Raw genomic sequence first — 143,535 nt, 5'->3', positions numbered from 1 at the left:
TTAAGGGCTGCGGAGTATTCTATGGAATACTGTGGTTTTTGTCCGTCCTTGATGGACTTTCAGCTTTTATTCCATTTGTTCTAATGACAGATATCAATGCAAATAAACATTTTTGTGCATGCCTCTGAAGGGACATGTATGAATATCTCTAGTGTAAATACTTAGTAGTGGAATTGTTGGATCATAAAATATGTGCCTTCTTATTTTAATATATATTATTAATTGCTCCCCAAAGTGGTTTTAGAAATTGACTCTCCAATCTGCACAGCATTAAATCATTTCTGTCCTCTTTAAACGTTCGAAAATGTTTATTTCTTCATTCTTTTCAAGTGGAAGTGAACATTTTATTACTGAGAGAGTGGATATTAGAGCATAGTAATATGCCAGTTCAAAGTTTGAGGGATCTATTTTATAGTGTTATTCTTTACAGGGTATTATCACTTAGCCGGTGTTGTACATTTCAGCTAGCATACACATTTCCTTCTGTACATATGTAAACCAGTATCTAATGCATACTTGGTTGATACAGGAGTGATTAACAAATTCTCAGTTAATGCTTCTCACACATGAAGTTTTTTTTTTTTTTTCTCCAGTAACGTGCCCAGTTTGAGTTAGCATCAAACCAAGACAAAAATCTAAGACTTCCAATACTTAGAGCAATATTGTTTCTAGCCATATAAAATGACCTAAGTAATCTACACAGAACTAAAAATTACACTGCTCTTTGTGATGTGATAGCAATCTATTCCTTTTTTAATGCTAGTAATTCTCAAAAGCCAGAAATGGGTAAGCTTATGCATACTAAACAAGTTTATTTGTATTTATCCTATACACATGAGGCCTAAAGAATGTGTTCCTGCTTAATTATTTAAACAACAGTTGTTAAGATTTTAATTGTTAATTAAATTGTTAAGCTTAATTGAATGTTTAATGATTTTTTTATATTTAGTGATCTTTTTATTTTATAAGTAATGCAAATTCATTGTTGGTAAAATAGGAAATAGTCAAAACCGCATTTTTTATGTTGTCCTAATATAACCATTTGGTGAACATCACTAACATTTTTATTCATTATTTTTGTGTATGATTGTGTGTAAACATATCCATACATGTTTACATATTCTTCATAATTAGTGTGGTTTTTTTCATTCTTGTCCATACACACTCATGTGGGAACAAATGTATACATATATACATATATATGCATATAGATTTATGTACCTGTGCAAAGCATACAGACTTTAATATGTACGTATTTACCTCTAAACATATACATACATATTACTTTTATATACATACATACCTTTCCACGGATATGTAGAGCTATTTTCCTGCATCATTATAAATAGTCTTAAATGGAGGATGTGAGGTAGAGTTGACAAGAGTAAAGCATATAAAAGCTTCAGTTTAACATTTGGCTTAGTTACTTACTGGTTACTCTTCACCTTTATGACCCTACATGTCCTGCAGTCTTGTTAGCATTACAGAATACTAGGAAGTGTTACTTAATTGGGTGCTTGTCATTGCTGAATGGGTTAGGAATAATGTTTTTCCATTTTCTTCTTGATTCAGTATGTGCCTAAGAAGCATTGGCAGGGTGTGTTTAAAAAGAAAGTTGCCTTTTTTTTCCGAACTACAGTTTGGATTGATGAATGGAGAATTTTCCTTCACCTTTATTTTTAGATATTTAACTGGTCGTCTGTGATTACATCTATTTTTCATAGAGTTAGACTTGATATAGAACATTCTATTAGCTATGGCTATACAGTATAATGATTCAATATGTGTATATATTGTGAATGATCACCTTAAGTCTCATTAACATCCATCACCATGTATTACATACACATTTTTTTTTCTTATGAGAACTTTTAAGATGAGGCAATTTTCAGATATACCGTATAGTTTCATTAATTATAATCACCTTGGGGCACCTGAGTAGCTCAGCTTTGTGAGTTTGTGACTCTTGGTTTCAGCTCACATCATGATCTCAGGGTTGTGATATAGAGCCCTGTATAGGGCTCTGTGTTTAGGGCAGAGTCTGCTTGAGATTCTGTCTCTTCCTCTCTGGTTGGCCCCTTCCCCCTTCTTGCATGCTAGCGCTCTCTCTCTCTTTCAAATAAATAAATAAATAAATCTTTAAAAAATGATACTCACTTCAATGTACATTAAATCCCAATGACTTACTTATTTTATAACTCAAATTTCATATGTTTTGACCATCTTTACCCATTTCTCCCACCCTTCCCCCTCCCACCTCTGGCAACCACTAGTCTGTTCTCTATAAGTTTAGGTTTTAATTTTGTTTTTGTTTTTTTATAAATTTTCAGATTCCCCCTATAAGTTGTAACATCCAGTATTTGTCTTTCTCCATCTGATTTATTTTACTTAACATAATGCCCTCAGGTTCCATCCACGTTGTCAGAAACAGCAAGATTTCCTTCTTTACTATGTGTGTATAATATTCCATTATATATATATATATATATATATATATATATACACACACACACACATATATATCATATATAGCATATATAACAATATATATTTATATTTATCTATATATTATATATAATATATTATATATTTACTTATATATACATAAATCATATATAACCAATAACATTTACTAATATATAACAAATAATATTTACCAATACTTAAATGATAAATAGTATATAATAAATATTACTTATATATTTGCTTTATCCATTCATCCATTGATAGATACCAAGGTTGCTTCCATATCTTGGCTATTATAAGTACTGCTATAATGAACATGGGGGTGCACCAATCTTTTAAAGCTAGTGTTTCAATTTCCATTCAGTAAATACCCAGAAGTGGAATTGTTGGACCTTCTGGTAGTTCTATTTTAATTTTTTGTGGAAACTCCATACTGTTTTCCATAGTGTCTGCACCAGTTTACATTCCCACCAGCATTGCATGAGGGTTCCATTTTCTCCACAGCCTTGTCAACACTTACTACTTCATTTTGATAATAGCTATTCTAAGAAGAGTGTGGTGATATTGCAGTTTTGATTTACATTTCCGTGATGATTACTGACACTGAGCACCTTTTCATGTACCTGTTGGCTTACTGTAACTTCTGATTGTGTCTCTTTAATGAAATTTTCCTTAACTGTTTGATCTGAAAGTTGGAGTTCTCTATCTACTCAGGAAGATTTTTTTCTCATATATATATATTCACCTCTGCTCCAGTTCTTCTGGTATTTATTTTTCTCTCCAAAGACATTGTGAATTTGTAGAGTGATTATTCACTCTCTTTTGTCCAAAACTACCTGTTTCAATTCATCCCTTCTTGTTTTCAATTTTGTACTTTTCTTCTGTCTTATATGCTAATGGATTTATGCCCTGATAGGTAGTGCTGGTCTACATTTCTTCTTCTAGTGGGTTTTGTTTTTCCTTTTGTGGTGGTTTACTCTGGATTATTTTATCTCACCGTTCCTTTTTCAACTCTATGTTTAATTCTGTTAAATTTTATCTACCAATTAATAATGAAATAGTTTTAATTTAAAGGTACCATAACTATATGTGCATTTGCAAATTACAATACAGAAGAAAAAAATAGAGTAATTTTTTAAAAAAGATTTTATTTATTTATTTGACAGAGATCACAAGTAGGCAGAGAGGCAGGCAGAGAGAGAGGAAGGGAAGCACGCTCCCTGCAGAGCAGAGAGCCCGATGTGGGGCTCGATCCCAGGACCCTGAGATCATGACCCGAGCCAAAGGCCGAGGCTTAACCCACTGAGCCACCCTGGTGCCCCAAAATAGGGTAATTTTTAAAGCAATGAAAATGTCCAACTAGAGTCAAATATAATATCAAAAATGCAAGTTATCAGCTGTGCACAATGGTGAAATTAAGAAGTTATTATAATATTTGATTTATGAGAATTGGGCTTTTCTCTGATTAGTAAATATGATCTAACTTAATTGGTCATATGAAAAACACTAAGAATATTAAAATTATTATCAACTTAATTCTGAAATTTTTTTTAACACTTTCTTTTTAAAATATATATAATGTGCCTCTTTTCATTTGGAAGCTTACATGATTGGGATTCCTGTGGAACACAAAGCAGGTGCTGATTATGAAATCAGAGTCTTCTGAGAATCTAATATGCATAGATCAGTGCTGATGAGGGTAGGCCATCCCTAATATTTTCATGACAGGAGATATAATTGATGTTTATGCTTTTAAATATAAGTCATCAAATTGAGTGGACTGAAGATGCTGATAAAGCCATCTGGCAACTTCATGGATTTATTGGTAAAAAACAGATTTTGTTCTTTTATTTGAAACATAATAATTTTAACATTTATAGGAGGGAGGATGTAAAAGAACAGAAGGTACCATTCACACTTCAGAATTAGAATGTAACCTAAACTAAAAGTGGAACTATGTCAAACAAAACCTGATCTACAGAGACTACAACTGGCTGACAGTGACAAGCAAGCAGACACTTTGATGGGAAGAAGTTTATTGGAATGAAGCCAAAATACATTGTGCATATTGTAAGCAAATATATTTGATGAATTGGCTTCAGGTTGCAAAATTTAAAAAATATGCAGGATGAAAATATAAACACTAATCATAATTTGTGATTGGTCCCTGGTATATGAAGATTTATGAAATCATATATAAATCAGAACTAAGGAATCAATGAAAAATGTTTTGAAAAATGTTTAAGGGAACAGATCTAGATTATTCTTACTGAATATTTGTAAGTGTTTGACATGAAAAATAAATTTTATATCATCCTTGAATATGATCATTTGGGCTAGTAGTTATATTTTTGGATACAGGCTTTGGTGGTATACACCAAAAACATCAAACATTAAAATTAAGCTTATTTGACTTTTAACAATAGTGTTAAAAGAAAAGTAATAATAAAATATATTTATTAATTATATAAAAAGAAATGAAATATAAGGGCAAGCAAGAATAGTAACAATTTATACTGATATTTGACTTTAATAGTTAAGTGAGACAAAGACATCTTCTTGGCTTTCAAGATAATAGTATTTCAGATTAATTGACATTATCTTTGAAGATGTTAAAGGAAATAGCAGAAAGAGAGACAGATAAACATTTTTCTTGATATGAACAGTCAATTTCCCTATCTGGGGGTGAGAAGAATTTGATCATTTCCTTCCAGATTTCTTTTTAAGATTTATTTGTTTATTTTTGAAAGAGATAGTATGTGTCTGGGGGGAGAAGCAGAGGGAGAGAGTCCTCAAGCCGACTCCCCACTGATCTTGGAGCATGGTGTGGTGGTCCAGCTCACCACCCATGAGATCATGACCTGAACCAACACCAAGAGTTGGACAAGTAACAAACTGAGCCATCCACATGCCCCTCTTTCAAGATTTATAATTGTGGAATTTATATAGCTAAATCTATATTTATATAGAAATCATACAGAAGTTCAAATAGTTTGTCTACAAGCTTAATATAACCAAAGAAATTTAAAAATATATTGGTCTTTTCTGAAGGCTTAGGCAAAGGAAAAAGAAAAGGTGAAAAAAAGGTGGAATCAAATTTTATTTGATCTTTGATGACATTGTTATTGAGTTAGAAATCTATTCCAAAGAAGAAAGTTTCCTGGTGAAGTATTTACTGGTGTCATCCTGATTTCTATTGTACCAGAGATAAGGGTATAAAAGACACTAAAGAAATATCCAATCATCAGATTCGAGGCTCTAGCATTCCCACTGGAGATGTGGAAAATCCATTGTACATTCCCTGACATAAGGGACTAAAAAGAAAATGACAGCATGTAATAACAATGCTTTGTAGCAAATAAATACCTATCACTCCCAATCATTCCACATAATCAGGAGAGAAATGGAATACTGTCCCTAGGAATTTTTTTTCTATATTGTTTTTTATCTTATAACAATTCTCTCAAAGATACATGGTCAGTGATCTCCTAAAAGTCTGTGAAATGTTTGTATCTTATACAGTACATAATATCTGGCCTCATAGAGTTGGTATGATGAGTAAATTAGCAGAATGCCTAGAACAGTGACTAGCAAAGACTAAGTGTAACCGAACTCAAGAGGTTCGCTGCTTGGGATGCATCAAATTGAATACTTCCCAAGGAAGTGTTGAAAGCAAAGAATTGTTGATTACTTACTCTAATAAGGAGACAGGGAGATGGCACTAAAAGCATTTTCTCCACATGGAGTTTGGGCAGGAAGTATTGATTCAGTGTATTACAGGGTAGGGGCAGGGAGCATACAAAGGCACTTTTTTGGTTCAGTTGCACATGCCTAGCATGTCAACACCTTAGTGCATATAACCTCTGTTCCAAAGACGGCAGAAATCCCCACCCCTGAGAGGAAATTTTAGGATTAGAATGAGTTAAAAGTAACTTCTGTCCACCTCAGGTGCCTTCTGCACCTGTCCTCAGCTCAGAACCAGCCCAGACTGGTTCATGTAAGAAGCTGTCAGGCCAGACACACCTAGCAAGGGGTTATCAGGTGAAACACCTTATTGGGTGTCTCCTTGGGTGGAATTGTTGGTTCTATAAAACAAAACACATGCCTTCCATGCTTTTCTTCCTTCTCCTTTTTCCTGAGAGCTATCATCCTCTTATTTGAGTAATTTCCCTTTGCATCCTAGTTGACATACTATTGCATATGTTTGCTTATTGACTATATATTTTGAAAAGTCATTCAACAGTAGATTAATTGGTAATAAAATCTGCCTGTTACTGCTTTATTAAGTCAAATCAACTTTCTGGATTCATATAGACTGGTATATTCAAAACTACACCAATGGGAGAAGCTATAATTTTAAGAGGAAAACAGCTGGGTTTTCTGCTCTGCCCCCTCACCCAGTAAATTTATTAATTAATTTATTTATTCATTCGTCTATTCATTCATTCATTCATTTATGTGGATTTAGCACACATTGAACATGACTTTTTTTTTTTTAAGATTTTGTTTATTCATTTTAGAGAGAGGGAGGGAGGCAGAGGGAAAGGGAGAAGCAGACTCCCCGCTGAGCTGGGGCTAGACCTCAGGACCTGGAGATCATGACCTGAGACAAAAGCAGATGCTAACCTCTGAGCCACCCAGGTGCCCCTTAACATAACTATTTTAATTGATAGCAATGATACAACTTTTCTTTTAGAATACTTATAAAAATACACAAGGGAATTTAAAAAATCAACAAAATATTGGACAGATGGTATATAAAATGACAAATGTAAAAGTGTTACATGCAATCCAGTAGAAAAAAATAGTTCACAGAATTGCAAATCCAAAGAGACAATAGACATATGTAAAGAGGCTCAAATTCACCAGCAATGAGGGAAATGCCAATCAGAGTAACAATGCAATACCATTCTATCTCTTAAAATGGTTAAAACTAAAAAGAGCTACAACCTTTGTTGTTGATGGTAAATGAGGAAACAGTTACTGTCATAACTGCTAGTGAAATTCTGATGCACTGAAAGCTTTCTAAAAGTAACTTGGCAACATACATTAAAATTAAAAATACATATAGCCATTCGTGGGATCCCCGTAGAAATAAAAGTGCATGAGGTCACATGCATGTGAAAGTTGCTGCAGTATTCATTAAAAACAAATAAAAAACAACTTGAAAACAATGTGCATCTCCATCATGAAATGTCAGGCTCTATTGCAGCATATCCATATTCTCGGTTACTATATTGCTATTTGAAATACTGAATTAAAACTTTGCGAACCGAGTTGGATGTTTTTCATGAGGTATTGAGATATCACGATGCAGACATATGTGTACAGTTTAATGAGATGGTTATAAAATCAGTAGTAATAAAAATAAACATTATCCTTATATACATAGATATGTACTCCTATTTATACTGCATATGTAAGGATGCAGATTATGTTTTATTGGTCATCTTGAAGACAGAAAATGTGGCATTTATGGGTTTGAGGGGAGGGAGAAGAGGCAGGCCAAACAAAAACTAAATGTTAAAAGAAAAAAAAGGCTATACCAGAAATAAGATATCTATATCCATTTTAATCATATATTTAAAAATCACTCTTTTCCATATATTTAATAAAATTAAAAATACAAAAGTACAAAGATAATTGAATATCAAAACCACAAGTAAGTCAATTCTTTTTTTTGTTCTCCTAACCAATTCTTATAAGCTCATTCTGCTTGGTTCTTAGGTGTATATATATAATAACCTTCAAAAACACCAGTTTTCATATTTCAATACTGTATTGCACCTATGAGGCAACCAGATCTGGTAGAGGCTGGTGGCACACGCAGTGAAAACATTGACCCAAGGCAAAACAGAAGAGATAGAAGTTTACTGAACATACTACAAGGAAGCAGTGGGCAGGATAGCAAAGGAGAGACTTTACCAGGAGGCAGCGGTGTTGGGGGACTCTAGTTAAGAGTGAGGAGATATGGGAACATATGGAATTTTCCTTTTTTGGTACCTGTGCCAGGTTGTTAGTAGCCAATTGGTCAGCGAGGACCTATGGATATTTTGAGGTGAGTCACCTATTGAGCCTGTTTTCTTGCATCTTGGTGGTGGCTCTGGGCCCTTTCATCTTTCTCAGTTCTCCATTGTTCAAACCTGCTGCCTAAAAGTGGCCTCTACAGGGGCGCCTAGATGGCTCTGTGGGTTAAGCTTCTGTCTTCGGCTCAGGTCATGATCTCAGGGTCCTGGGATGGAGCCCTGCATTGGGCTCTCTGCTCAGCAGGGAGCCTGCTTCCCTCTCCCCTCCTCCTCTGCCTGCCTCTCTGCCTACTTGTGACCTCTTAAAAATAATAATAATAAAAGTGGTCTCTACAGCATCATTGGTTATTTGAAACCACTCACTGCCAGAATTGGACTTGTCACTGTCCCTTTTGGACATGGTTTAAGTTAACATACGCTTCAGTTTTATAATGTTCTCCTTTATCATTAATAACCTCAATATTCCTTATTGTTCTTCCTAAACTATCTATTGGGTTTGTTGGGAAGGAAAAAAAAAATTATTCTATCCTTCTAGGTTCTTTGGCTGGTCTAATAATCAAATAACATGAGACAGGTTAACAGTAGAAAAGCGATTATAATTCCATACCCATGGGGGCCACATAAATATATGGTAAGGACTAGTCAGGCAATTGAGGTCTGGGGCTTTAAGGGGTAGTAAGATCATTCATAAGATGATTACTGAAAGAAAAAGGAAAAAAAGAGTTTGGTAATTAGAAGGTTGTTCTGCCCTCTAGATAGGTCATTCAGATAATCTCTTGGTAATATCTGCTTTCTGGGCCAGAATTGCTATCTGAATTCTTTTAGGTTTGGGGCATCTGGCTGGTTCAGTCAGTAGAGCATGTAACTCTTTAATTTCAGGGCCATGAGTTCAAGCCACTGGGCATGGAGCTTACTTGAGAAAAAATATTAAACAAAAAATAAATTCTTTTAGGTAGCTTAAGGGAGAGGTAGAAGTTTTTCTTGAGTCAGCTGGGTCTTGATTGCCTTCAGCTTAAAATGGTCCATGTGCCAAAGTGGCACATTTTGGGGATACTTGTTCTGCACCCCTTGGGTCCATTCTAAAGTACATCTTCCTTTCTATGATGGTTTGTTTCATACTAATGATGTTCCTCAGCTTTGCCATCTTAATTTTCATCTTAATCCTTTTCTTGTCTCTTCTTCCCTACTTTATTGTATTTCTGTCCTGGGCCATCAGTCAGACATTTGAATGTTTGTTTATATTTTCTTAAACATGAATTACAAAGTATTTGGTCACTCTTTGTGTCAGCTCTGTGGGAGTATGTTTGTAATGGGTCTTCTTCATATGCTGATTAATGGTGATTCTCTTGATTTCACATTTCAATTGTGTCTTTATATAGCTGCTGCTGTTAGTTCCCTTTTTAAATAATCTATTAGCATGGTTATCTTGGAAATAAGCAAAAGATGAGGATTCATACTTTCCTCTTGTTCTCTTCATTTTGGTGGTTTAAAAAAAGTATCTTCGAATTTTGATAGCATTCATCCACTTACAGTCTTTCAATTGCCAGATTGGACAAAGCAGTTTGTATGCCTGTTTTTTGCACTTTTTTTTTGGATTTTAATGTATTTAGTGACACAGGAAAGACTTTAGGGTTCAAAGCCAGTGGCCAAGGAAGAATTCTTGAGACATCTTTGGGGCTAAAAGGTGATTTTTATTAAAGCTCGGGGACAGGACCTGTGGACAGGAAGAGCTGCAGTGCGGTCGTGAGGGGTAGTGGTTATATACTTATGAGTTGGGAGGGGGTTTAAGGATAGCATAAGTGTCTGAGGAATTTTGGAAAACAAGGTCTTCAGGACCTCAAGGGGACGTAGCTATTGTTGGGAAAAGGTCATTTATTACCGTCCAATAAAACCTTAGTCATGAGATACTTCAGATGTATATCAGTGGGCCGTATGCTTGGGTGATGATTGCCAAAATGAATCTTGCGGGGGTTGGAGATAAAGGAAATTTCTAAAGGAAATTTTTTTTCCATTTTATTTTATTTTATTTTATTTTATTTTATTTTATTTCTTTTCAGTGTTCCAGCATTCATTGTTTATGCACCACACCCAGTGTTCCATGCAATACATGCCCTGCTTAATACCCACCACCAGGCTCACCCATACCCTCGCCCCCTCCCCTCCAAAACCCTCAGTTTATTTCTCAGAGTCCACAGTCTCTCATGGTTTGTCTCCCCCTCCAATTTCCCCCAACTCCCTTCTCCTCTCCATCTCCCAATGTCCTCTTGTGTTATTCCTTATGCTCCACAAGAAAGTGAAACCATATAATACTTGACTTTCTCTGCTTGACTTATTTCACGCAGCATAATCTTTTCCAGTCCCACCCATTTATACACTAAAGTAGACTTAGAGGATCCTGGGGTAAGCAGAAGCTCAGGCTAGGATTGCCTTTTGCCCTTAGCAAAGTATTAATGATGAAGTTCTTGAATCTAGGTGAGGTTCGGTGGGGTGAGGTTCAGAGCCGACGGCTAAGAAAGAATTCTTAAGACGTCTTTGGTGCAAAAAGGTGGTTTATTAGAGCACGGGGACAGGACCCGTGAGCAGACGGAGATGCTGCTGTACCGTTATCCTGAGGAGTGGCTAATTATATACACAGGAGTTGGGTAGGTGAGGACAAAGAGGGTGATGTTAGTCTCTAAGGAATTTTGGAAGCAAGGTCTCCAGGACCTTCAGGGGCTAGCCATTGTTGGGAGAAAGGTTATTCATTACTAGTAGTAAAAATCTTGTGAGAACCTTAAGATGTCTATCAGTGGGCCATATGCTTGGGAATGATTCTCGACACTATCTTGGAGATCTAGAGATAAAGTTTCACATTTCTCCTATCAAGTGTCCTTGTTAGTGAGAGTTGGGCTTAGAAGAAATTTAACTTTATTTAGGGCTTGAGGAACTGAGTTATTTGCCTCTGGAAATTGTGCTATTATTAGATAGCTTCTTTGTTGTAAATCTCTAGAACATTGGTAAACCAAGGGAGACTCCTGTCTTGCAGGACTGTGATCTCTGCAAGTTAACTATATGTTTTTCTTTTAGGGCAGCCAGAGGTGCCTGAGGAATGTCACACACATTAGCAAGGGGAGTGGGTGGAGAGGGGGTGCAAGGTGCCAGCTTTTGCTTTGTCTTCAGCCAGCCTCCTGCTCCCTCATCATTAACATCAAGACAATTGAGTCCCTGAAGAATTGTCACTCTGCGTGTTTCAAGGAGTTGTCAGTGGGCTCTAGGTTGTAAGGAAATTTAACAATTTTTTTCTTCTGCCTTTGTTTCCCACATGATTTATTATTTTAGATTTCACGGATGTCTATTGAGCTGCTTAGCAATTTATAGAATAATTAAAAATTAAATAGTATTTCCAAAACAGTAATAATGCTTGCAAAACAGTAAAACAAAATGAGCAAAATGAGGTATGTGATGAAATCTGTGTTTTAATAAATCTACTTTTTCAGGAGAGGAAAAGTGACTTTCCCTCTGTCTTTCTATGTTCTTAGCTGAGAAACCAAGTAAAATATTAGCAGAAGAAAAAATAGATTAGCAAGAGAAAATTAATTTTAATAATTTAATACTTTAATAAGTTTAATAACATGTTTACTTCGTGTATACATAGGAGATACCCATGAAAACTGAGTTGACTCTTCAAAATGGCTCTCAGATCACCACCTTAAATAACATCTCCTGCTAAAAACAAAAGAACGTGTTGTGAAGAATGGAGGAGGGGAAGCCTCTAATGGGAGGTTACAAAGAAAAGAACAGTAATAAAGGTTATTGATTTTAGGCCAATTTACATCCTCACTTTCTCCAGTTGATAAAGAGTTTCTAGAGATTTTGACTCATCTGTCATCTGTCTCTTCCAGGTACAGAAAGGGAGACATCCTTACAAATTGAGATTTCCTTTGTAAATATCTATTACAGAAAGGGTGACCTTAGATTGGTTCTCAGAGCTTCTTCTTTCTCTGTATTTCATAAAGAGTAATCTGCTAAAAATAATCTTCTTGACAAAGAGACAAGTTTTGTTATGGCAAATTCAACTCCCCTTCACTTTAAAAGAGGGTAGGAAAGTAATGTCCATCAGCAGAAACTTCTCTGGCATTTTAGAACTAGATACTCAAAAGCATTAAGTGGACTTGATATAAATAGTCATTACTTTTGTCTTTCTTTGAAAGCTTTTTTAACATCAATTTTGTTTCCTGAACACTGACTTCACAGTCCAGAGCTGTAATTTCTAAACGATTTGTTTCTTTAGTCTGTTGAATGGGTTTTTGTCATTACCCATATAGCTTTATTTTACAGAATACATCAAGTCAAAGAGGCGATTTTAAATGTAAACACTTTCTAGTACCTTTATGGTCCCTTTAACTTCTCACATTCTATGGGTATCTATTGTGAAAGTTCAAAGGTATTTTAGTCATTTGCTCTGGGTAGTATTTTTCCTATTACCTGTCTTGGAAGGATAATGGGATGTGATGGTTAAGTTGATATTCTGGTTAAAAGAATTAACACAAATCCCACTTATTTCCAATAGAATGTGATTCAGTATAGTAATACCAACTATAATTGAATGTGTCATCCAATTTATCAATTGATGTGCCTATTTTCAAACATTTAATATTGATAGTATGCTTGATACTGTACTGAATACCCAGAGGTATCCTTCCAAGGGGAATTTATATCATTTAATATCCTTTGGTTGGTCACATTAAGCATCAACACTTTGAAGTCTATTAGGACCACTGTTAATGAGAATTTCATTAAATTATTTTAAATAATTTGTGGTATTTCTATTGTTTTCAAAATATCACAGCAAAGTCAATACAAAATAAAAGATCATAAGGCATCCTTTCCTTCATTATTTTAGCCATTTAATGCTTTTTTAAATTTTTAGGCTGAAAAATCAGATAGGTTTTAGCTGAATTACAATTAAATATAATCGTAATCTACATAAATAATATTTGTACTCTATGTTTGGTATGGTCTGATAAAAATATCTTGTGTAATGCACGGCCTATGTAATACAGTACTTATACTTTGTAAGGAATAATGTGGCATATTATTTTAAAGATTTTATTGAATTAAGGAATTTACTTATTCTTAGTTTGCTACAATTATTTAAAGAATTCCCACTCACGACATATAAGAATTTATGCTAGACAAACTACAAATCAAAAAGTGATTAAGTCTTATTTACCAAATATATAATACCCCATTTGCAAAAGCTAAAAAAAGTATTTTGAGGGCCTGAAAGCCTACTTAATAAGTATGATCACATGAATGACAGGCAAAGGAGGACATTTTAGTTTCAGTATCATGCATTTGTCCAAAAACACTTTTTCTCTTGGAGAAATTTTATACTTCACTGGACCATATCATGAACTAGTCACATTCAATTTAAAATAATGACCTTATTATAATGTGAACTATTCCAATAATACTTATATGACAAACTTTAAAAATTCTAAATACTGTTTTAAGAGCAGTATTGTCTTCATAGAGAGCAGGTGGCTAGGACCCATGCAGTATTTTAGCAGTGTGCTTTAAATTTCAGTTTTCACAAACTGCTTTTCATGAAGTGAAAGCAATTATACATATTAATTCTCAAGGGATTCCTATCATCATTCATTATATGAATTCTTTGTAAGAATGGGCATTGCTCTTATATTATCTGGTATGCATGCATAAACTTTAACGTACCAAAGTAGTTTTTTGGAAATCAGTATTTTAAAGTGTTGTATTTTCTAATAATTATATATAAGTTACATTGTGCAGAGGTTTCTTTTGTTGCATAGCCTATCTGTGGTCACACTATAGCTCTATCTATAGATTTTTGAGGAAAATGAGTGAGATCATGATTTTTTAGGCCATGTAATTATGAATAAAATTTATAATATTAATGTCATTACTACTTCTGTGTGACATTTTGCAAACCACTTAGCTGTGCATTTATTGTGTCTTTATTGGAAAAAATTTGCCTCACTAACTCAGCAATGTTAAAAAAATGATGACAAAAATAAGTCACAGTAAAGAATTTATGATCTTATAAAAAATACTTAGAAATGCTATGTGTTATAAACATTATTCTTGAAAAAAATGTTTGTAAACAATTTTTCCCTTTTGAAGGGTTAATTCAGTGAGACTAGAAAGAATATTGGAAAACCAAAAATCCATCATAAAAGCCTTTACTTTTAAGTTGTTTAAAATCTCATTATATACCTAATGATATTTAGCCATTTTTTTTCCCCTTTGGCCAGCAATATATAATAAGCTTTTAACCATTCCTATTTCAAGTATGTGGAGGAAAGTCACAAACATATTATCAAACAATTCACAACCGTAGAAGTTAAGGCTGTTTCTTCTAGAAAAAGCGGGGGTGGGTGGGGGGGGGTGGAGTTAAATCCATGAGTGGTGGAGTAGAGAACTCCAAAAGTCTATTCTGCAACAAAAAAATCTAATAAACTGGTAGAAACTGTCAGAATCAACTTTATTAGAACTCTGGAAATTAATCACAGATCTCCAGCAACCATGTGGACCATTTAAGAAAAGGTAGCTGAATCTTGTTCAGAGATCTTTGTGAAAATTTTACTTACCACATACCTGGATCCCCCAATCAGTGATAGCCTTGAGGATGGGAGCTTGCTTTCCAGAGATATGGGTCCCTCATGCCAGAGAGGGCAGAAAGGACTTTTTCTTGAGGATTATGGTTGTTTTGGCCTGATTTGTGTCTCTCTGAAGGATGAGTTCAAAGGACTCCTTTTATTTCTCCTAACTCAGAACTCTCCCAGGGTGGAATTATTTTCTAGGGGATGTCTGTCAAAAACTTTTAAAGACCAATGTATTAGCTGCTGATACTTATGGCAATGGGTAACAGTTGGGGCAAATAATAGACAAATAAAAAACCATGGAAAGAAAATTTGAGGAATGAGATACTTTGGGGAAAAGAGGTTTTGAAAAGCTATCACATGTTCATAGGACTATAGATGACTTTCTGAATTCCTAGAATAAGGTTCTGTTGAAAAATGAAACTGAAGGCCCTAAATCTCTTCCTTCAGGCTCACATTTAGGCTCTGTGCAAGCAGAAGTATAGGCAAAATTGTAAGCTGCCCAGTTGACTGCAGAAGGCATACTCCCATACAAACACAGAGCCCATTTGCAGAGAATAGAAGTGATTTATATTTTGGTTTCAGGCATTAAGGAAATTTTTGCCGAATTACCAGATGGCATAGAAATGAATTGAACAGAGATATCGTTGGCCACACATGGCAAAAGCCACAGATCTTAAAAAGTTAGTTTATAAAATTCATGAAGCAAAGAAACAGAATCTACAATAAGAAGAAAAAAAAAAAATAAACCAGGAATGGGGAAGAATCTCATTCCAAAGCTGACACATTATAATATTCAAAATGTCTAAACTTCAAAAAAAAAATCATGAAGCGTGCAATAAAATAATAAAGTAAGGGGGAAAATGACATCAATTGAATCATTATAAGAGGAAACCCAAAGGCTGGACTTACTAGACAAAGACCTTAATTCAGCTATTTTACATATTATCAAAGAAATAAAGGAAACCATCTACAATGAACTAAAGGAATCTATGAAAATGAAGTATCACCAAGTAAGGGATATCGATCAAGATATAGAAATTATTTAAAAGAACCATATAAAAATTCTTGAGTTTCAAAGAATAACAAAAATGAAAAATACATCGTAGGGATTCAACAGGAGATCTGAGAAGACAAAGGTATGACTTAATAAACTTGAAGATAGGTCATTTGAGATTATCTGCTCTGAGAAACTAAAAGAAAAAATAATTAAGAAAAATGAACAGTACCTAAGAGACTTGTGGTACACCATTAATTATAAAAGCATACATATAATGGGAGTCTCAAAGACATTGGAGAGAAGGGGACAGAAAGAATAATTGAAGAAATAAAGGAGTTCCAGTTTCTTGTCTATCGCATAAGGAGCTTGGAAGTCATCATTCCATGCTAACATCAGGTAAAAAGGTGAGGGAACTGAAAAATCAACAAATCTTATATCTACCAGAGAAGTGAGATCACATGGCAAACTACTGTCCCTCCAATTAAAGGGAGTACAGGGAACCAGAACTTAGCAGAGGAGAAACCTCCAAGGAAACTAGTACCAGTGTAGGAAAATATGAAATGTAATTGATAAATAGCTAGAGGCTCTTCATAGAAAAGACTGAGAGTTTAAAACTCTGCACATTTGTGAGTAGTACCTTCAGGAGCTCTACAGATTTTCACAATGAATATGGAAAGTCTTCTTTGGCTTCTAGAAGGGGAGAGAAAAATAATCATTTGAGATATGCCAGAGCATTCCATTCTCAAAAAGGCCTGTCCTCAGGAAAAACTCTTATTGTCAGAGTTGAAACTATTGGAGTTGTATCAGAGCTCAGCTGACTTGGGAGAAAGGAAATATTCAACTGGAGACTTCTAGCCTTCCATATGGGAGGATGAAAATAAATGACTTCAATCTCATATAGCCATCCTGTCCTGTTTAATGGATGTAGGGACTGAGAGTCACCTTTGAACTTTGTAACCTGTAGGTCACAAGTAAAACTAGCATCCTGGGACTGATGATGGGTATCTGATGTGGGGGCAGTCTTGTGTGGCCTGAAATCTGATGCATTCTCTAGGTAGATAGGGTCATTATTGAGTTAAATTGGGGAATTTCTTGATTGTAGAAACCCACACATTGTAGCATATTATATTTGAAATGCAGAAAAGAAAAAATAAAAATTTTCAAAGAAACCAGAGGAAAAGCAACATACCTCAAAGATGAGAATTATATCTGACTGCTTCTCAGAAATCATACAAACAGGTAAAGAATGTAGTGAGATATTTCAAGTATCAAGAGAAGAAATCCACCAATTTATAAGTTTGTATCCTGAAGGAGAAATGCTGCCTCAGACAGTCAAGCATTGAGGGAATTTGTTGCCACTAGCACTGTGTGGAAAAAAATGATAAAAGAAGTTTGTTAAAGGAAAGAAAAGAAAGAAGATATAGAATCTATATTAAAAGAGGAAGAGCCTTGGAGAAGAAATGAGTGGAGGTAAAATGAGACTTATTTTTCTACTTCAAAAATAATAACAGTAGTATATTTGATTATTATAATTTAATGCACAAGTGAAATGAATGACAGAAATAAAGGATAGCAGGAAGGAATTAGGAATACTTTGTGATTACATAAGTTACTTGAACTATCTGCAAAGTCATACAGTACATCAAAAACTAATGTACTATATGTTGGCTAACTGAACATAATAATAAAAGTTATACAGTGTTCTTTCTTTTTTTTTTTAAGATCTTATTTATTTATTTGACAGAAAGATAGAGTAAGTAGGGGAGCAGCAGGCTGAGGGAAAGGGAGAAGCAGGCAGAGGAAGAGGGAGAAGCAGGCTCTCCACCGAACAGGGAGCCTGATGTGGGGCTCGAGGCCTGGACCCTGAGGTCATGACCTGAGCCAAAAGTAGCCACTTAACTGACTAAGCCCCTCAGGCACCCCATATACAGTTTTATTTCAACGTGAGCTTGGATTCCTTATAAATATATATTGTCAACACTAGGGTGACCCCTGAAAAGATGTTTTAAAATTGAGAATTAATATGTTAAGAAAGGAGAGAAATGGCATCATAAAAAATGTCTGATTTTTTCCAGTTTTACTGAGATATGATTGACAAATGCACATTGTGTTTATTTAATGTGTGCAATGTGATGTCTTGGTATACATTTATCCTGTGTAAGGATTCCCCCAATCAAGTTTATTAACCTTAAAAATTGCAAAAGACAGAAAAAGAGCATAAGTCAAAAATAGGAAAATAGAAAAGGGTCAATAAATAGAAAAGAATAACAAATATGGTAGATATTAATAATAATTTTGAACTGAATATCAACAATTTGAAAACACCAGTTAAAAGATTGAATATCTGTATGATCAAGAAACAAATCTCAATTGCATGTTGTTTACAACAAACCCACCTTAAATATAAAGACACATGGATTAAAAGTTAAGGAATGAAGAAAGATATACCTTGGTATTATTAACCAAAGGAAAATGGTAGTAGGTGTATTAATTTCACACAGAGCAAAGCTCAGATCAAGGAAAGTTATCAGGGCTAGAGAAGGGCATTACATAATAAAGTGTCAGTTCTCCAAGATTACGTAACAGTATCTTAATGGCTATGTGCCTAAGAATAGAATATCAAAATGTATGAGGCAAAAATTGTAAGAAAAAGTAGATGAATCTGTGAGAATAGTTGAAGACTTCTGCAACTTTATGTATCAGAAATGAAAAGATCCAGCAGGCAGAAGATCAATAGGGACATAGTTGAACTCATTAACATCATAAGTCAATTGGATATGATTAACATCTATAGACTACTTCATCCGACTGCAGAATACACATTCTTGTCAAGCTTGCATGGGACACTCACCAAGATAAACCACATTCTGGGCCATAAAGCGCATCTAACAAATAGTAGTTTCTATTTCAGATAATAATGGAATTAAGCTTGAAATCACTAACAAAATGATGACTGGAAAATCTCCAAAGCATGAAGGTTAAATAAAACACTAATAAATTACACGAGTGTAAAAAGAAAATGCAAGAGAAATTTTTAAAATGTATCTTGTATCAAGTAAAATGATAAGATAACTTACCAAAAATTGTGCAGGTTTTGCTGTGCGCATAAGATATAGGACTTTACACAATGTATTACAATGCAGTGAAAAGGAGTCAAGAACACTTACCTTACCTCAGCTAATGGAAAGTTTCTTCATAGTTTATCCAGGATTCAAAAGCCATTTTCACTCCAAGTTTGTCTCTCAGTCTTTCAACACTTCATGTGGCCCACTCCCACAGTCCTAGCTCACATTGCTAAACCTGAACTTCAGTCTCACTGAAAAAGTGCAGTTTTCCAAACATAACATCTCCTCCTACCTGCCACCTCACTGTGCTCATCTGGACTCCAACACCCCCCCCCCTTAATTTAAGTATTTATTTATTTGAGAGAGAGAGAGAGAGAGAAATGCGTTAAGTATGGGGAAGAGCACAGGAAAAGGGAGAGGGAGAGAAGGGGACTCCGTGCTGAGCGAGGAGACTAATTCAGGGCTTAATCCCACAGCACCGAGAGAGATCACAACCCCAGCTGAAATCAAAAATCAGAGGATTAACCAACTGAGCCATCCAGGTGCCCCTTTTCACTCTCTTTTTAATTGTCCTTCTAGTTTACTATAATACCTTACTATCATCCTTATAAGATTATTGCTCCTAGACATCCTCCCCACCCTACTCCCAAAATCCTAGCATCTCCAGCAATGGCAGAGTGTATTTCTGAGAGAAGATGCCTGATTAATATTAAGAGAATAGTTGAGCATATTTTCCAATTTATTTTAGATTTAATTTCTTATAAATTCTTAAGTAAGCAAATTTAGGTATGTGTCATTAAGTTTTACTGAACAACAGGCTAGACAAGATAAGGAAGATAGGAATTGATAATCTTTTACTTTATTTTGCTCTTTTTATTGATCCAGATAATTTTCCTATGAAGTTATTTTATATTCCCAAAGTAGCACCTATTCTGATACCCTGTTGTCCTGTTCTGAATTCAGAATAATTGGGAAGGTCTTCCAATTTGATTTACAAAATACAAAAACTTACTTGTAAACTTGATACACGTTAATAAATGTGTGAAGAAAATGATTCATAAATTTATTTGCAGAAGCTATTTAAACCATCTATTAAAAGGTTTACCATTTGGAGAAGGCAATTTCAGGTGTGTTGAGAGAGAGAAAGAAATGAAGATCTCTGTATTACCACATAAACACCATATAAAGATGATATGGTGAAGCAAGTGACCGCCAGGGAGTTGGAATGCTCTAAGTTAGGGCATGAGCAGTTAATACAGGTGTTCTGCTCCATTAAGAACAGCGAGCAGCCATCAGAGGAGGCCACAGTGAAGAACTGGTCAGAAGGTCAGGTTCCAGAGTTGGAAGGAGGGCACACTGGGAAGTCCCAGGTGAAGGGTGCTGTAATGACTGAAGTTGCTGGAACTGGACAAAATACCAGGTTTGGGGCAGAGTTAGCTTTCAGTAGGATCCTAGAAAAAGGAAATGAAGGATAATCTCCAAATTATGATTTGTTTTTATGTTTACTTTCCCTTCAGTAGGCCTGCTTTCAGTACTTTGATTTCAAATGCCTTTGTAGTACCTGAGAAAAATTTTGGTTTAGTGAGTATATAAGGTCTGCCTTGCATTGGGAGAAGTAGAACCATGTGGCCTTTAGACAAATTTAAGCCAGGTGTCTAGTCCCAGCTCTGGTACGGTCCATTCTTGTAAACTTGAGAAAATTGCAAGTTCTGCATCACCCAAGTGAGTTTGGTAAACTCTTTCATTTGGAATATATACACATAACCACATGACAAGATGACTAGCAAATATTTTTTTTTAAATATTTTATTTATTTATTTGACAGAGAGAAAGATCACAAATAGGCAGAGAGACAGACAGAGAGAGAGATGAGGAGAAGCAGGCTCCCTGCTGAGCAGAGAGCCCGATGCGGGACTCGATCCCAGGCCCCTGGGATCATGACCTGAGCCGAAGGCAGAGGCTTAACCCACTGAGCCACCCAGGCGCCCCATGACTAGCAAATATTACCCAGTACTTTAAAAATGGAAATTAATATTATTTTGATCCCAATTATACCACCCACCCCTCTTGTTATTTTTTTTATGAGACTGACGCGCTGCCCACTGTGCTAAGAAGGCACTGTTATTTTCTTTTTTAATCCAGAAAGTATCAGAGTATATGCAGTATTCTCAAAGAACACAGGCAATCAAAAATTTGCCCTAGCTAGTAAAAGTAACTACATTTTCCCCATTAGATCATCTGTCATTTAATTTAGGCATGGAGTTGTCTTTCTCAGTTGGATGCAACTCAGGTTCCTACAGTTGGTCTTAAGGTACAGGCCCTCCCATCCCTTCTAAGTGTCCTCCCAAATGACCTCTGTTAACATTCATTACACCCTTAACAAGAGCTAGCCCTTGCTCAGAGTTTGCCAAATTATATTCAAGATAATCTAATTAAAATGCCCTTTTAAGGGAGCAGGCTCTGGCTCTCCCAACACAGGGCAAGCAGTGCCAGCACAGTGGTATCCCACCTGAAGGGGCTCTTACCCTTCTTTCTTTTTCTTTTTTTTTTTTTTTTAATTTATTTATTTGACAGACAGAGATCACAAGTAGGCAGAGAGGCAGGCAGAGGCGGGGGGGGGGGGAGCAGCCTCCCTGCTGAGCAGAGATCCCAATGCAGGGCTCGATCCCAGGACCCTGGGATCATGACCTGAGCCGAAGGCAGAGGCCTTAACCCACTGAGCCACCCAGGCACCACTCTCACCCTTATTTCTGAGAAACTTCATGAGGATGTTGTGCATAGATTACCTACTTTGCCTGCTGTATTCATCTGCACTGAAATAAGAACAAATGACACCTTCCTTTCCTGTCCCAAATGGCGACTTCTCTTAGGTTTACCCATAATCCCAAAGTAAACTGGTAGCACCAGTTTTCTGTTATAGCCTGAATGTTTGTGCCCCGTCCCACACCCCCCCCCCCGCCACATCAAAATTCATATATTGAAGCCCTAACACCTAATTTGAAGATAATTGAAGGTGGACACTTTGGGAGATAATTTGGTTTAGATGAGTTCATGAGGATAGCACACCCATGATGTAATTAGTGTTCTCATAAGAATGAGAAACCAGAACTTTCTCTCTCTGCCATGTGAAGACACATGGAGAAGTTAGCAATTTGTAATGTAGGAAGAGGGCTCTCACCAGAAATTGAATCTGCTGGCACCTGGATTGTGAACTTCCCAGCCTCCATCACGGTCAAAATGTCTGTTGTTTAAGTCACCCAGTCCTTGGTATGTTGTTATAGCAGCCAGAGCAGACTAACACAGGGTTAGTGTCCCGCAATTCTCAAGTGTAGCACTGAGGAGTCTGGCCTCTACCCACCAATTCCACAACCTCAGCTAGTCCACCACACACCAGAAATGAAAATTAGATCCCACCGAGGGCTGGCAAGTTCCTAAAGTTCCAAACCGCATTGCTCAGGAAATTTCCACTTAATTATTCTCACAATGATTACCCTCCTCCTCACCCATTCCTTTGACAGATAAGTCTGTGGGCCACAGAGGATATTTCATCAGCTTACTTGTATGAATGAAGCGCAAAGTCTTTAAAATTCTGTGAGTAGAGGCTGGGTTTCCTTTATACTCGCGTCCGCACTCCTAACACTAAGCTTTCCCGTGAGCAGATACCCACTGTGTGACGAACAGAAGAGCCAATAAACAGAAAGTATAATTTCATAAGATTTAATTTCTTTCTTGAAAAAACTAACAAAACTGAAGGGTAAATCCTTTAATTTTGTAACACTAAAGACTAAAGGGAACAAGTAAAAACTCGAATAACCATGTTTAATTTTTTTTTCTATTCCATTATGCTTACTACTATACTATGGGATTCTTTCACATTGCTAATAATATAATCCCTATTGTGAATTTATGTTTTCTTATCTTGAGGATAACAGACCTCAGATTTCACTAGGGGTGGGAAGATATTCTGGGGCATGGGCCTGGAAGGTACAAGGACTTTGGCAATAGTGCCAGCCGTGACCATGGCTCTGGTTTGGACTTTCTTTTCCTCATCTTTCAGAGCTTCTTCATAATAGGATGGGAAAGCGCTGGGGATGGTATCATTAACTTTTGCCAGAAATTCCAGGACTTTCATCTTGCTGGTTTCAGCTTGGGCTTTCGGACCCCACAGGAACTCGTAGCGTGGAGGATCACTGTTGGCCACCTGGCGGTATTCTAGATACTCCAGCCGCACCAGATCTTTGGTGATGAGCTTTCTGGGCTCTCCATAGATGAAGTGCTTCCTCCCAGCATATACTCGCATCATACCCAGGAATTTCCAGATGTCTTCCTCAGCAGCGCAGTTGCCCTTCATGAAGATCATTCCCAGGATATTCATCAGGAGACCGGTCTTGGGTAGCCCCCTGCCAGCTCGCACCCTCCCATTGTTGGGGAGCTTGAGCTTGCTGATGAGGTCGTAGGATTGTTTGGTTGAGTCGATTTCCTTCAGATCAACTGCAAAGACAATCTCAATGCGCTCAGAGGCTTTCTTGAGGATCTCAGGGAATTGGTCTTCGTAATTTTGGCCAATAATCTTCAGCATGTCTTCCTTCAAAATGGGTTGTTTCATTTTATACTTGTACAGAAGGAACTGCTCCAGCAAGCCAGGCTTCCTGATTAAAGAATCTTCACCTGCACTCTCAGTGTAGTATGGGACCTCAAAGGGGCTTGCTCTATCCTCATCTTGGCTGTTGGAATCTTCATCAGATCTAGTGCACATATTGGCTGTAGAAGTAATGGTGATGGCTTGTGCTCTTCGACGCCCCTGAAAAGTGCTACTTGACACAGCAGGAGGCAGACTCTGGGTAATATCTTCACTCTGAGGAGGAGAGGAGGAAGTGGACTCCTCTTCCACGGCTACTGTGGCCTGAGCACCCTCACCCTGAGCCTCAGCTCGAGCCCGGCCTCGTTTCTCAGAAGCCCGGAGCTTACTCTTCTGTCTCCGAGGCATGATGACACTAGAGTCACAGACAGCAGGCAAGAGATCAGGGGACGTAGACCCCTGAAGGAGAGAGAATGAGATGATGTGAGCACCTTCAGTAGAAGATTCCACCTTGGCTTTAACCAAGGCTGCCTCTGCAGGTTTACTTGAGGGTACTACTCTAGGAACCCACAAGGTTCCTGTTCTAGTCAGCCTGTCCCTTAAGAACCCTACAGAGGAAATTAAAGGGAACCTTAGACTGCTATCTGCCAGCCCTGCCTGGGGTGTACTGGAGTGACATCAGAGGCTGCCAGTGGGGAACCTCTATTCTGGGCTGCCAGGGTTTCTCAGTCCAATTTCAAGATCATCTTGTCAACTCTCCACAGGTCCTTGGCCTCCTCTATTGTACTGCTGTGAAGTCGATATCTCAAACAAAAGCCAGAGACCCCAGAGGAAGAAGTAAACTAGCAGCTTCTTATTCCCAATCCCTATCGGGGGTCCCCAACTGAGAGCTGTCTGGAGCCCTCTCCTTCCTGGGCTGTTTTGGTACTTATTTCTCATTCAGGGTACTCATGGCCTCCAGGTAGTGCCTGACACACCTCCCTTCTGCCCACTTGTGGTTGTACCCTCACATTAAAGATCTCTTCTCTCTCAGATTTGATAATAAATAAGTGAGGGTGAGTCTCAGAACTCGAGTTCTGGGTACCTGGGTGGCTCAGTGGGTTAAGCCTCTGCCTTTGCCTTAGGTAATGATCTCAGCATCCTGGGATCGAGCCTGGCATCGGGCTCTCAGCTCGGTAGGGAGCCTGCTTTCCCCTCTCTCTCTGCCTACTTGTGATCTCTTTCAAATAAATAAAACCTTTAAAAAAAAAAAAAAAAGAACTCAAGTTCTGAATGCAAAGTTAGGGATCTGATTTTTTATCATTTTTTTAATCTTTCCAAATGACCAGTGGTCATTTCCAGCTTTTCTTTGGCTCCTAGCATAGTCTGGAAATCTTCTCTCCCTGCCAATATCTCCTTACACCACCTGTAAGAATATGGGAATTGTCGTCCCTGCCCATTGTTTTCCAAGGCTAAGAACTGGGGATGGTTTCTCTTGTACTCTCACTGTGGTTGTTCTATTCAGACGTCTTGGTCCTCACATTAACTCTTAGAAAGATCTAGAAATCCTCCTACTGCAGAGGGCAAACAATCCCTTTTATTTATTTATTTTTTAAAAGATTTTATTTATTTATTTGACAGAGAGAGATCACAAGTAGACAGAGAGGCAGGCAGAGAGAGAGAGAGGGAAGCAGGCTCACTGCTGAGCAGAGAGCCTGGTGCGGGGCTCGATCCCAGGACCCTGAGATCATGACCTGAGCCAAAGGCAGAGGCTTTAACCCACTGAGCCACCCAGGTGCCCCAAACAATCCCTTTTAAACCAAATCTCTCACCTGCCCCCCCCCCCAGCACACACTCTCCTCCCCCACAACTCTCACGTGACACCATAGGAAAAAAATGAATGTCAGTCAATATGTCATCAGGACAGATTCCTTTAGTTCTCACAGAGTCCTTGCCCTGATTCCCAGCTGAATACTTTCATTTGCTAACTTAGGGCCCTGGCCCTCAGACCAAGGCTCTTTCATCCCCAAGAAGCCCGACAGCCCTGCCCCGGAGCTCCCCAGGATTGATGGCCGCAGTGAGTTCTATGCCACCTTATTGTTCTAGAATTATTAGTCCCTGCAGTCCTAACTCAGATTTCCACATCCTTGATTTCCTTCAGGGCATGGTACACTTCCCCTGAGATCAATACCTTCAGCGTTCTGGTCTTCAAATATGGAGGGAAAACTCAGGCCCACCTGACCGACCGCCATGCTTATTTTCCCCGGGAGCCGCTAGCATGGCTCTGGTCAGAATTTCTACCTAAGTTTCCTAACCTTGATTCTTGTTAGGGTCTTCTCCTCCCTCTACTGAACTAGTGCCTCCCACCAAAGCCCTCACCTTGCAACCTTTGAAAAATCAACCTCAGCCTGACTTGACCGCTCTGCCACGTGTGCGCACTCGTGCCGGTGGGGGGGGGGGGATAAGGAGGCGCAGGCGTGACGGGTAGGCGGGGGGGGGGGGGGGCTAGGACCAAAAGTGGCGGTGGCGGCGGGGCCTCGGAAGGAGGCCCATTGAGGGGTGAGGGGGTTCTCTTATTCCTTAATCAGGCTCCTCACCTTGTGCTTGGTTCGGGAGGATTCCTCCCTTGTCTGCCCTAAGGCGGCCGCCGACTGCAAAGTCTCGTACCTTCCTTAGACGCCCCAAGAGGAAGTGGAGGCTGTTCTTCCTGTCACCAACGACATGGTCTTTCAAGGCTGGCAGCAGGGGGCGGGATCTCTGGTGCCCCCTCTGTTCTGGGGTGGAGAACACCCTTAGTGTCATACAGGATTGTCAGTTACACTCATCTAGGACCCTGGCCCTTCTCTCCAACACCACCCTTACATGGCCCTCACATCCTTGATACCTTACTTACAGAGACATCAGTCTGACAGCGTAGATGTAAGTAAGAGCAGGGGAGGGGAGGTCACTGTATGACTGCCTACCTGACTGCATGTTGCTTTCGTCCGCCTTTGTTCATACAGTCCTCATGTTGGCTCCGGTCTCTTTAATGAAAGGCTTTCAGAGCAATGCCACATCCCTGCAAACTTTTAAGTGATCACCTTCTTGCAAATCTTAAAGAGGATGAGTCTGTGTCCCAGGACTGATAGGAGATGGGGAAGGTGAAAAACAATTAAGAGACTTAGCTTGGGCAGCAAAATATCAGAGTGAAAAACTACACTGATCCATTCCTTCTCTCTACTACCCAAACTTGTATTCTTAGGTAGCTTCTGTTCTAAAATGCTTGCCATAGGAACCAGGCTAAGCCAGACAGTTTCATGAGACTGCCATTTTTTGAAGTTAAGCAACACTATGCATTGTTTGGAGATATTATATCCTTCCTTTCATTATTTGTACTTCTCATTTATTTTGGTATTCTTACTGCTCTGGCCATATATTCCTTTTTTTCCCCCTGAGGTATATTTCGAAGTAGTGACAAGAAAAGTGAATAAAGTTTCATAAGGTCTGCTTCAGGATGGGAGTGGTAACCCACTGTATGCCCTGGATGAATTCACACTAGTGGTATAATCTAGTTCTGACACTTAACACCTTGTGGATATGAGAATATTTGCAGTTCTTCATGTGCCAGCTGAGTTTGGTAAACTATATTGAAAGACTGTAGGAATGTAGGTACTGTTTATAAAGCATCTTTCAAGATGACTGGCAAAAGACAAAAGAACATCAAATCATCCAAAAATTCACTTTTAGCAAGTAAAATTAAGTATCTCTTCCCTATTAGAGTGTTTATTATTGAATTTTGGTGTGTGGCTTTTCTTTCCCCACCTGGATACAACTTAAAACTCCTTGCATTTTGTCAGGGGCCTACTCTTTACATTCTTCCCAATTGTCCTTCCATTCAAATCACCTCTATTTTTCATTTGTTTCCTCCCCACCAAATCTAACCTTCTCTTAGAATTTGCAAAAATATAACCAAGATAATCTAATTAAAATGCTCTTTTAATACAATGGACTCTGACTTCACCAGTTCAAAGCAAATAAATGTCAATACAGTGCCTTCTGGGGGTGTCACCTCAAGGGAGTTCATCCTTTTCTCTTGAAACACCCTGGAGTCATTGTATTTAGAACACCTATTTGTGCAGTATATTCTTCTTTATTGAGATAGTAACAAAGATACCTTTGATTCTTGTTTTTCTTTTGGAGCTGAATTGTGTCTCCAAAAAGTGTATGTTGATGCCATGACACCCCCCCCCCACACTGGCCGCATACCTCAGAATGTGACTATAGTTGGAAATGAAGTCATAAAAGAGATGGTTAAATTAAAATTAGGCCACTAGGTTGGGCCATAACCCACTCTGATTAGTGTCCTTATTTAAAAAAAGACTAGGGCCCAAAAGAGACATCAGAGATTCTTACACACAAAAGGACAACCAAATAAAGTGGGTGGCCATATGGGAACCAAGGAGAGGAGCCTTAGAGGAAACCAATCTTGCCAGCTCCTTGACATTGGACTTCAGCCTTCAGAACTATGAGAAAATAAATTTGATTTTAAACCACCCAGCGTGTGTTATTGTCTTAGGGCTTTCCTAACAGGTTAATACACTGCCCCAGGTAGACATTTCTTTTTGGATTATCTACAATGCCAAAGTAATTTATCAGAGTTTGTTTTAATGGCCTCCTTTTTACCCCATGAGGTGAGGAAGGAACTTCCACTTTATGGTTATGTGGACTTCAAACATGCACCACCCGACACTGCAGAGATGAGACAGACAACTGGTTATTAATCATGTGTACTCACTTGGCTAGGGGAGAAGGGCACAATGTGCTACATAGTAAAATGTGAGGGTCACTGAAGTATACAATGAATGAGTACATCTGTGGGAGGCAATGTTTGGTGTCAAGAGGTTGAGGTGACCTTATTTCCCATGGTACCATGTAATCAGCTTCTTTGAATAATTCTGCAAGCTGGAAGGGAACAGAGATCTGCTACTTAGGAATAAGCAAGGTATGCCCCTTGTCCCCTTGATGAAGATGGTTGTTTGATAGTGGACCTTATCTTCAAGTGTACAGTCTGGAGGGGAGCTTTCATTTAGGCAATTTGAGGCCCTGTTGGTTTCACTAAATGTCAAGAAACCCATAATATTGAACCTTAATTTCAGACCTTACAGCACAGTGTAGTTTTCCATTTAGAGATTTTTTTTTTCCTCTCATCTCTGAGATGCATCATCTTACGGTATAGCCTCTGATCACCATTCCCATACCCTCAGTCTAGTCCATCATGTAGATTAATTTTAAATTATATCACATAGATTGACCTGCAAGATCCCCAAACTTAAACTGCCTTGTTTCAGGGAATATACACACTCATCTGCCCTAGGACACCTCCCTTCTCATCCTGTTTTTCTTTTTTTTAACTTCATAAGACACAGAGGGTATCTCAGTATCTTCCTTACCATCATAGCTACTAGTTTCTAAAGTTCTGTGGGAAAGGCTAGGTCTTTATGTTCGCATTCCCATTCCTAGCATTGCACCTTCCAGAAAGCAGGTCACTAGTAGACATTTGGGGAATAAGAGAATATGAGGTCTGACTTGTTGTGAAGTAATGTCCCCTAAATTCTTTATGAAACTAAGGATATTGAAGTGTAGATCCTTTAATTTTATGAAACAAAAGACTGAAGGCATAAAGAGCACCAAAGTTGATGTTTTATCATTTTTTATATTCCTTTATCACAGTAAATTTACTGTGGGATTCTTCCACATTTCCCTGAAAACCCCTACGATGATGTCATATTTTCTTATTTAGATGATTTTTTTTGAAACCTCAGATTTTAATAGGAGTGGGAGAAACTGCTGGATGTGCCCCTGTAATGCACACTGGCTGTTGTGGTAGGTCTGGCTCGGGCTCTTGCTTCCTCATCTCTCAAAGCTTCTTCATATCTTGATGAGAAGACATTGGGAACTGTATCATTGACCTTGGCCAAATATTCCAGGACTTTCATCTTGCTGGTTTCAGCTTGAGCTTTTGGACCCCACAGGAACTCGTAGCGTGGAGGTTCACTGTTCAGTACTTGGCGGTACTCCAGGTACTGTAGTCTCACCAAGTCTTTGGTGATGAGCTTTCTGGGCTCACCATAGATGAAATGCTTCCTCCCAGCAAATACTCGCATCATACCCAGGAATTTCCAGATGTCTTCCTCAGCAGCACAGTTGCCCTTCATGAAGATCACACCCAGGACTGTCATCAGGAGACCGGTCTTGGGTAACCCCCTGCCAGCACGCACCCTCCCATTGTTAGGGAGTTTCACTTTGCTGACCAGGTCATAGGAGTGTCTGGTTGAATCAACTTCTTTCAATTCAACTGCAAAGACAACCTCAATGCGTTCAGAGGCTCTCTTAAGTATCTCAGGATATTGGTTTTTGTAATTTTGGCCAATAACATTCATCATGTCTTCCTTCACAATGGGCTGTTTCATTTTATATTTGTACAGAAGAAACTGTTCCAGCAAACCCACCTTCATAGTTAGAATATCAATGCATGAGCTCTTAGTAGAAAATGAGACCTTAGGGAAACATAGGTGCTCCTTATCTTGTCTGTCCTCAAGCTCATCAGATCTTGTACCAGAAATATCTGAAGAGGTAATGGTGGTAGATGGGCCACCCCAAGACTCCTGGGAAGTGCTAGTTGACTCTGTAGCTGATAGATTTTGGGCATTACCCTCCAAAACAGGAGAAGAGGAGGTGGGGGCCTCTTCCATTGCTACAGGGGCCTGAGCTCCCTTGTGAATCTGGGAGTTACTGTGAGACTGGTGGCGTTTCTCACGAGTGCGGTGCTTACTCTTCTGACTCCGAGGCATAATGAGTATGATCACAGACAGTGGTCAGGAGTGTGAGTGGGAGAGCAGGCAATGAGGGCCCACTGAAGGAAGACAGTTTAACGGGATGTGCCCACCTTCAGCATGAATACACCACCTTGGCTGGTGGTTACATTTGTGGTTTTCCTCGAGGGCACTTCTCTAAAAACCCACAGGGCTCCCGTTCCCAAATCAGCCAGTCCGTTGGGAAACCTGTGAAGGAAAGTAGAGTGAGGTTTATGCTGCTTCCTGTCAGACCTGCCTCAGGCATGCTGGGGTGACAGGAGGGGCTGCCGGTCTTGTAGTTTAGGAGTCTCTTACGGAAGACACGCATCCAACTAGTGGCAGGTCATGGGGTTTTTTCCTCTTTTCTCCTGAGGCTGACATCACAAGCATCCCTGGCACCCACAATAAGGAAGTAAAAGTGGTCTCCAGCTTATAATTCCTGTCTAGGTGGGAATGTTCAGTGGGGAATTTTCTATCCTGGCCTCTTTGTGGTCCTCAATCCTCATTAAGGGTCCTTACTTTGGATCTGTGTAGGGCCTGGCAACTCCACCCCTTTCATTGAATGGTAACTGTACCTTCAAACTAAGGATTTCAGTCCTTGTAAATCTGATAGAAATAAGTGTTGGGGGATTTTTGACTTGATAACCTGGCACTAGTTCTTAGGGCTGAAGACAGGCGTGCAGCCAGATTCTTGGTCACTCTCTCTGTTCAGTGGTGGGTACTCCCTTGGTCCTTGCATTGATCCCTGACCCTTTTCATGTCCTGGAGTTCCTCCCTCCCTTACTCTTAGACCTGCCCCTCATATCAAGGTCTTTACCACCCTATGACCCCTAGAAGAAAGTGAGGATCTCTTTATCTGGTCATACCTGTCTTTGGTGTCCTGAAGCTGGACACTTGTAAGAAACTAATGCTTTCAAGTTCTCCTACTGTTAGGGGCGTGTGACTCCTTGAGTCCTCAGGGTATTCACTTTGGCCTGTGAAATCTTTCCACTGTTGCTGCTTAAGCCACACCCCCTTAGACTAAGTCTCCCATCCCCTTATGACACCATAGGAGGAAGTGAATATGTCACATTATGTCAACAATGCTCAGGTATTCAAGGGCTTCTAGCAAAGGCAGGGTTCTATGTGATTCTCTCAGGTCTCAGGGAAAAGGGTTCCCTAAGTTCTCACTCAGAATCCTCCTTTTCATTACTGGTAGGACCTGAGACTCCTTCCTTTGCTTGCCTGAGGTCTCTTACCTTAAACCATGGGAGCCCCATAGTAACTAGCATCATAGGTAGACAGGCCAGAGACCCCTCTCAGACCCAGGAGGCCAAGGCAGAGCTGCCAAGATAAGCATGCCCTCACTTGTTTAGGGTTTCTCAGGGCCACAAGAGCTTTGGTTTACATGGGTGATCTTAGGCTGAAAGAAAGTGGAAACACAGGGCCTGCACAAGTTACTCCTGCCTGTTCCTTTCCAGGTGTGATATCAGGATTCAGGCTTCATGGGGTCCCTCTCTGACCCAGGTGGGGGTTTGCCGCTAGTCTTCTCTTAGGATCCTTACCTTGACTCCTAGCAGGCCCTGGGTTTCCACTTTCTTTCAGCCTAAGATCACCCATGTGGACCAAAGCTCTCTTGGCCCTGAGGACTCCAAAATGAGTGAGGGAATGCTTATCTTGGCGGTTCTGCCAAGGGGGTCACCCGCCAGTCTTCCCGTGATTCTAGTTATTGTGGGGTGTTTGCCTCCTTAGTCCTCGTTCTTCAGAATTTTCGTATTGACCTCTGTCTCTTCTTTGAAAGGCTTCCTGGGAAATACCTCATCCTTCCAAACACTTGCTTAGTCTCCCTACTGCAAAGCTAGCAGTGAATGGGTTGATTCCCAGGGTGATGTGAGATGAAGAAGCTGGGAGAGGTAGGGGCCCACGGTTGGTGGTGTGCTCTCACAGAAAGCAAGCTGCTCTCTTCTTCGCATCACAGTCTCAGCCCCTTCCATAATTTCACTTCTAAGACATTTACTTTCCACACTGAAGGGGCTCAGCCACATGATACTGTGAGTCCCTGATCTTTTGAGGTTTACTGACATTTCCTTTGTTGATAATGTAATTGTCACTGAATACTGTCTCTTTCTTTATTCATACTGCACCCTGATTTTGCTATTTTTATTGCTTGTTCCTTTTATTGCTGTGTATTCCAGAACTGTATTTTGGGTATGAAGTTGTGCTTTTTAACACCTAAAATACATTTTGAATACTGAGCTAAAAAAATGAAATAAGCGACACAGGTGTGCCTCACCCTGGGAGGAGTGGCAATGTGGACTCTAGAGGAATCCAGAGCCAGGGTCTAGGCCAGCAGAGTTACTTTCCCGCCTTAAATTTGAGAATATTCTAAGTTCTTCAGCTGAAAAGTGAGTCCAATGTTTATCAGGTAGGACAACAGACCTACATTGGATGTGTTTAACCCACCTCAGTGTTGCCCATCTGGCACAGTGTTGGGCAAAGTTCAGTATTTTTATTTATTTATTTTTAGGATTTTATTTATTTGAAAGAGAGATTATGAGCAGGGGGAAGGTCAGAGGGAGAAGGAGAGGGAAAAGCAGACTCCCCACTGAGTGTGAAGCCGGACTTAGGGCTTCATTCCAAGGCCCTGAGATCATAACCTGAGCTGAAGTCAGCCGCTTAGCCAACAGTCAGTCACCTAGGCGCCCCTAAGTTTGGTACTTTTAATGAATGGCAGTTATTACTAAGATGATTTTGACCCCAGATGGTGACATTGTTTCCTCACAGAATTTTATTTCCAGCTTGAATTAGAGAATATGCAACTCTAAACAATATAGAAATCTAAATCCACAAAATGCTCCTGGACAAATAAAACTCAATAGTATTTGCCCATCAAAGCATCTATTCTTTAATATGGGTTTGGGGTGGTCTTCTCCAGGTGGATGCAACTATAAGTTGCTATTTGTGCCGAGGATCAACAACTTCCCTCCTGGGTCCATTTCCATCCAAACCACCCCCTATTTTCATTCATTTTATCGCCACTAAAATTTGGCCCCTCCCTTAAGGGTTTGACAAATTATACTAAAAAAAACTTAGTTAAAATGCCCTTTTAATGGAGTAAGAGCTTTTACTTACCCCGTGATAAGTGGTAAAGTCCAGGGGCTTCTGGAATCTCACTTCAATGGAGTATTACTCTGATTACTTAGAAACCCTCTGGACACTCTATGCCTAGAACACATTTGTGCACTGGCTTACCTGCACTGGAGCAAGCATACAGGACCCCTTCCATTCAGGCCCCAGCCAGGGACTGTCAGTGGTTTTGTCACAATCCCAAAGTAACTGTGAAAATCTTTTCCATTCTAGGCCTAGTCACTGACTGAGGACCTGGTCCCGTCCTGCCAGGTGTTCCCACAGCCACATCCAGCCCACTGCACACCTTGGCTTAGACAGACCTTCCTCTCAAGGGACTGGCACTTTACCCAGGCCAGCACAGCCTTGATCAGGTAATTTACACCATACTGTTCTCATCTAGGACCCCCCCCCCCTTGTGCACCTCTTTTTTTACTTGTCATTTATTTATTTCTTAGAATGTATCCTACCTTCCTCATTATATGCTGACTACTGCTAAAGTCTACAATTCTTTTTTTTTCTTTTTTAAATTTATTTGAGAGAGAGAGAGAGAGATCACAGGTAGGCAGAGAGGCAGGCACAGAGAGAATGGGAAGCAGGCTCCCCGCCTAGCAGAGAGCCCGACCCTGGGCTCGATTCCAGGACCCTGAGATCATGACCTAAGCCGAAGGCAGAGGCTTAACCCACTGAGCCACCCAGGTGCCCCTAAAGTCTACAATTCTATGTGCCATGGGCCAGTCTTATTTTTCTTAACCATCCCGGTGCTTTTAGGGAGTTTTCCAAAGAGCAAGTAATCAATTAATGCTAGAGGAAAAAAGGGAATGAGCCAGAAGTTTAATTTATTTGATTTAATTTCTCACACTTTTTGAATTAGCTATGCATATCCAGGTATATATTATTTAACTTTAAAAGTAAAGACAAAGAGAATGGTTACTTATGTGTCACCAATTTTTGATCCCAAGTATTTTCTTATGATGTTCTTTCACATTCCCATGAAAAACCCAATTCCAGTAACATGTTACCTTGCTCTGTAGCAGAAAGAAAATACTATAGGTTTTTCAGCTTGTTTACAAAAACAAAAATCTTACTTTTAAACCTGAATAGTAATAAATGTGTTATCCATGGCATTAATACACTTAGATTCAGATGCAAAATATTCAATTAAAATGAACAACATTTGAACACTTAAAGAAAAAATAGACCTACAGATTACTTATGTGCAACAGGAAAAAAAAAAAAAGCAATGCCCTTGTTATATGCTTTTGGATCATACATATAGTATAGATGGTTTGTGACTTTCTTTTTCATATACCAAACCTATAACTCTCCCTTGTGAGACAGCAATAAATGAGATCCATGCCATTCTTAAGTTTATATTCTAGAGCAAAATGAACTATTACAAGAAAAAAAAAATTTGAGAACACCTAAATAAGTATAACTATATATGCTTATAGAAGCTAACAGTTTAGAACAAACAGGAGGAACATCTATGCTTTTTTCCCCTCCGATCCCTAGGGCTCTGCACTACTGGAAAGGTGCCCTCTTCCACCCCAGGGAAAAGCAGCCGCCCCGACTGCCTGACTAGACGCGGCGCCTGCTACGGGCCCCCTTCGTGGCAGCCCCCCTGGCCTGGGGTCTGGCCCCCACGCGCTCCTCCTCGTCTAGCAGAGCCTCCTCGTACAGCTGGGGGTAAGAGCTGGGCACCGTGTCGTTGATCTTGGCCAGGACCTGCAGCACCTGCATCTTGCTGGTCTCCGCGCGGGCCTTGGGGCCCCACAGGAACTCGTGGCGCAGAGGGTCGCTGGAGGGCACGGGGCGGTACTCCAGGTAGCCCTGGCGCACCAGGTCTCGGGTGATGAGCTTGCGCGGCTCACCGAAGACCAGGTGCCTCTTGCCCTCCTGCACGCCCAGCACGTTGAGGAACTCCCAGACCTCCTCCTCGCTGGCGCGGTTGCCCTTCATGAAGATCACGCCCAGGAGCGCCATCAGGAGGCCGGACTTGGGCAGCCCCTTGCTGCCGCCGCCCAGGGTGCCCTCGCCCGGTTGGGCCAGCTTGCTGACCAGCGTGTAGGACTGGCCGCGGTCGTCGGCCTCCCGGACCTCCAGGCCGAAGACCAGCTCCATGCGCTGGGAGGTGAGCCTGAAGATCTCGGGGAAGTGCTCGCGGTATTTCCTGCCGATGATCTTCAGCAGCGCCGCGCGCATCAGGGGCTCCCCGGAGCTGTGCTTCTCCAGCAGGAACTGCACCAGCATGCTAGCCTTGCGGATCAGGGGCGTTTTGCGAATGGCCAGAGGGGCGGCCGGGACCGCGGCCGCGGCCGCGGCCGCGGCCGGGTTCTCGGCGCCCTGGCTGCCTGGCAGGCCTGGGGACCCTGCGCCAGGAGACCCAGGGGCGGGTCCACCTTCGGATGGTGAAGATGGACCCGCCTCCTCTGGGGAGCCCGGGGGAGCGCGGGGGGGCTCCTCCTCTGCTGCTGCCACTACAGCAGCAGGAGCACCCCCGACACCCTGAGCCTCACCGCGGCCCTGGTGGCGTTTCTCCCGGACACGGGCCTTGTTTTTCTGGCGCCGAGGCATGGCGACACTGGTCAGGGTTGGCAGGCAGCGAGGGCACCTGGAGAGGAGGGATGGGGGGGCCCCTTCAGCGGAGAGATCCCACCCTGGCTTTGCCCATGGCCGCCCCTGCAGGGTCCCTCAGGGCACTGCTCTAGGACCCCACAGGGCTCCCGTTACCCTGGTCAGCCTGGGCCCTGAGGAGGAAGGTGGTGTGAGCCTTGGGCCCCAGCCAGCCAGCCCTGCCTGGGCGTTACCAGGGTGACCGCAGTGTTCCTGACCAGCCCGGACCCTCTTAGGCCAAGGCCAGGACTGGGGACTCCGCGTGGCCTCTGTTCTGGGGTATGGATTCCCCTCAGTCGTCTCAAAGGCCGTCTCTTTCTCGCCAGTAGGCCTTAGGGTCTGTGCCTGTGCTGAGCTGAGCCAGAGTCTGGCAGTCCCGGGACAAGGCCTGCAATCCCCCAGACACCGCGAGATAAGCGAAGGGACCTGGGGCTTAACCGCCATGTTGGGGCCTCCGAGCCCCGAGAGCAGGGGCGGAGCGGGACAGGGCCTATTGGGCCTCTCTTTCCGGGGGATTTGGGGCTGGGGGGTTGTCGAAGGTGTATCCCCAAAGTTGTAACCCAGGACTCCTCGCACCTCGATCCCTAACAGTGTACAGGTCCCCAGTTCGGGCTCACCCTAGGCAGGAGCTTTCCGACAAGGCCTCACTACCCACGGCGTCGTCCGGAGGAAGTTCTCGAGGGCCAGGAGGTCCACTTCCGGTCATGTGGGTCTGGGTCCCGGAGGAGGACCCTGGGAGGTGGGGGTGGGGCTCTGTGGGCGGGGCTCTATGGGCGGGGCTCTGTGGGCGGGGCTCTGTGGGCGGGGCTCTGTGGGCGGAGTAAGAAGTGATGGAGGTAGTGTGTGGTGTGCTGCATTGTAGGGGGAGGAGTCTTACAGTGCTCGCACAGGGGCTTTCACTGACTCTTCTCAGCCTGTTGTTCTCAGACCAAGGAAGGGTCTCATTCTGTTCCCTACCTCCATTAGGAAGTATTTGGGTGCCTAAGCTTAGCTGCGTTGTTGGAGCCCTCCACATGTGGGACTCTTGGGCCCCACTTACGTGGGGGGTGCATACCTCATTACTCGCTCAGTGTCTCACTACATTCCTAAAAGGTCCTTGGCTCCTCCAATCAGCTGACCTAAGGCCAACTCTTCACACTGAAGACTTCAAATCTGTGAGCCTTCTGATAGGAATTCAAGGTACACCTCATCACACAGCTCCTGCCTGAGGCTTCCCAGACGTGGCTGTCATAGGGTAAGAATCCCGTGGGATCCCTTTTCTGGGTGGATGAGCCCTTCAGGTTTCATTCAGGGAACTTGCAGATAGTTAGCAGGTCTGGAGTTCCTTCCTTTTCTCACTTCATACCTCCCCATACCCCCATCAAGGCCCTTAGAAATCCCATGGGAAAGTGGGGTGCTCCTTAACCTGACCACCTTCCTGGGGCTTCTTTTAGTTGACATCATTCTCATTGCTCCAAGGTTCTGGAATGAATTTCCATCCTTGTGTATAATTATTGTGATACTTGCTTGTCTCTTTTAGTTTGTACCTTGTACCTTTTGTTCTATTGAGATGTTAACAAAGCCCAGTCCACTTTCAATGGCAAATTTTCAATTGGTTATTAGCACAGCTTGCGGAGTCACACTGCTACAAACAACCCATACTTTTTTTTAAGATTTTATTTATTTATTTGACAGAGACACAGCAAGAGAAGGAACACAAGCAGGGTGAGTGGGAGAGGGAGAAGCAGTCTTCTCTCTGAGCAGGGAGCCTGATGAAGGCCTCGATCCCAAGATCCTGGGATCCTGACCTGAGCCGAAGACAGATGCTTAACCGACTGTAGCACCCAGGTGTCCCTTTCAGTGAGTTTTTAAATTTTTTTTTCATTTAAATTCAGTTTAACGTACAATATATTATTAGTGTCAGAGGTAGAGTTTAGTGATTCATCAGTTGCATATAACACCCAGTGCTCATTCCATCATGTGACTTTTTTTTTTTTTAAAGATTTTATTTATTTATTCGGCAGAGAGAGATCACAAGCAGGCATAGAGGCAGGCTCCCCGCTGAGCAGAGTGCCCGATGCGGGACTCGATCCCAGGACCCTGAGATCATGACCTGAGCCGAAGGCAGCGGCTTAACCCACTGAGCCACCCAGGTGCCCCGTGTCATGTGACCTTCTTAATGCCCATTCCCCTACCCACCTTCCTCCCCTCCAGCAACCATCAGTTTGCGTCCTGTATTAAGATCCTCTTGTGGTTTGTCTCGCTCTCTATTTTCATCTTCTTTTATTTTTTCTTCCCTTCCCCTATGTTCATCTGTTTTGTTTCTTGAATTCCACATATGAGTGAAATCATATGGTATTTGTGTTTCTCTAACATATTTCACTTAGCATAATGCACTCTAGTTCCAGTCACGTCATTGCAAGTGGCAAGATTTCATTCTGATGCCTAAATAATATTCCACTGTGTGTATATATGTATACATATATATATATATATATATATATATATGTATACATATATATATATATCACCACTTCTTTACCCATTTGTCTGTTGGTGGACATCTGGGCTCTTTCCATATTTTGGCTATTGTGGATGTTGCTGGCCCTTCAAATCAATATTCTTGTATCCTTTGGATAAGGGTTAGGTTATAGGGTAGTTCTATTTTTAACTCTTTGAGGAACTGCCATACTATTTTCCAGTGTGTTTGCATCTGTTTGCATTCCCACCAACAGTGTAAGAGGGTTCTCCTTTCTCTGCATCCTCGCCACTACCTGTTGTTTCCTGTGTTGTTAATTTTATCCATTCTGACTGATGTAAGGTGGTATCTTATTGTGGTTTTGATTTGTGTTAGCCTATCAGTATGTTTTTGTAGTTATCTCCTAAAGAAACTGTAGATGTCTTTTTGGTTTTGTATTAAGTATATATTGGATATTATTGTTTTCAGTAATATATTTTCCATTACATGTTGTAATTTGTTAGTGATTTTGTTTTATCAGATTCCTTAATTTGCTGTGTTGGTTTTTTTATACAACATCTTTCTGAAGTTTTTATGTGTCTTAATAATTTCTGTACCAATTACTTGGAACTTTTTAATTAAGATATCATGTTGCCACCATTTTTACCTCTTTCTTTTCATTATTCCTTCCTTTTATTTACTTTGGTATTCATAGTTTTGCCTAATAGCTGTGTACTGTGTATGTATTTTCATCCAGTTGTAGACAGTGGATTTGATATCATATGTCTTTGTTTTCTTGTCAAACCTATTAGATGTATTTGCAGTAGTTCCTGTTTAGTATATTCATTATAGATTTTAGAAAATGGAAATCAATCTTTCTTTCTTTCTCTCTTTTTATTTTTTTTTCCAATATGGAATGCTTAACAAATTTGCATGTCATCCTTGCACAGGGGACCATGCTAGTCTTCTCTGTATTGTTCCAATGTTACTGTATTTGGTGCCAAAGCAAGCATGGAAATTCTTTTGTAATGCAAGCTTGCCAAAACTTATTATCATCAGCAAGTGTTATTTATTTATTTTGTCAAAAGCTTTTTCTTTACCCTTGCACACAGTCCCATCCTTTTTCCCTCTTTTTTTTTTTTTTTTTTTTGCTATGATAGTGATTTCCATTTGGAATGCATTTTCTAATGTTAATTCACTGCTATATTGGAAATATTATGAATTTATTTAGGATATTTTTCTCTATGAAGTGAGCTTGGCTTTAGTGTTATTTTATTGAGGAATTCTCACCTGGTCTTTGTATCAAAAAGAGGTAGCCTATTTTTTAATGGTTGAATACTCCTGAGTTTTTGTATAATTTAAAAAAGTTTACATGAGGTGGTGATTACTTTTTCCTTTATCATTTTGTGTAAGAAGCCCAAAGGCCTGGATGGCCCTGGAGTCTTTTGATGTTGCCTGGGTTAAACTGCTGTTTCAATTTCTAATTTTGTTGATTGAAGATTTCTGTCTCTCTGTGGGCTTAGTTCCTTATTTATATTACTTTAACCTTAAAACTAAGCATCCAGTTATTTTACCAGTAAGATGGGTTTATCTGGAAATAGCAGAGAATTTCAGTTTGGGACTTGGAGACTAGGCACAATCGTAGTGAAGTCCAAGAACAATGGAGAGGAATAGTCTTTTATAGCTGGAAGGAAGAGTTGGGGGAGCTCTTTTAAAGTCCACTGGAGTAAACTTGGAGTTTGAACTGGCTTTTCATTGGCTAAGTTGTGAGAGTCTCTCACTGGTTGGGCTGTTCCTGGGCAAGGAAAAAAATCTTTTTTTCCTCCTGCTCTTGTAGTGAAGTATTATGAGCTTCGTCCTATTGGGAATACTTTTCTACTTGTCTACAGTTGAAGACAAGTGGTAAATTATGAGAGCTCCTTTTTCTGGCCTTCTGCCTCCATTGTAGGTGAGTTTTCCTTTATTTAATTTCACAGTATTTTGAAAAAATGTGCCATTTTGCAGGCATATCTCAAAGATATTGCAGGTTCAGTTCCATACTACCATAATAAAGCTAGTACATATTGCATTAAAGCACGTCACATGAATTTTTTGGTTCCCAATGCATCTAAAAGTTATATTCGCACTGTATTATAGTCTATTACTTGTACAAAAGCATTATGTGTAAAAAAAAAATACACTGTGCATACCTTAATTTAAAAATAGCTTAGTGAAAACCCCATGCTCATACAGTTCTGTTTATGTGGGATATATTAACTAAGTGAAATTTCTAAATGCTTTTCAGCTATAAATGCATTAAACTCATTTTTATTTGTGATGTATGAGTATAAAATATGTGTCACTTTTATGTAATTTGAATGAAGGATACTACAAGTACATTTAAAAATAAAGTGAGAAGATGGCAATTTCCATATTGAAATTATAACTTCTAGGACTTAAGAAGTTATAGTAAATACTCAAAGGTGAGTGAGTTTTAAATAGTCATCAAAGATAGTGACATAAACACAAAAAAACCTTTCAAAGAATACGAGTTATACTAGAAGTGAGGAAAATGGGGAAATTGGTTTTTAATAATTTCTGGAGAAAACCTGAGTTTGATCGGCGCTCAGTGAATACCTATTAGATAAATTAATTGACTGGCTGCTTTATATGGTGAGACATTGAGCTGAGAGATACATGATGAGCTGTGGTATAGAGGCATACCTTGGAGATAGTGTGGTTTTGGTTCCAGATTGCTAGAATAAAGCAAATATTGTGGCAAGGAGAGTCCATTGAATTTCTTGTTTTCCCAGTTCATCCCTGGGTGGCTCAGTTGGTTGGATGACTGACTTCGGCTCAGGTCATGATCCCGGAGTCTCGGGATCGAGTCCCGCATCGGGCTCCCAGCTCCACGGGGATTCTGCTTCTCCCTCTGACTTTCTCCTTGCTCATGCTCTCTCTCACTGTCTCTCTCTCAAATAAATAAATAAAAATCTTAAAAAAAAAAGTTATGTTTACACTGTATTGTCATTTTTTCACTGTGCAATACACCTGGGTGGCTCAGAGGGTTAAGCCTCTGCCTTTGGCTCAGGTCATGATCTCAGGGTCCCAGGATCAAGCCCTGCATCAGGCTCTCTGCTCAGCAGGGATCCTGCTTCCCTCTCCCCCTCTGCCTGCCGCTCTGCCTGCCTTTCTGCCTACTTGTGATTTCTCTCTCTGTCATATAAGTAACTGAAATGGGAAAAAAAAAAGAGTGCATATAGTAATACGGGGCACCAGGGTGACTCAGTTTGTTGGGCACCAGACTCTTGGTTTCTGCTCAGGTTGCAATCTCAGAGGTTTGATTTTGAGCCCCACATCAGGCTTTGTGCTGGGCATGGAGCCTACTTAAGACTTTCTGCCCCCTTCCCTGTATGCACGCACTTTCTCTCTCAAATAAATCTTTAAAAAATATTAAAAAGTACATACTGTAATAATAAAGTACCTTATTACTAACAATTGCTACCCATGATCTGGGCTTTCAGCAAGTCATAATCTTTTTGTTGATGGAAGGTCTTGCCTCTATGTTGAAGACTGCTGACTGATCAGGCTTGTGGCTTCTAAAGTTTGTGGTGGCTATGGCAATATCTTAAAATAAGACAACAACGAAGTTTGCCACATCAGTTGACTCTCTCACACAGTTTCTTTGTAGCATTGACACTGATAATATCTTCACCAGCAGTAGATTTCATCTCATGAATCCACTTTATTTGCTCAGCTTTAGGAAGCAAAGCCTCATCCATTCAATCTTTATCATGAGATCACAGCAATTCAGTCGTATCTTTAGGCTCCACTTAATTCTAGTCCTCTTCTGTTTTTACCACATCTGCAATTGCTTCCTCTACCTGAAATCTTGAAACCCTCAAAGTCATCCATGAAGATTGGAATAACTTTTTCCAGACCCCCATTATTATTGATATTTTTATTTTTCATGAATCTTAAATGTCCCTAATTGCATCTAGAATGGCAAATTCCTTCCAGAAGGTTTTCAGTTGGCATTGCCTAGATCCATCAGAGGATCCATTAGCTATGATAGTTATAGCCTTATGACATGTATTTCTTAAATCCGAGACTTAAAATTTGAAATTAACTCCTTTATCCACAGAATGCAGAATGGATGTTAGCAGGCATGAAAACAATGTTTATCTCATTGTCCATCTCCATCAAAGCTCTCAGGGGTCCAGGTGCACTGTCACTGAGCAATAATATTTGGAAAGGAACCTTTTTTCTGAGCAGTAGGTCTCAACAGTGGGCTTAAAATGTTTAGTAAATTATGTTATAAACAGGTGTCCTCTCACCCGGGCTTTGTTTTTCCATTTACAGAGCACAGGCAGAAAACATTCAGCATAATTCTTGAGGGTCCTAGGATTTTTGGAATGGGAAATGGGCTTTGGTTTCAACCAGCTGCATTAGTCCCTAAGAAGAGAGTTAAGCTTTGAAACCACGCTTTGAGTTCTCCTCTCTAGCGACAAAAGCGTAGATGGCATCTTCTTCCAATAGAAGGATGTTTCATCTACGCTGAAAATCTATGTGTAGTATAGCCACCTTCACGAACTATCTTAGCTAGATCTATGGAATAACTTACTGTAGCTTCTACATTAGCATTAGCACTTGGTGCATTTCGTTTTACTGTTACGTTGTGGGGATGGCTTCTTTCCTTAAACTTCATGAGGCAAGTTCTGATAGGTTCAGATTTTCTCTTGTGGACCTCCTCACCTCTCTCAGACTTCACAGAATTTAAGAGATTTAGCGCCTTGCTCTGGATTAGGTTTTGGCTTAGGGATGTATATTCTGACAGGTTTGATCTTCTACCCAGACCACTGAAACTTTATCCATGTCTCACATTTGTGTGCTGATTGTAGTAGTACTTTTAATTTTCTTCAAGGTCTTTTCCTTTGCATTTACTATTTGACTGTTTGGTGCAAGAACCTCAGCTGTCAGCCTGTCTTGGCTTTTGACGTGTTTTTCTCACTATGCTTAATAATTGCGAGCTTTCAATTTAAAGGGAAGGACATGGAAATCTTCCCTTCACTTAAACACGAAGAAGCCAGTGTGAGATTACTAATTGGCCTAATTTCAATATTGTTGTGTTTCAGAATAGGCGAGCTAGAGGAAAGGGAGACATGGTGGGAACGACTGGTCAGTGGGAGAGTCAGAGCACACCTAAGCATTGATTAAGTTTGCCATCTTCTGTGTGTGATTCTTGGCACTTCAAAACAATTGCAGTAGTTATAGCAGAGATCATTGATCATATATAACCATAACACATAAAATAATAATGAAAAATTTGAAATATTGGGAGAATTATCAAAATATAACAGAAATACAAAGTGAGGGGGCACCTGGGTGGCTCAGTGGGTTAAGCCTCTGCCTTCCGCTCAGGTCATGATCTCAGGGTCCTGGGATTGAGTCCTGCATCGGGCTCTCTGCTCAGCAGGGAGCCTGCTTCCCCCTCTCTCTCTGCCTGCCTCTCTGCCTTCTTGTGCTCTCGCTCTTTCTCTGTGTCAAATAAATAAAATCTTAAAAAAAAAAAAAAAGAAATACTGAGTGAGGAAATTGCATTAAAAAAATGTCACTGATAGTCTTGCTTTACACAAAAAATGTCACTGATAGTCTTGCTTTACACAGAGTTGCCACAAACCTTCATTTAGTAGAAAATATAATGATCTGAGAATTCCCATAAAATGAGATCTGCCTATACATAACTTTTTTTTTTCAAGATTTATTTGTATATTTTGAGAGAGAGAGAGAGAGAGAACATAAGAAAGAGGGGCAAGAGGGAGAGGGAAAGAGAATCTCTCTTTTTTTTTTAAGTTTTTATTTATTTATTTGACAGAGAGAGATCACAAGTAGGCAGAGAGGCAGGCAGAGAGAGAGGAGGAAGCAGGCTCCCTGCCTAGCAGAGAGCCCGATGTGGGTCTCCATGCCAGGACCCTGGGATCATGACCTGAGCCGAAGGCAGAGGCTTTAACCCGCTGAGCCACCCAGGTGCCCCGGAAAGAGAATTTCAAGCAGACTCCGCACTGAGTGGGGAGCCCAATGCGGGGCTCAGTCTCATGAGAGACTGACCTGAGATAATGAGATAATGACCTGAGCCGAAACCGAGAGTCAGACACTTAACTGACCATGCCACCCAGGCTCCCCACATCACATTTCATATTAAAGGCAGGATATTTAAATAGAGCCCTTGTATTATAAAAATTCTCAAATGTATACAAGAGTATGGAGACTAGAATGATGAATCCAGTTACGTGATTTTAGTCAATAGCAATCCTCAATTTTCATGGGTAGAATCCTGTTCCTATTAAGGTTTAGGTGTTTGCAAATGCACAACAGGGGTAAAAATGTGCTCTTCTATTAGGATGTTCATGATGTCTGTTGTCTCCTTTGTGGTAATTTTTTTTTTAAGATTTTTTATTTGTTTATTTGACAGAGAGAGATCACAAGTAGGCAGAGAGGCAGGTAGAGAGAGAGAGAGAGGAGGAAGCAGGCTCCCTGCTGAGCAGAGAACCTGATGCGGGACTCGATCCCAGGACCCTGAGATCATGACCTGAGCTGAAGGCAGCGGCTTAACCCACTGAGCCACCCAGGCGCCCTCCTTTGTGGTAATGTTGGCAGTCATCTTTATCCATTGAGTCCATTAGAGGCAGCAGGATGGTCATTTTCTAATTCCAAAATTCCTGAGTTTTTTGTTTTTTTTTTTTTAAAGATTTTATTTCTTTATTTGACAGAGAGAGATCACAAGTAGGCAGAGAGGCAGGCAGAGAGAGAGAGGAGGAAGCAGGCTCCCTGCCGAGCAGAGAGCCCGATGCTGGACTTGATCCCAGGACCCCGAGATCACGACCTGAGCCAAAGGCAGCGGCCCAACCCACTGAGCCACCCAGGCGCCCAATTCCTGAGTTTTGTATCTGAAATTCTTTGTTAGGTAAAACTTCATTGCCCATCACTCATCTTGAGATATTGGTAATACCTACAGTGTTATTTTATCATTGTCGTGTCTCTACTCCACCTAAATTTTGTCCAGTTTTATTTACCTATTATCATGTATAAGTGCTTCTTTCATTTGTGCTTATAATACTTATAAAAATTGTGATATAAATCCTTTTAAAGAACGGGCTTTTTTTAGCTGGCTCTACTGTCTTTTAATTGACCACTTTTGCATTCATCTGTATTGTTTCCTTCCTTTGCTTCTTTGTCTTTAATACGCTGTTCTTTCTCTAGCTTCTTGAATTGTTTGGATGTTTTAAACATGTTTGTAATAAATCTGATTAATGTAGTAAATATCCCTGTACGTACCCCCTTGGGCTGTTTGAGCAATAGAATGTGTGGTGCTCAGTTTTTACAAGTTGAGTATATCTCTCAATGCTTTTATGATTTTTTGAACATCTGTGTGTGTGTTTATGCATAGAAGTACTAGACCGAAATAGAGTTGTTTAGAGGAGGTTTCAAGTTCCAGAGTTCATGGGGGTATTTTGCTTTGTTTTCATTTTACTTATTAATGATAGAAGAAATTTGAGCAAACTTAACCACTAGTAAGAGAGTTGCCTTTTTTTTTTTTCTCCCAGAAGAGAAAGTGAGGTTTCACCTGAGAAAGTCAATAAAAATAATTGGCCAACTGCAACATTCAGATAATTCAGGAAAACAAAAACTACTCTAAATATATAGCTCTAAGGGGTTATTTATTTATTCAGAAACTTTATTTTTTTATGCTCTTTCAGATCTATAGAAAAATTGGGCAGAAAGTACAGTGAGTTCCCATACACCCTTTCATCCCCTTACACACAGTTTCTGCTATTATTTACATCTTATCTTGCATTCATTTATTGTGTTCGTTACAACTAATAAGCCAATATTGGCTTATTAGTATATTATTAGTAACTAAAGTAGATAGCATACATTAGGGTTCATTCTTTGCATTGTACATTCAATGGGTTTCGACTAATGTATAATGACATGTATCTATCATTATAGTATTACAGAAAGTGGTTCTGCTGCATGAAAAATCCCCTGTGCTCCACGGAGGCACCCTCCCTCCATCCCCCTGAATTCCTAATCTTTTCTCCTGTCTCTGGAGTTTTACATTTTTCCAGAATGGCACATATCTAAAATAAGAGCAAATGTAATGCAAGTTGGTGCAGCCACTTTGGAGAACAGTGTGGAGATTCCTTAAGAAATTACAAATAGAGCTACCCTATGACCCTGCAATTGCCCTACTGAGTATTTACCCCAAAGATACAGATGTAGTGAAAAGAAGGGCCATCTGTACCCCAATGTTCAGAGCAGTAATGTCCACAATTGCCAAACTGTGGAAAGAACCAAGATGCCCTTCAGTGGATGAATGGATAAGGAAGATGTGGTCCATATACACTATGGAGTATTATGCCTCCATCAGAAAGTGAATTGGGGGAAATCGGGAGGGGGAGAGGAACCTTGAGAGACTGTGGACTTTGAGAAACAAACTGAGAGTTTCGGAGGGGAAGGGAGTAGGGGGTTGGGTGAGCCTGGTGGTGGGTATTATGGAGGGCATGGATTGCATGGAGCACTGGGTGTGAGGCATAAACAGTGAATCTTGGAACACTGAAAAAATAAAATTAAATTTAAAAAGAAAATGAGGAACAGTTAAAAAAAAAGAGAGGGTATATAATCTTTTCATATATGCTGCTTTAAATTAGCAGTACGCATTTAGTGTTCTTCCAGGTCTTTTCATAGCTTGAAACTTCATTTTTTATATAATTGAATTATGTTCCATTGTCTGGATGTACCACAGTTTCTCTACTCAGCTGTTGAAGGAGATCTTGGTTGCATTCATTCTTTGGCATTTATAAATAATGCTGCTGTAAACTTCTGTGTACAGGTTTTTGTCTGAACATAATGTTTCAGCTCATGTGAGTACACACTAAAGAGTACATTTTCTGGGTTGTAGGAGTAGGTTTACTTCTGTAAGGTTCTGTTAAAATGGTTTTCCACGTGGCTATATATTTTGCCTTCCCACCAGCACTGAGAGGTCCCATTGCTCTGCATCCTTTCCAGTGTTCGGGTTTGTCGGAGTTTTAGATTTGAGCCATCCCAACAGGGGTGTAGTGGTATATCTTTCTTTTAATTTATAATTTCCAAATGCAATGTAGTAATAAACGTCTTCTTATGTAGAAGTATGTTGTTTAATCTCCACGTATTTGAAATCTTTATGCTATTTTTTCTGTTGTTTATTTCTAGTTGAATTCCACTGTGGCCCTAGAGTATGCGTGTATGTTTTCTGTTCTTTAAATCAGACGGTGTTTTATGGCACAGAATGTGGTTCTTCTTGATGTATGTTCTATGTGAACTTGGAAAAAAAATGTGTTTTCTCCTGTCATTATGTTTTCTAAAAATGTCATGTTGACCTTCTTCACTGATGGTGCTATCCAGTTTAATTATACCATTAATAATTTTCTGGCTAATTTGTCAATAATTTAGAGAGGTGTGCTGAAGTCTTTTTCATTATAATTGTGTATTTGTCTCATCCGTGTTTCCCTCATGTGTGTCGACACTGTGTTTTTTGGTGCATACCCATTAAAAACAGTAATCTATCTTGGAGAATTGACCCCTTTGTGATTATGTAATACCTCACGTTCTCTCTGATAACTTTCTTTGATCTGAATTCTGCTTTGTCTGAAAGAAAACCGGCTAGTCCAGCTTTCCTTTCATTTGTATTAGAGCGGTATGTCTTTTTCCATCTCTTTGGGTTCTTTAATCTATCGGTGTCTTTACATTTAAGGTGGATTTCTTGTAGACAGTGTATTATATGGTCTTGTTTTTTTATCCCCTCTGAGATTTTGTATTCTTTCAAGTAGTGTATTCAAACCACTGACTTTTAAAGTAATTCTTGCTATAGTTGGATTTATACTTACCATTACATTTTGTCCCTGTTATTTGCCGCTCTTGTTCTTTGATTCTTTTTTATCTTTCACCCTTTTGCTCCCTTCTCTGGCTATAATTGAGCACTTTATGATTCCTTTCTCTCTCCTCTTTGGCATAGCAATTATTTTTACTTGTTTTTAGTGGATGCTCTCACTTCGGGAATACGCGTTTAGAACTCACCCAAGTCCACTTTCTAATGATGGGCCGCAGATTCGCAGGTAGTGCCAGCCCCTCCCTCCTGTTTCTCATACACTTGCTGTCATTCATCGCACTTCCTTGTAAGGTATAATTACGGAATTGATTGTCTCTTCTTTTTTGGACTAGTATCTGTTAGAGCAAATAAAGGAAAAAAAATTTTTACCTTCATTTATTCCTTCTCTGGCATTCCCTTTGTCTTTATATAGATGGGAGTTTCCAACCTATATTATTTTTCTTCTCCTTGAAAAACTTCTCTTAACACTTCTTGCAAGGGAGGTCTCCTGGTACCAGATTTCCTCGGTCTGTGTTTGTCTGTGAGCATCTTTTATTCTCCTTCACTTGAGAGGAGAATTGTACTCAATATAGAATTCTAGGTTGGTAGGGTTCTGTTTTTCAAATCTTTCAAACTTTAACTCTCTTCTTGCCTGCCTGTTTGTGAGGAGAAGGCCGATGTGATTCTTACCCTTGTGTCTCTCTTTTTCTCAAGAATTTCTGCTTTGGGCTGGTTTTCCACAATTTGCATATGCCAAGCCTGGGTGTAGTTTCTGTTGCTCATACTGCTTGGCATTCTTACAGCTCCTTGGACTGTTGATTTAGGATCTGTTGTTAATTTTGGAAAATTCTCAGTTGTCTTTATTTCATATGTTTGTTCTCTTTCTTGTTCTCCTTCTCCTTCTTCTAGTATTCCCATTACACAAATGTAACATATATTTTTTTAAGATTTTATTTATTTATTTGACAGATAGAGATCACAAGTAGGCAGAGAAGCAGCCAAAGAGCAGAGAGCCCGATGCGGTGCTCGATCCCAGGACCCTGGGATTATGACCTGAGCCGAAGGCAGAGGCTTCAACCCACTGAGCCACCCAGGCACCCCCACAAATGTTACATCTTATGTCGTCCCACATTTTTGGCTCTTTTCTTCCATCTTTCTCATTCTTTTTTCTCTCTATGCTTCATCTGGATATTTCTGTGGACATGTTTTCAAATTTATTGATTTCATTCCTCAGCCATGTCCAGCCTATTGATGAACCCGTCAGAGGCTTTCTTCATTTCTTTTGCAATGTTTTTGATTTCTAGCATTGTTTTATGATTCTTTCTTAGATCTTACATCTCTCTGCCCGTATTACCCCTTACTTATCCTTGCCTGGTTTTCCTTTTTCCACTATAGCCCACAGCACATTACTCATAGTTATTTTAAATTCCTGCTATGACAATGCCATAATGTCTGCCATATCTGATTCTAGATCTCATACTTGCCCTCTCCCTCCTCAAACTATGTTTTTTTGTCTCTTAGTATGCTTTATAATGTTTGTTGTTGCCGTTGAAATGTAATGTACTGGGTGAAAGATTTTATGATTCTCTGGCCTGGAGTCAGGCAGTGCTTATTGTTCACTATAGCTGCAATTGTCGGAGACTAAATTTTCTCTGGTGTCCTTTTCATGTTCTCTGTTTTTCTTAAATAAGGCCCAAGATGTACAGCTTCTTCAGTTGTAATCCTTTGTTATTAGACAGGAGCCCTGTTGATGTGGTAGTGATGGATGGGACATGAGGTGGGGGGGGAGTGTTCTGTAATCTGATTAGGTCTTGGTTTTATAGTGAGCCTGTGCCCCTCGGTTCTGACTTCACAAGTACTTCTCAGTTTTTTCACGCCTTAGTTAAAGCAGTAAGTAAAGAGGGCCTATTTTGTGGCATTTCCTTTTCTCCTCTTAGAAGGCTAGAGGATCTAGAATTGGCATTTTCCCCTCCTCCACATGGCTTAGGCTCTAATAAAACCCTACTCAGTTTGGCTCTGGTAAATAGTTTCTCTGTAGGAAAGTCTTCTGATGAAAAACAGATCAGTTTGGGCATTTTTCAAACTGGCTGCTTTGTCCTTTCTCCTTCTAGAAATACAATGGCATATCTGACCTTTATTATTGCTGTAAGAACCTGGTTGGGCTCCTGGAAGTAAAACTTAGAAAAGTGCTGGGGTCCCTATTAGACTAGACCTGCCTAGAGTTTTTAACTTGAAGCTACTCTGCAGTGAGTCTCCAGAAATTTGTGAAATACACTTTAAGTTTTCCAATCCTGGTGCCAGCTCCAGCCCTGGTTTCTGCTCTTGGACTTATGATCCAGTGAGCTGTGATTTTTTTTTTTTTTAAGATTTTATTTATTTGACAGACAGAAACCACAAGTAGGCAGAGAGGCAGGCAGAGAGAGAGGAGGAAGCTGACTCCCTGCGGAGCAGAGAGCCCGATGCAGGGCTCAATCCCAGGACCCTGAGATCATGACCTGAGCCAAAGGCAGAGGCTTTAACGCACTGAGCCACCCAGGCGCCCTGAGCTGTGATTTTCTATTCATCCAGTTCCTCTCTTCATTTTGGGGGGCAGCAGTTAGCGTTGTGACCTCAGTTCTCTGATGGATAGAAGAATCGCCAGTTCGCAGTTGGTTCAAATGTTTTCTTGTTGGGAGAATGGGAGTGACAAGGTACGTTCCTTACTTGTTAGACTGGAAACTGGAAGTGACCAAGGAAAATCCACTCTCAAACTCATTTTGTTTGCCAGAGTTAATTTCCTTTTGTCTCTAGGACTTAGAAGGTATTTTCCTTGCTGACTGTTGTTTAGGGACTAACCTCAGTACCTAAACCTAGCCTGCAATTTCACTTTGCCGGCTCCATAGGCCATTTAAAATACAGCAGATTTCCTCTTCAAAAATAAGCAAGATAGTAAGATCAAATCTGACAGCAATATGGTGTCTTACATAGTGTCTGTTATCAGAGGAGTGTTGTCTTACCTTTAACATGTCATGTCATGTCATGTAATTATTGGAGTGACATCCCAACACTTTTGTCAGTCCAACCATAAGCGCTACACTTGAAGGTACAAGTATGCAAAGGTATGGCCATTGGGAGGTGGGGAATCATGGGCCCCAGTACAGTTCTTTATGCCACACTCTATCCTCTAGGCCCCATTGTCTCATGTCCCTACCTGATACAAAATATATCTCTCCCATCTAATATCCTTAAAAGCCTGATCCAAGTACAACAACACCTCAAAATTCAAATATTATCATTTAAATGAGGTCCACCCACCAATGATTAGATTTCTAGGTGTACTTGTTAATTAAGGATACCCCCTGGCCACATTACATCTTTATGTGTGGATCTATGAAACATGTTATCCTTCCTTTTTAAATTTAAGGCAGACTGTGTTTGCAGTGGAGACTATAGAGAAATACTTTGCAAATGGTTATCACATGTAGTGGGTCAGGTACCCATAACACATACCTTGCCTACTCCAATAGAAACATTCTCCCGAGCTTATTCAGGATCCATGTATAACTGTGAGAGCTACTTTGCATTGCGGGCTTTAGCCTCTCAACTCTGAGACACATCATGTGAGGTTTTGGCACCAGTTCACCACTCCCACAGCCTTACCTCTCAGACCACAGGGCAGAACTTGAAGTCCAGAACCTCAGAAGAATTGCAGTTATCGAAACCCTGAACAGACTTGTCTCAGGATGTTTAAAGTAAATTGCTCTTGCTTAGATTCCCACCTCCTGTTTTCTTCTTTTATATTATCCCTCTGAACTACCATAATACCCCACCAACATCCACCTGCTCCGATAATAGAAATCCAAACATCCCCAGAAATAGAGTGGTGTTTTCCCAAAAGCAGATCTTCAGTTAATGCTTAGGGAATGAATGAGCCAATGAACACAGTATCTAATTTATTAAAATTGAATTTCTCCTGCATTCTTGAGTAAGCTAAGTAGATCTGTGGGTGTTCAAATTTTTCAGAGCAACAAACTGAACGTTTAGGGAATTCAAGAGTTGAGCCTTTGTTTTTCACTTCCTCGCTATTTCTTAAGCACAACAATTTTACTGTTGAATCCATTCATATTTCCAAAGAAGCAATTACTCAATTGCCACATTATTCTGTTTTAGATCACAAAATAAGATGGAAATTTTCCCAGTTGGTTTTACGAAACCACATAGCTTCTACTCCTAAACTTGATGCAAAACAATAACGTATAATCAAAGTGGTGATTCATAAGCTTACGTTCCGAAGCTGTTTAAATTTTCTATTTAAAGGAACAACATTTAGAAACTAAGTGGAAAGAATGAAATGAAGGAAGGAAGGGTGGAAAGTAGGAAGAAAAATCTCCCAAGTTACCTGGTAAAGCAAATATGATGATGGTGTGTAATGTGTTCCCACCCGCCCAGCAGCAGCCCCTCACTACTTATATGGTTGATGGACCTATTCAACCAGAAAGTGAAGAACTGGCCTAAGACCTTACTAGGGCTAATGAAGCTGCTGGATGTGACCCCAGACTGTATCTGAGCCATAGCCGTAACATCAGCAGCTCTGGCTCAGGCTCTCCCTTGCTTATCTCACCAAGGTTTCATACTGGCATAGGCAGAAATGGGGCCATATCATTGACCTTGGTCAGAAATTTCAGGACTTTCATCCTGTTGGTTCCTTTGAGCTCTTGGACCCCACAGGAGTTTATAGCATGTAGGATCACTATCAAGAGCTCACTTGATACTCTAAGTACCCTTCCTTTACCAAATCTCTGGTAATGAGTTTCTGGCCTCTCCATGGATGAAGGGCTTTCTCCCAGCATATATCTACGTCATATTCAGGAATTCGCAGATTCTCTCTTCAGTGGTACAACTGCCCTTCACAAAGGTCATGCTCAGGAAGGTCATCAGGAGACCAGTCTTTTGCAACCACTGGCAGCACTCTAGTTTCCATGGTAGGTGAATCCGTTTTGCTAACGAGGACAATGTTTAGTTGTGTCAGAATCCTTCAAGTCAAGGGCAAAGACCAGCTCCACATGTTAGAGGCTTTCCACGGGATCATAAGAAAATGGTCCTTACACATTTTGTTGACCTTTTTTCGTACGTGTGCTTTTGTAATGGGCTGCTTTATCATCTATATGAGCAAAAGAAACTGCATCAACTAAGCTGCCTTCTTGGTTAAAGGGTCTCTGCATGAGTTCTCTGTGCCAGGTGGGGCTTGTGAAGTGCTTGGATTTTCATCCTCTTGGCTTTTGGCATCTTCCTCATTTCTGCTGCATGACGAATCTGCAGTGCCCTGGGTGGTGGATGGGGGAATCTGAGAGGCCTGGAGAATGCTTTGTGTCCTAGTGGCAGGCAGCGTCTGGGGAACACCAGAAAAGAGGAGAGGAGGAAATGAAGGATGCTTCTGCTGTTGCTGCAGTGACCTGACATCCTTCTAAATCCTGGCTACCACTCATCCAAGGCTGAGTACAGCTGCTTGGCTCCTCTCAGATCTGAAAGCAGAGGCAAGGATGTGGGTATGCTTCTGTTCTGCAGTTTGTGGTCACTTCAGTCCTCCCCCAGGCAGGTCCTCCTATGTGACCGTTGCCCCTTGGTAAGACTCTCTAGCAATGTCACCTCCCTCCAAGCTCTGAGATTTTGCTCAGGCCAGATGTGAGAAGAAGAACCTGCAGCAAGGGGTGCCTGGGCGGCTCAGTGGGTTAAAGCCTCTGCCTTCAGCTCAGGTCATGATCTCAGGGTCCTGGGATCGAGCCCCACATGGGGCTCTCTGCTCAGCGGGGAGCCTGCTTCCCCCCACCCCCCACCTGCCTTTCTGCCTGCTTGTGATCTCTGTCAAATAAAATCTTAAAAAAAAAAAAAAAAGAAAGAAAGAAAAAAAAAAAAGAAAAAGAATCTGCAGCAAAAGGCATAGTGCACAAGACAGGTGAAGTGTCGTGTCTTGGTCCATTTGGGCTGGTAACAACATACTAGACTAGGCAGTTGTAAACAACAGAAATTTCTCTTGTTCTAGAGGCTGGAAGTCTCAGATCAGGATGCCAGTGTGGTAGCTTTGGTGAAGGCTCTCTTCTAGGCGGCAGACTGCTGACTTCCCACTGTGTCCTCACATGGTAGAAGGGGTGAGGGATCCCTCAGGTGACTTTTCACTAGAGCTCCTCCCTCAAGGCCTAATGACGCTAGGTTTCAATGTATAAATTTTGGAGGGGACACAAACATTCACGCCCTAGCTGGCTGTCAGATAATAAACAGACTTATCCGTTCTTTCTCTTCACCAGCCAGACTTTATGTATCCTCTTCAAAAAAAATACTTATTTTCTAAAGATAAGGTGCTGAACCGGATGTTTTGTGAGCTCCCAGTCTTTTGATATTACATAACATCACAATGTCCGCCACAGTGCCTTTGGCCCTCAATTATAGTAAGATATATATGGAATAGTAAGAACATCTACCAACTGTGTGTGTTAGTGACTTCATGTTCATATATATGTAGGCATCATCTCAAAAATTCCATGAATTACTTTGTCTTACCATGTGATTTGCTATGATAATAACTATTCTATTTTTCATCCATTCTTCATAGTTTATTAAAATGATAATTAAAAATTCTAGTACTTACCTATAGTTTTTAGGTGTTTTTATATTCTCTGGAGTCACCATGCCACAACTTCCTTCTGTGTAGGCTGAAGTGCTTCTTCTGATTCCTACAGTGTAGCAGTAGAAAGTCAGTCTTCCAAGGCTCCCTGGGAAGAAAAAAGAGCAGAACTTTAAGACCTTTTCCTTCTGGGATCTCACCATCTACCTTTCACAGCAGGCTCCAGAGCCAGTACAGCTGTGTATGGCTTCCGCCTTCCCTCCACTGTGAAGCATTTTTGGACCTAACTTTTGATCCATAACGAAAGCACTGATCAGTTGTACTTCCTCAAAACTAAAACCTTTTGCTTTACAAGACACACTGTGAAAGACAGAGAATAAAGACCATAGACGGGAAGATTTGCATATGTTTGCAACTCACATGTGTGACAAAACACTTGGATCCAAACGAAATAAGAAAAAATATGCTGAACAACAATAAGGAAAAAAGAGTACAGTTAGAAAAGATGCATAGAACTTGAACACATCTCACAGAAGAGGATCTATGAATGGAAAAGAGGCAGATGCAATTATGTTCTGCATGAAGGTCCATTAAGGAACTGTGAATTCATGCAGTGATGACATGCAACTGTCCACCTGCTGTACTAGCTGACATAGAAATTACTCAAAATACCGAGTATTAGTGAGGATTTCAAGCAGTTGGATTGCTCATACACGGATGGTGAGAAAGGAAAATGGTCCAGGATCTCTTAAAATCAATTTGCCAGGTTTGTGTAGTTAAACACGCACCTACCATATGATCAAGCAGCAGCTAAAACGTCACGAACAAATGCATATAGCAGCTTTTTTTGTAGCAGTCTGGAATTTAAGAGAACTTAAGTACCCAACTGTCCTTCAACTGGAGAATGTATAAAAGGCTCAGGTACATCAATACAATGGACTACTCCTCAGCATTAAAAAGAGAAGGAGAGGGGCACCTGGGTGGCTCAGTGGGTTAAAGCCTCTGCCTTTGGCTCAGGTCATGATCCCAGGGTCTTGGGATCGAGCCCCTCATCGGGCTCTCTGCTAAGCGGGGAGCCTGCTGCTTCCTCTTCTCTCTGACTGCCTCTCTGCCTACCTATGATCTCTCTCTCTGTCAAAAAAAAAAAAAAAACAGAGAGAGATGGGGAAATTTTAGTATATGTGCTGCCGAAGCGAGCCCAAGAGAAGGGGAAATTGATGATAGAAACATTCTGGGTGGATCTTGAGATTATTTGCTGAGCAGAAAAGCTGGCCTGAGTGTAAAATTTACATACCATAAAATCCCACTTCTATAACATTTTCAAAATGACCAAATTATAGGAAATGGAAACAGATCCATGGTTGTCAAGGTTTAAGATTTGGGGGAAAGGTGAGACTTCAGGTAGGGAGTGCTGGAGACATTTTATATGGTGAGAAAACAGTTCTGTATCCTGATTATGGTTATTGTTACATGAATCAATACATGTGGGGTTAAAAAAAATAAAACCAAGATGGGATTGGGAGGGAGACAAACCATAAGTGACTCTTAATCTCACAAAACAAACTGAGGGTTGCTGGGGGGAGGGGGTTGGGAGAAGGGGGTGGGATTATGGACATTGGGGAGGATATGTGCTTTGGTGAGTGCTGAGAAGTGTGTAAACCTGGTGATTCAAAGACCTGTATCCCTGGGGATAAAAATATATGTTTATAAAAAATAAAAAATTAAATAAATAAATAAACAGGAATTCTACCCCCTGTCAGATCAGTGCGTGTTCAAACTTTACCATCTGAATTAGATTGCATTTACTTAATAATCCTGTGCGACAATGTTATTGCTGTGACAGATGCCACATTCGCGGGAAGGAGGAGGTAAGAGCAGGGTGAGCCACCTACGCTCTTTCCTCCTCAGACATTGAAGGACAGAAGGCAAGTGGATCTCTCTCTTTTTCTCTTTCTCTGTCCTTCACTTTTGGTAGTGTGAAAAAGAGCTATGTCAGATAAAGGCTTTTGTTTTTGTTTTATGGGCCTTATCAATTACTTACTGTATTTTGATCTCCTTTTCACGTTGGATGTTAGAAAGGACAGGACCAAACTTTGTTCCCAAACAGGGATCTACATCAGATATTTTGTGTATTAGGTCTTCATTGAATTCAACATAGCATTTCTACTCTAATTTTTTTAAAAAGCTATCTTTAATCATTCAAATTTTAAATTATTATATTATTTTATTGTAAAGTCTTTTTACTGTAAATATCCTTAAATTGTTTCTGAGACTCAAGGGACTGAATTATATTGATGAGTAAATCAAGCCATGTTATGAAGGAAAGTGAAAGTGTGTAAGAAAATGACACAGAAACATTTTTCAAAGACTATAGATATAAAAGATGCGATGCAGTGTTAGATGGTAAGAGGATTGTCCTACCTTGATGTTCAAATCTGAGTAAAATACAGAGGTGTTAAGAAACTTGCTCATTGAGAGTTGGGTGTTCAGAGACATGGAATCTGAATATCTAATGCCAGTTTGACAAAACAGAATATTGAGCAAAGTGGGTTTTCAATACAGCAGACATATATATGCCCATGTTCAGAAAGGAATATGGAACACACAAGTCGCAGAGAGGGCAAAAATGATAGCATATGTTATAATCATGTAAAATAATAACAGCTGCTAGGACTCTGGAAGGCACAGTCAGTTAAGCGCCCGACTCTTGGTTTTGACTTGGGTTGTGATCTCAGGGTCATGATCTCAGGATCGTGAAATGTACCCCCATGTTTGGCTCCACACTCAGCCCGGCCCCCTCTGTCTCCCCCCCCAAATAGTAAATCTTTTTTAAAAAATAACAGCAACTGCTTTATGATCTGGTAGGAATGTATAACTACTTAAAAGCAAGAATGCAGCAGCAGATCATTTAGCTCTGCAGCAAAGGCATGCTAAAGAAGCAAGGTGATAAATTGGAAAAAGAAGGGCGAGTTTCCATTTGCGATATTCAGGTGCTGCTCTAACTATAAAATGGTATCAGGGAAAATACTGATGTCTATTCATTCTTTTTCACCTTTTTTAGAGAATACGGGCAAACTTTTAAAGAGAAAAAGTAAAGTAGTTTAAGAATTGTACTGCCAACTAATATGTATATGCCCTGTGTGATGGCGAATCTGCGGAATCACCTTCAGATCAAAAGCATGTGGTAAAACTTGAGAATTGATGAGTTCTGAAAAGAAGGCCATGGTTCAAACACAAAGAAATAAAACATGCTCACTGGAGAAGAGAAAATAGAATTCTTTAATAAAGGAAAATAAACTAACGGAGCAGGTGATACCACAGGGAGAAAATTACTTGGGCATGAAATAATAGAAATTTATATCAATGTGAACAAAATCATTAGTGCCTTTGTTATCAGGACAATTTATAAATGCAAACTTTGTAATAGAAGAATTTCGACACCAGAAAATAAGTATGTGATGTGTAACTAACAATGGAGAGGTTAGCAGCATTGACAGTAGGAGAGGAGAATTAAGTAAATCATGGATCCCAGTTCTGTTTCCATGGTTTTTACTTTGTGAGAGATACTCACATGTTAACTTAGGAGATGTGTTAAATAATAGTTTGTGAGGGAAAATCTGCTTTATCTGACATCATCCTCATGAAAATAAGTAAAAAAAGAAATACGTTTTCAGTTACTACTTGAAATTAATGGCAGCAGTGAAAATATTACATATTTTAAATTGCACAGTTTTGCATTTGTTTCCTTTGCCTTTGGAGACATGTCTTGAAAGAAGTTGCTGTGGCCGTTTTCGAAGAGGTCTATGTTCTCCTCTAGGATTTTGATAGATTCCTGCCTCACGTTGAGGTCTTTTATCCATTTCGAGTTTATCTTTGTGTATGGTGTAAGAGAATGGTCGAGTTTCATTCTTCTGTATATAGCTGTCTAGTTTTCCCAGCACCATTTATTAAAGAGACAAAAGTGAAAATGAACTTTTGGGACTTTATCAAGGTCAAAAGCTTCTGCACAGCAAAGGAAACAGTCAAAAAAAAAAAAAAAAAAAAAAAAAAAAAAAACAAAGAGGCAACCCATGGAATGGGAGAAGATATTGGCAAGTGACATTACAGACAAAGGGCTGATATCCAAGATCTATAAAGAACTCCTCAGACTCAACACACACAAAACAGATAATCACATCAAAAAATGGCAGAAGACATGAACAGACACTTCTCCAAAGAAGACATACAAATGGCCAACAGATACATGAAAAAATGTTCAGCATCATTAGCCGTCAGGGAGATTCAAATCAAAACCACATTGAGATACCACCTTACACCAGTTAGAATGGCCAAAATCAACAAGACGGTAAACAACGTGTGTTGGAGAGGATGCGGAGAAAAGGGAACCCTCTTACAGTCTTGGTGGGAATGCAAGTTGGTGCAGCCAATTTGGAAAACAGCATGGAGATTCCTTAAGAAATTAAAAATAGAGCTATCCTATGGCCCTGAAATTGCACACTGGGTATTTACCCCAAAGATACAGATGTAGTGAAAAGAAGGGCCCCAATGTATGTATGTACCCCAATGTTCATAGCAGCAATGGCCACTGTCACCAAACTGTAGAAAGAACCAAGATGCCCTTCAACAGACAAATGGATAAAGAAGATATGGTCCATATATACAATGGAATATTATGCCTCCATCAGAAAGGATGAATACCCAACTTTTGTATCAACATGGATGGGACTGGAAGAGATTATGCTGAGTGAAGTAACTCAATCGGAGAGAGTCAATTATCATATGGTTTCACTTACTTGTGGAGCATAAGGAATAATACAGCGGACATTGGGAGAAGTGAGTTGGGGGAAATCAGAGTGGGAGAGGAACCATGAGAGACTGTGGACTCTGAGAAACAAACAGGGTTTTAGAGGGGAGGAGGTTTTATGGGGGGGGCTAGGTGAGCCCAGTGGTGGGTATTAAGGAGGGCATGTATTGCATGGAGCACTGGTTGTGGTGCATAAACAATGAATTTTGGAACACTGAAAAAAAATTAAATTAAAAAAATAAAGAGCACAGTCTTTATATGAGCTCGGGTAATAAACATAGAAATATGTTTGTTATATATAATAAAAGCGATCAGTGTTTTATGTTGTTGCCATGATTAGTTGCCTAGCAGCAATTCATATAAATATTGAATATAGTGAATGAATCCAATCATGTCAGAGAAGATTTGTGTAAGTTATATGTAGGTATATGCATATGTATATATTTCTGCTTTTAAAATATAACTTAAAACTTTCTAGATGGAGTCCTTTAAGTTGGTTGAATGCATATAGCCCAATCCATAGATTTAAAAATTTTTTTCCTAATTATTAAAAGGTAAATTTTGAGAATGTGTGTTTAATTTTAGTGTCAGGATATTTTAGATTTATGTGTCAGTTTAACTGGGCCATGGGGTGCCATGATCAAACAGGATTCTGGGTGCTTCTGTGAGGGTGTTTTTGTATAAGATTAACATTTAAATGCATAGGTTGTCCTCCCTAATGTGGGTACTCCTCTTATAATCACTTGAAGGCCTGAATTGAACAAGGTCTAAGAGAGATTTCTTCCCACCTGATTGCCTTTGAGATTGGACATTTTTCCCCCTATCTTTAGACTCGAAATACTGGAGTTTCAAGTCTGCTGGGCTTCATAGTGGAACTAAACCTGCAGCTGTCCTGGGCATCCAGCTTGTCACCTCATCCTGCAGATCTTGGAAGTTATCAGCCTCCATAATCATGTGAGTCAATTACCTACAATAAATCTCTCTAGAATGATTGATAGATACATAGATACACAGAGATGTATGTATGTGTGTGTGTATATATATATATACAAACAAACATCCTATAGGTTCAGTTTCTCTGCAAGGTATGTAAATCATTTTGAATATTTATAGAATTTTATAAACATAAAGGAAATGCATATATATTTTATCAGTGTTGGAAAATATAGAAATCATAAATAAGTAATCATATACCTTTTCACAAGGAGGAAAGGAATATTTTTGATATTTTGCCCTGAATGTTTATACTCTGCTTCTTATGCATAAATGTGTCTGTGAATATATGTACATATGTATACACATACACATACATACATATATCCACACACAAACATACTTGTGTGTGTTCCACAGTCTTTCCATCCAAGTTTTTATTCTAATGTATTTCAAATATTGGATGGCTTACAGTTTGAAGGCATTTGTTGATCACAAAAATTAAGGTTTTAAATTTGGATTATATTACTTATATTTCTGGCGAAGATGGAACAATAGGAAATGGATCTAGATACCTGCCAGAAACAATTAAGAAAACAGGAAGAAGTGCCAAATATATATAACAACCATTTCCAATATATTTGCCATCAGGAAAGGAAAGACAGTGACCCCCGAGAGACTGAAAAGAAAAAAGTGAGCCTAGAATTGCACCAGCTTGTTGCCTTGAATCTATAGGTCAGAGACTGGTAGTTAAAGTGAAACCCATAGCTTAGGAGTTGAGAAGATAAGACTGAGGGTCAGAGGGTGACCAGGAAGTTCGAGTTCACAGGGCAAAGTCCCAGACTGAGAGAGGTGCACAGGGAGAGAATTTCAGACTCCACATGGGGTATTTCCTACTTGCACAAGTCAGAATGGAAAACCATATCATGCCCAGAGCATAAAAGAGAGTACTCAGAAAGTTGCTTCTGCCATGATGCAGGCTTTGTCTTAGATTTATGCAGTTTGGCAACACCCAACAAACCTTTAAAGCAAAAATTGAAAAAAAAAAAGTGTTTCTAAGAATCTTGTCTGAGTTATAGAATAAAGCTCAAAAATATATAGGTATTGGGGAAAAAACAGTATCTGACACACCAGGGCTTGATAAGTGTGAACAAGGCCAAATTCACGATGTTTGGCATCCAATCAAAAATTGCCCAGCATGCAAAGAAGCAGGAGAATATGTCCACTAGCAGGAATAAAAATTAAGTGATTAAAATTTATCTAGAAAGGATATAGCTGATAGAATGAGTAGACAATTACATCAAAAGAGTTATAACTATATTCCATTTTTTTTCAAAAACAAAAATAAAAATAAAACATGTTAAACAGAGATACGTAAGACAAAGAAACACAAATGAACTTTGTGGTACTAACTTCTGTGCCTGAGATAAAAACATACACTCTTTTGGACTAATGACAGATTAGATATGACAGAAGAAAAGATTAGTGTATGTTGAAGTCACAATAAGTTTTTTTTTTTTTTTAGACTTTATGTATTTATTTGACAGAGATCACAAGTAGCAGAGAGGCAGGCAGAGAGAGAGGAGGAAGCAGGCTCCCCGCTGAGCAGAGAGCCCAATGTGGGGCTCAATCCCAGGACCCCTGGGATCATGACCCGAGCCGAAAGCAGAGGCTTTCACCCACTGAGCCACCCAGGCGCCCCCACAATAAGTTTTTATAGCACATCTGTGTCTCCAAAGGAAATGAAAACACTAAGCCAAAACTATATCTGTACTCCCACATTCATTGTAGCATTATTTCAGTAACCAAGACATGGAAACCTCAGTGTCCACTGATGGATGAGTGGATAAATAAAATGTAATAAAATAAAAAAATAAAATAAATGTAATAAAATATTATAATATTTAATATATAATACAATATATATTAATATATTATAATAATTAATATAATATACAACATAATATGAAATATATTAATTATATTAATTATTATAATTAAATATATTATTATATATATCATATATAACCTATAAAATATTACATACTCCTAAAAAGAAAGAAATCCTGACATTTGTAACAACATGGATGGACCTTGAGGGCATTGTGCTAAGTGAAATAATTCAGAGAAAGACAAATACCATATGATCTCACTTATATGTGAGAATCTTTAAAAAACACCACCAGCAACCAAAAAAAAAAATCCCCAATGCTTAAATACAGAGAACAGATTGGTTTTTGCCAGAGGTGGAAAGTAAGGTGGGTAAAATGGGTGAATGTAGTCAAAAGGTACAAACTCCCAGTTGTAAAATAAAGGAGTCCTGATAGGAAAAAAAAAAGTATAGAATTATTTTTAAGATAATACCTGTCATGGGCTAATTTTATTCACCACAGAGGCTGTTACAGAATTTACTAGGCTTGATGTAGAGTAGGCAGTTGTGATTTCTCTGTATTGAATTATTTTGATGCAAGAATATATCACCATTATCTTGGTAATTAAAATACTTAAATAAGTCTAACAACAGAAAGAGGAGGTGTGTATTAAAGCAACTGCTAGCTGATGCCACAGACACAATGTGAAGTCTGAACAGCTTCATCGAATGAAGGCGCATTTCTGGATGTGGATTGGAAGTGGGGGTGGGGGTGGGGTCTGTGCTATTACGTGACCCAGTGATTCAGGCTCTATCCATAACCTAAACATGGGTTTCAGTGCTCGCTATAGAGCAAAAGAAGAAAAGTGTGGAGGTGGAATACACTCTGTCAAATATATAGGCCCAGAAATGAGAAAAAAAAAAATGTTTCCACTTATATTTCAGTGGCATGGGTAGTCACATGACCCTTCCTAACTACAAGCGAACTGGGCAGCATAGTCTACTGGTGAGCCAAAGAGGAGGGCAAGACACCTATGGATGAGTAGCTCTAGTCTCTCCCATAAACTTACACAGTAGATGCTCAGGAAAAGAGCATTATAACAAATTCTAACACAGGACTCCTGGGTAGCTCAGTCGATTAAGCTTTGGACTCCTGATTTCAGCTCAGGTCATGATCTCAGAGTCATGGGATCAAGCCCCACTTTAGCTCTGCACTCAGCAGGGAGTCTGCTTAAGACTCCCTCCCTCTCCCTTCGCCCCCTCCCTTGCATATGCTTTCTCTCTCTCTCTCTCAAATAAATCTGAAAAGAAAAAAAAGAATTTGGTATGAAAACAATCTCCTCCACTCCTGGTGGCGTTTCTGGCAAGGCTAAGTCTGCCTTAAAATTCTACGACATTCTTAAGACCCTACCATGTGACAGGGGCTTCACAATACAAGATCACATCAGGTTTATCCAAAGGATCCTATAAAACTTAAGCAGGGAAGGAACATCTTCTTCTCATAAAAGCTTCTTTCTGGGTTAACCATTGCAGTAGATTCCAGAATCTCAGTAGGAAAAGAATGTTCTCTTTCTATTAAAGCATAGTCAAAACCTTAACTCGTGAGTCTGGGCAACCCTCAGCATGACTGGGCGGGCAGGACACTTTAGAAGCCCCAGTAGGCGAGGAAAAAACCAAGGTATTCCTCTGCGGCAAGGACTGAGATAAGAGGCAACAGAACGGTGCTGAACTATTTTAATCTTTGCTGTTCCAAGACAGCGTGTCTCCCAAGGAACCACTTTCTTCTTACAGAAGTGCTCTGGGCTTCTGAGGATTTCAGCGTCAGCAGGTGCTTGCTGCATAGTGAGATCCCGGGTCATTCCTCATCCCCAAATTGCGAGGGAGGTTTTGGTTATTAACCACTTGGTTTAGCTCCCTCATCCGTGTCTTTGTTCGGAGGCCAGTCTCAAATACCACACCGTTAAGAGATTCCAGAGTGGGACGTGAAGGGCCAAGGCCTTCATCCATCCATGTATATAGAGCACCTAGTACACTGATTGGCAAATATTGGGTCTCTTATTAATGACAACTTTTACTCAGATCATCTTGGTCCCAGGTGATACCACCCACACCTTTGTAATACTTTTGTTTGTTTGCTTTCATTCAGCCTATGTCAGAGAATATGCACTGCAGGACAGAAAACACCAAAATAGCCAATATGTTTCCTGGCAAGAAAATTGTCCCTATTCGAGGGGTATGTAATTTTAATTTCAGTATGAGTCTTACCCAGTTAGATGCAGCTCAGTGGTCCCTGACTTAGAATTTGCAGAATTGTACTCAAGAAAACCTAATTACAATGCCATTTCAATGGAGTGGGCTCTGGCTTTCCTCATCCAAGGCAGAGTGTGAACTTGGTGGCTTCTTGACCATACTTTAAGAGAGTAGAACCCTGTTTCTTAGAAGTTTCTTAGATATGATGTACACGAAACACCTAGTTTGTCCACTGTGTTCATCAGCAGTGGGACAAAAGTGCAGGACCCCATCTATTCCTGCTTCAGGTGGAGAGGTGTCTCTGGTTTTCCCACATTCCCAAGGTTGCTGTTAAGAATTCATTCCACGGGGGATGCCTGGGTGGCTCAGTTGGTTGGATGACTGCCTTCGGCTCAGGTCATGATCCCGGAGTCCTGGGATCGGGTCCCGCATCAGGCTCCCACCTCCATGTGGAGTCTGCTTCTCCCTCTGACCTTCTCCTTGCTCATGCTCTCTCTCACTGTCTCTCTCTGAAATAAATAAATAAAATCTTTTAAAAAAAATTCATTCCAGGGGCACCTGGGTGGCTCAGTCGTTAAGCATCTGCCTTCGGCTCAGGTCATGATCCCAGGGTCCTGGGATCAAGTCCCACATTGGGCTCTCTGCTCAGTGGGAAGCCTGCTTCTCCCTCTCCCGCTCCCCCTGCTTGTGTTCTTTCTCTTGCTGTGTCTCTGTCAAATGAATAAAATCTTTAAAAAAGAAGAATTCATTCCAGGCTTCAGTCTGTCCACTCCCAGACACACAATCTGATGTCTGTCCTTTGCTTAGAATTCGCTTAGCCTCACGTAGCCCAACACATTCTGCCTCTGAAGACCTCCAGAGTCACAGCTCCAAACTACCTGGCCTCACGTAATCTACACTTGACTGCTCTCATCTGGAAGTTCCTCCTCTTCCTCACTGCTTCTTTTTTGTTGACTTTTAGGTCTTAGAGTATATCTCACCATCTTCCTTTGATGACAGCTTCTCCTAGACTTGTAAATCTATGGACAGTGGCTCAGTCTTCTTTTTCTTTCTATTCCCCCATACTACAATGAAGTTTCCCAAAGAGAAGATGGTGAATTAATACTTGGTAATTAGACAGTAAGCAGGGTTTCTAATGTATTATGATTTCATTTCACCCATAATCCTGAATAAGCAGAGAAAATCCAGGTATGTGTGTGTGTGTGTGTGTGTGTGTGTGTATGTATATATATACATACACATATATATTTAATATGTATATAATCATTTATTATATATCTACATATGTATCTTATATATATATATATATATAGACAGGTAGAGATGCAGATACATATTAAAGACTAAAATGAGCCTCGCCAAGAATTTAACCATTTACTGTCCAATTTTTCTTTTTCGTGATTCCTAAGTAATTTTCCCATAGAATTAGTTCACATTTTCATGACAGTCCCTATGCCAATAACATGTTATATCGTTCTGGTAAATAGAAAATATAAAGGGTTGTACAACTTTCTAACACTACTGAGGAACTTCACATCAGATTAAGATGCTCACACTCCAGACTTCAGAGGCTAAAGCAAGCATGAGCCCCATCTGCTCCCCACCGCCCACCAGTCTATATTCTCTCTAGACTGGTAGAAGGGGTGAGGCGCTATGGGACTGCACTGTTCTGAGGCTGGTGACCCCCTTAGATCTCACTTGGTCAGGATCTGGACTTGTGCCTCAGCCCCCACTGTTATGGGGTTGGTGGTCTCCTCAGTCTTAAGGGTCCTCACCTTGACTCCTGCTACAATCTAGAAATTCTCCCTCTGCTGACCTGATGAGGTTTCTCCCCTATAGGAGATGCCATGGGAGGAAGCGAGTATGATTCATCATGTTTCCACACCTGGGTCTCTCAGGCCCAACAAGGGAGAGGGCTGTATATAGCCTCATTCTTTCTGTGAAAAGTATTCTTATTGTTACTCAGTGTTACTGCCTTGACTTCTGTTAAAACCCTCTTCTGGAAGGGGCCTCCCTGTGTTACTCCAAGGATTTCACATCCCTGTGACCATCCCTAGCTCTATCACTTGCAAACCTTATGAAAGTGAGAAATGTACACGTTATTTGTCAGAAAAGGGAGTCTCCTAAGTCCTGTCTTGTAGGAATGTTGGAATACACACTGTATTGTAAAGCACTTGGCATTCTTATGGGGAAATATTGGATCTTTAATCATTGATATGTATGATTATTTTGAAACCCCAAGTTATCAACCTCCTATTTTTTTTGTTCTTAGTCGAGTAGATATTAGAGAATATACAGTTGCTCTTCAACAGTCTTTAATAAATCACACAAATCCAGGGTAGATAACTTCTAATATTAGGGATAAAAGACTAAAAGAAATAAAGAATTGAACATCTTAAATTTTAAAAGCTTTTTCATACACTTTGTGATCCCAGCTATTTTGCTATTGGATTCCTTCACATCTCCATGTAAATTGTGTTCTGATGGCGTGTTGTATTGTCTGGATCATGAACAAATTATTGAGTATTTTTAAATTGTTTCATAAATACTAAAACTGGAACATTAAAACCTTTTAAACAGCAAAAACTATATGGCCCACGTTGTTTATATATTTATACTATGAAGCTAAGTAAAATTTCTATTAAAAATTTTGAAAAACTACTAAATATCTTCAGCTAATATCTGTTTATTTATCTTTACCTTGAATAACTCATGTGAGGAAGTGACAAAAAGAAGATATGCTTTGTTAAAACTACATCCACCTCAAACCCCACTACTTAAAATGTTGAATTCTTTCTTAACTGTGAGAACACCTATGCTTTGTTCCCTCCCATCCCTAGGGGTCTGCACTACTGGGAAAGTGCCCTCTCCCACCCCAGGGGAAAGCAGCCGCCCCAGCTGCCTGACTAGAACCGGCGCCTGCTACGGCCCACCACGCGCTCCTCCTCCTCTAGCAGAGCCTCCTCATATAGCTGAGGGAAGCAGCTGGGCAAGGTGTCGTTGATCTTGGCCAGGGCCTGCAGCACCTGCATCTTGCTGGTCTCCGCGCGGGCCCGTGGGCCCCACAGGAACTCGTGGCGCAGAGGGTCGCTGGCGGGTACCGGGCGGTACTCCAGGTAGCCCTGGCGCACCAGGTCTTCCGTGATGAACTTGCGCGGCTCACCGAAGACCAGGTGCCTCCTGCCCTCCTGCACGCCCAGCACGTTGAGGAACTCCCAGACCTCCTCCTCGCTGGCGCGGTTGCCCTTCATGAAGATCACGCCCAGGAGCGCCATCAGGAGGCCGGACTTGGGCAGCCCCTTGCCGCCGCCGCCCAGGGTGCCCTCGCCCGGTTGGGCCAGCTTGCTGACCAGCGTGTAGGACTGGCCGCGGGCATCGACCTCCCGGACCTCCAGGCCGAAGACCAGCTCCATGCGCTGGGAGGTGAGCCTGAAGATCTCGGGGAAGTGCTCGCCGTACTTCCTGCCGACGATCTTCAGCAGCGCCGCCCGTGTGATGGGCTCTCCAGAGCTGTGCTTCTCCAGCAGGAACTGCACCAACATCCCGACCTTGCGGATCAGAGGGTTTTTGCGGATGGCCCGGAGGGCAACCCGGGGAGCGGCCTGGGGAGCGGCCCGGGGAGCGGCCAGGGGGGCGGCTGGGGCCGCAGTTGCGGCCAGGTTCTCTGCACCCTGGTCACCTGGCAGGCCTGGGGACCCTGGGCCAGGAAATCCAGGGGCTGAGCCACCCTGTGGTGGTGAAGATGGACCCGCCTCTTCCGGGGAGCACGGGGGAGCAGGGGGGGGCTCCTCCTCTGCTGCTGCTGCTACAGCATCAGGAGCATCCCGGACACCCTGAGCCTCACCGCGGCCCTGATGGCGTTTCTCCCGGGCACGGACCTTGCTCTTCTGGCCCCGAGGCATGGTGACACTGGGCAGGGCTGGGAGGCAGCGAGGACACCTGGAGAGGGGGGACAGTGAGGTGGGGGGGGCCCTTCAGCAGAGAGATCCCACCTTGGTTTTGCCCATGGACACCCCTGCACGGTCCCCCAGGGCACTGCTCTAGGACCCCGCAGGGCTCCGTTACCCTGGTCAGCCTGGACCCTGAGGAGGAAGGTGGTGTGAGCCTTGGGCCCCAGTCAGCCAGCCAGCCCTGCCTGGGCGCTACGGGAGTGACGTCAGTGTTCCTGACAGTGAAGACCCCAGTGTCCAGGTAGGCCTGAGGAGTGGGGGGTGGAGGGGAGGGTCCCCCGTTAAGTGTTGGGAAGACCTGGGCCCCCACCCTCCTCCCCTGCTCTGAAGGCGACCTGGGATCTTCCATGGTACCCTCAAGAAGGGAAGGAGGGAGCCTTCAGCCCACCACTGAAGTCAGGGGCACCTAGTGCTGACCACTGATGGGAGGGCTTCTCTGCCCTGAGTTCCTGGGATCCTCAGAATGACGCAGAACCCCCACTCTGACTCCGTGTAGGACCTGGGACCCTTCCTTCCTCTGACTGCGGGCTGCCCCTGCGAATTAAAGCTGAAACCTGCCTGAGACCTGATGGGAGAAATGATGGGATGTCTCAGAATGACATCCCTTTCTGGGCCTATTAAGGATCGACAGGAGAGGACAAGCCCTATTGTTCCTGCTTCCCGCGGTCCTCACTCCGGGTCCTCCCTTGCCCCGCTTCTGGCCACTCACGCTAATGGCAGCAGGTGCTGGAGACTCATTAGGAGCCGGAATGTCCTCACCCTGAGTCCCAGCACGACCTGGAAATCCTCCCTCTGCTGACCGGCAGCCAGCCCCCAGACCTGGGCCCCTACCTCCCCGAGTTTCTGGAGCACAAAGTGAGGCAGCACCTCAGTCTTTAGACCAGCCCAGACCCTCCCAGGCCAAGGCGGAGACTCCATGTGGCCTCTGTTCTGGGGTATGAATTCCCCCCAAAGGCCATCTCCTTCCCACCAGTAGGCCTGGGGGTCTCTGCCTGTGCTGAGCTGAGCCAGAGTCTGGCAGTCCCCGGCCAAGGCCTGCAATCCCCAAGACCCCATGAGGTAAGTGAAGGGACCTGGGGCTTAACCGCCATGTTGGGGCCTCTGAGACCCGAGAGCAGGGGCGGAGCGGGGCAGGGCCTGTTGGACCCCTCTTTCCAGGGGAGTAGGGGCTGGGGGTTGTCGAGGGTGTGTCCCCACAGCTGTAACCCGGGACTCCTCACACCCCGACCCCTAACAGTACGCAGGACCCCTGTCTGGCCTCACCCTAGGCAGGAGCTGTCCGACAAGGCCTCACTGCCCACGGCGGGGTCAGGAGGAAGTTCTTGAGGGCCGGGAGGTCCACTTCCGTTCCTGTGAGTCTGGGCCCCAAGGAGGATCCTGGAGAGTGGGGGTGGGCTGCAGGGGACTCTGTGGGTGGGGCCCTGTGGGCGGGGCCCTGTGGTTGGGGTGGGGAGTGAATGTGGGTAGTGTGTGGTGTGCTGGATTGTAGAGGGGAGTCCCTCAGAACTCACAAAGGGGCTTTCAGTGACTCTTAGCAAGTCCAGTGATTCTCCCTCTGCTGTGCTGAGTGTGCTGGCCTGAGACCAATGGTATCATTTCGTACCCAACCTCTAGTAAGAATTCCGGGTGTCTGAGCTTAGCTGCTATTCTCAGGGCTTCCCAGGTCTGACAGCAGGTGGTAGCTTGGGTGGGGGCAGGGGGGGCATCTGTTCACTTTGGTGGGGACTCCCTTAATCGTCTCTCAGTGTCTTTCATTGACTTCTTGTGGGAATTGTGATACCTCCCCTTTGCTAACTTAAGGCCTCATACCAATGACTTCAACTCTCTGAGAGTCCTCCTGATAAATCATGTGGGTACCCCTCATCTGACCACTCCTTCCTGTGACCTTCCAGAGCTTTCATTAGACATTTACACCTTATTCAAATCCTGTTTCAAATAACACTGTACTGTCACTATTAGTACAAGTGTCTTACACCAGAGTATTTCCAATTCCCCCCTTGTGAGGTGGTATCTCGTTGCGGTTTTGCCCTGATGCCAGGGGATGTTTACAGTGTAAGGTTTCCTACCCCTTCCTGAATCCAGGGGCTTCTGCTCCCAGTAAGTTGTGATTCCCTTGTCTCTTTCAGTCTGGGGGGCATTGATTTGCCGTGTAACTTCAATTCTCTTAATAGGTCAAGAACAATTATTGACTTTTTGGTTTGCTTGGCTTTTTTTTTTTCTTATTGGAAGGATGGTAGTGATGATTTCTAACATCTTTACATGTCAAAGCAGGAAAATTGTTTAATTTCAGATAGTAAAATTGGTACCAAACATCCATATCTTGTTTCGTACTTTATTGGACATTTTTAGAACTTTCTCCATTTATGTATGTTTACTATAGATTATACAAAGTGGAAATTCACCTCTAATTAAGTTTGCTAAAATTCCTTAACTTGAACTCGTGATGAGTTTTTATCAAAGGCCTTTTCCTTACTCTTGCATATTATTAAATTGTGATATCATGATTTATAATAGGAAATACGGGTTGTGCTTTCATCCCCATTCCTGACACATAACACCCAAAACTCTTGAAATTTCCTAAGTGATAAGAGCAATAAAGGTGACAGGAGTGCTTTTTGCATAATTCAGAACAAGTGCCTTTCAGCCATATCTGAGTTTATGTTAATGAGGTGGTTTATGTTAATGAGTTTATGTTAATGAGGTGGTTATGTTAATGAGGTGGTTTTAGAAAGCCACTAAATATGGGCGCTGCCTGCCAGGGCAATGAACGGCATATTTTTTTTATATTTTATTTATTTATTTGACAGACAGAGATCATAAGCAGGCAGAGAGGCAGGCAGAGAGAGAGAGGAGGAAGCAGGCTCCCCGCTGAGCAGAGAGCCCGATGCAGGGCTCTATCCCAGGATATCCCAGGACCCTGAGATCATGACCTGAGCCGAAGGCAGAGGCTTCAACCCACTGAGACACCCAGGAGCCCCTGAACTACATATTTAAAGGGTTGGAAACTTCAGCCCCACCTCCTGACCTCCAGGGAGGGGAGAGAGACTGGAGATTCACTTACTCAGCAGTGGCCAGTGATTTACTTAATTGTGCATATGTAATGAAGCCTCAGTAAACATCCTAACCAGGGACACCTGGATGGTGCAGTCTGTTAAGCGTCAGACTCTTGATTTCTGTACAGGCCATGATTTAGGGGTCCTGAGATGGATCACAGCATTTGGACTCCGTGCTGGGCTTGGATCAGACTTAAGATTCCCTCTCTCCCTCTGCCCTTCCCCCTGCACCCTCTTTCTCTTAAACAACAACAACATAACCAGAGTGTTTTGGAGAGCTTCCAGTTTGCTGAAATCCTGGAGGTACTGGGGGGGGGGGTGCCGCTGGAGAGAGGGCATGGAAGCACACCAGGCTTTAAGCATTTCTTACGTTTGGGTGTTACTGGCTCATTCTGTTTTTATAATAACTTAGTAGCCTAGTAATTAAATCGTTCTCTTGAGTTCTGTGAGCCATTTTAGAAAATTTTCAAACCCAAAGAGGGGTTTGTGGGAACCCCTGATTTATAGCCAGTGAGAAGTATGGGGGGCCCAGATTTGTGATTAAGTATATGATTGTCTTACGGGAATGAGCCCTTAACTTGTGAGATTTGATGCTAATTTCAGGTAAATATTGTCAGAATAGAATCGAGTTGTAGATACCTAGCTGGTGTGGGGGATAAAAACCCAAAACCTCATTCATTTGGTGTCTGTAGCACTGAAAGCAAAGGTGTAGAGAAAAATATTTACTTTTACAAACGCATTTTCTTTTTCTGTGAATGTAGTAATTTCCATTTGTCAGTATTTTCTTCTGTGATAACAGTCATTGTGTTTCTTAGTCACCCTGTTTATTCATTTAATTCATGCTTATATTGAATATCTGTAAATTTACTTTAAAGATTATTTGTCTCCATGTGCGTGATCTTTGCTTGAGTACTCTTTTATTGGGCATTCTTACCTAGCATTTTTATCAAGGAGAGCTACTCTGTTAATGGTTGATCCATTTCCCATCATTTTGTATGATTTGGAAGAATTTAAATAAGATGGTGTTTAGTTTTGCCCTAACCATTTGGTATAATCGGCTTCCAAACCTGACTTGTCTTGGAAAATTCTGATGGTGCTATAGGTTTTGACTATCTTCAGTACAGTGGTTTATGTATTGTAGAATTTATTCATTTTATGTAGGTTATCAAATTTAAAGGCATGATACTTATAATTAAAGCAATCATACACACATTACAGAGAAGAGAATAATGAACCCAAGGTACCTGAAACTCAGCATCAATAATCCTCAATGTCACAGGACAAATACTATTCAAATTCAGATTTATTTATCAGTTTATTGACATGTCCATTTCTGAGACAAAGCGATACCATTCAGAAATACCTAATATCTGTTTCTGCTTTGTGGTGATGTTGACTGAGATCTTCACCCTTTTCTGTAAATCCATTAGGGGCTATAGAATGGTATCCTCAATCATTCCACCGATTTTGTGTGTGTGTGTGTATTTTTTTATATATAACGTTTAAAGTAAACAATTCAGTAGCATTAGTACACTCATAACATTGTACAGCCACCTCTGTCTAATTCCAAACACAATCATCATTCCAAAAAACATCTTCCTACCCTTCAAAAAGTTACTTCCCATTCACTGCTCTCTCTAGCCTCTGGCAGTCATCATTCTGTTTTCCCTGTGTCTGAATTTGCTTAGACTGGTTGATTCCTATACTTGTTGTCACACAATATGTGACCTTTTGTGTCTGGTTTCTTTCACCTATCCTAGTGTTTTCAAGGTTCATCCATGGTCTATCATGTATTGGTATTTTATTCCTTTTTAGGACCAAATAATATTACATTGCAAGGATATACTCTGTTTTTGTTTATTCATCTGTTGATGGAATTTTGGGGTTGTCTACATTTGGGGGCCTTATGAATAATAATGCTTCTGTGAATATTTGTACACCAATATTTCTTTGATTATTCTTAAAATAATGTTGATTATTTATATACCTAGGAGTACAACTGCTGAGTCATATAGTAATTCTTTGTTTAAATTTGAGGGACTGCCAAACTGTTTTGCAAAGAGCCTGAACCATTTTATATTCCTACCAGGACTGTATGTGGGTTCCAATTTCTCCACATTCTTGTGAGCACTTGTTTGCGTGGGGTTTTTTGGTTTTGTTTTGTTTTTTGTTTTTTCCCCATTTTTTCCCCATATTTTTTTCCCTACCCTAGTAAAATGCTATCCCATTGTGTCTTTGTTTCACATTTTCCTAATGACTAATGATGTTGAGCATCTTTTCATGTTAGCCATTGGTAGATTTTTTTTAGAGAAATACGGTGGGGGGTTTTTTGTTTTTGTTTTTAAGTTGAGTTATTGGTCTTTCTGTTTTGTGGCTTTTTTCCTCCCACAGTGATGGAGAGACAGGCCTGGTCTTTTCTGATGACTACATTTCAATGGGAAGTCTTTCAGATCTTTGAAAAAGACATTCCTGGGTTGTTTGAGATATATAAACACCTCAAAGGGTCGAAGGATGGATTTATAATTAAAAGGTTTTATTGTTCCTGTGGCGTTGATTTTTAAATAGATTCTCTAAAGGAAGATGGGGGGGCTATCATCAGATGTTGGCTGGAACAAATGGTAATTCTTTTTGTAGACTCGGTATTTTCCAAATAGAAACTCATGGACAGCTGGGTTGTCCTAAGATGTAGCCTTAGGCTGCTAAAAGCCTTGCTTGAGTTCAGTCAAGTTTTTTAGTGCGGGGGTTTAGGCAGAGTCATTCATGCCAAGAGTTTTTGCAGTTCTTGGTTCCCAAACTCCCCACCTCCATGCCACATAATCCTGTCCATAAGTAGTTTCAAACTTGGCAGTTTTCTTATTCAAGGCTGGTGGGAAAGCAAGAACTTATTTGCTAGCAGAACAGTATCTTATGTAATGTCTCTAATTAAAGAACTGATGTCATATCTTTGGCATATACTGTAGTGTAGTAAGTGGAGGGACACCCATCGCCTCGATATTGTCTGTTGATTAGAAACTAGCCACCAGGCCCTACCCTCACTTCAGCACAGACGTCCACAGAGGTATGACTTACAGGAAGGAGACGTGCTTGATGAGGGCCCAGTACAGTTCTGTCTGCCACATTCCATCCCCTACACCCATTATTATTTCAAATCCCTGCCTTATACAGAATAAGCCAGATCCCATCACAACATGAATTCAGTATTCAAAACTCCAGCTGCAGATGATGAAGCTTTTGCTGTGTAGTTTCTCTACTCACCAACTCAACACCATACCTCTCCATTTGTGAACCTGCTAAAAGTTGTGTGTTCTAACATACTCAGTGTACAGTGCTAGGACAGGAATGGGAAAATAGCTATAGAAATTCCCGTGTAAAACAGGTGTCTTGGGAAGTACAGAAGAATCAAATAGCTGTTTTGAAATTCCATGAGGCAAAAGTTGTCAATTTCTTGATAAGATTTCGAAGTTTGAGAATAATTCTGGCTCTCAGCTTCATTCTGTGGGTTCCTGGTTTTAGCCTCGTTGTTATCCTTCTTTTGTGATGGAAGGTAACGTGTTCATTGTAAAACAATTACTCTGCAGATAGTGATCAAATGCACTCGGATTAATGCTCAAAACACCTCCCTTTCCTTCTTCGTGGAAGCTTTCTTTCTAATTTATCTGGAATTCTTTAGTAACCGCTGAGAGTCACTATTTTTTTTTTTTTACTAGAAATGTTTTATTAGAGGTAAAATAATTTATACGGTTCTCACATTTTTTTTATTAATGTATAATGTATTATTTGTTTCAGGGGTATAGGTCTGTGATTCATCAGTCTTACACAATTCACAGCGCTCCCCATAGCACATACTCTCCCCAGTGTCCATCACCCAGCCACCCCACTCCCCTCCAGCAACCTTCAGTTTGTTTCCTGAGATTAAAAGTCTCTTATGGTTTCTATCCCTCTCTGGTTTCATCTTGTTTCATTTTCCCCCTCTCTTCCCTTGTGAGCTGCTGTCTTGTTTCTCAAATTCCCCATATCAGTGAGATCATATGATAATTGTCTTTCTGTGATTGACTTATTTCACTTAGCATAATACCTTATAGTGGCAAGATTTCATTTTTTATGGCTGCATAGTATTTCATTATATATATATATATATATATATATATATATATATATATCTCACATCTTCTTTATCCATTCATCTGGTGACGGACATCTAGGGTCTTTCCATAGTTTGGCTATTGTGGACATGGCTGCTATAAACATTGCTGCTGTAAACATTCAGGTGCATGTGCCCCTTTGGATCACTACATTTGTATCTTTGGGGTAAATAACCAGTAGTGCAATTGCTGGGTCATAGGGTAGCTCTATTTTCAACTTTTTCAGAAACCTCCATACTGTTTTCTAGAGTGGCTGCCCCAGCTTACATTCCCACCAATAATGTAGGAGGGTTCCCCTTTGTCTGCATCCTTGCCGGCATCTGTCCTTTCCTGACTTGTTCATTTTAGCCATTCTGACTGGCATGAGGTGGTATCTCATTGTGGTTTTGATTTGTATTTGCATGATGCCAAGTGACGTAGAGCATATTTTCATGTGTCTGTTGGCCATCTGCATGTCTTCTATGCAGAAATGTCTGTTCAGGTCTTCTGCCCATTTCTTGATTATTTGTTCTTTGGGTGTTGAGTTTGATAAGTTCTTTATAGATTTTGGATACTAGCCCTTTGTCTGATATATCATTTGCAAAATATATTCTCCCATTCTGTCAGTTGTCTTTTGGTTTTGTTGACCTTTGCTTTGCAAATGCTTTTTATCTCGATGAAGTTCCTAGTTCATTTTTGTCCTTGCTACCCTTGACTTTGTCGATGTTTCTAGACTCGCTTTTATATTCTAGGCTCTAGTCTCTCAAATATGCAAGCACCATCATCTAAGATTCCTTCGCCTGTTTATCCCTCCCACAACCTTAGCAACCACTGCATAGCTACTCTTAATCTTTGGTACCACTAAAGAAATACAGTTTTCCAAATGCCCAAATAGACTTGTCTCAGGGTGTTTACACCAGAAATCTACTTTCCTCCCTCCTTTTTGCTCCTTGTCCCCCTGGGCTACCATGATATCCCAGCAACTGAAAATTGCTCCTATCCTAAATCCTAACATCTCCAGCAATACCATGGTGTTTTCCAAAGAGCAGATACTCAATATTAAGGAAATAAATGAACCAGTGAATATGGTATGCCATTTATTAAGATTTATTATAGCCTACATTCTCAGATAAGTTAAACAAATCAAAGTATGCATTTTTAAATTTTACAGAATGACAGTATTGGGGAATCCACGAGTTGACAGTCTTTGATTCTATTTTCCTCTATTTCATGAGCACAACAGTTTTACAGCTGAGTTGTTTGATATTTCCAAAGAAAGGCCTATTAGAAGGCTGTATTATAGTATCACATTACTTTTTTTTTTTTTAATTTTATTTATTTGACAGAGAGACAGTGAGAGAGGGAACACAAGCAAGGAGAGCTGGAGAGGGAGAAGCAGAATCCCCGCCGAGCAGAGAACCTGATGTGGGGCTCAATCCCAGGACCTTGGGATCATGACCTGAGCTGAAGGCAGACGCTTAAAGACTGAGCAACCCAGGCAACCCACATTATTACATTTCTAATCATAAATAGAATGTAAGAATTCTTAGTTTGATTTACAAAATATCATAGCTTCTACTCTTTTTTAACATTAAAAAAATTTATTAATATATAATCAACACATTGTGTTCTGTTTTCAGATAGACAACATAATGATTCAACAATTCTATACATTTCTCAGTGTTCATATAAAAAAATGCGTGATATTAATCCCTTTTATCTATTTGACCCATCTCCCCACCTATCTATCCTCTGGCAACTACCAGTTCTCTATAGATGAGTCTATTTTTTGTCTCTTTGTTTCTTTGGTTTGTTTCTTAAATTCTACATATGAATGAAAACATATGGTGTTTGTCTTTCTTTCTGTTATTTCACTTAGCATTATACCCTCTAGGTCCATCCATGTTGTCACAGAGGCAAGATACCATTCTTTTCTGTGGCTGAATAATTTATTTTATATATATACATATATATATATGTATATATATATATATCCACTGATACACATACAATATATATATATGTATATATATATATATCCACTGATAGACGAATGGATAAAGAGGTGGCATATATATAGATATATATATGAGTACCACTTGAGTTGCTTCTATATCTTGGCTATTGTAAATAATGCAGCAGTAAACATAGGGGTTCATATATCTTTTCAAATTAGTGTTTTCATTTTCTTTGGGTAAATATCCAGTAGTGGAATTACTGGATCTTATGGTGTTTCTGGTTGCTGGGTAGTTGTTGTCTTTTTTAAAAAATTAATTAATTAATTAGTTTGAGAGAGAGCCAGTGGGTGGAGGTTGGGGGCAGAGGATAGAGAGAGTCCTCAAGCTAACTCCCCACTGAGCCTGGAATCCAACATGGGGCTCAATCCCATGACCCTGAGATCATGACCTGAGCCAAAATCAAGAGTCTGCTCAGCAAACTGAGCCATCCAGATGCCCCATCTATTTTTAATTTTTAGAGGAACTTTTCACATTGGATGCAGCAATTTGCATTCCCACCAATAGTGCATGAGGGCTTCTTTTTCTCAATATCCTCGTCAACACTTTTTCCTTGTGTTTTTTATTTTAGCCAATCTGACCCCATAAAGTGTTATCTCATTGTGGTTGTAATTTGCATTTCTCTGTTGATAAGTGACGTTGAGTATCTTTTCATGTGTCAGCCATGTGTATGTCTTTTTGGAAAATGTGTACTCTGGTCCTCTGCCCTTTTTTTAACCAGAGTATGTGTTTTTTGTGTGTGTGCTTAAATTCTTTGTATATTTTCAATATTAACCCCTTCTTGGATATATCATTTGCAGATATCTTCTCCCTTTCATTTGGTTGCCTTTTTGGTTTGTTGATGGTTTCCTGCACTATGCAAAAGCTTATTTTGATGTAGTCCCAGTAGTTTAATCTTGCTTTTGTTTCCCTTGTCCGAGGAGGCAAGTCTAGAAAGATGTTTTTATGGCTAACATCAAAGAAATTACTGCTGATATTTTCTTCTGCAGTTTTCCCAGCACCATTTGTTGAAGAGATTGTCTTTCCCTATTGTATATTCTTGCTTTCTTTGCCATATATTGATTGACTATATACAAGCATGGGTTTATTTCTGGGCTCTCTATTCTGTTCCTTAATTTACATGTCTGCTTTTGTGCCATACCATGTTATTTTTTTATTATGATAACTTTGTAGTATCTGGGATTGTGATACCTCCTGTTTTGTTCTTCTTTTTCAAGATTGCTCTCCCTGTTTGGAGTTTTCTGTAGTTCCATAAAAATTTTGGTATTATTTTTTGGAGTTCTGTGAAAAATACTATTGATACATTGGTAGGGATTGCATTGAATCTATCTATTGATTTATGTAGTATTGATTTTTTTTTAAAGATTTTATTTATTTACTTGACAGAGATCACAAGTAGGCAGAGAGGCAGGCAGAGAGAGAGAGGAGGAAGCAGGCTCCCCGCGGAGCGGAGAGCCCGATGCGGGGCTCAATCCCAGGACCCTGGATCATGACCTAAGCTGAAAGCAGAGGCTTTCACCCACTGAGCCACCCAGGTGCCCCTGTAGTATGGATATTTTAACAACATTTGTTCCTCCAATCCATACACATGTTGTATCTTTCCATTTGCTTGTGTTGTCTTCCATTACTTTCATCATTGTTTTTTAGTTTTCAGAGTATAGGTTACGTTTGTCCTTGGTTAAGTTTATTCCTAGGTATCTTATTCCGTTTGGTGCTTTTTTTAAAATTTTTTTTTATTTCTTTTGGTGATATTTTAAGTAGGATTGTTTTCTTAATTTTTCTTTCTACTAAGTCACTATTAGTTTATAGAAGTGCAACAGATTTCTGTAAGTTTATTTTGTATCCTGTGACTTTACTGAATTCATTATCAGTTCTAGCAGGTTTTTGGTGTAGTCTTTTGGGTTTTCTATATATAATATCATGCCATCTGCAAATAATGTAAGTTTTACTTTTTCCTTACCAATTTGAATGCCCTTTGATTTTTTTTTTTTTTTTTTTTTTTTTTTTTTTTTTTTTTTTTTGGTCCCATCACTGTGGCTAGGACTTCCATTATTATGTTGAATAAAAGTGGTAAGAGTGGACATCCTTGTCTTGTTCCTGATCTTAAATGAATTGCTCTCAAGTTTTTCACCTTTGAATACAATGATAGCTGTGGGTCTTTCATAGATAGCTTTTTTAAGTTGAGGTATGTTCCCTTTAAAACTACTTTGTTGATGCCTTTTATCATGATTGCATGTTGTACTTTGTCAAATGCTTTTTCTTCATTCTTTGAAATGATCATATGGTTTTTATCCTTAACTTTTATTGATGTGATGTATCACTTTAATTCATTTGCCAATATTGAACCACCCTGGCATCCCAGGAATACCACTTGATTGTGATGAATGATATTTTTAATGTATTGTTGAATTTGGTTTACTAGCATTTTGTTGAGAATTTTTGCATGTATATTCATCAGAGATATCAGTTTGTAAGCTTTTGTTGTACTGTCTTTATCTGGTTTGTGTATCTGGGTAATGCTGGCCTCATAGGATGATTTTGAAAGCTTTTCTTCCTCTTCTATTTTTGGAATAGTTTCAGAAGAATAGGTATTGACTCTTCTTTAAATGTTTGGTAGAATTCAAATGTGATGCAATCTGTTCTGGGATTTTTGTTATTGTTGTTAATTGTTTGATTACTGATTGAACTGCAATGTTACTGATCAGTCTGTTCAAATTCTCTATTTCTTTATGATTCATTTTTAGAAGGTTATGTGTCTAGGAATGTATTTTTTTTCTAGGTTGTCCAGTCTGTTAGCATGTAATTTTTCATAATATTGTTTTATAATCCTTTGTATTTCTTTGGTGATGGTTGTTATTTCTCCTCCATTTCTAATTTTATTTGAGTTCTCTCTCTCTCTCTCTTTTGATAATGAGTATGGCTAAAGGCATGTCATTTTTTACTGATATTTTCAAAGAACCAGTTCCTGGTTTCATGGGCCTGTCTGATTGTTTTTTAAGTCACTTTTTCATTTATTTCTGCTCTAATATTCATTATTTCCTTCTTTCTATTAGTTTGGGGCTTTGTTCTTCTTCTAGCTCCTTTAGGTGTGAGGTTAGTTTGTTCATTTGAGATTTTTGTTTGTTTCTTCAGGTAGGATGCATTGCTATAATCTTCCCTCTTAGAAGAGTTTTTTGTTGCATCCCAAAGATTTTGAACCATTGTTGTTTCATTTTTCATCTGTCTCTGTGTATTTTTTTTTTTAATTTCCTCTTTGAGTTCTTGGTTGACCAATTCATTGTTGAGTAGTATGTTATTTAGCCTTCCATGTATCATGTTCTTTCCAGATTTTTCTGTGTGATTGATTTCTAGTTTCATACAGTCTTGGTCAGAAAAGATACATGGTATGACAATCTTTTCGAATTTATTGAGGCTTTTCTTTTTTTTTTTTTTAAAGTTTATTTATTTATTTGACAGACATATCACAAATAGGCAGAGAGGCAAGCAGAGAGAGGGGGGGAAGCAGGCTCCCTGCCAAGCAGAGAGCCAGATGCAGGGTTCCATTCCAGTACCCTGGGATCATGACCTGAGCTGAAGGCAGAGGATTTAACCCACTGAGCCACCTAGGCGCCCCTTGACCATTCTTTCTAATAACCAAGGCTTTCTTACTGTGTCAAGTTGATTTTACTTAGCTCCTACTTCCCTCAGAACTAACTCTCCTCAAAATCATCTCAGGCACCCCGAGACTTGTTTTATGGCCTAACATGTGATCTATTCTGGAGAATGTTCCACATGTACTTGGAAAGAATCTTCTGTCATTTCCTGATGAAAGGATCTAAATATAGCTGTTAGATCCATCTGGTTCAGTATGTCATTCAAAGCCACTTCCTTATCGATTTTCTGTCTGGATTATCTATCCATTGATGTAAGGGGATGTGAAAGTTCCCTACTTTAATTGTATTACTGTAAGTTTTTTCCTTTACGTTTGTTAATAGTTGCTTTATGTATTTAGGTGCTCCAGTGTTGATAGCGTAAGTATATACAGTTGTTAAATATTCTTATAGGGTTGTTCCCTTTATCACTATGTAGTGTCCTTTGTTACAGTCTGCTTTAAAGTCTGTTTTGTATGATGTAAGAATTGCTACCCCATCATTCTTGTCACTTCCATTTGTATGATATCTGTTTTTCCATGCCTTCACTTTCATTTTGCATGTGCCTTTTTAGGTCTGCAGTGAGTCTCTTGTAGGCAGCAAATAGAGGCATCTTGTTTTTTTTTTTTTAAAGATTTTATTTATTTTATTTGACAGAGAGAGAGATCACAAGTAGGCAGAGAGGCAGACAGAGACAGAGGGGGAAGCAGGCTCCCTGCTGAGCAGAGAGCCCGATGCGGGGCTTGATCCCAGGACACTGAGATGGTGACCTGAGCCGAAGGCAGCGGCTCAATCCACTGAGCCACCCAGGCGCCCCTGTTTTTTTTTTTTTAAATCCATTCTGTCACCCTAGGTCTTTTGATTGGAGCATTTAGACTATTTACATTGAAAGCCATTATTGAGGGCGCCTGGGTGGCTCAGTGGGTTGAGCCGCTGCCTTCGGCTCAGGTCATGATCTCGGGGTCCAGGGATCGAGTCCCGCGTCAGGCTCTCTGCTCAGCGGGGAGCCTGCTTCTCTCCTCTCTCTCTCTCTCTCTCTCTCTGCCTGCCTCTCTGTCTACTTGTGATCTCTCTGTCAAATAAATAAATAAATAAATAAATCTTTAAAAAAAAAAAAAGAAAGAAAGCCATTATTGATAGTTATGTACTTGTTGCCATTTTGTTGTTTTATAGTTGTTTTTGTAGTTCTTTTCTGTTCCTTTTTTTTCTTCTTGCTCTCTTCCCTTGTGGTTTGATGGCTTCCTTTAGTGACATACTTGGATTCCTTTTGATGTGTGGTTGCCATTAGGTTCATTTGGAGATCTTACACATATAGCTGTCTATATTACGTCAAGGGTCACTTAAGTTTCAACCTATCCTAAACCACTAAATTTTAATTCCCTCCCCTTCATATTTTATCTATATGATATAATACTTTGTATCTTTATATCCTTTTATTTGTGACTCCCTTGACAGATTTTTATACATATTTTGATTTTGTGCTTTTTCTTCCTTACTGGTTTTATAAGTGAATAACCTACTATTTTTATTTTACATTTGAAATTTTACCTTCATAATGTTCTTTTTTAACTTTTCATTTGAATTCCAGTTAGTTAATATACAGTCTTATATTAGTTTCAGGTGTACTATACAGTGATTCAACACCCACACAACACCTGGTGCTCATCACAAGTGCACTTCCTAATCTCCATCACCTGTTTGACCCATCCCCTCCCCCCACTTCCCTCTGGTAAACATGAGTTTGTTCTTAATAATTAAGAGTCTGTTTCTTGGCCTTTTATAATTTTCTTACTCCTGATTATGACCTTTTCTTTCCACTCAAAGAATTTCCTTTAATGTTTCTTGTAAAGCGGGCTTAGTGGTGATGAACTCCTTTAACTTTCGTTTGCTCTGGAAACTCCATCTTTCCTTCTCTTCTGAATGATAATCTTGCTAGGCAGAGTGTTCTTGGTTGCAGGTATTCTGCTTTCAGTACTTTTATTATATGATACTACTCTTTTATGGCTTGCAAAGTCTCTGTGGAAAAATCAGCTGATAGCCATATTGGGTTTACCTTGCATTAACTCTTCTCTCTTGCTGATTTTGCCATTTTAATTATGTGTCTTAATCAGTACCTCCTTGGGTTGACTTTGATGGGGGCTCTCTGTGCTTATTGGTTGTAGATGTCTGTTTCCTTTCCTAGATTAGGGAAGTTTCAGCTATTATTTCTTGAAATAAATTTTCTGCCCCCTTTCCTCTATCTTCTTCTGGGATCCCTGTAATGCAAATGTTATTATCCTAAATGATGTCACTGAATTCCCTTAACCTATTCTCACTTTTAATTCTTTTATCTTATCTTATTTTTATTTTATTTGAAATTTATTTATTTATTATTTTAGCTGTTCATCTTGGTTATTTTCCATTACTCTGTTTTCCATGCTGCTGATTTGTTCTTTGGTTTTCTCTAATCTGCTATTTACTACCTCTAGTGTATTTTTAATTCCAGTTAGTGAATTCTTCATCTATGATTGGTTCTTTTTTACATTTTCTTTCTTCCTACTGAAGGTCTCACTGAAATCCTCCACTCTTTTCTCAAGTCCAGTGAGAACTTTTTGAGCATTACTTTGAATTCTCTATCAGATATATTGCATATTTATGTTCTGTTAGCTGTTTTGTTGTGATTTTATCCTGTTCTTTGATTTGAGATATATTCCTTTGTCTCATTTTGTCTAAATCTTTGTGTCTCTAAACATTAGAAAAGTTAGCTGCATGTCCCAATTTTGAAAGTAGTGGCATTATGGATAAGTGGTCCTGTGATTGCCTATAACACAATGTCTCCTGTTAACCTGAATTAGGTGCCTCGGGGTTGTCTCCATTGTAGGTTGCATGTACCCTGCTGTTGGGGCTGCGCCACATTTGCCTTCAGCATGGTCTGCTGCAGTGGCCCACTTTGCCTATCGTGTATGCGCTGGGCAGCATTTGGTCTGTGGCTGCCACAGCTTTGTCGTTGGATGGTGTTCAGACTGAAACCAGATGTCTGCTTTCAGCCTGTCCACTGGGGTTCTGGTTGCACTTAACCGAAGGGCACTCTCCCTGTATTGTCCCTTGAGAATCTCTTGTTGGTGGGTGGAGCCTGCAGTCAAACCAGATGCCTGCCCCCAGTCCATCTACTGGGACTGCAGTCACACTGTTGTGTGTAGTTACCTTCTCTCCTTAGGACATGAGTAACTTCTGAGTTGTGCTTGTCCCTGCTGGGGCTGTTTGAAGGATGTGTTGTTGCAAGAGCTTTTTGGGTAAAGCTAATCCATAGAAGAATGTGGGGGCTGGCCTTGTTAACAAGGTAGGTGAAGAGTGTTCATGATGATTTTTACAAATATCCAGCTGTTTAGGGAGGGGATAAGGAGAGAAGTCTCTAGCTCTTTCTTGGAGAAGTCCCCTAAAGATCCCTGCCCCTCCAGTACAGTTCTAGAATTTGTAAATAATAACTTGTCTTCATGGATATTCTAGGTGTTTTTCAAACTGTTGCCTCTATGCTTCTATCTCAGTGGAGCTGTTTGTTAAACTCTCTCTTCAAGGACAGGGACTCCGTTTTCTCTTGCCCTTTCAGTTTCCCAGAGCTAAACACATTGATTTTTAAAGTGCCCATAGTTAAGCCCCACTGGTTGTAAACCCCCAAATTGAGCCCCAGTGTTTTCAAAGCCAAATGTTATGGGGACTCATCTTTCCCCTGCAGGGGCCCTGTCTTTGGAATGCCTGGTATGGGGTCTCTTCCTCCCCCTTCTCCATACCTTTGGTGCCCTTTCCCTTTGTGATTAATCTTACAAGAGGTTTGGTCCCTGGCTGTGTCTATGCCCTTCCTACCCTTTCTGATATGGCCCCCTCTCTGTAATTGACTGTGGAAGGTCTGTTCTGCCAGTCTTCAGGTTATTTTATGGGTCAGTCACACCAATATGACTGTTATCTAGGTAAGATAGGACCTGAAACACCCAGGTCTCTATCAGGATTGGGGGTCCAGCTCCCTTTGCAGGGTCTGACCCTTGAGGATGTGGCCTTGGCACAATTAGCATGGGGTCCTTGTTATCCAGCAGCCAGGTCTGGGGGTCTCCTCCGTTACTCTGCACCACACCTTCCACGGCAATGCCAGCTGTAGCTCTTTCCGAAAATCCAAAGAAGGTTCCACGGAGCTGGGCTTCCAGAGCAGCAGGGGCACCAGGTGGCAGTGCTGGCACAGCAGGTGGAGTGTGGGGTGTGTGGAATTGCACTTCCGTCCCTCGAAGACGATGAAGATGGGTCTATGCGTCTCCAGCAGCCGGCACAGATTCTCCCTGCAGGGATAGGACCAGCAGGACACCTGTTTTATACACAAGAGTTTAAACTGAATAGGGGGCTACCACTCGTAGTATAATTATCAGTGCCCACCAGGGTTCAGTTCTCCCCTCGTAGGCTAGCATTTCTGGGGCCCATGGCAGTGAACTGGCCACCTGATTAGAATATGCTTCCTCTAGAGGCAGTGATCTAAGACGAAATGCAGAGCCACACAGGGACAGTGGGATATGAGAAAATTGTGTGTAAACTTAGAGAGGCAAGGAATAACCTGAGTTACAAGCAATGGGAAAAGTAAGGGGGAAAAAAGGGGTAGGGTATTTGCTAAAGAGAGAATCTATCAACTTAAAACAGCAAAAACAACAGAGAGAAGCCTAACGCTCGCGCCTCTTGTGGTTCAGCAGTCTTACTCTGTTGGCATGTGTCAGCCACGGGTGCCACATTTTTAGTCCCTCAAGAGAACTCTTCATTCAGCAGTAACATGGCAAACAGGGAGAGATGATTTACATTTTACAGTAGATCCTGTGAACACTGTGGGGAATGCCTGCTTCATAATAGGTTTTCTTAATTATCAAATGCCTAAAGTCAGCATTGTTACGATAACGAAGATGGGGTTTTATGTCTTCTTTTTCCACAGCCACGCAACATTTCTTGGGGATGCAGTTCCTCCATATGGATAATAAGAGGAAGAAGAAGCTAGCCTAGGTCCCATTAGATTCTGAGAACACTGATGGAACTGCAGGACAGGAAGGCTTCTGTCCCGTCAGGGGACACGTCAGGAGGCACTCTCCCTCAAGGAGGAAGATTAGGGCCAACACAGGAGGGGACAAGAAGGAAAGTGAACCTAAGGGGAGCTTTGGAGATGAGGAGTTTCCTCAAAAGCTCGCCAGAGCAGTAGAACTGTAACTTGAGAGGGAGACTGCCTGGAAAGGTGCACAGTCTTGCATTCCTCTGAGCCGCTGAAGCCACCAGTCAGACTGCGAGCTGAGCATCTGGGAGAGCTGTGACACACGCCGCCTTCATGGGAAGGACGATGTAAGAGCAGCGCGTGTCACCTACGCTGTTTCCTCCTCTGAAGTTGAAGGAAAGAAGGGAAAGAGATATATATTTAGTAATTTTTGTATATAATTATTTCTATACGTATTATTTATTTCTATATATAGCTGCTTCTTTCTCTGGTGCACTCTCCTTATAGTAGGGAAAGGAGTACTTTTTGCCAGACAGTGCCCTCAGTTTCTATCTTTTGGACATTATAAATTACTTATTTGTATTTCCATTTTGGCTTGGATGTTAGAAAGGATAGGCCCAAATGAAGGGGACTACACTTAAAACATTTTCCATGCTACCTCGTTGAGTTACCTGCTATTTCTACTCTCATTTTTTATCCTGTTTTTAATTATTCATATTTTGAAAAAGGTATATTGCTATATAGTCTATTGTTATGTAAATCCCCTTAAAGCATTTCTGGGACTAATGGAGCCCAACCACATCAATGAATAACTCCAGTAGTATCACAAAGGGAAGGAATAGGTAAAGGGGCATGTGAAAAAGTATAGAAACATTTTCCGAAGAACACAGGATACAGAGGACTTGGAGGAAGATGTAATTTTAGGTGGTGTGAGTGTTTGCCAAAGCTTGAAGTTCAAATCAGAGTAAAATGCAGAAGAGTTAAAGAATTTTCTTGTTGAGAGATGGGTGTTTAGGGACACAGAAGCTGAATATCTGATGCCAGTCTGAGAAATTAAAAAAAAAAAAAAAAAAGAAGAAGAAGAAGGACATTGAGCAGCAGTTATTTTGCTTACAAGCTCTATGTATAGGAAACTGTCTATGTTCAGCAAGGAATATCTAATATAGGATTTGCAAAGTGGGCAAAAATGACAGAATACATGAGATAGCAAACTAATGATAACTGCCTGGTGATCCACTATTACTATATAACTGTTTAAATGTATATAAGCTCCAGCCAATCATTTAGACCTTAAGCAAAGGCATATTCAAGAAGTAAGACGAAAAAGTGTCAAAATAAGGAACGTGGTTTGTTTTTTTTTTTTTTTTTAGATTTTATTTATTTGATAGAGATGGAGAGAGAGAGATCACAAGTAGGCAGAGAGGCAGGGGATGAGGGGAAGCAGGCTCCCTCCTGAGCAGAGAGCCCGATGCAGAGCTCAATCCCAGGACCCTGAGATCATGACCTGGGCCAAAGGCAGAGGCTTAACCCACTGAGCCACCCAGGTGCCCCAAGGAACGTGTTTTATTGGTAAGGCTGAAGTACGGGTTGAGGTCTATAACAGTATTGGGACAAATACTGGTGTTTATTCCTTTCTTTGTATCCTTTTTGGAGTATGTCAACCTCTATTTTGAAAAGGAAAGGTAAAACTGTTAAAGACAATTGCACTATAAACAAATAATGTACAGACCTTCTGTAATGGAAAGTGTGGAGTATCCCCTTTGGATCAGAAACATTTGAGGAAAGCTCAGGGATTAATGAATTTTGGAAAGAGGGCATGGTTTACAAAAAAGATTAAAGTGCTCACTGGAGCAGAGAGAATATATTGCTTTTTAAAAAGGAAAGAACATGCCGTAGATAATACCGTGAGGATAAAATGTCTGAGGCACAAAGAAATAGAGAATTTTAATAGTAAGAGTGACATCATTAATGACTTTGTTAGCGGTACTGTTTGTGATAGAAAACTTTTATAAAGGAATTTTGAGTGTAGAAAAGTATATGGGATGTCGCTGACTTGGAAGGTAACAACATTTATGAGAGAGAAGAACAAATTAAGAAAGTCATGATTTCCAGTTCTGTTCACATCATACATTGTGAAATACTGTCACATGTTATCTTAAGAAACACTTCGTGGAATAATAGCCTAAGATAGAAACACGGATTTCCTTTGCACTGTTGTTAGGAAAATTAAGGAATATTAAAATAAAAGTGCATTTGCAGTCTTACTACTTAGAATTAATGGCAGCTACGAGGAAACAACATATTTTTAAATAACACCATTTATTTATTTATTTATTTATTTATTTATTTTCGGTATCCAATGATTCATTATTTATGCACCACACCCTGTGTTCCACATAATACGTGCCCTCCTTAATACCCACCACCAGGCTCACACAACCTCCCAAAACCCTCCAAAACCCTCAGTTGTCTCTCAGAGTCCACAGTCTCTCATGGTTCCTCTCCCCCTCAAATTTCCCCCAACTCCCTTCTCCTCTCCATCTCCCAGTGTCCTCCCTGTTATTCCTTATGCTCCACAAGTAAGTGAAACCATATGCTAATTGACTCTCTCTTCTTGACTTATTTCACTCAACATAATCTCTTCCAGTCCTGTCCATGTTGATACAAAAGTTGGGTATTCATCCTTTCTGATGGAAGCGTAATATTCCATGGAATATATGGACCACAACTTTATCCATTTGTCTGTTAAAGGGCATCTTGGTTCTTTCTACAGTTTTGCAGTTGTGGACATCGCTGCTATGAACATTGGGGTACAGATGGCCCTTTTTTTCACTACATCTGTATATTTGGGACAAATCCCCAGTAGTGCAATTGCAGGGTGATAGGGAAGCTCTATTTTTAATTTCTTAAGGAATCGCCACACTGTTTTCCAAAGTGGCTGCACCAACTTGCATTCCCACCAACAATGTAAGAGGGTTCTGCTTTCTCCACATCCTCTCCAACACACGTTGTTTCCTGTCCTGTTGATTTTGGCCATTCTAACTGGTGTGAGGTGGTATCTCAATGTGATTTTGATTTGAATCTCCCTGATGGCTAATGATGATAAACATTTTTTTTTTCATATACTGAGCTTTTCCAAAAAATATATAAACTTAAAATTTACAACACTGAAAATAATTAGTGCTATTTATTGCTGCCTACATCACCTGTATACAGTCCTTCATGTGGCTGAAGGATATAGTCATCTCAGGGACTGTGCTTTAGATATAAATATAATTTCTGCTTTTAAAATACTTTTCTCTGGAGGGAGGCTCTTAATTTGGTTGAATATACATATCCTACTACTGGTGATTCATTTTTTTCCCTAGTGAAGAAAGGCATAAGTAAATTAGATGCCAAATAGAATCAGGCAAGAGGTTAATCAATATTGACCAAAAAAATCTAGAGAATATGTGTTTATTTTTGGTCTCCAAATCACATTTTGAATATTTATATTATTTTATAATTTAAATGTAATTCCTAGATGTTTCAGCAGTGTTGGAAAATATTGAACATAAGTGTGATTTTTAAAATCCTGCAGTTTTCACCATCAAGATAGGAACCCTGCTTATATTTTGTGTTACAGGTTTATACTTCCAACTTATGTGTAAATATGCCCATATGAACATATATATTATTGTGCATGTCCCACATTGTCTTGATCCTTGTTTTAATTTGAACGTGTTTGAAATGTGAGCTTTTACCTTGGGACATTTGCATGCCGTAGTAACTTGGGTTTTAAATTTGTAGTCTTACTACTTCTGGCAAAGATTGAATAACAGGGAACAGATTTAACCACTTGCCCGAAACATCTACCAAAAAAAGAAAAAGAAAAAGGCCAGATGATAAAATACATATTAGAAACATTTTCAATATATTGGGCACCAGGCAAGGAAAGACAGTGACTCCTGAGAGATTGAAAAAAAATGAAGCAAGTCTAGAATTGGCCTGGCTTGCTGCCTTGAGTAGTTCAGGTGAAACTGGTGGTCTTCTGGAGAGGCTAGGAGTCCAAGGAGGACCATGGGACTAGCGTCCACAAGGCAAAGCAGCAGAGAGGAGAGAATTCTCCAGAAAGAAAATATTGGAGTCCATACATGGCACAGAATACTTCTTATTCCCTTTATCAAAGTGCCAAACTGTATCATGCTCAGAGCATTACATAGAGTCCACAGAAGGGTTTTGTGTCTCTAGGGATATAAAATTAGCTTTAAATTTTTGCTTTCTGGTCTCACCTAACAGAGCTTAAAATCAAGAACCAAAAAGATCAGAGTGTTTCCAGGTAACATAGTTGAGTATCAGAACAGAGCTCAAAAGGGTAGATGGACTAAAACAAACAAATAAACAAACAAACCATTGAGGTCTCTTAGGCTGGATAAGTGTGAACAAGGCAAAATTCACAGTCTTCAGCCTCCAGCTGAAAGTTACTAGGCGTGCAAAGAAGCAGAAAATATGTCCAGCAGTGTGGACAAGAATTAACCAAAACTGATCTAGAAGTGAAACATGCTAGAGCAATGAGATGAGGCTTCACAAGATCTATGATTACTCCATTTGTTCAAAACACAAGAGGAAAAATGAAACAAGTATAGACATATAGTAAATAAAAGAACATTCTCATCCTTTCTGCACTCACCTCTTGAATAGAGTCTAGAGTCTCAATAGGGTGAGAAAGTTCTCCTCTTGAAGCATAGTCAGAAGCTTTGCTCATGGGTCCGGGCAACCCTCAGCATGACTGGGCGGGCAGGACACTTCACAAGCCCCAGTAGGCGAGGAAAAACCAAGGTATTCCTCTGCGGCAAGGACTGAGATAAGAGGCAACAGAACGGTGCTGAACTATTTTGATCTTTGCTGTTCCAAGACAGCGTGTCTCCCAAGGAACCACTTTCTTCTTACAGAAGTGCTCTGGGCTTCTGAGGATTTCAGCGTCAGCAGGTGCTTGCTGCATAGTGAGATCCCGGGTCGTTCCTCATCCCCAAATTGCGAGGGAGGCTTTGGTTATTGACCACTTGGTTAAGCTCCCTCATCCGTGTCTTTGTTCGGAGGCCAGTCTCAAATACCACACCATTAAGGGATTCCAGAGTGGGACGTGAGGGCACAGCAGGGAAGGCCTGGCGCAGGAATGCTGTAATGCAGGACAGCATGGGAACTGAACACATGTGCTGGGAACCAGGGTGCAGCTTGCTCTCCAGAACCCATAAGGCCGGTGTAGGTGGCTCTTTGATAAATGCAGCCTCTAGCGAGTCCCCACACTGTGGTTTCTTCTCATATTAACGATGCCCCTTTACGTCTGCTTTTGACGTTTGGCTACAAGTTCCTCTTTTTTCTTTTTTTCTTATTTCATTTCTTTTTTTGTTTATTTGTTTTTGTTGTGCTATGTTAGTCCCCATAAAATACATCATATTGCCTGTGACCTGTTGTGGAGTAGTGGGAAGAAAAGTGGAATAAGGGACGCTAGGTGTGTCTTCAGCTGGGAGGAGTGGCACAGTGTGGCCTCAGGACACATTCAGACCAGGGCTCTAGTCCCAGCACTGTCACTTACAAGCCAGATGAACTTGACAAAATTGTAGGTTTGTCATCTGCAAAGTGAGTCTGAGGTGTCCCATTTGGTAGGACCCTGGAAATAGATGCGATGTTTGCAAAGCGCGTGATACAGTGATCTTTAAAAGAACGGGATTTGTTGCTATGATAAATATGACCCCAGAGAATAATACCAACTCCTTTGGGATTTTTTCTTTTAATTTTATGAGATGTCAGAAAACATGCTATGCCTTTGGAAGGAATGAAAATATGTTATTTAATTTGAGTGTGGAAGAGTCTCCCCCAACTACATGTAATTCAGAGGTCCTAGTATTTGTGTCAGGGGCCAACAGTTTCCCTTTCAGATGCCTTTACAGCCAAACCACCCCTATTTTTATTCATTTCACCACCACCGAAAGTCTAGCCTTTCTTTAGAGGTTTGCCAGATTACTCTCAAAATAATTTAATGAATAGACTGCGCCTTTAATGGAGTAGGTTCTGGCTCTCCCGGGCCAGAGCAAAGATAGTAAAGTGACATCTCCCTTCAGAGGAGTGTCACCTTTGTTTCTTAGAAATTTCCTAGAGATCATGTCCATAAAATCCCTGGTTCGTGCACTGTGTTCACATGCACTGGGACCAGAGCACAGGACCCTTTCTGTTCCTGCCCCAGGGAGGGATGTTCTCTGCTTTACACACCATCCCAAAGTAACTAGTACGTTACTTTTTTCAGTTTTTCATCCTAGTCTTCAGTCTCTCAACTCTGAGACCCACCATCTGAGGGTCAGTTCCTCGCTTACAGTTCTCACAACTTCATCTGGTCTGCTCCCCTGCTTAACATAAAATGACCTCCTGGAAGACAGGGGCAGTGTCACCAGGCTCCGCAGTGCCTTGCTTCAGAACATTTGCCTGAGGCTGCTCTCATCAGGAACCTCCCCTCTGCCTCACCCGTTCTTTTAATTTGACATTTCTGTGCAACGTACAGTGCAGTTCACGGTCTCCCTTACGTGGCAGCAGCCCCTAGATTACAGTAGCCATAGTGGTGGATAGGCTCTCTGTGGCTCCAGGGGAGTGCCAGCAACAGGGGACCTCGGGGGAGTACCCCCCAAACGAGGAGGATGGAGGACTCCTTGGCTGCTGCTGCAGTAGACTGCATACCCTCAAGAGCCCAGGGGCATTTCCCATGGAGGTGAAGGTTGCTGTCCTGGGCCTGAGGCCTGAGGGCACTGGGCAGGCTGGCAGGCAGCGAGGGCACCTGGAGAGGGGGATGGTGAGGCGGGAGGAGCCCTTTCAGCGGAGAGATCCCACCTTGGCTTTGTCCACAGCCGCTCCTGCAGGGTCCCCCAGGGGCACTGCTCTAGGACCCCCCAGGGCTCTTGTTACCCTGATCAGCCTGGGCCCAGAGCACCCTAAGGAGGAAGGTGGCGTGAGCCTCGGGCCCCAGCCAGCCAGCCCTGTCTGGGCATTACTGGGGTGACAGCAGGGCCTGGCCATGGGGTCTCCTGTGTTCTAGAGTAAGGAGTCTACTCAGTGTGCCACCTAGGGGCTGGGGCCCACCCTTCTGTCCTCTAGTGGCTTCACCTTCTGACTAAGGATTTTACCTTCCTTAGACATGGGGTAAAGGAGGGATAGGGGACCTCCGGCTTGTCACCCCTGCCCTGAGCCTTAAAGTGCTGAAAGCAGGGGCAAAGCTGGACTCTTTGTTGTCTCCTTTATTCAGGGGCTGGGCTGTGTCCCCCACCCCCCAGTCTTCAGTCAGCGTTCTCAGGTTGAATCTTCGGAGGCCTGAAGTCATCTCCTCATAGTAAGGCCACAACTCTCGGAGACCCACCAGAAAGAGTGAGGAGAGCCATATTGGGCCATACCTGCCTGCGGTAGGCAAACCTGGAGCTGGTGATGGTTTGCCTCACTGGTCCTCACTCAGGTTCCTCACTGACTCAGAGGTGGCCTCGTTCCTTCCTCTCTTGACCTATTACTGTCCTCGTATCTCTGTCACCCCAATAAGAACTGAGAGTTGCTCTTTTGCTCTGCTTGCCAGCTAGCCAAATATCTCCCAGGACTGACAGCCCTGCCCCCATTGTTATGGTTTTCATGCGCTGCTCCATTTGCAGGCTTCTTATCCTTAACTCTGGCACAACCTAGAAATTGTCCCTATGCTAGCTTCAGACCACGGACCTTACTGCCCTGAGTCCCCAGAAGTGGAAGTCAGGTAAGTTGCATCTAGTCACAGCTGTTTGGAGATTCTGAGAGCTAATAGCAAGGGACAAAACTATGGGACTCTACTGTTCTGAGGCTGGTGATACCTATAGTCCTCACTCTCTCAAGATCTATGATGCCTCCTCCTACTGACCTAAGTCCCCCGGGGCTGGAAGCCAGCGGGTGACACATATGAATACTCCTTCCTAGAGTTCCTCAGGTCTGAGAGGATGGTGGCAAGTTTGTTCCTCTCTCTGTCTTCGCTTGGGTGTTTTCGTGTTTCCCTAGTCCTCACTCAGAGTCTTTACACTGATTCTTTCTATGACCTGGGAGCCTGTTCTCTCACACTAACTCCTTTCATTCCCTCTGACCACCTAGGATTGCCTTACGTGGCAAAACTTCCTGTGGCCACATAGCTGACAGTAGGAGAGGTATCCTGTTGTGTCACCACTGTTATGATCTGGATGGTTCCCTCTTACGTAGGGCCCTGTCCTTGGTTCTTGGTGTGACGGGGAATATCTTCCTTTGCTAACCTAATGTTTGTTCTTTATGCCAAGTGCCCCACCTCACTGAGATGGCCCTTAAAGGAAGTGAGTAGGCCTCATCATGCTGCCATTTCTGGGTTTACTGAGGGAAGACATCAGTAGTGGGGCTCTGTGTGGCCCCTTCTGTTCTGGTTGGGGTCCACTTATCTTCCTTTGGAGTGATCAGCTTGACTCCAATGAGGAAATAGGTTTCCACCTTCTACTGAGGAAGGCTGCTCCCATTAGACAAAGACCCTCTCCTCCATGAGTCCACGTCCCATGGAAACGGACACCTCAGCTGGAAAGCTTTGCCCTGGGCCTCCTAGGTCTGACAGCAAGGGTGGGAGTCTGGGCATTCTCCTCGATCCTGGGGTGAGTGGTCCCCTAGCTCCTCATCCTTCATCTTGACTCATGACTAAACGTGGGGCTCTACCCTCCACTCGCCTGAAAAGGCCATACTCCTCAGACTAAGGCCATTACCTGCTTGGAAGCTCCAAATTGGAAGAATGAATCCTATCTGCCCAGGGCTGTTAGGATCTTCTGAAAGATGATAATAGGGGCAGAATTTTAGGACACCCCAGTCTTCTGGAGTTCGTAGCCCCTTAGTCCTTGCTCAGGTTTTTGACCTTGACTATGCGTAGCCTAAGTCTGCCCGCCTTTCACCAAGGTTGTCATCTTTCTGAGACACTAGAGGGGGAAGTCAGCCTGCTTTCTGTGGCTTACCCTGCCTGTGGCCTCGGTATGGCCCTTTCTGTTATGGGGGTCCATTCATCAGCATTCATTGTCCTCACCTTAAATTCAATTAAGGCCTATGAGACTCTCTTATCATTTCTTTTCTTCCTTCACACTACTCATTTACTTAGCATTACTATTACTGTGGCTGTGTATTCCAAAACACTACTTTGGGTCAGGGTTTTGTTTATCCATGAGATATATTTTGGAGTAAGAGGAAGAAAAACAAAATAAAAGAAGGTCTTGCTCAGGCTGAAGGAGAGGCAGAGCATGGGTCTCTAGACTGATCGGGACCAATCCAGACCAGGGATCCAGTCCCAGCGAGGTCACTTACCACTCCTTTGAACTTGAGATAACTTACAAGTCATTTTATCTGTAAATGAAGTTTGCTAAGCTCTATCCTATAGGAACATTGGCATTTCTGTACTATATAAAGCACTTGGCATACTCTTTAAGAAATACTGGGTCTGAATGAATGGCAGTTATTATTATCAACCCCCAAAATACCACCCTCCCATCTAAGTTTATTTTTAATACTATAGATAGCAGAGAATGTACAGTACACAAGGACAAAAACAGACATTCTTAAGCTAACTAAAGTATCTTATTTTTCACTAAGACCAAAAGGAAGAGGCAAACCATGAATTAAAACATTTTATTTTATTTTTGTTTAAAACACATTTTAACAATTTTTTTTCTCTATTTTGTGTTCCTATTTTACTGTGTTCTTCTTTCACATTTTCATGAAATGCCTATTTGCAATGCCATGTTATATGCTTTTGGATCATACATATAGTATAGATGGTTTGTGACTTTCTTTTTCATATACCAAACCTATAACTCTCCCTTGTGAGACAGCAATAAATGAGATCCATGCCATTCTTAAGTTTATATTCTAGAGCTAAATGAACTATTACAAGAAAAAAAAAATTTGAGAACACCTAAATAAGTATAACTATATATGCTTATAGAAGCTAACAGTTTAGAACAAACAGGAGGAACATCTATGCTTTTTTTCCCTCCGATCCCTAGGGCTCTGCACTACTGGAAAGGTGCCCTCTTCCACCCCAGGGAAAAGCAGCCGCCCCGACTGCCTGACTAGACGCGGCGCCTGCTACGGGCCCCCTTCGTGGCAGCCCCCCTGGCCTGGGGTCTGGCCCCCACGCGCTCCTCCTCGTCTAGCAGAGCCTCCTCGTACAGCTGGGGGTAAGAGCTGGGCACCGTGTCGTTGATCTTGGCCAGGACCTGCAGCACCTGCATCTTGCTGGTCTCCGCGCGGGCCTTGGGGCCCCACAGGAACTCGTGGCGCAGAGGGTCGCTGGAGGGCACGGGGCGGTACTCCAGGTAGCCCTGGCGCACCAGGTCTCGGGTGATGAGCTTGCGCGGCTCACCGAAGACCAGGTGCCTCTTGCCCTCCTGCACGCCCAGCACGTTGAGGAACTCCCAGACCTCCTCCTCGCTGGCGCGGTTGCCCTTCATGAAGATCACGCCCAGGAGCGCCATCAGGAGGCCGGACTTGGGCAGCCCCTTGCTGCCGCCGCCCAGGGTGCCCTCGCCCGGTTGGGCCAGCTTGCTGACCAGCGTGTAGGACTGGCCGCGGTCGTCGGCCTCCCGGACCTCCAGGCCGAAGACCAGCTCCATGCGCTGGGAGGTGAGCCTGAAGATCTCGGGGAAGTGCTCGCGGTATTTCCTGCCGATGATCTTCAGCAGCGCCGCGCGCATCAGGGGCTCCCCGGAGCTGTGCTTCTCCAGCAGGAACTGCACCAGCATGCTAGCCTTGCGGATCAGGGGCGTTTTGCGAATGGCCAGAGGGGCGGCCGGGACCGCAGCCGCGGCCGCGGCCGGGTTCTCGGCGCCCTGGCTGCCTGGCAGGCCTGGGGACCCTGCGCCAGGAGACCCAGGGGCGGGTCCACCTTCGGATGGTGAAGATGGACCCGCCTCCTCTGGGGAGCCCGGGGGAGCGCGGGGGGGCTCCTCCTCTGCTGCTGCCACTACAGCAGCAGGAGCACCCCCGACACCCTGAGCCTCACCGTGGCCCTGGTGGCGTTTCTCCCGGACACGGGCCTTGTTTTTCTGGCGCCGAGGCATGGCGACACTGGTCAGGGCTGGTCAGCAGCGAGGACACCTGGGGGGGGGCAGTGAGGTGGGGGAGGCCCCTTCAGCGGAGAGATCCCACCCTGGCTTTGCCCATGGCCGCCCCTGCAGGGTCCCTCAGGGCACTGCTCTAGGACCCCACAGGGCTCCCGTTACCCTGGTCAGCCTGGGCCCTGAGGAGGAAGGTGGTGTGAGCCTTGGGCCCCAGCCAGCCAGCCCTGCCTGGATGTTACCAGGGTGACGGCAGTGTTCCTAACAGTGAAGACCCCAGTGTCCATGCAGGGTGTGGGGTGGGTCCCCCGTTAAGTGTTGGGAAGACCTGGGCCCCCACCCCCTCCCCTGCTCTGAAGGCGACCTGGGATCTTCCATGGTACCCTCAAGGAGGGAAGGAGGGAGCCTTCAGCCCACCACTGAAGTCAGGGGCACCTAGTGCTGACCACTGATGGGAGGGCTTCTCTGCCCTGAGTTCCTGGGATCCTCGGAATGACGCAGAACCCCCACTCTGACTCCGTGTAGGACCTGGGACCCTTCCTTCCTCTGACTGCAGGCTGCCCCTGCGAATTAAAGCTGAAACCTGCCTGAGACCTGATGGGAGAAATGATGGGATGTCTCAGAATGACATCCCTTTCTGGGCCTATTAAGGATCGACAGGAGAGGACAAGCCCTATTGTTCCTGCTTCCCGCGGTCCTCACTCCGGGTCCTCCCTTGCCCCGATTCTGGCCACTCACGCTAATGGCGGCAGGTGCTGGAGACTCATTAGGAGCCGGAAGGTCCTCACCCTGAGTCCCGGCACGACCTGGAAATCCTCCCTCTGCTGACCGGCAGCCAGCCCCCAGACCTGGGCCCCTACCTCCCCGAGTTTCTGGAGCACAAAGTGAGGCAGCACCTCAGTCTTTAGACCAGCCCAGACCCTCCCAGGCCAAAGCAGAGACTCCATGCGGCCTCTGTTCTGGGGTATGGATTCCCCCCAATCGTCACAAAGGCCGTCTCCTTCCCACCAGTAGGCCTGGGGGTCTCTGCCTGTGCTGAGCTGAGCCAGAGTCTGGCAGTCCCGGGACAATTCCTGCAATCCCTGAGACACCGCGAGGTAAGTGAAGGGACCTGGGGCTTAACCGCCATGTTGGGGCCTCCGAGCCCCGAGAGCAGGGGCGGAGCGGAACAGGGCCTGTTGGACCTCTCTTTCCGGGGGATTTGGGGCTGGGGAGTTGTCGAAGGTGTATCCCCAAAGTTGTAACCCGGGACTCCTCGCACCTCAACCCCTAACAGTGTACAGGTCCCCAGTTCGGGCTCACCCTAGGCAGGAGCTTTCCGACAAGGCCTCACTACCCACGGCGTCGTCCGGAGGAAGTTCTCGAGGGCTACGAGGTCCACTTCCGGTCATGTGGGTCTGGGCCCCGGGGGAGGACCCTGGGAGATGGGGGCGGGGCTCTGTGGGCGGGGCTCTGTGGGCGGGGCTCTTTGGGCGGGGCTCTTTGGGCGGGGTAGGGAGTGATGTGGGTAGTGTGTGGTGTGCTGGATTGTAGGGGCGAGTCCCGCAGGACTCACAAAGGCTTTCACTGGGTCTTAACAGGTCCAGTGAATTCTTCCTCTGCTGTGCTGAGTGTGCTGGCCTGAAACCAAGGGTGTCGTTTCATTCCCAACCTCCGGTAAGAAGTATTTGGGTGTCTTAGCTTAGCTGCCATGCCCGGGGCTTCCCCAGTCTAACAGTCAGAAGCTGGTAGCTTTTTGGGGGGGGGGGCTCTGCATTTTGATGAGGACTTCACTCCCTGAATCGTCTCTCAGTGTCTTTCCTTGATCGCTTGTGGGTGCTGGGCATTCTCCGTCTGCTGATTTGAGGTCAACCCCTCATATAAATGCCATCAAGTCCCTGTGATTCCTGATGTGAACTAAAGGTGTACTTCTTTGGGCTACTCCTCCCTAAGGTCTTCCAGAGGTGGCTGCAGGAAAATGAGAATCCTCTGGGGTCCAGTGTTCTGGGATAGGGATCTTGAATGAAGTTCTTTACAGTCCTAGAGTTCTTCCCTTTTGTAAATGCAGTGCCGCCCCCCACCCCCACCCCAGCATGGTCCTCAAGAACCCTGTGGAGAAACTGGGGTACTTCTAAGCCTGATCGCTTACCCTAGGGCCTCTCCTGGCTGACATCACTGTCATTTCTGAAAGTTTCAGGGGTGAGTTTCTGCCTTCTGTATAACTACTATGATACTTGTATTCTATTTCAATATATACATTTTGAACATATAAAAATTTTATATGCACACACAATGTGATGCCTTCATATGAGCATACACTGAAATGATTATCAAAAACTAGTTAACCTATGGCTTTCCATAGTTACCATTTTCATGTGTATTCTAAGAAATCCCATTTTCACAGCATGCATGAATCAGGGGGACATGATGCTAAGTGAAACTGGCAGACCCAGGAAAACAAATACTATATGATCTCACTTACATGTGGAATCTAGAGAGAACAAAGATATAAGTCACAGTAACAGAGGAGAATGGTGGTTAACAGAGGCTGGGTGGTGACAGGAGAGGGAGAGATACTCAGGAAAGGGTACAGTCTTTCAGTTATGAGTAAGTTCTGGAAACCTGTACAGCACAGTGACTGTAGTTAATAATAATGTGTTATTTACCTGAAATTTGCTAAGAGACTAGATCTCAAGTGTTCTATTTTCATTCATGCCTTAAAATCTACTGAGATGGCTACAAGAAATAAAGGTCCAGTCCTCCCCAACAAAAGAAATTTATAGTAGTTATTAAGGCAGTGTCCGGACCCACTGACTCGGACCGCCTCAACCAACCCAAACTTTGGTGCCGTCCTGGTATACCCTAGAGTCCTGGCATATGGGCCCTGAGGAGCTAGCTGCCTTCAGAGAGGTTCCTTCCGTGAAGCACCAGTAATTGAGTTTCCCAGGGCAAAGCTGGGAAAATCAAGGATAAACCTAAAATCTTTCCACCCACCAGTGCTGTCTTCTACAGACCTGTCTCAACTTCAGGGCCTGCCCCCACACAAGTGCTAGTTCAGTGCACACTTGGTGCCCCTCAGGGCTTTCGCAGTATTACTGTTGTTGATCTTGTTTTGTTTATTCCTTTACTTTTTCCAAGGGCCGATTCTGGGCACAGGAAACAGCGGCCTGAGATCAGTTTTCATCTTGGAAGCTACAGGTAAGGCTCTAAATCATTAAATAATTTAAGGAGAATTTATATCTGTACACTATTCTCTTCCCCTGAATAAACATATTTTACAGCTCCATTTGGAACATTTTCTTTCTCTATCAGTACATTTTTTTAGTTGCCTCCATAAATACCTGCAGTTTTGTGAGGTTTCATTTTTTGGTGCCTTTTAGGTCTGTTGCTGTTGTAAATGGTACGTCATCCCTACGTGTCCTGATTCGGGATTCATTTTGTGTGACCAGACTTCTGATTTTACTACAGGGATTTTGTATATACTAGCAATTTGACATTCCTTATATATTTGAATATTATGTTTGCTTATTACTTAGAGATGTTAGCTATGACATTAGTATTATTATCTGTTTCTTTGTATTATTTATACCTCTTATTTTCTCATTCTTGTGCATGGCTGTGCCCTGCTATGCATTCATGTCCCAGTTTGTGGGACTATAATTCTGCTTTTGCAAACTTTATTGGGAATGCTTCTAATATTTCACATTTTACTCATGATTTTACAACATGGAAATTCCATTGAAGAAGTTTACTAAAAGTTATTATCATGAAATGGTGCAGAATTTCTGTCAAAAGTTCTTTCTTTACCCCTGCACATTGTCAGATGCTTCTCCCCCTCTTCGTGTAGTGAATTCTGATTCATGTTTTCTAACATGATACCGTCTTTGCATTCCTTGGACTTCCGTCTTTATTGGCCACTGTATTGCATATGCTGTGAAGTTGTTTATGTGATTTGTCTCAGTAGGAGTGAGCCCAGGTCAAGTGCTATTTTTTTCAGGATATCCTCATTTGGTCTTTGTATCAAAAACAGCTAAGGCATTAGAGCAGGCAAGTCATTTCCCCTTTTTGTATAGTTTGACAGAGTTTATATAGAAGTTTTATTCGTTTCTCCTTCACCGTTTGGTGTAAGGAGACTTCACATTTGGCTGGTCCGGGAACATTTTGAGGGTTCCTTGTGTTTTACCTACAGTTTTAGTTTATATGGTTAACATAAGTTTTCTATTTATGTATGAACCGATTTAACCATTTCTCTTTTGCTGAAAAATAGTCCATTTCTCTTGGATTTTTAAATTTAAAGGCATGCTATTTAAAAGAAAATCACATTATCACTGAAATTCTCAAACGTGCAGAGAACGGAATATTGAACCCCATGTACCTGGTTCTCAGCATCAACAAGTCTCAGCAGTAACAGGAAGAAGCTTAATCGGATTAAAGTTTGTTTGTTTGTTTAGTGGTAACACTTCTCCAGAGGGCCGCTGTGCACTTCCATTAGGAAGTACATAATGTCTGTGATCCCTTTATGGTGATGGTAGCAGTCATTGAGGAGCATCACCCTCATCCGTTAATCCATCAGGGGCTGCCCAATGGTAGTTCTGTCTTTCTTTTTTCTCTGTTAGCTAAAATAACTCTCTAGGTAGAATCTTTTCCTTATCTACCTTTTGTTATCCTGACATCACGGTAAAAGTATTTAGAGTGTTAATTACAGCCTGTAAATCTCCTCTACACACACACTTGGTAGAATTTTATTTACTATCACTTGTTTCTGCTTCTTTCTTTTGTAACTGGTAAGACCTACAGAAGGTGCTACAGAAATAATTTGTAAAGAACTGGCTTTCGTTAGTTGACTCTGCTGTCATCTGCGTCATCATTTCTGCATTCGTCTTCATTATTTCTGCCTTCTAATTATCTGGATGTAATGTGCTGCTGTTTCAATAACTCTTGAATCATTTGGAGGCTTTAAATATTTTTCTGGTAAATCTGTGTAGTGCTATCATACCCAAGTAGCATTGGGGCTCTTTCCCACAGCTAACAGTATAGACCTTTATGTGTAATACTTGAAATTTTTTTAAGTTGAGTAAGTCTCTCCATTATACTCCTGAAATTTTTTAGTATGCATATATACACACACATATGTGATCAATTGAAGTTTTTCCTAGGAATGAAAGGAGGATTTCAAATTTAAAAAAAATCAATAATAGTGTTTTATGAAATTTACCACTCATTCATGATTAAAAAAATGTATGTTACAAGTAAAGGATACCTACAGAAACCACAAATAAGGATAATCTGTTATATCAATAAAAGTATTTGTAGAAGTTCTTGAGTAAGAGATCAGGATAAAAACATGCACTTTAATTCTGCAGCAACAAGATGTTTGATCATGAAATTAAGGAACAATAGCTTGTAAAGTACCATAACAAATACTGGCATCTAATATATGTATTTATATATAAAATACATAATAAAAATGAAATATATACAACTGCTATATCAACAAACTAATGAAAACCTGAATAAAGAGGATTATCCTGTTCATGGAAAGAAGTACTTAATATTGTAAACATGTTAATTCTGCCCAAATGTAATCTACAGGGTAGATTAATACCCAGTCTCCCCAAAAGAAACTACATAGCTTTTGTATATGAAGTCTGACAAGCTGATTCTGAGCTTTAAATTTACTTACAAATTACCAAAAATAATCAAAGAGCTCTTAATAAAGAAAAATAGGAGGACTTACTCTACTAGACATTAAGAATCATTTTTTAGAAACCGTAGTAATTAAAAATGTGTGCTATGTGTCAGTATAAACAAAGAAACCAATAGAACTGAATAGAGTGTCCCACAACACCCACTTATATGTGAACTTCTGATTATTAAAACTGTCATTGTTGAGAAGTAGAGAAAGAACAGATTTTTTTTTTTTTTTTTTTAAACTAAGATAGGACACTGGAGCAACTAGAAATCCAAACTGAAAAAGAATACCACTATAACACTTCCCTCATGCTAGACACAAAATTCAGTTCTGGAAGGGATTAAAAAAACTTTCCATTATTTATATTATGACAGCTTTCAGTATTACGTCACAGGTGAGAAGAGCAAAAAGATCGTATAGTCTGTCAACTAGAAGGACACCAGCATGGGTCAGGTAAAACATTTGGATGGAAAGAGATGAAAGAACTTGGGGACATCAGTCACTTGAGTAACAGAAGGAATGGAGATGATGTGAGCTGGAGAGGAAGAGAAGACATGGCAGCTTGTTCAGCCCCCTTGTCCCCTGCTTATCTGGCCTGGTTACCATTATGGGCCTTCACTTTCAAAGAGGAGTGCTTATGTACTTAGTGCCAGCTTGGGAGAAAGCTCCCTGGGCTGGTGATCCATCCATCCTATCCTCCCCTGCCCTAGTCCCTGACTGACGTGTCCATCTCTGGACCTTAAGAAAGCATAACCTGGACCCTAGTGTTATAGACAGTAGTAGTAGTAGTAGTAGTAGTAGTAGTAGTAGTAGTAGTAGTGCTAGTACTAGTAGTAGTAGTACTAGTAGTAGTAGTAGTAGTAGTAGTAGTAACCAGGGGTGTAGGACTGACTACAGATACACTAAAGAGAACCAAGAAGGCATTTGGAATTTAGAGAAGGTTCCAGCTCTTGCAGATGGGATGGGAGAAGTGTCCCACCTCCTCCTCCAGCAGAATGAGTACTCCTGCTATGGGGTGAGAACACTGGGAGCCGGGGACTCTCCACCTCCCCTCTCCACCTTTTTTTAATACTTTACCTTTTTTTAAAATTTGAGTTTAGTTGTCACATAATGTCACATTAGATTCAAATGTACAGCTTAGTGATTTGACAAGTTTATGTATTATGCTATGTTTGCCACAAGTGTGGCTGCTGTCTGTCCCATTATATTAATAGTACAGTGTCACTGACTTTATTTCTTATGCTGTGCCTTTTTCCCCCATGATTTATTCATTTCACAACTGGAATCCCATAGCTCCCCGTCACCAATTTTGCCCAACCCCCATCCCCTTCCCCTCTGGCAACCATCAGTTTGTTCTCTATATTTATAGGTCTGATACCACTTTTCCTTTGTTCTTTTGGGGTTTTGTTTTGTTTGGTTGGGGTTTTTTGTTTTGTTTTGTTTGCTTTGTTTTCATTTGGTTTTGGTTTAGGTTCTACTTAGGAGTGGAATCATATGGTATTTGCTTTCTCAGTCTGACTTATTTCACTAGCATAATGTCCTCTAGGTTGATCTCTGTTGTCTCAAATGACAGAAGCTTATCCTTTTTTATGGCTAAGTAATGTGTGTGTGTGTGTGTGTGTGTGTGTGTGTAAAACATTTTCCTTATCCATCTATCTTTTGATGGACACTTAGGTTGCTTCCATACCTTGGCCATTATAAATAATGTAGTTAACATAGGGGTGCGTATATCTTTTGGAATTAGTGTTTTTGTTTACTTTGGATAAATACCCAATAGAACTATTGGACCCTGTGGTATTTCTGTTTTTAATGTTTTGAGGAATTCTGTACTGTTTTTCAGAGTTGCTGTACCCATTTATGTTCCCACCAACAGCACATAGATGGCTCCTTTTTCTCCACGTCATTGTCAACGCTTGTTATTTCTTGTCATTTTGATGATAGCCATTCTAACAGGTGTAAGGTGATACCTTGTTGTGGTTTTGATTTGCGTTTCCCTGATGATTAATGATGTTGAGCATGTTTTCATGTACCTGTTGGCCATCTGGATGTCTGCTTTGGCAAAATGTCTATTTAGGTCTTCTTTGGCCTCTCACCTTTTTTTACACCTGTGGAGTTGTCCCGTAGATTCTACTATTTATCTGGTCTCATGGGGAGACCCACAGTAGGGTTCAGAGTACTTTGGGAGCAAGGAGGACTTCTCTTCTCCTCGTTGTCATCCGGGCTACTCTGAGCGGAGGGAGGTCAGGAAGCAGGGAGTGGCCATGATTCCATAGTGGGCAGATGGCGTTGACTGAGTTCACTGTGAGTACCTCCTCCTCCAGCAAGCGAACTACCACTTGTGTCTGGAGGTGTGTGAATGGGGACTCTCCACAGTCTAAATGGTCTCTGGAATTCTAGTGAGAAAGACTTAATTCTACCAGTCTGTCCTTCAGTGTGGAAAGAGTCATCCAGAAGTTAAGTGCAGAGGATCTCACGTTGGGGAGAAATGGAGGAAGATAGTGCTGCTTTGGTTTTCTCATTGATATGATCAGGGGCAGCTCTCAGCCCAGAACAAGGCCTGCCTTTACCTTGGATCTACATTATTCCTTCCAGGTACCCTCCCTCAACCTTGACAGAGTGAACAGTTTCTCCATACTTACTCAAATGTTTCATGAACCTATTTTTTTTTTAAAGATTTATTTATTTATTTGACAGAGAGAGATTACAAGTAGGCAGAGAGGCAGGCAGAGAGAGAGAGAGAAGAGGAAGCAGGCTCCCTGCTGAGCAGAGAGCCCGACGCGGGGCTCGATCCCAGGACCCTGAGATCATGACCCGAGCCGAAGGCAGCGGCTTAACCACTGAGCCACCCAGGCGCCCCTCATGAACCTATTTTTACCTGTCATCAGGTAACTACTTTAGGCTTAAAACCTTGGTATACAAGGGATGAAGACTGAAAGAAAGAGTTAACATCCAAGTAAATATGGTTAGCTCCTTTTGTCTTCATTTTCTTTTTCTTTTCTTTTCTTTTTTTTTTAAAGATTTTATTTGCCAGAGAGAGAGAGAGAGAGAGAGAGAGAGAGAAAGAACACAAGCAGGGGGAGTGACAGGCAGAGCGAGAAGCAGACTCCCTATTGAGCAAGGAGCCTCAAGTAGGACTCAATCCCAGAACCCTGCGATCATGACCTGAGCTGAAGGCACATGCTTAACCGACCAAGCCACACAGGTGTCCCTTGTCTTCATTTTGTACTGCTGCTGCATAGCAAATCAGCACCAACTTAGCAGGATAAACACAACTTTATCATCTCACAGTTTCTGGGGTAAGATGTCCAGGTAAAAGTTGACTTTGGTCTCTGCTTTAGAGTATTACCTAGCGGCATCTAGGGTGTCATGTGAGCTGTGTGGTCAGCTGAAGGCTAAACTAGAAATAAATCTGAGCTCCCTCACATTGTGCGCAGTGGTGCTCAGAAGCTGATGTGGTTTTGTTGTTCTGGTGGTTGTTGTCGGCTGTTGGCTAAAGGCTAGGCTGCAGTTCCACGACATGAGACCCAACCCATATGGGCCCTCTCCACAGGCACTTGACAGTATCACAGGCTTTTTCTTCAGGGTCCCCCGCATAGCAAGAGCATTTATGTTAACAAAATGGAGTGTTATATAATATCGAGAGTTAGGGGAGTCCCATATCCCTTTAGGGCCTAAGGGCAAATAAAAATTTAAAATAAGAAAAAAGTACAAATATTGAATCATGTACACCTGAAACTAATAAAATATGATATGTCAATTACAGCCCAGTAAAAAGAAAAGAAAAGAAAAGAAAAAATTCAGTTCTTCCTCGTGCAGATCAAGAAATGAGACTCCTTGTAGAGCATTTATTTTAACAAACTTGTAAATACTTTCTCTGCCCCTCTGAGATCTTTGTTACTCTTAAGAGCTGATTACACTTCTTGCCAGTTTGCAGCCTAGGAATTTTTTCTGAAGTAACTGGGAGTCAGGCCCTTGAAATGTGAACATTAAGTAAAATAGCACCCCTGTCTCCCAGTCTCCATGAAAGTTTCACTTCAGCACCTGTCTCCCAGTTGTAAAAAACTGTCTCTTGTCACCAAGAAATGAGAAGTTGTTTTTCTTTTTTCCATTTATTTGGATAAAGGCAATGAACTAACAAAGATGCTCTCCCCCGCCCCAAATTACCAGGCGATTTTTGGATGAACGATATGTAGTAAATGGTGTTGTCAAGTCCTCTTACTTGAGGAATAGTTAACTATTAGCTTAAGATCATGGATGTAATGGTTTGTATCTATTTGGCTACCATAAAAGGGGGAGATAGCTTTCTGTCTTATTCCTCTCTTTGGCAATGTGATGGATGTCACATTCTGGTTCAGTTATTATTAAAAAATAAAACTGTTTTCTCTCTTTTCTGTGTTTTGTGGAAAAGCATTTCTGAGTTGGCAGGAGATTCTGATTCCAGTGAATACCCCAGCAAATTTGGCAATGAGAGTAAAACTTCTGGAAGTTCCTGAATCACGTAAGAGGTTCTGTGGACACATAATAGTCAGGTAAGAGACTTTAACTTATAAAGTCTCCCTTCTGGCTCTCCGCTCTTTTGGAATACTTGTCAGAAAAACCAACCTCTCCGAATTCGAGATTTTTCTCTTAATTAAGCACGAGACTGTGGGCTCTAAAATCCCATTAGGATCACCATTAGCTTTGATTATAGAAAAATATGGGAAGCTGGAATTATTACCTACAGTTCTTTGTCTTTAATATGTCCTCTCTCTGTCACATTAGGAATCGCATACCTCGAAGAATCTTGTCTTGCAGTGGCCTGAGGACACTTCTTTTAATTTGTATAAATTAACGTATTTGCAGGAGTTCTCAAAAGGGCCTCATCTCAACCAAACGAGTTACTGGAATGTATGGGATTCATATCATTCATATAGGAAAGTTAAATATGACTTGGATAGCCAGAAGGAAAAACGGGGGGGGGGGGGGGGGAAGTAAAGGAATTAAAGGCCCTTTTCTCAGCTATCCCTACTCTCTGCTTCCCTGCTTCTCTTTATTTTTCCCCACATTAAATCAAGTCCTGGAAGGAAGGAGGCAGTGATCTTCTAGCTGTATTGTTGCCTTCCTTTGCGGATCTCCCTGCACAGAGGAATGAAGGCATAACTTTGTTAACTGCTAATGAATAACCTGCCCTGTTTGAGGACATAGGTTTGGGCAAGTCATGCTCTAGCCTGGGTCCCCTTTATATCTTAGCCAAGATTCGACCTACAAGATTCCCATGTCATCCACACACCCAGTAGCTAGGAAAGAAGTATGATAAACATAATTATAAAATAACAGAATTTGGATAAAAGGTGATGCACTCACAATAAAGGCAACAGGATGAAGAGTAGTTGAACTAGTCACTTGGGACAAAGCAAACAAAAAAAGGTGTTAAGCTGCTAAATGTCAGTATGGGTAGGTTAACCAAAAGATCCTAGAACTTATATTTTTCTGACTTCAATATGAGGAAAACCAGCCCTTCGTACCGGGACCACCAGCAATTTTTTTTTTTTCAGGTGGGGCAGCCCCTTTACTGACCAGACATCTAGTGGCTGCGAGCAGCGGGGAAGCTGGGCTACGAGCTGAGGTAATAGGCTTCCCTCACCCCAGGCCCCCTGGTCTGAGAGGTAGGGCTTGGAACAAATCTGTTTCTTAGGAGGACAGACCAAGTGTCACCGCATTCACTTTGACTCAACCATCCCCCATTCCCCTCTCCTTTAAAATCCTCAGTTTGATTCCCGGAGTCCAGAATCTCTCATGATCCGTCTCCCCCTCTGATTCTGCCCCCCTTCATTTTTCGCTTCCTTCTCCTAATGTCCTCCATGCTGTTCCTTATGTTCCACGAATAAGTGAAACCATGTGGTAAGTATCTTTCTGTTTGACTTACTTCACCTAACATGATCTCCTCCAGCTCCAACCATGTTGATGCTGATAGGCATCTCTTAATCAGATTTTGAAACTAGATAATGGCCATGGGTGTCTGTGTCTCACATGTGAGAAAGTTATTTGGGGAGATGGAGCAGTTACTGAAGGGCCTAAGCCATTGTGCAGATGTTACTCACATGACTAAGGGAAACTCAGGAGAAACACAACTCTTAGTTAAAAATTTAGATTACCAGGCTCTAGAGTTGGGTAATATTTTATAAGGAATTATACAGTAGTACTCAGATAACTTAGGCAATAAAGCATCACAACAATTTGTAAAATTAGTATATGATAGAGAAGTTTTGCATGTTGATAATCAAGAATTTGCTTTAACCGTCCACTATTAGTATGATATACTTAAAGGTTTTTCCCCCAAGGCAAATAATGTACTGAACTTATCCTACTTTATTTTTGGAATTGCTTTGCCTTATAATTTACTATGGACTTAATGGCTATATAGATGGCTGCGGTTTGCCCAGAGAAAGATAGCAGTGGCAATGGAGAGAATTCGTAAAACCGTACTGTTACTATTTTGTAGTAACAAAGGTAGGGTATCATAAGGATAAAAGAGTTAAAAATAAAAAAGTTTTATTCTTCTGGTGCCACTAAATGGCGGGGTGGGGGGGAGTCTCATCACCCTCACCTTTTTAAAAAGCATTTACTTTAAAAAGATGTAAATAGAAAACCTTTCTCTTGGAAAAGCTGAAGAAACTTCTCAACAATTTTACGTCCCAGGAATGTTTTCGTTCGGATAAAGCTATCACAGAGGACCACCCCAGTGAGCATGCGCAGTTAGGAAGAAATAGGTGTGACAAATGGACACATGACATCCTCTTCCTGGCAGACTAGTTCTCTTTCCTCTTGAGAAAATGTACAGAATGTGTTGTATCAGCTTGGTGACATAGAAGAGGAACGTTTCTTTTCGACTTTGCTTTTGCTTACTGAGCCATAAAACTTTGTTCTTTCCTCCATGATCATGGCGAATACTGTCCGAGCCCCGTGACCCGGGACAGCAGTGAACGTCAGGAAGTCCACCTCCTTTGAATTCCAGGAAACAGCTCACCTCAAAGGTCCATTCTCCGTATGAGTTAGGTAAGACATGTAGCTGCTCGTTTGTTTACCTATGACAGGGCCAGACACAGATTCTCAAAAATCCCATTCTTGGCCTCATAAAATGGTTAACCCAGCTGCTTGGTAGCCCAACTTTGGTTAGGCTTCTCTTCCTCCTCCAGGCCTGCCCTCAGCTGAGCCAACACACAACCCCTCTTGAGAACAGACTGGCCTCAGGGCGAAACGTTCTCTGATCTTCTGTCCAATCACACTATCCTTTATCCTGCTTCTATACATACACAGCTTTGTATATCCTCTCTCCAAATGGAAAACTCTTTTTGCCTCACGGAGGCTTGATATCCATGCAGATCGTAGGGACATAGATTCTCCCTAATGCAATAGTTCCCTTTCTATCTTTGCAGGTATCCCTTATGAAGGAAGGGATCTCTTATAATCTCTCCTTACTAAGGAGATCTCTTATGATCTCTCCTTACTAAGTTCGATTTGTTTTTTGTTGTACATATATTTTGTGGAGACGAATTTTTGAGTCAGCATGATAGTCTGCTTCTCATTATTTCCCCAACACATATAATGTAATCATGCAGCTGACATCTCTCATCACTGTCTCTGGAATGTATGGTTAGAAGCAAGTCACAGGCCCTACCTAAACTTAAGGATAGGAGTACACAAAGGGGCCATCACCAGGAGGTGGGGATCATAGGAATCCCATGAGATTCTGTCTGCCACTGTCCACCTTCCAGGCCATAGTATCTCATGTTCCTACTTTATGTAAAATTCATTCACCTTCTCCCCAAATCCCAAAACATCTTATCCCACTACAAATCAGCTCAAAATCCAAGTCCCATCATCTAAATCTCTAAGTCTAGCTGCAGATGATGAGGCTCTTGGGAGGAAATTTATTAAGCATACCACTGGGGAAGAATGAGTCTCTATTTGTAGACCTGTGAAGCAAGAAGGTAGTTCATCTGTCCTAACACATCCAATGTATAATGGCAGGAGAGGAGTAGTATCCTGTCTATAGACACTGTTGTTTAGAAATAGGCACATGAGAAGTATGAAAGTCAGTGGACAGTAGCACTTCTGAAATACCATTGAGCAATTATTGTCAGTTCCTGGAAGTAAATTCAAAGCCCAAGATTAATTCCCCAGGCTCTCACCTCCATCTTGGGGTTCTTGTATCCATTCTCTGAGTCATCCTCATTTTTTATTTTTCTAACTAATCTCTACATCCAACATGGATCATGACCCCAAGATCAAGAGGCACAAACTCTACCAACTGAACCAGCCAGGTGCCCCGCACCTTTCCTTTCTTTTGTTTATGGAAGATAGCATATATTTGGAGTTAAGAAGGTAAAACAAATACTTCGCAAACCGTCATCAAATGCACGGACACAGGTACTTTTAACACCTACCTTGCCTCTCCCCCTGGAAACTTCCTAGGTTATCCAGGATTCACAAGTAACTATGAAGAGCCATCCTGCAGCCTACGCTTTGGTCTCTCCATCTGAGCATCTCCCACATACCTCACCCTTACCTTACCTCACCTTACCTCACCCGCCACATAGCTAAGCTTAAAACTTTCTTTCCACTGAAAAACTGATTTCCCAAATGTCCAAATGGGCACTTACCTACTCTCAGCTGGACGTACAAATCTTCCATCCTTCTTATAGTACCCTGATACCTCATAGTTTCCAGCTGCTCCTAGACAAAAAATCCATAGCATCCTCAAGAATATCTTCCATGAGAGCACATGTTCAGCTAATGTTCAGAAAATAAGTGAACCAATGAACATGTTATCTAATTTAAGTTTTATTTTCTCCTGCATTCTTAGATAAGTTTAGCAAATTCACATATGTATCTTAATTTTAGAGAGTGACTGACTGAAAGTATTAGGAAAGCAATGAGTCAACTGTCTTTGAAACACCTACTCAGTGCAGTGATACCCTGTTCCATATCACAAAATCAGAGGGAAGTGTTGCCAAATTTCTTTTGAAACTACATATCTCCTACTCTTAAATGCGACACACAGAAATAAGAGTGCTCTGGTCCAAGAAGGTGATGGAGGAAGACGCTGAAGTCCCCTCCTCCATGGAGATACCAAATCTACACCTATTTATAGAACAATTCCTTCTGGAGCCGAACTAAGTGCTGACTGAACACCTTCTGCGGAACGGAAGACAGGCCATGAAGAGAGTGGCAAGAGAGATGAAAAGAAGGTACTCTATTGTTTGTGTGTGGGAAGGGAAGGGACTGTGTGTGTGTCTGTGGTAAAGGGAAGGGACAGCATGCAAGTATAGCATAATGTAGAAGCTGGGTGTGGACAAGGGAAGGCGTAGTATCATGTTCGCATAGAGAAGGGAAGGGAAAGGAAAACATAATGTTTCTGTGATGGGGAGGGGAGAAGGGAAGAAAAGGGACAGTGGAGTGTGAACGAGCAGAAAAAGAAGGGAAGGGCTAATGAAGTATCTTGTGTGTATGTGTGTGGTTAGAAGAATGGAGGGACGTGAATAAATAGCATAGTAGTGTGTGTGTTTGGAAAAGGGATGGTGTAGAATGTTTGCACAGAGAAAGGGGAGGAATGGAATTGCATGTGTTTGTGCAGATGAGGAAATGAAAGAAAAGGGAGAATATAGTGTGTGGGGGGTAACAGAAAGTGCAGGGATAGGGCAGTGTGTGTATATTTGGAAAAGAGATTAAATAGCATAGAATATGGGTATTGGGAAGAAAAGTGATAAGGTAGAGTATGTTTGTAGAACAGGAAAGCAAAGTAGGGAAGTGAACAGAGTAGTGTAAAAAAGGGATCGTGTAGTATGTTTGCACAGGGAAGGAATAGTGTATTCTGTGTGTGGTTGAGGAAAGGGAAGAAAAGGGAGAATATAGTGTATGTGTAGAGAAGGAAAGGGTAGGAATAGGGTAGTGTGTGTCTATAGGGGAAAGGGAGGAAATAGTGTAGAATTTCTGTTTAGAGAAGAAAATGCACAGGGTTGTAGGTGTTTGAAAAACAAGAAAGCAAAGGAGGGAAATGAATAGAGTAGTGTGTGTTCACAGAAGGGATAGTGTAAAATGTTTGCACAAAGAAGGAAGTGGAAGGTATAGTGTATTGTGTGTTTCTGTGGTTGACGAAAGGGAAGCAAAGGGAGAATATAGTGTCTGTGTGGAGAAGGAAATGGTATGGTATATGTATGTGTATGTGTATATTTGGAGAAGGGAGGAAATACTGTAGAATTTGTGTTTAGGGAAGAGAACGGATCGGGTGGTGTGTGTCTGTAGAACAGGGAAGCACAGGAGGGAGTAAGTGTACTGTGTATGTTTGGAGAAGTGATAGTGTAGAATGTACAGGGAAGAAAAGGGAAGGGATAGTGAATTGTATGTGTTGGCGTGGTTGAGGAGAGGGAAGAACAGAGAAAATACTGTGTGTGTGGAGACGGAAAGGGTAGGGACAGTGTCGAGTGTTTATATTTGGAGAGGGAAGACATAGTGTAGAATTTGTGTATAAGGAGGAGAATGGATAGGCTGGTGTGTGTTTGCAGAACAGGGAGCAAAAGAGTCATGTTAAGAGGGTTGTGTGTGTGTTTGCAGATGAGATAGTGTGGCATGTTTGCAGAGAGAAGGAAGGAAGGGGGGAAGGAATAGTGTAGTGTGTGTTTGGGGTTTGGTTGAGGAAAATGTAGAAAATGAAGAATATAAGGTATTTGGAGAAGGAAAATGTAGGCATAGGTAGTGTGTGTGCATATGGAGAAGGGAGGAAATGGTCTCGAATATGTGTATAGGGAAGAGAATCGATCAGGTGGTGTGTGTTTGTGGATCAGGGAAACCAAGCAGCGTCATGGACAGCGTAGTAGTGTTTGTGAGGATGAGAAAGGGGAAGGAACGGGAAAAGACAGTGCAAGTGTGGGGCAAAGGAAAGGGAAAGGAGAGTGTCCTGTGTGCATATTTGGAGAAGGAAGAAAATAGGGTATTCCTTCCTTGTATAAGGAAGATAATTGGCAGGGAGGTGTGTTTCTCTGGGAGGGAAGCAAAGGAGGGACGTGAACAGTGTAGTTGTGTGGTTGAGGAAAGGGAAGAAAAAGGAGCGTATAGTGTGTGCAGAGAAGGAAAAAGTAGGGATAGGCTAGTGACTACCCTTGGAGAACGGAGGAAATACTGTAGAATTTGTATATAGGGAAGAGAATGGATAGGGTCGTGTGTATTTGTAGAACAGGGAAGCAAACGAGGGACTTGAAAAGAGTGGTGTGTGTTGGAGAAGGGATAGTGGAGAATGTTTACACAGAGAAGGAATGGGAAGGAAAAGTGTATTCTGTGTGGTTATGTGTTTGCGGAAAGGGAAGAAAAGGTAGATAGTGTCTGTGTGCAGAAGGAAAGGGTAGGGATATGGTAGTGTGTATACAATTGGAGAATGGAGGAAATAGTGTAGAATTATCTATAGGAAAGAGAATGGATAGGGTGGCGTGTGTCCAGAACAGGGAATCAAAGGAAGGGATATGAATCGAGTACTCTGTGATTTGCAGACACGACAGTGTGGTTGAGGAAAGGGAAGGGTAGTGTGTGCACTAATGTACTAGTGTAAAAGGATAGGTTAGTGCATGTATATTTGGAAAACAGAGGAAATAGTATAGAATATATTTGTAAGGCAGAGAATGGATAGTGTTTGTAGAACAGGGAAGCAGTGTTGGGACATGAAAAGAGTAGTGTGTGTGCTAGTGCCTCTAAGGAAAGCGATGAAAGGGGAGAATATATTCTGTGTTGTAGAAGGAAAGGGTCATGTTAGGGTATTGCGTGTCTATTGGGAGAAGGGAGGAAATCATGTAGATTTTGTGTTTATGGAAGAGAAAGGATGGGCTGGAGTGCGTATGTAGAATAGGGCACCAAAGGAGGGAACGTGAATAGTAAATTACATATTTTTGTGGATAGGGACAAAGGGAAGAAAAGGAGGAAAGTAATGTGTTTGGAGAAGAAAAATGTAGACATAGGCTAGTGTGCATACATTTGGACAAGGTAGGATATAGTCTAAAATTTGTATATACAAAAGAGAATAGATCGGGTCGTGTGTGTTTGTAGATCAGGGAAGCCAAGCAGGATCGTGAATACTGTACCCACACTACCTATGCCTCCATTTTCCTTGGAAATGGAAAGGAAAGGAAAGCGAAAGGATATGATATTGTGTGCATATTTGGAGAAGGGAGAAAATAGGGTAGAATTTGTGCATAGGGAAGGGAAATGACAGGGTGGTGTGTTTCTACGATAAGGAAGAAAAGGAGGGACGTGAATAGTGTAGTTGTGTGTTTGTGTGTTGAGGAAGGGCAAGAAAAAAGGAGACTATAGTGTTTTCAGAGAAGGAGAATAGAGGCATAGATAGTATGTGTCCATTTAGAAAAGGGAGTAATAGTCTTGAATTTGTTTGTGAGGATGAGGAAAAGGAAAAAATGGAGAAGACAGTGCCAAGTGTGTAGCAAAGGAAAGGGAAAGGAGAGTGTCCTGTGTGCATAATTGGGGAGGGGAGAAAATAGGAGAGAATTTGTGTATAGGGAAGAAAATTGGCAAGGAGGGTGTTTCTCTGGGAGGGAAGCAAAGGAGGGACGTGAACAGTGAACGTGAACAGTGTGGTTGAGGAAAGGGAAGAAAAAGGAGCGTACAGTGTTTGTGGAGAAGGAAAATGGAGGCATAGGTAGTGTGGGTACATTTGGAGAAGGGAAGATATAGACTAGAAATTATGTCTAGGGAAGAAATGGATTGGGTGGTGTGTGCTTGTATATCAGAGTAGCCAAGCAGGGTCATGAATAGTGTACTACAGTGTTTGTGAGGGCGAGGAAAGGCAAGAAAAGGGAGAAGACAGTGCAAGTGTGTGGAAAAGGAAAGGGAAAGGGTAGCGTCATGTGTGCATATTTGGAGAAGGAAGAGAACAGGTAGGATTTCTGTATAGGGAAGAGAATTGACAAGATGGTGTGTTCCTATGAGAGGGAAGCCAAGGAAGAAAGTTAGTAGTGTAGTTGTGTGTTTGTGTGGTTGAGGAAGGGGAAGAAAAAGGAGCATACAGTGTTTGTGGAGAAGGACAGTGGAGGCATAGGTACTGTGTGTCCATTTGGAAAAGGGAGGAAATAGCCTAGAATTTGTAGGGAAGAGAATGGATCGGGTGGTGAGTGTTCTTAGATAAGAGAAGCCAGCAGGGTCGTGTATAGTGTAGTAGAGTGTTTTAGAGGATGAGGAAAGGGAAGAGAAGGGAGAAGACAATGCAAGTGTGTGGCAGAGGAAAGCAAAGGAACAGTCGATGTGTGCATATTTGGAGAAGGGAGAAAATAGGGCAGCATTTATGTATAGGGAAGAAAATTGGCAAGGAGGTATGATTCTATGAGATGGAAGCAAGCGAGGGATGTGAATAGTGTAGTTTTGTGTTTGTGAGGGTGAGAAGGGGAAGAAATAGAGTACAGTGTTTTTGGAGAAGGACAGTGGAGGCACAGGTACTATGTGTCCATTTGGAAAAGGAAAGATATAGTCTCAAATTTGTGTATAGGAAAGAGATTCGTTCGCATGGTGTGTATTTGTAGATCTTGAAAATTAGGTAGGGTCGTGAATGGTATCGTAGAGTATTTGTGAGGATGAGGAAGGGGAAGAAAAGGGAGAAGACAGTGTACTTGTGTGGCAAAGAAATGGGAAAGGAGAGTGTCATCTGTGCATATTCAGAGAAGGAAGAAAATGGGGTAGAATTAGTATATAGGGAACAGCATTGAGATGATGTGTGTTTCCAAGAGAGAGAATGAAATGAGGGATGTGAATTATGTAGTTGTGTGTTTGTGTGGTTAAGGAAGGGGAAGAAAAAGGAGAGTATACTGTTCTTGGAGACGGAAATTGAAGGCATAGGTAGTGTGTGTGCATATGGAAAAGGGAGGAAGTGGTCTCGAACTTGTGTATATGGAAGGGAATAGATCGGGTCATGTGTGTTTGTAGATCAGAGAAGCCAAGCAGGGTCGTGAATTGTGTAGTAGAGTGTTTGTGAGGATGAGACAAGGGAAGAAAAGGGAGAAGACAGTGCATTTGTGTGACAAAGGAAAGGCAAAGGATAGAGTCCTGCATGCATATTTGGAGAAGGAAGAAAATGGCCTAGAATTTTTGTGTAGGGAACAGAATTGACAGGTTGTGTGTTTCTAGGAGAGTGAAGGTAATGGAGGGACGTGAATAGTGTAGTTCGTTTGTGTGGTTGACGAAGGGAAAGAAAAAAAAGAGTATCATGTTTTTGGAAAAGCTGATGAGAGGTATATGTAGTGTAGATACATTTGGAGAAGGGAGGAAATAGGCTCGAATTTGTGTCTAGGGAAGAGAATGGATCGTCTGCTGTGTGCCTGTAGATCAGAGAAGCCAAAGAGGTCTTGTTAGTGTAGGAGAGCGTTTGTAAGGATGAGGAAAGGGCAGAAAAGGGAGAAGACAGTGCAAGTGTGTGGAATATGAAAAGGAAAGGAAAGAGTCGTCTGTGCATATTTGCAGAAAGGAGAAAATAGGGTAGAGGTTGCATATAGGGAAGAGAATTGGCAGGGTGGTGTGTTTGTACAACAGGGAAGACCAGGAGGGTCGTGAATAGTATAGTAGTGTGTTTGTACAAATAGGAAAGGGAGAATACAGTGCAAGAGTGTGGCAAAGGCAAGTGAAGGGATTGTGCCAAGTGCGCATATTGGAGAAGGAAGAAAATAGGGTACGATTTGGGTCTAGGGAAGAGAATTGACAGGGTGGTGTGTTTCTATGATGGGAAGCAAATAGGCACGTGAATCGGGTAGTTCTGTATTTATTTGGTTCAGGAAGAGGAAGAAAAAGGAGAGTAAAATGGTTTTGGAGAAGGAAATTGGAGGAATAGGTTGTGTGTGCATTTGGAAGAGGGAGGAAATAGTCCAGAATTTGTGTAGGAAAGAGAATCGATGGCAAGTGGTGTATTTGTAGATCCGGAAAGCCATCCAGGGTCATGAATAGTGTAATGGAGTATTTGTGACGATGAAGAAAGGGAAGAAAAGGGAGAAGACAGCGCAAGTGTGGGGCAAAGGAATGTGAAAGGATAGTGGCAGGTGTGCATATTAGGAGAAGGGAGAAAATAGGGTGGAATTTGTGTATAGGGCAGAGAATTAACAGGGTGCTGTGCTTCTATGATAGGAAGCCAAAGGAAGGACGTGTATAGTGTAGTTGTGTGCTTGTGTGGTTGAGGAAGGGGAAGAAAAGGGAGAGTACAGTGTTTTGGAGATGGAAATTGGAGGCATAGATAGTGTGTGTCCATTTGGAAAAGGGAGGAAATAGTCTCGAATTAGTGTATAGGGAAGAGAATGGATCGGGTGGTGTGTGTGTGTAGATCAGGGAAGCTAAGCAGGGTCGTAAATAGTGTAGCAGAGTGTTTGTGAGAATGAGGAAAGGGAAGAAAAGGGAAAATACAGTGCAATGTGTGGCACAGGAATGGGAAAGGAAAGTGTCGTGTGTGCATATTCCGAGAAAGACGAAAATGGAGTAGAGTTTGGGTATAGGGAACAGAACTGAGAGGTTGTGTGTTTCCAAAAGAGGAATTCAAATTAGGGACGTGAATTGTGTGGTTGTGTGTTTGAGGAAGGGGAAGAAAAAGCCGAGTACAGTGTTTTTGGAGAAGGACATTGGAGGCATAGGTACGTGTGTATCCATTTGGAAAAGTGAGGAAATATTCTAGAATTTGTAGGGAAGAGAATGGATTGGGTGGTGTGTGTTTTTAGATAAGAGAAGCCAAGCAGGGTCGTGTATAGTGTAGTAGAGTGTTTGTGAGTATGAGGAAAGGGAAGAAAAGAGAGAAGACAGTGCTAGTGTGTGGCAGATGAAAGCAAAGGGACAATCCATGTGTGCATATTTGTAGAAGGGAGAAAATAGGGTAGAATTTATGTATAGGGAAGAGATTTGACAGGGTGGTGTGTTTTTTAGTCCGAAGCAACGGCTGGACATGAATTTGCAGTGGTGTGTTTGTGTGGGTCAGGAAGGGGATGAAAAAGCAGACTGTACTGTGCTTCCAGAAGGAAAATATAGGCATAGGTAGATGTGTCCATTTGGAATAGGGAGGAAATAGTCTTAAATTTGTTTATAGGGAAGCGAATGAATCGGTTTTTATGTGTCTTTAGAATGGGGCAGCAAAAGATGGAGTAAGTGCACTGTGTGGGTTTGGAGACGTGATAGTGTAGAATCTTGGTACAGGGCAGGGATAAGTTTATTGTCCGTGTTTGTGTGGTTGAGATAATATATTGTGTGTGTGGAGACGGAAAGGGTAGGTCAGGGTTATCTGTGTATAACTGGAGAGGGAAGACATAGTGTATAATTTCTGTATAGGGAAGAGAATGACGAGGCTGGTGTGTATTTGCAGAACAGGGAGCAAAGGAGTCACGTTAAGAGAGTTGTGTGTGTGTTTGCAGAAACAATAGTGTGGCAGGTTTGCACAGAGAAGGAAGGGGAATGGATAGTGTAGTACGTGTTTTGGTGTGGTTGAGGAAAGGGTAGAAAAAGGAGAGTATAGTGTTTTTGGAGAAAGATATGTACATAGAGGGCAGGAAATAGTCTAGAATTTGTGTATAGGGAAGAACATTGAGTGGGTGGTGTGTCTCTGTAAAACACAGAAGCAAGGGATGGACATGAATGGAGCAGTTTGTGTTCTTGTGTGAAGAAATGGGAGAATATAGTGTGTTTGGAGAAGGAACAATTAGGGATAGGGTACCACGTGTATATTTAGAAGGGAGGAAATTATGTGGAATTTGTGTGTAGGGAAGAGAATGGATAGGGTGGTGTCTGTGTGTAGAACAGGGAAGCAAAGGAGGGATGTGAATAGTCTAGTCTGTGTTTGGAGAAGCCATAGTGTAGAATGTGGAGAATCGTGTGTGTTGGACAGGGAGAGGGTAGCGATGGGGTAGTATGTATCTTCGTGTAGAAAGGAGGAAATGGTTTCTAATCTGTGTATAGGGAAGAGAATTGATAGGGGTGAATGTTTGTGGAACAGGGAAGCAAGGGAGGGTAGTATGTGCACTACTGTCTTTGAGGAAAGCAAAGAAAAGGGAGCATATCGTGTGTGTGTGTGTGTGTGTGTGTGTAGAAAGAAAGGGTAATGTTAGGGTAGTGTGTGTCTATTTGGAGAAGGGAGGAAATAGTCTAGAATTTGTGTATAGGGAAGAGAATGGATGGGGTGTGTGTGTTTGTAGAAGGATCGTGTTCAATGTTTGCACAGAGAGGAAGCAGAAGGAATAATGTATGTGTGTTTGTTGAGGAAAGGAAAGAAAATGAAGAATATAGTGTTCTGGAGAAGGAAAGCCTTGGGTTAGGGTACTGTGTGCATATTTGCAGAATAGAGGAAACACTGTAGAATCTGTGCATAGGGAAGAGAATGGATCGGTGGTGTGTGTGAAGTAGGGAAGCAAATGATGGACGTGAATGGAGCAGTTTGTGTTCTTGTGTGAAGAAAGGGAAGACAAGGGAAAATATAGTGTGTCTGGAGAAGGAAAAAGTAGGGATAGGATACTGTGTGCATATTTAGAAGGGAGGAAGTTTTGTAGAATTCGTGGTTAGGGAAGAGAATGGATAGGGCAGTGTGTGTATGTAGAACAGGGAAGCACAGGAGGGCAGTGAATGGAGTAGTTTGTGTTCTTGTGTGGCTGAGGGAAGAGAAGAAAATGGAGAATATAGTGTGTGTGTGTGTGTGTGTGTGTGTGTGTGGAGATGGAATGGGTAGGGATATGGTAATGTGTGCATATTTGGAGAAGGGAGGAAATAGTGTAGAATTTGTGGCTAGGGAAGTTAATGGATAGGATGGCGTGTGTTTGTAGAACACGGAAACAAAGGAGGGGAGTGAATGAAGTAGCGTGTATGTTTGGAGAGAGGATCCTGTAGAATGTTGGCACAGAGAAGGAAGGGGAAGGAACAGTGTAGTGCGTGTAGAAAAGGACTGGTGTAGCGTTGTGTGTATATGGGGACAAGAAACGAGAACGCTGGGGAAAGGCCGTGTAGCATTGTGTGTGTTTGGAGAATGGAAGGGAAATGAAATAACAGTAGGGTGTGGAGAAAAAAATGAGAAGAGCAGTTAGAGTACAGTGTGTGTGGAGGGGAAAAAGGAAGGTAAAGGAGGGGATGACAGAGAGGGGGGGAGAGGGGGTGGGAATGGGGCGGTGTGGGCTGTGGAAGAGGGAAGGGGCCAATGGCAAAGGATTGTGGTGTGTGTGAGAGAGAAGGATGGCAGAGTCAGAAAAGGAAGAGGGGGAGGGACAGAACATGGTAGTGCCGGGGAAGAGGGAATGGAAGAGAAAATCAGAAAGCGTAGTGTGTAGGGAGAAGGAAAAGGAAGGGATTCTATTGTGTGTGTGTGGAGGTGGGAAGGAAAGGGAGAGTCCAGTGTAGTGTGTGTACAGAAAACAAAGGGAAGAGAACAAGAGGAGAAGCAATGTGTGTAAGTGCATAAGGGAAGACAAGGGAGCCTGCCCACCGGTAGATAAAGTGAGGGTGGGAAAGCTGCCGTAGTGAGTGTGTGTGCAGAGGAGGGGGGGGTCAACAGGAAGCGGGGGGTAAGGGTGAGAAGAGTGGGTAACAAATGGAAAGCACAGCACAGGTGGAGACAGGGAAGGAAGAAGATGGAACTTTCCAGTGTAGTTGCATGTGCAGAGAGTAGTAGGGATGAGCAGGGAAGGAAGGGGAAGATGGGCAGGGGTAGTGTAGTGTGGGTGTGGCTGAGAGAAGGGCAGAAATGGGATGGTGCCTTGTGTGTGGTGCGGGGGAAGGAGAAAATGGGCAAAGAGTGTGCAGTTGTGTATGGGGGCGGTGGGGAGGGACTCCCAAGACTGTGGTCTTCAACCACAAACTAAAAAAACTAAAGAAACCAGCCAACCCTTGCGACACATCCCTTTTACTCTCTCTCCCTCACTTCTGAAAGCCTCATCATATTGGTAAGGAAAGGAACTGTGGGCATTCTAAGTGACTTTTCTCAAACCTTTCTCCAGGACTTGACTCCTTCTGGTCTCCGCATGGGCTCTCGGGCCCCATAAGAACTCAGAGCATGGAGGATGTCCATCTGGCGCCTGGTGGTCCTGGGGTACTTTTCCTGCATCAAATGTCTGGTCATGAGCTTCCTGGCCTCCCACAGGTGAAGAGTTTCCTCCCAGCCTACAGCGCCATTATGTTCAGGAATTCTTCAATCTATTCCTCAGCGGAGCGGTAGCCCTTCCTGGTCACGCCCAGGAGAGTCTTCTGGAGACCAGTCTCGGGCAGCTGCTGCCACCATTTAAGCTCCCGTCACTGTTGACACCCAGTTTGCTGACAAGGCCATAGAAATGCTTGGCAGAGTGCATGTCTTTGAACTTAAGGCAAAAGACTACCTGCCAAGTGTTCACAGGCATTCAGAAGGCCACAAAGAAGAGTTCTTTGTATTCTTTTCAGCATGTCTGCCTTCGTCATGACTGTTCATTTTATATTTGAGCAAGAGGGACTATACCAACAACGTTACCTTCTTGCTGGGAAGGTCTCGGCGTGACTATGCACACCGACATCTACCAGTCATGTGGTCTGCGAGCACGCATCCATGCTCAAGGGTTACTGAAAAGAAATACTGGCCTTACCAATGTGATTTACTGTGATATTTGCTAATTCGAAGCCATACACTAAATTCAAATAATAATAAAGGCTCGTACTTACCTGTAAGGTTTCAGATGTGCTGTCCTTCCATAACCGCATGGATACCAAGAGCATTGGTCTCTCAGGGTCCCACGATGAAGCAGTAGAAACTGCTGGTCCCAAGGCACACTGGGAAGATTCAGGGGCAGAGCTTTAAAATTTTCCCTCCACTGATGATGTCCTATGCATTTACTGCAGGCCACAGGATCACCCCAAGCTTTAAGGCACACAGCTCACCTCCACTATGTACCGGTGAGAAATACTTACCAGTCACCTCTCTGATCAAAGACTTGGGTTGTGTTTTCTTTGGTATCTAGCTAACGACGCTTTGATCACATGTATACCATCCCCCACTGCCCTAAAAAAGTTCTCTACATTTAACATCAAGAAACAATCTACATAGAAAATGAGCATATGGCTTTTGAACACACAGTTCGCCAGAGAGGATGTATGGATAGTAAATAAGGAGATGGCAAACTATTCACATCGCTGTCCATTACTATAATGTAAATTTAAGCCACAACAACATACTGCCACATACCTACTAGAATAGGTAAAGCAGAAATTACTGAAAATAGCAAGTGCTGCTGTGGGTACAGAACAAGTAGATCTGATTCTCGGTGATGGTGACAGTGTAACATGGTCCAGGATCGCTGGAAATCAACTTACCCGTTTCTTCCAAAGTTAAGCATATACTTACCAGATGACAGAACAATCCCCTTCTGAAAATTTACCCTAGTGAAATGAAAATAGATGTTCACACAAAACAGCATACCCAAATGTACCTGTGATTGCCCCAAACCAGAGATAACTTCGGCCTCCTTCAGTGGATAAAAGGATAAACTGGGAATACGATTCAGCAGTCAAAAGGGACATACTATTTGTCCTCACAACTTGGGAGGATCCCAAGCGCATTAGACCAACTGAAAAAGCCCATTTCATAAAATTATGTAATTTTTAATTCCATTTATATAACATTTTCAGAAAAGAAAAATTATACTAATAGAGAATAGATCAATGGTTGCCAAGGATTCCATCTGCTGTAATTATAAAGAAGGAACATTAAAAATAGAACTACCCTGTGATCCAGCAATCACACTACTGGGTATTTACCAAAAATATACAAATATAATAATGCAAATATGATACACCCTGATGCATTATTTACGATAACTTCACTATGGAAACAGCCCAAGTGTCCATCAATTGTTGAATGGATAAAGACATGATGCATGCATGTATGTATATTCATGTGTACATACCCACAATGCAATATTATTCATCCATAAAAAAGGAATGAAAACTTGCTATTTGTTATGAGTGGATGGAGCTAGAGTATAATGCTAAATGAGATAAATCAGGGGAAGACAAATACCTTATGATGTCACTCATGTGGAATTAGAAACAACAAATGAGCAAGGGGGGAGAAAAAGAACCAAGGAACAGACTCTGAACGATAGAGAAGAAACGGATGGTTCCAGAGGGGAGCCGAGTGGGGGTATGGTGAAATAGGGTGCGGATTAAAGACTGCACATAACATGAAAAAAAATACTAAACCCCAAAAGAGAAGGAACATAGGGAGTTTCTCTGGGGCTTGGGGAAATTTGTGTGTCTGAATTCTATACAGATTTATACATGGGATAAAAATGTCTCCAGCTATATACCAAAGAAAACAAAACATAACAAAAAGCACTGATTGCCTGTCTACTTGAAGTCTGGTGAAATCCAGATTTGATTGCAGTTAAATACTACTCTACCAATGTCAGTCTATGAGTTCTGCTAAATGAACTATCACAATGTAAACAGCCTTGTTTGGCTGAACTGGTTGTAAGAGCCACAGGAATTCCCTGTACTATTTTTACAATTTATGTGTAAGTATAAAATTATTTCAAAATGAAAGACTTTAAATAGGGAGGCCGTAACTTGTACAATTATTAGTGTTTGCCAATATCCACTTTTCTGTCCTTCTAGGCCATAATTGCTGGGGTCTAACTGCAGTTTATTGAGCCAAATGATAATAATGTGCTTCTGATAGATGTAGTGATTTCAAATAAAATACAGAACTTTACAAAGAGTGTGGGATAGGAGACTTACTTATGCGAATGTGGAAGGAGAGGCAAGGAGTAATCTGTGTTATGACTGGTGGAGGAGATAAAGCAGCAGTCACAAATAAAAGGGGGAAACCTGCTCAAGGGAGGATATACAACTTCTATTAAATTTCTAATACAGGGAAATAAACCTTATTTCCTGTCCTGTTCACTGTACATTATTCTCACTCAGCTGTCACTTAGGCAATAAACGCAACTTTCTTAGAAACACAAATCCTCCCCATACTACACAGTAAGTAGTGATTTACATTGCGCTACAGATCATGTGATAACCTGGAGAGGACTAGTACAGATTTTTTTTTTTTTTTTTCAAGTATATCCAGTCTCGGTTATTATAACCAGAAAGATACAGCTCTGGACTCCACGCATCCCTGTCACCCATGGTCGATTTAATAAACAGTCCCATCGTCACGGATTCTCCATCCATCCTACAAATGTCTGCATTCTGAGTCAACCTCTTACCCTAGGAAGTAGCTGGTGGCAATAGAGGCCACCAGATAAAGCCATTAGGACATCAGGCCTCTGGTGTGCCAGGAGGTCAGGAACCAGGGAGGACAGTGTGAATTGCAAATACCATCTAGATCATCTCTTGCAGACATGTCCACACTCAACCCTTTATCTGTAGAATCACTGAGGCAATAGGCCGAAGCATATCTCCCTTCAGTTCCACCTCCCTGCAGAGGTAGGCCCCTTGCACTGCTCACTGGTACTCGTGGCCCATCTCAGCTGTCATCACTTAGCAAACCTGCCCAACCTGGAACACTGGCGAGGACGCCGTGAGCTACCACAGCAGCCAAGAGATGTGGCCCTCCCGGGATCCAGAAGGCAGCACCACCACGTGATGCCGGAAAGCCATCTGTCCACGTGATGCCGGAAAGCCATCTGTGGTCTGCCTGACTTTGGGCATGGAGACTTTAGAGGCAGGGCAGGGTGTCCTCTCCGCCAGCAGACCTGCCCACTGAGACCACCTCACAACTTCAACTGGTGGTGGCAATTCAGAGATTTGCCAAGCCTACTAACAGAAATTCTTGGACCCACTACACATTCTTCGCTCTTGTCCTTATGGTTCTTTGCCCACTTTGTGCTCAACTCTCGATCCAGAATGCTGACCACCAACCTGCCCTGGGCTCTCTCTATGAGGTTTTACACATGGTCTCTCTCTCCCTTATGGGCCCTCGCAATTGCTTTGACCTCCAACCCTCATTAGCTAAGAGTGTCCTGCCTCACTCCACGGCTCAGCAACTGATCCTTCTGTGAAGTCCTTGCTTTTATAAGGAGGAATGTCTTTTTCAAAATATAAAAGTATGCTGGGTGCCTGGGTGGCTCAGAGAGTTGAGCCTCTGCCTTCGGCTCGGGTCATGGTCCCAGGGTTCTGGGATCGAGTCCCACATTGGGCTCTCTGCTCGGCGGGAGCCTGCTTCTTTTTCTTCCTCTGCCTGTCATTTCCTCTGTTTGTGCTCTCTCTCTCTGGCAAATAAGTAAATAAAATCTTAACAAAAAAATAAAAATAAAATAAAATAAAAGTATGCTGAGAAAAATCCAGGCACTCAAGACATTAATGCAGAAGTGCCACTCTAAGGGAGTCACTGAATTTTATATTCAACCTTTTTAGAAAAAAAGGAAATAAAAAGTAAAACAATACTGAGACCATCTTTCACCCCAAAGTTTGACCAAAATTTCAAAGTGTGATGAATAAAATGCCTAGGAGGATGTAAGGCAGTCACACACATTCACTGGTCAGACTATGAAGTGGTAGAGCACTTTTGGAGCAGAAGTTCAACAATACTTGTTAAAACTTCCCAATCTTCACACTCACCCACTTACATCAGGCTTGTACTTTGCTATGTCTTTCCTATGAGAAAGCATGCACCTTTGCCCAAGATTTCATGTTCAAAGATGTTGATTTCAGTCCTGTTAATCATAGCAACAAATGGGAAACACTTTATATGTCTATTAGGAAGAGAATGGTTAAATTAATTATTGCGCAAACATAAGTAAGATGATCTTTACCTATTCTTTTTTTGGGGGGAGAGCTTGGGACTAGATGATTGGAGTTGCCAATAATACATGATTAACGTCTCCGTGTAATCAAGACTTGCACTGCCCTGATTGCTCCTGTGTTCTTCCTGACGAGGTCTCCTTCAATAGGCTAAGAGGTCTATGAAAAGATGCTCAACATCATTAATTATGAGGGAAATGCAAATCAGAACCACAATGAAATATCACCTCATATCAGTTAGGATGGTTAATATAAAAAAAAAAAAAAAAAAGCGTGGGCAAGAATGTGGAGACATTGAAGGCTTGCACACTGTTCGTAGGAATGTAAAATGGTGCAGCCACTATAGAAAACGGTGTGGAAGTTCCTCAAAAAATTAAAAATAGAAATACCATATGATTTAGCAATCTCATTCCTGGGTATAAATACTCAAAAAAATGGAATTTAGTATCTCAAAGAGATACCCTCTTTGTAATTACTATTTTTAGTAATTCATTTTTACCCTCTTTGTAATTACTATTCACAATAGCCAAGTTCTGGAAAGAAACTAAATATCCACTGAAGAGAAATGGATAAAGAAAATGTGATGTGCGTGTGTGTGTGTGTGTGTGTGTGCACGTATACATACACATATATATGTCTTTAAGATTGATTTATTGATTTTAGAGACGGCACATTCAGAAGTCGGGGAAGAGCAAAGGGAGAGAGAGAATCTCAAGCAGACTCCCCGCTGAGCATGGATTCCCCGAGCCCCACGCGGGGCTCAATCCCATGATCCCAAGGATCATGACCTGAGTCCTAACCAATAGCTGGCCGCCTCACCGACTGAGTCACCCAGGCGCCCCATCTGTTTTAATAAATATATACACATTCATACACACCATTGATAAAGGAGATTTTCACACTTGTTATGTTTGCGGGCCCTGCTGCTGGGATCCCACAGCAGCTTTACCATTTACCAAGGTCAAAATGACTCAGCCAGACCTTGAAACAGGAGCTCTATTTCTGCCCCGGGCACAGTACGTCTGTCTGCTTCACGAAAACAACCAGGAAAGGAACATTCCAAACAAAGAAAAAAAAAAGTCTCCCTCGTTCCCATAAGATGGAGGTCCTACAGCCTTGCACATACTAAACACATAAGATAAAGTCTGTAACTTTCTGTAATGCCCTTTGTTGTGATGATTTGTAACTTTTTTTTTTAAAGATTTTATTTATTTATTTGACAGAGAGAGATCACAAGTAGGCAGAGAGGCAGGCAGAGAGAGAGGGGGAGGCAGGCTCCCTGCTGAGCAGAGAACCCGACGTGGGACTCGATCCCAGGACCCCGAGATCATGACCTGAGCCGAAGGCAGCAGCTTAACCCACTGAGCGACCCAGGCGCCCTGTAACTTTTTTTGTTAAAAAGAAAAAAAAAAAAATTATCTGACCCTACACCAAATGTTCTTTCCCTGAAGCGCTCTCTTCTTTTTGAAGATTGTATATCCAGGGCAGTTGTCCTAACTTGGGCTCGAATAAAACCCTTTTCCTTTAAAATTAAAAAGAAAAAAAATATTTGTTCATTTGGGGTCAACACCCAAAATGCCTTAAAAGAGGAAATCCTGCCATTTGCAGCAGCACGGGCAAGCCTGAAGGACGTTATGCTCAGTAAAACAAGCCACTCACAGAAGGATGAATGCCCTGTGGTTCTACTTCTATGATGTACTTAACGTCATCGTACCTGCAGAATCAGAAAATAGAACTGTGGGTACCAGGGGCTGGGAGGAGGAGGCAATGGGGAGTTGGTCTACTGATAGAAAGTTCCAGGTATGCAGGATGAATTAATTCTGGAGATCGGCTTACAGTTAACAGTACCATACTACACACTTAAATAGTCTTAAGAGAGTTCATGTAACGTGTTTTTTAGAAAAATAACCAAAGGGACACAAGGAACCTTTTGGAGGTGATGGATACGTCTTACCTTGATTGTGATGATGATTCCACAGATGTATACATATGTCCAAACTCATCCGACCACACATATTAAGTATGAACTGATTTTTGTGAACCTCAATAAACCTATTTTAAAAGAAAAAAGAATTCTAGGGATCAGTTAAGAGTGTGTTGGGTCTGTATGTCCTGTCATGGAAATACCTTGTGTTCACTTTATTACGTGAAGGACAAGAGGCAGAACAATATATACATTGTTAATGACAATCCTTAAAAATTCAATATATTTTTATAGCACATCTACATAAGAAAAAGCCTCAGGTCAGCTTTAAAATGACACACATCAGATTGTCCATTGTGATTACCTCTAAGGAGGAGGCTGAATTTTTTTTTTTTAATCTTTTTTTTTTTAATTTATTTATTTATTTGACAGAGAGAGCGAGAGAGATCACAAGTAGGCAGAGAGGAAGGCAGAGAGAGAGAGAGGAGGAAGCAGGTTCCCTGCTGAGCAGAGAGCCCAATACATGACCTGAGCCGAAGGCAGCAGCTTAACCCACTGAGCCACCCAGGTGCCCGAGGAGGCTGAATTTTGAGGAGAGGGGAGACTGTAATTTATGTGCATTGTTAGAAGTCTTTATAAGAACATATGTACTATTACCTTTGTTATTAAAATATTTAAATACATCTCACCACAAGGATAGTAGCTGTGCATTAATCAGATAAAGTGACCAATGTCTGATCCTGAGAACAAACCTGCCAAGGCTTAAAACAACAAAAGTTTGTTTGTCATACACATGGTCTGATGTGGGTTGCCGAGGGCCCCCTCTGTCAGATAACCCAGGGGTCCAGGCAACTCCCATCAAATGGCTCAACTTCTCAACAAGGGTCTCCGTTTGCTGCTGAATCAAACAGAGTTGTACTAGCTCCCAAATACCTTGGCCTGGAGGTGACAAACACTGTGTCTGTTCTTGTTTCAGTGTCAAGACAGTGGTTGCACCACCCTTCTTAAGCAGGGAGGCAATATAGTCTCCCCATCAGCCCAGGAAGACCAAGACATGATGTGATAAGCCCTTGCAGCCTCTCCCATTAATTGTAACATAGTAGGTGCTCAATAACAAGCAACTCTTAGAATTTGTTATGAAAACAACCCTCTTCTTGGAGTTTCTAAGTAGGCCAGTTTGCCTTGCAGTTCTTCTGGTTTTTTCCAATCCTGCTATGTGACAGGTGCTTTCAAAGACTGGATCACATTTTTTTTTTAAGGTTTTATTTATTTATTTATTTGACAGAGGCACAGCAAGTGAGAGAACACAATTATGGGGAGTGGGAGAGAGAGAAGCCGGCTTCCTGCTGAGCCAGCAGCCCAATACGGGACTCGATCCCAGGACCCTGGGATCATGACCTGAGCTGAAGGGAGATGCTTAACCGACTGAGCCACCCAGGTGCCCCCACATTTAATTTTCAAAAGGATCCTGTAAAATCTCAGTAAAGAGGGCTCACCTTTTGCACTCAATGGCACCTTTCTGTACTCACCTTTTAAATGAGTTCTAGACTCTCTATAGGATGAGAAGGGTCTCTTTATGGAAGCATGATCAAAACTTGGGAGACTGAGCAATCCTTAGCATGACTGAATGTGCAGGACACTTGGACAGATGCCATTAGGCACAAAGACAAACCAACATTTTCCTCTGGGGCGAGTACTGAGATAAGAGGCAGCAGAAGAATGGCAAATTATTTTAGTGTTTGCTGTTCCAAGAAAGTATGTCTGTCAAGAAACCATTTATCCCCTGCTTAGGAAAGCTCCAGGTTCTGAGGAATTCAGTCTCAGTAAATGTTTGCTGCCCAGTGATTTCCACAGTTAACCAATTACGAGGGAGGCTTTGATTGCTGACGACCAACTATGTGAGCTCAGTCCTCAGTGTATGTTCAGTGCCAGTCTCAGACTCCACACTCCTGCAAAACCCTACTGACAATATCTGTGCTGTTTACAAGACCCCCACCTAACCTCAGTTACATGCCGAGAACCATCTATTCTGTAAGAGTCTAAACACCTGTTTAGACTACACTTCCTTATTGTTGTAGGGATTGGCGGGGGTGAGGGGGCTGTGGTAATCCAGTATCTAAACTCCGCTGGCTATGGTTCCACTGAGGGTTGGGACCTCCAAGGTCCCCCTACTGGGAGCTGAAAGGCTCTTAGGGGAGGGCAGGTGATTCAGGACTGTCTGGATCGCCGGAAGCTGGGTGCAGCATCCAGCAGACTGTGGAGAGCTGGTTAGCAAATGAGGTTCCAGTTTGGACCGGAGGACACACTGGGGAACGCTCAGGAGACAAGGGCTATAATGCAGACAAGTGCCGGGACAACAGGAGCCTCACACATAACCGCCAAATCGTGCTTTATTCTCCCATTCACCTTCCTTCTCCAGGACTGCTTTTAGCATGTGGCTAAAGCGTTTGGGTTTTTAATGACCTGTGATACACCTTGGAGTAGTGAGAAGGATAGAAAATTAAGAGCCAGAAGGTCGCCTCAAGCTGGAGGAATGGAAAAGTATGGGGCCCAGTCAAATAGAACCAGGGATCGAGTCCTGGCACTGCGACTTACCAGCCATGTGAACTTGAGAAAATTCCAAGTTCTTCAGCTGCAAAATATGTCTGATAAGCCCCATCCTGTGGGACTGTTCCAATAAATGTAACAGGAATGAGGCGCTTGGCAGAATAATTGGAAAATAGTAGGTCTTCAATGAATGGTAGCTATCATAGAACTGATTCTTTCTTTCTTTCTTTTTCTTTCTTTCTTTCTTTCTTTCTTTCTTTCTTTCTTTTTACCTGCTGATGATACACCATCCTCCTCTCTGGGGAAATTTATTTTATTTTTTAAATTTTTTGAGATTTTTTAAATTGAGGAGATATCACAGAATATGCAACTTTTAGGACAAATAACACCAAATTAGCCCATAATGCTTCTCAGCAAGTAAAACTAAAGAAGATTTTACCCAGTTCAGAGAAAGTTAACTTAACTTGGGAGTAGAAGAGTTCCCCCCACCCCCCAAGCCAGAGGTATCTCAGATGTCCCAGAATGTGTCAAAGACCAAGATCTTTGCTCCCAGGTGCCCTTTCCATCCAAACCACCCTTATTTTCACCCATTTCACCACCACCCAAAATTTAATCCCCCCTTACACTCTGCAAAATTGCACTCATGATAATCTACTTAAAATGCCCTTTTAAAAAAAATTATTTTATTTTTTCAGTGTTCCAAGATTGTTTATAGACCACACCCGGTGCTCCATGAAATATATGCCCTCCCTAATACCCACCACCGGGCTTTCAATGCATTGGGACCTGGTTCCTCACCCACTTCAGCACGGACAGCCAACACAGTATCTTCGCGGCATCCCACCTTCAAGGAGTAGCACCCTTATTAGATACTCCCCGATGATGCTGTGCCTACGATGAGATTGCGCTCCTTGTCCAGCCGCCGTGAACAAGAACACAGGATGCCTTCCATTTCTGCCTGTGGAGGTTTTCCTCCGGTTTACTGATGGTACCAAAGTAACGCTAAAGAGCAGGTTTGCATTTCACGTCCTTCAACACCAAGAAACCATCTGTCTGTCTGGCCTCTGCTCACCAGTCCCATAGTCCCGTGTGGCCTGCCGCGCAGCTTCAATTAACAGTCTATCCCACCGAGAGGGGCACAGTTTCCTAAGAACCCCAAACTGCCTTTCTTCAGGGAATTTATACCTTATGACTCAGTGAGACCCCCTCCCTGTCCCACTTCTTCCAACCCTCCCCCTGCCTCCTTACCTCTTTACTCCTTCTTACCGGTGCTTTGGGTCTAAGAAGGTCCTTCCCCAACTTCTTCATATGATTACTGTTCCTGAAATGCACCATCTAAGGCCAGGAGTGTTTTATACCCTGGCTTCCCCATTTCTTTCTTTCTTTTCTTTTCTTTTTTTTTTTTTTTTTTTTTTAAGATTTTATTTATTTATTGGACAGACAGAGATCATCAGTGGGCAAAGAGGCAGGCAGAGAGACAGGGGGAAGCAAGCTCCCCGCTGAGCAGAGCGTCCCATGTGGGCTCGATCCCAGGACCCTGAGATCATGACCTGAGCTGAAGGCAGAGGCTTTGACCCACTGAGCCACCCAGGCACCCTCTGTGACTTCCCCATTTCTAACACTGACTTTTACAGAGCAGACGCTCAGTTAGTATCTGGAAAATAAACGAGCCAGCAAGCATGAATTCTACTGTTTAAACATTTTATTTCTCCTCCATTCTTTAAATAAGCCAAACAAATCCATGTATGTATCTTCTATCCTTACAGAGCAACAAACTAAAACGTATAGGGGAAACTGAGAATGGAACCTCTTTTGCTTCTTTCCCCTCCATTTTCTGATCCTGGTAATTTTACCGCTCAATTTTTTTCGCATTTCCAAGGGAAAGCCTGTTACAATGCCATGTCTTCTTGTTCTGTTTTGGTAAATATGAAAGGTTTCCCAATTCGGTTTACTAACTAACAAAACTCCTAATCCTAAAGCTATTAAAGAGAAATAACCAACTAAAATTATGACTAAACTTAAATATGAAAATTATGTAAACTTTCTGTTAAAGAAACAACATTTGAAATATAACAAAAAGAAGAAGAAAGCAAAAGGAAGGGAGAAAGAAAAAAGAGAAAGAAAAAAGAAAAGAGAAAAAACAACTCTAAGTTTATGAGATAGAACAAGAACACAAAGACAATATTCACTGTGTTTCTTCTAGATCCACCCCGGCCGTCGGTTACTTAAAACGTAGACTGCTTTTTCGTTCCACAGAGAAAAGAATCTGCTTCAAACTTCAACATTGGATATAAAACCTAAAAAAAAGAAAAGGGGTGAAATTCCACGTTACTGATATACAAGAGGAACACAAAGAGGATACAATATACAATATACAATATACAATATATACAATATACAAGAGGACACCCGCTTCTCCAGCCCCGCCCTGACCCTTCGCCATTCGAATGCTGACCCACCTGGTCAACCGGCCGCGGACATCACTTAGGGTGGGAGAAGCTGCTGGCCAAGGCCCTGGCACGTGCGCTGGCCATGGCAGCGGTGCGAGCCCTGGCAGCGGCTCGGGCTCGGGCTCGCTCTTCCTCATCTCTCAAAGCCTCTTCATACCACGACGGGAAGGCACTGGGCACGGTATCATGGATCTTGGCCAGAAACTCCAGGACTCTCATCTTGCTGGTCTCGGCGTAAGCTCGCTGGCCCCACAGGAACTCGAAGCGTGGAGGATCACTGTTGGCCACCTGGCGGTACTGCAGGTACTGCAGCTGCACCAGATCTTGGGTGATGACCTTCTTGGGCTCCCCGTAGATGAAGTGCTTCCTTTCAGCGTAGACTCCCATCATATTCAGCACTTCCCAGACTTCCTCCTCAGGGGCGCAGTTGCCTTTCATGAAGATCACACCCAGCACAATCATCAGGAGGCCGGTCTTGGGCATGTTCTCGTCCTCGTGCATGGAGCCATCGGTGAGGTCTAGCTTGTTGACCAGGGTGTAGCAGTGGCGGATGGGATCCACTTCCTTCAGATCAAGCCCGAAGGCCAGCTCCATGTGCTCGGAGGCTCTCTTGAGGATCTCATTGAACTGATGCCTGTACTTCTTGACGGCAAACTTCAGCATATCTGCCTTTGAAATGGGCTCTCTCTTTTGATACTTCTGCAGCAGGAACTGCACCAGCAAAACTACCTTCTTGTTTAGTGGGTCTCTGTGTGAGACCTCGGAGCCCTTCGATGATCTGGGGCTTCCCTCATCTTGGCTTCTGGCACCTTCATCTGAATCGGTGCCTGAAAGAGCTGCATCGGCCCCAGTGAAAGATGCGGCTCCCTGAGGACGCCTAGGAGCTGCAGCAGCAGGTCTACCCCCAGAGAGAGCACAGGCAGAGGGGGACTCTCCTGCTGCTGCTGCGGTAGCCTGAGCCTCCTTCAGAGCCTGGGTCTCACAGCGGGCCTGGCGGCGTTTCTCACGGGCACGGAGCTTACTCTTCTGACCTCTAGGCATGGTGACACTGGTCAGAGATGGCAGGCAGGAGTTAGGTGCAAGCAGTTGGGTTGATGAAGATGTCACCCTAGAATATGGAAGAAGAGATGGTGTGTCTAGCCTCGATAAGGATATTCTACCTGGGCTCCAAGAAAAGCTGCCTCTGCTTATTCCCTTAATGGTACTGTTTCTAGGAACCCACAAAACAGGGGTGAGCAGGACTCCATGCACCTGCTCTCTTCTGTGGCAGCTTGGGAACTCAGTTCAAACTCAGAGTACTAAACTTGACTCCTAACTGGTCTTCTGAAACCACCCTCTGCTGACTTGAGGCTGCCCCTTCAGCCAAAGACCCCCCAAACCACAAACGCGCAAGGCAGAAGTGAGGGCCCTTAGGCCTAACAGTCGTACTTCGGCCACAAGATCAGGACATTGGGGGCGGGGTGTGCCAGAATTGGACCAGGCTCTTTGGGGAACCTCAATTCTGAAAGGAGTGTACCCCTTTCAGGCCTAGCAAGTTACTCACCTTGACAACTGTCCACTCCTGGCACTCCTCCTTTGCTGGTGTGAGACCACACCTCTCCACGTCTCAAACGAACTCAGGCTCCACTGCGCATGTAGCGGAAGTCAGGGTGAGCACTTCCGGCCACACCCATCTGGCCTTCCTAGCATAAAATCTCGCGTGGGTTTCTGGAGGACTCCCCTCAGTACTGGTGGTGGAAGAACTATGCAGAAGTCAAACAGGGTTCCTTTCTGACTCCTGACTTGCAGGGTCTGGGACTTCTTCCTCTGATGAAGTTAGCTCACATCAGACCAAGGCTTTCATTTCCCTCAGAACCCCCAGTAGGAAGTAAGGTGGGAGTAGAGCTGAGCAGCCATCACTGGGACCTTCCAAGACTGACAGCCGGGGGCGGGGGGGGGGGCGTGTATTGAAATCTCTCTGTTGCCCCTTCTTTTGGGGTGGATTCTCCCCTCAGTCCTCACTCAGTGTCATACCTTGACACCTTGTTGGTGCTGAGCTGTGTCTCTTCTGCTGACCCAGAGTCAAATCCATCAGGTAAGGCAGAAATCTGTAAATAATTTAAGTAGAAGTGACATCTGTACAATATTCTGCACACTGTAAATGAGCGTGGTGCATTGCTCTATTTGAGATTTCTTTTACCTAAGTCCATTAGTAACCTTTTTAAACATTTGGTTCCATAAAGATCATGTACATATTTCTTAGTTCTTTTTTTGGGTATATTTTGGATATTGCTACTGTTTCAAATGGTATGCTCTCCATGATGTATTCTACCATTTATTTTGTGTGGATAGACTTCTGATTTTGCTGTAGAGGGCTACATCAGTTTCCTGAAGTGCCTTATACATTTGAATATTAGACAGTCAATTTCTTTGGAGTTGTTAATTATAGGATCTTATTATCTCTTTTCATAATCCATATATTTTATTTTGGTATTCTTATGTATGGCTATATGCTGGCTCTGTCAACCAGTAGAGCTTAGAATAGTAGAAATGATACCACACCTCCATGCCCTGTTCTGACTTTAGTGGGAATGTTTTAACATTTCATACTTATGTATGTGTGCTGTTAATTTTAGAATATGGAAATTCTATTCTAATATGTTTGCTAACAGTTACTAGCATGAACTGGTGTTGAATTTTTATCAAAGGTGTTTTTTTTTCCTCTACTTTCAAAACATGATAAAATGCTTTCTCTTCTCTGTTAACATAGTGAATTCCAATTCACAGATTTTTCTCATATCATATGATCTTTGTATTCCTTGGACACAGCCTCTTTCTTCATTTAATTCACTGCTGTACTGCATAGGCTATGAATTTATTTAGAATATGTATATGGGTGAGCTTGATGCAAATATTTTTTTCTTGGGGCATACTCATCTGGTCTTTGTATCAAGGAGAGTTAGCCCGTTAAAGTGGTTGAGTGATTTCCCATCTTCTTGAATGGCTTTTAAGCGCTTACTTAATGTGCTGATTAGCTTTTCCTTCATCATTTGGTGTAATGACCTTTCAACCTGGCTGATCCCGTTACATTTTGAGGGCAAAATTTGCCCTGGAAATATATCAGGACTACAGTTTTGGGTTCTTTTGTTCAATGAAAGATTTGTACTTCTTCATGGACCTATTTAGTGATTTATATTTTGCTAAAAATGATTCCATTTTACTTGGGTTTCCAAATTTACAGACATATTTGTAATAAAATCATTTTATTATAGAAAATTGTCCATCACGTACATTACAAAGGATAAAATAATTCAATATACCTGATGCTCAGTATCATTTATCTTCAATAGCTATAGGAAGCTTGTTCAGATTAAGGTTTATTATTTGTCTCTTTGCTGGCAAAATCACCCCCAAAGTGTCATTAAGTTAAGTCCATTAGGAGACACATAACAACTGCTGTTTCCTTTGTGGTAATGTTGGCAGTTGTTAAGGATCATCAGTGTCATCCACTAATCCATTAGGGGCTGCTGAATTATAATTCTGGAGTTCTGTCATTTCTTCTGAGATTATTAGCTGAATTATGTCTATAGGTAGAATCTTCTGTTATCTTCCATTCTGTTTTCTTGAGGTAAGTCTTAGAGTTGCCTCATTTTACTACCTAGAGAGCTAGATATATAGATAGGTAAAGAAAGCTAGATTTTTGGTCTAATCAGTATCAGTAAACTCTTTAGCTCAGAATTATATTTTTTGTAATTTTAAATAATGAGAAATATTGCCTGAGAACTAAATCAGTTAGTAACTGGAAGAATAATTCATCCATTAATAATAATTATTAATGGGCATCAGTGAAATAATCCATGTTCAGGCCCTAATCTTTGCCACATTACAGATTATTTGTGCCTACAGATAGTTATAATTTCAGAAAAATAGAGAATTTTACTATAATTTACTCAAAGCTAGTTTTCTTTGAAGGAATATACTTTCCGTGTTCTTTCTACATAGCTAACCAGTCAACGTGCCAGTTGAATTTTTTTTTTTCTTTATAAATTCTAATGTAGACATGGCAACTTGTTTGAATGTTATTACTCTCTTAGGTTGCGTGCATGTACGTAAAAGATAAAATTGTATACTCCCTCGTCTGGGTTCACAAATTTATTCAATATAGGGCTATCCTAATAGAATCAGGGCGCGATTCATTACTGTAGCCAATGCAAAAACATCTGAATTGTTCGAATAAATATGCTAATATGTACTCTCAATTTATTAAAAAAGACTTTCCAACTTCTCATTTTACTTGTTAGTAAACTAAATACTTAGATTTTTGAATGAATATTTACTTCTTGAGTAGGTCACTTTTAGACATATTTCCAGGTTAATAAGCCTGGCAATACAAAATAGTTGTCAAGCAAAGACACTGAAACCATGGAAAGGGAGTCAGGTTATAAAACCCGGTTTGTCACCATTCTGTTAGAATGGGTAAGTTAGAACTGTATTCCCCTGTGCCTTCACCCATCCTGCTCCTCTGTGAATGATGTTATAACACGTTCTCAAGCAGAAGGGACCTAGATTGATTTGGCCCCTGACAATGATTTTAGCCTTTCAGTGGCTCAAGACCTTGTTCATCTATATGTTCTGCTCCAGTCCAACTCAGACAAACTGTCCACTCTTAAACCTGCTGCTTCCAATACCATATCAGTCATTTCAATGGCTACACTGCCAGTGAAGGACTGAACTTCTGAAGGCTTCCTCATTCCCATGTCTCATTCTCTTAGACATCAACTCCAGCCCAGAGAACGATGTTTAGGAGACACGGGCTCTATCTGTTACTAATTCAGAGGAAATGGATGCTCTGTCTTTGATGAACACAATACCTGTGACACCATGCTCAGATTAACATAGCCAGGGGCCAATTTGGCAGATAAAGAGAACTCTATTTGGGTTTTTAAATTTGTTTTTAACTTGCATTTTAGTTAGTTAACACATAGTGCTGTATTGGTTTCTGGAGTAGAATTCAGTGATTCATCACTTATATACAACATCCAGCATTCATCACAACAGGTCCCCTCTTTAATCTCCATCACCCATCTAGCCCATCCCCACACCGGCCTCCCTCCATCAACCCTTAGTTTGTTCTCTGTCATTAAGGGTCTCTTACAGTTTGTTTTGCTCTCTCTCTTTTTTAATCTTCCCCCTTCCTATATGTTCATCTGTTTTCTTTCTTAAATACCACACATGAGTGAGATCGTATGGTATTAGTCTTTCTCTGACTGACTTATTTCACTTAGCATAATACACTCTAGCTCCACTGCAAATGGCAAGATTTCATTCTTTTTGGTGGCTGAGTAATATTCCACATCTACTTTATCTATTCATTAGGCGATGGATATTGGGCTTTCTCCACAGTTTGGCAATTTTTTAGAATGCTGCAATAAACATCAGGGTGCACGTACCCCTTCAAATCTGTATTTTTGTATCCTTTGGGTAAATACCTACCAGTGCAATTGCTGGATAATAGCGTAGCTCTATTTTTAACTTTTTGAGGAAACTCCATACTGTTTTCCAGAGTGGCTACACCAGTTTGCCTTCCTACCGACAGTGCAAGAGGGTTCCCATTTCTCCTCATCCTTGCCAACATCTGTTGTTTCTTATGTTGTTGATTTTAGCCATTCTGACAGATGTGAGGTGGTATCCCATTATAGTTTTGATTTGTATTTCCCTGATGATGAGTGATGTTGAATATCTTTTCATGTATCTGTTAGCCATTTGGAGGCCTTCTTTGGAAAAGGATCTTCTATCCATGTCTTAACTGGATTACTTGTTTTTTGAGTGTTGAGTTTGATAAGGAAAAGATTTTTTAAAAGATTTTGTTTTTATTTTTATTTGACAGAGAGAGAGAGAGAGATCACAAATAGGCAGAGAAGCAGGCGGGATAGGGTGGGGGAGGCTCCCCGCCAAGCAGAGAGCCAGGACCTTGGGATCATGACCTGAGCTGAAGGCGGAGGCTTAACCCACTGAGCCACCCAGGTGCCCCAAGGAAAACTATTTTTGAACACATTACTTTGCCACTTGCCACGCAACCAAAACAACTGACTAGAAAGCTTCTGAATAGGAGCCCCTGGGTGGCTCAGTTCGGTTGGGTGGCTGCCCTTGGCTCAGGTCAGATCCCAAGTTTCTGAGATTGAGTCCTGCATCAGGCTCCTTGCTCAGTGGGGAGTTTGTTTCTCCGTCTACCCTTCCCCCCTCCTCATGATCTCTCCCTCTCTCCCTCTCTCTCTCAAATAAATAAAATAAAATAAAAATTTCTGAATAACCTTCAGATACTTCCTTGTCTTCCAGTTACTAGGAGGTGTTAACACCTAGACAACGAAGTATCTAGGGTGCATGTTATTGAGTCAGGACCAGGATTAAGGTGAGGAGAGTGGGGAATAAAATATTAAAGTCTTAAAGAGACGGGATCTGACCCTACACATGGATGACCCTGACAGTCTGTGCCTCACTTGTTTAAGACTATTTCCAGCCCATGGATGGTATCTTTATTTAAAAGTGTGATACTTTCTCATTATGGATTTTTGGCATTAACCTTATTCTGTTTAATATTGAATAAAAGCATAATTCATCTTGATTACTGAGATTGTTTGATCTACCCCTGACCTTAAATTTTGAGTTCAAGCCTCACTTGCCTCACCCTAGCCCCAGTTCTGATGAATCTTAAGGATTTAATACTGATCCTGTCTTCACACACTAAGAGCAGTAATACTTAATTGTACCTGGTCTTGTTTTAAATTCTAGGCATCATTCCACTGTCTGCCTTTGTATCTTGAGCAATAAAATTACCCTATATGACACTATGTTAAAAACATTTAGAGTAGAGAATAAGGATATTCTTTTTACTGAATTGGTGGGATGATGAGATAAAAGTATATATGAGAAAACACACTTCTTAAGTTTCACAAATTACTAGCTGTTTAGAAATATTTCTTGGGTTAAAATTTTGAGAAAGTCCTAAAAATCAGCCTTGATCCATCCTTTGAGATACCCAATACCTTAGCTTTTCATCTCTACGTAACAAATTATGTCAGACACCGTGGCTTAAAATAACACCTATTATCTCACATTTCTGTGGGTCAATAGTGTAGATGCAACTCATTTGTGTTCTCTGTTCAGGTCCTCACTCTCAAGGTGTCTTGTTGCTGGACTGTATTCTTTTCAGGAGGTTCTTGGGAAGGGACCACTTGCAAGATTCTCATTGTTGGTAGAATCGAGTTAATCTGTCAGTCACTACAGGGTTAGGGCCTCTGTATCTTCACTAGCTGTCAGACAGGGGCCACTCTCAGCTCCTAGAAATTGACTGCATTCCTCGCCATTGGCCCTCTCCATTTTCAGAGCCATCAGTGGAGAATCTCCCTTATGTGGAATCCTCAGTACCTGAATCCCTTTCTCCAGGAAGAAGGAAACCTGCCCTTTTTGAGGGCTCACCTAATTAGGTCCAGTCCATCAAGAATAATCTCCCTTCCTTAAAGTCAGCTGTACTACATAACATAACTTTATTATGGGAGTGATATCCCCTCATAAACACAGATGCTTCCTGCATTCAATGGGAGGTGATTATATGGGCATGTGAATTATTGAGGGTAGTCTTAATTATTCTGCCTCTCATGCCTAGAAAAAATAAATGACTACAGAATTTTTGACCATAACTGTAGCTAGAACTCCCAAGTTGCATATACTGTACTAAATTTAGAACAAATGGTTTTGAAGTCTCTAATGCTGTGGTTTGTTTTGGTTTGTTTGGTTTTCTACCTTCTTTGAAACAACTGTGCTTCACAGCTGTTAGCATCCATCAGGCCACTGCTCAAATGGGATATGTGGCACAACAGGCAAAATTGAGGCTTCTAATTCCCAAACTGAAAGGCTGCATTCAGACACTGAACTTTAAGGGGTCTGTTGTTTCATCATTAATGTATTCAGGTTTTATCAACTCAGCAGCTACTCTCTTTCTACTTGTCATTTATTTAGCAAATACATATTAAGCTAAGCACCATGCCAAGAGTGGAGTATGCAGTAATGAATGAGCACTCCTCTGTGTCTTCAGGTACTACGTGGAAATCCACAAGGTTTACCACTCATTCATCCTTCTTTCCATCAGAGTAACTTTAAATGTAAGCAGCAATAAATTATTCTTATGTTCTACTATTTTCAAAGGTGTAGCAATGGTCATATAACAAAATGAGGAATGATGCATGGACCATTCAACTGGAACGTGGACATCTGGGCTTCAGTGACGGCTCACCGCCAGCATGCCTCTCAACCTGACCATACCTTTGCCTGTCTAGGCCTCAGATGCTATCCTGACAGGTTGGTGGACTAGCCTATCACAAGTATTGCCTGTTTGTTACCGGTCCTTACTACAAATGGAAAAGAATTTTAGATTCTACAGGAAACGTGTAGGTTATATAAAAGTTTCAAATGAAATGTCATTAATTTACTTGGAAAGGAGTAATCTGCCAAACAAATATAATAACAATGTATACATAATCATAATCATGTAAGTTCTGACCAGGTAGTTGATAAAATTTTCCTTGGCTAAAAATAGGAAAAGTACAAGGATTTAAGGAAATAAAATTTAAAAAAATGCCTACAAAGGCAAAAGTTCAGTCAACTTAAACACTAGAGGCCTATGTATTTAATCTTTACAGAAGGGTTGTTGGGAATCTCTTTCCAAAATGAAGGGAAAAAAGTAAAGCATGCTTGCCAAGCAAAGAGAAAAGTTTGGGTATTTTAGACATTAGCAGTCATTTAAGCTATATGTCAAGAGAGTAGATTTTTACCTGCAAAGAAAATACCATTTGGAAGTTCTGAAGGACATTGGGTATTTCAAACATTTATAATCTGATGGTTTAAGAGGTTTGGGTTTGTTGTTCATTTGTTTTCTTTATATGCTCACTCTTAGTGGCATGGTCAAACTAAGCATCTCAGCGCATGCGTGTGCACTCACGGGGCAGGTAAGAAGGGACAGCATGGAAAACCAATTCGCAACCACTACAAGACAAGTGAGATGTGTCCTAAGAAAGAAGGGGTTGTGACTGTAAAAATGTCATTAACTTAGCTCCCCAGACTTTTACAACTTAGCTTCCCAGTTTTTACAACTGAGGTGTGACTGAGTTGTGGGATGGGGCGTATAGCTTTTCTCACCCTGTTTTCTAAAATATCTGTCTGCTGTGGAGTCACCGGGATAGGAGAGGAAAAAGGAAGGAGGCAAGACAAATACCATAAAATGAAAATCATCAGAACTCCTTATTTACTG

At 41.6% G+C, this 143,535-nt stretch overlaps 5 protein-coding genes, 1 long non-coding RNA gene and 2 other non-coding genes across 9 annotated transcripts; 2 read left to right on the top strand and 6 right to left on the bottom strand.

Annotated features, from left to right (window-relative positions):
- Window positions 1-22,847: 22,847 nt before the first annotated feature.
- On the bottom strand, window positions 22,848-26,414 carry LOC106007473 (melanoma-associated antigen B5-like). Its single transcript, XM_013064892.2, has 2 exons — window positions 26,333-26,414; window positions 22,848-24,215 (listed from the first exon to the last, which is right to left on the bottom strand). Exon 2 carries the CDS (start codon window positions 24,162-24,164, stop codon window positions 23,082-23,084), a length of 1,083 nt encoding a protein of 360 aa, XP_012920346.1. The 5' UTR covers window positions 24,165-24,215; window positions 26,333-26,414; the 3' UTR covers window positions 22,848-23,081.
- Window positions 26,415-29,413: 2,999 nt separating this feature from the next.
- On the bottom strand, window positions 29,414-31,573 carry LOC101674478 (melanoma-associated antigen B5). The gene is made up of 2 exons (XM_013064894.2): window positions 31,435-31,573; window positions 29,414-30,775 (listed from the first exon to the last, which is right to left on the bottom strand). The coding sequence occupies exon 2, from the start codon at window positions 30,563-30,565 to the stop codon at window positions 29,540-29,542; it is 1,026 nt and encodes a 341-aa protein (XP_012920348.1). The 5' UTR covers window positions 30,566-30,775; window positions 31,435-31,573; the 3' UTR covers window positions 29,414-29,539.
- A 2,928-nt stretch (window positions 31,574-34,501) lies between these two features.
- On the bottom strand, window positions 34,502-36,995 carry LOC101674773 (melanoma-associated antigen B17-like). Its single transcript, XM_013064896.2, has 2 exons — window positions 36,907-36,995; window positions 34,502-36,287 (listed from the first exon to the last, which is right to left on the bottom strand). Exons 1-2 carry the CDS (start codon window positions 36,993-36,995, stop codon window positions 35,255-35,257), a joined length of 1,122 nt encoding a protein of 373 aa, XP_012920350.2. The 3' UTR covers window positions 34,502-35,254.
- A 2,636-nt stretch (window positions 36,996-39,631) lies between these two features.
- Window positions 39,632-39,735, bottom strand: LOC123394772. Its single transcript, XR_006609523.1, has one exon. It is a non-coding gene; the product is annotated as a U6 spliceosomal RNA (small nuclear RNA).
- Window positions 39,736-67,386: 27,651 nt separating this feature from the next.
- On the bottom strand, window positions 67,387-99,308 carry LOC106007474. Its single transcript, XM_045089229.1, has 6 exons — window positions 99,215-99,308; window positions 96,927-97,952; window positions 91,097-91,105; window positions 85,941-86,139; window positions 70,281-70,375; window positions 67,387-69,006 (listed from the first exon to the last, which is right to left on the bottom strand). Exons 2-6 carry the CDS (start codon window positions 97,913-97,915, stop codon window positions 67,974-67,976), a joined length of 2,325 nt encoding a protein of 774 aa, XP_044945164.1. The 5' UTR covers window positions 97,916-97,952; window positions 99,215-99,308; the 3' UTR covers window positions 67,387-67,973.
- A 486-nt stretch (window positions 99,309-99,794) lies between these two features.
- Window positions 99,795-123,242, top strand: LOC101687870. Of its 2 annotated transcripts, XR_006609483.1 has the most exons (6): window positions 99,795-100,090; window positions 101,030-101,089; window positions 107,992-108,112; window positions 109,118-110,618; window positions 112,627-112,813; window positions 122,555-123,242. It is a non-coding gene; the product is annotated as an uncharacterized LOC101687870 (long non-coding RNA). The 2 variants fall into 2 exon arrangements; XR_200682.3 differs by lacking the exons at window positions 99,795-100,090; window positions 101,030-101,089 and adding an exon at window positions 106,736-106,879.
- Window positions 123,243-127,320: 4,078 nt separating this feature from the next.
- LOC123394787 lies at window positions 127,321-127,456 on the top strand. Its single transcript, XR_006609535.1, has one exon. It is a non-coding gene; the product is annotated as a U8 small nucleolar RNA (small nucleolar RNA).
- A 5,957-nt stretch (window positions 127,457-133,413) lies between these two features.
- Window positions 133,414-136,336, bottom strand: LOC101688040 (melanoma-associated antigen B18). The gene is made up of 3 exons (XM_004769146.3): window positions 135,796-136,336; window positions 134,262-135,360; window positions 133,414-134,099 (listed from the first exon to the last, which is right to left on the bottom strand). The coding sequence occupies exon 2, from the start codon at window positions 135,291-135,293 to the stop codon at window positions 134,283-134,285; it is 1,011 nt and encodes a 336-aa protein (XP_004769203.1). The 5' UTR covers window positions 135,294-135,360; window positions 135,796-136,336; the 3' UTR covers window positions 133,414-134,099; window positions 134,262-134,282.
- Between the last annotated feature and the right edge of the window lie 7,199 nt (window positions 136,337-143,535).

This window comes from Mustela putorius, unplaced genomic scaffold, assembly GCF_011764305.1.
Source record: "Mustela putorius furo isolate JIRA1106 unplaced genomic scaffold, ASM1176430v1.1 tig00003836_pilon_pilon_pilon, whole genome shotgun sequence".
Taxonomy (NCBI): Eukaryota; Metazoa; Chordata; class Mammalia; order Carnivora; family Mustelidae; genus Mustela; species Mustela putorius.
This window is presented reverse-complemented; position numbering and strand designations above follow the sequence as displayed.

What these genes read in the sequence shown, in the direction of transcription:
- LOC106007473 (XM_013064892.2), bottom strand. Translation starts at nt 24,164, where the DNA reads ATGCCTCGGAGACAGAAGAGTAAGCTCCGGGCTTCTGAGAAACGAGGC.
- LOC101674478 (XM_013064894.2), bottom strand. Translation starts at nt 30,565, where the DNA reads ATGCCTCGGAGTCAGAAGAGTAAGCACCGCACTCGTGAGAAACGCCAC.
- LOC101674773 (XM_013064896.2), bottom strand. Translation starts at nt 36,995, where the DNA reads ATGACCGGAAGTGGACCTCCTGGCCCTCGAGAACTTCCTCCGGACGAC. An exon ending in TCGGAAAGCTCCTGCCTAGG is followed by an intron (nt 36,288 to 36,906) that starts GTGAGCCCGAAC and finishes CCTCCTCTCCAG; the next exon opens with GTGCCCTCGCTGCCTGCCAA.
- LOC106007474 (XM_045089229.1), bottom strand. Translation starts at nt 97,915, where the DNA reads ATGCCTCGGCGCCAGAAAAACAAGGCCCGTGTCCGGGAGAAACGCCAC. An exon ending in AGCTGGCATTGCCGTGGAAG is followed by an intron (nt 70,376 to 85,940) that starts GTGTGGTGCAGA and finishes CTTGGGGCCCAG; the next exon opens with ACTCACAGGAACGGAAGTGG. An exon ending in TCGGACAGCTCCTGCCTAGG is followed by an intron (nt 69,007 to 70,280) that starts GTGAGGCCAGAC and finishes CCCCCTCTCCAG; the next exon opens with GTGTCCTCGCTGCCTCCCAG.
- LOC101688040 (XM_004769146.3), bottom strand. Translation starts at nt 135,293, where the DNA reads ATGCCTAGAGGTCAGAAGAGTAAGCTCCGTGCCCGTGAGAAACGCCGC.